General features: G+C 33.8%; 1 protein-coding gene across 1 annotated transcript; it reads left to right on the forward strand.

Annotated features, from left to right (window-relative positions):
- Window positions 1-15743: 15743 nt before the first annotated feature.
- On the forward strand, window positions 15744-110438 carry LOC143236468 (uncharacterized). The gene is given in 16 exon segments (XM_076474753.1): window positions 15744-16571; window positions 22315-22415; window positions 31638-31838; window positions 40557-40755; window positions 57948-58138; window positions 61049-61342; window positions 73253-73405; window positions 75289-75547; window positions 80428-80585; window positions 92209-92331; window positions 92796-92821; window positions 92823-93018; window positions 98447-98644; window positions 101072-103418; window positions 107577-107774; window positions 108229-110438. Coding segments are annotated over 16 exon segments (5562 nt in total). The 5' UTR covers window positions 15744-15834; the 3' UTR covers window positions 108410-110438.
- The last annotated feature ends 33741 nt before the right edge of the window (window positions 110439-144179 follow it).

Consider the following 144179-nt stretch of genomic DNA (forward strand, 5'->3'; position numbering starts at 1 on the left):
AGTTGTATAAACGCTATTTCAGGGCAAATATATTAATTATAGAAATGTGATAACAATATGCGTTTCACATATACAATGGCAGAAACTACAAAAGTATGTCATGTAAATTAAATATAAAAACAAAAAATACTCAATATGATAAATGTGTATTCAATTATTATATTTAAAAACACAGCAAGTGACTGATAATTATAAAAATTCACTATGCTGTAATAATTGCTTTGTTCAAATAATAGTTAAATGAACACAGTGTGTTAGAAACCTCACATGTTATAATAGTTGTTTCATTAACATACTGGTTTTACTTCTAAGTCAAAACGTTCATGATATGCAAAATAATCATTAAATGAAAATACATATATTCAAATAATAGTTTTGCTTCTAATATTCTAGAACTATATATAGATATTGATAACGTTATTACAAGTTAAGACACAATTTGCCAAGTAATATCATTTACCTACAGAACCATAGTACTACAATCCATCTGGTAACACCACCCAGATATTTTGTTATTTGTTTCCTTAAACGGTTTGTGCAGAGACATAACAAGTTAGTTGTGCATAGCCATTACTAACTTTGAATTTATAGACCAGGAAAAAGCTGTATAGTCAAAATAACTCACAAAAAATTTCATGACCAAACAGTAGGCTTTGACTGTAACACTTTTAGAGCGCCCTGGTACTAAAGCTCAGAGTACATTTTATTGACTACTTTCGGTATTTCACCGTTCTGGTACTCCAACCGTATGGCCAGGTGGTTAGGGCGTTCGACTCGTAATCTGAGGGTCTCTGGTTCGAATCCCCATCACATCAAAGATGCTCGCCCTTTCAGCAGTGGAGCGGTATAAGTGACGGCCAATCCCACTATTCGCTGGTAAAAGAGTAGCCCAAGAGTTGGCGGTATGTGATGATGACTAACTACCTTCCCTTTAGTATTACACTGCTAAATTGGAGACTGGCAGTTCCGATAATCCTTGCGTAGTTTTATGCGAAATAAAAAGAAGCTAACCTGCTAAATTAGCCCATTGTATAGCTTTTTGGTTAACACAAAACAAAATTCTTCTGGAAAACACAAAGCCTAATAAACCTCGTTTGTAAATGTTCTAGTATGGAAGGAAGAGCATGCGTTAGTCCTAGGGTATAACTGTTGATTGCAGAGCTGGCAAGCTATATTCAAAAGCCATGCGATACATAAAACATTATAAGAGTGACAATTAACTCTTTACAGTTGATGGTAAATAATAGAGTGTTACTGAATGGCTGCCTTCTCTCTGATCCCTAACTCCAAATAATGAGCTATGGAACATAATCCTAGCAATTTTGTAATAGATACAATACAATGTGAAATAATAATTTGATTTCGAAGTAAGATGTTTCCATAAACTTTAATCACGAGATACTTCTACCTTTCATAATGAACTCTATTTAATAAATGTTATCAAAGAGATGTTTCTGCAACCTTTAGCTAGAGAATATTCTATACTTTTTATCAGGATTAACATCAGTTACACATTACCATCGAAGTTCCTCTATACCTTCTAGCCATTGTGTTTATTTTTTAACTATTGTTACTGCAGACTGGCGTGACCTAATAATTATTTTGTCGGCAGTGAATTCGATGATCCATGGTTCGCGTTCCGATGACGCAAACACGAGTTCTGCACTTTCAATTGAGGATGCGTTAAATGAGTGACGTTTAAATCCCACTGTTCGATTAAATTATCCATACAAACAACAACAACAACAGTGAGTCATGTGCTGACTAGCTGCTTCCTTTCTATCTCATTGAAGAATAGATGTGTCTAAAGCAACTAGCCCTTGTGTGGTTTTGGGTGAATATCCAGAACAAAGGTTAACAGTATACAACAACAGCGTTTATTTCCCTGACTCTTCAGACATTATTTGTTTTTACATATTTTCTACTGACGGGCTTTAACTCATCTCTAACAATTTTTCACGTTAAAAAGTTTGTCAGAAGTCTCAATTTAATAATGTTCTCCACACTAGGTTTTGTCAACAATGTGCTAAATACTCAAGAAACAAATCGAGTTTCTATGCCCTCTGCTTATATTTTTCTTAACACTAATTACGAAAACTACGTTATGCCTTTCTTAAATTTTCTTATTTATTTCGTACAATGGTTCTGTACGTTTTCTACTCGTTAGTTTTTCCTGTCTGGTGCTTTTGTAATTAATTTTATTCTTAACGGAATCGACAACACAAAACAGTTTACATCCATTATTTGAAAAAAAGTTAGCATTCATATCGAAATACTATTTAACAAAGTTATTTACTTTTACGGATTAAAGTACATCAAATAAGATTTGTACATTAATGCTATGAAATGCACCGAGTTCTTCTGCCAAGATGTAGCCTGTTTTGTCATTAAAGATTTCCAGAGCTGCTCTACACTCTGAATTTACGAAGAATTACAGTGCATTTTCGTTAGTTAATATGATTATTGTTTTAGTATTTTTTATGACCTATCATTGATTATTTAATGTACTTTAAACTAAAATCAAAACCTTAACATAAAACTTCTTTCTCAAAGGAATTTTGTTCGAAGTCCCATCTTATAAAGTAATGAAAACAAAAGAAAAATAAGTCGTTAATATAACACCAATGAAAATCGATTATTCATAACCCCATAAAAATTATACATTATTTTATTTAAATTTTTGCTTCACGAGCTACAAATTTTTATTTCGTGTATATATATTTATATATATATGTATGTATACCACAGTTACAGTGAGTATTGCTTATGTGAGTGTATGGCCTAGAGATTAGTGTGAGTCGACAGTGAATTCAAGGATTCGTGATTTGTATTTCGCTGTCACAAAAACCGTGGTGTGCACTATTTCACTATGAATACGCACTTCATAGGGTGCTCAACAAATGAGAAAATGGGTATTTTAAAAATCTCTCTAAATATCGTTTCTCTTCGTTTATAGGCCTGGCATGGCCAAGCGCGTAAGGCGTGCGACTCGTAATCCGAGGGTTGCGGGTTCGCATCCTCGTCGCGCCAAACATGCTCGCCCTTTCAGCCGTGGGGACGTTATAATGTGACGATCAATCCCACTATTCGTTGGTAAAAGAGTAGCCCAAGAGTTGGTGGTGGGTGGTGATGACTAGCTGCCTTCCCTCTAGTCTTACACTGCTAAATTAGGGACGGCTAGCACAGATAGCCCTCGAGTAGCTTTGTGCGAAATTCCAAAACAAACAAACAAACAAATCTCTTCGTTTATACAGAGAACGTAATACACACTTAAGTTGTCGTGACGTCAACGTTCCTTTGGTGTTTTCATTGTCGTAAGTAACAGGAGACAATGGCATGTCCCATCAATTATTTTGGAAATTTCAACATAAACTGCTACATGGTAAATTACTCGAAATTTACCACAGTACAGTGACAGATGTGGAGTTCTACAAACTTAAATTTGCTTCAGGTATTTTTAAATCAAAGAACACGAGACAGAATAAGAATAAAAGATAAGCGAATAGATACACCTACCACTCACATTATGCTTGCAGATATTGAACTTATTGTGTCCTTGTGTCTTTACGACAGTGTTATGTTATTAGAAATATTACGAACAACTAAAACAAACATGTTAATTTCGTTCCCCGCTTAGTCTTAGGATTTACTCTGCTAAACTCAGGGGTTCGATTCTCCTCGGTGGATACAGCAGACCACTTGGCTTAAAAGGTTAAAATAAAACAGTTGTATACAATTCAAAAGAACGTAAAATTTGCCGCATGAAACACAAAAATTGTAGTAATTTGTTCACAGACCGAATTACTTGTTTTTTACTGCTGTTTATAAAAGTAAAACTGTAGCATCGATAAAAGCCTTCAGGATAATTATATAATTTTTGAGAACTTTCGAGTACTTAACATTTACAACTAAAGAGTTCAATTAAAATTAAAAAGCTCTGTTTATCGTGGTCTTATCAGTTTTAGTGAGTATCAACAAATAAAGTACTATCTACCGTGTACTTATCAACACATATGAGTACCAATAATTAAAGTACTATCAACCGTGGACTTATTAATACAGGTGAGTACCAATAATGAAATTACCATCTACCGTGGACTTATCAATACAAGTAAGTACCAATAATTAAAGTACTATCTACTGTTCACAGTGAATGCCAGTCATGTTTAATTTATTTTTCTAGATTGCTTCCAGCTCCTCTCGGTTCAGAAAGAGAGCTTAACGTCAGAAGACTTGAGTTCTGAGAGTCGCTACTGTAATGAATTCAGAGTTTTCATCGATTCTTCTCCATCAAAGATAAGTTCCTTTCAGGTATAGACAAAGCGTTATATCTCAGAAATATTTTGATGATTTATATATATATATATGTTGTTGTTGTTGTTTTTAAATAAAGATGAAATGTAAATACGAACAGCCACTTATGTTATAAAGCATATTTATGAAGAAAGATAGCAGAAGTAAAAATTAAAATTCGGTCACGAGATAATTCAAACGAGATAGACACGATGTGTACCTGTAGAGAAATTTCAGTGTGGAATATTTGGCAACAGAGAAATCGCGATTAGTTGGTAAAATGCGATCCAATACGTAAATTCATTACGTAAATTCAATACGTAATGAATCGAAGCTAAACATGCATCACTTGGACAAGGTTGCAAAAGAATAGAAAATAGAAAGAAATGAGTTACAGATATAACAAACCCTTCATCTCTTAGCGCTTGCAATTTTAAATAAAAAATACTGATGCGCTGCTTGTGTGCTGTTCAAAATGTTTAATAAATTCTTTACTGGGTTTTTTTAACGAAAGTTTAAAATTTTCATCTCAACTAAAAATTCATGTATTGTATCAGGAATTTTTATCACTGCGATATATATACATATATATACAGAGAGAGAGAAGGAAGTTAATTTTATCCATTTTAATATTATCTAAATTATATTAATAAATATTTTAAAAACAAAACATGTCGACACTTTTTAAGAGCAGTTTCATATCAAAGAATAACAGAAAATTAATAATCAAAGTAAATGGCTCATAAAATAAGGATTACGTTGACCAATTTTAATACAAGGTTGCTGGTTGATAACATTTTTTTGTTTGTTTAATACAGTTTATTTGGTGTTTCTGCTTCGTTTTATATTCATTTTAAAATGTTATTTGAAAACTGTTTTTATCTCCAATAAATATCATAGTTTTCTGTCTGTATCGTCCACACGCTTTCACTGAGATCCCAGCGTCCTCTTGGTGTATTAAGTGCTCATGTGTTGAGCACCCTTGTTTATTATGTACACCGACTGTTGAATTCTTTTCACCTGTAAACTGTCACAATAAACTATAGCTATTACTTCATAAACACTATTATACTAAAACTTTAGCTGCTGATTTAGCACACATCATGGGCTCGTAATACAGCAAAAAAGTAAATTCCTTTTGCTGAACAAACGTATTATAATTATACAGTATAAACATTATAGACGAATGGACGACACATTTTCAGTTTGTAGCCAGCTATATATATTGAAAGTAATAATACTTGCCATAAAAACTTATATATTCTGCTAACGTTAGAAGAATAGGGTACTTAAAGCTGATTACATTAGTAGAAATAGATTACCAATATATGAAGTTTGTGACCAGTGAAGAATGTGTGTATGTGTATGTTGTGGCAAAGTTATGTTTACCCTGAGAAATCCAGCACTTGTTTTAATGTTGCAAGTCCTCAGACTTACTGCTGTCCCTCTGGTGGACGAATAGTGTAGAAGAAGCATTTGTTTATTACATTTCTGATATGTTTACGATAGAAATAGGTCACCAACAGTAAAGAGAGCGGACGGTTAGAACAGCAAGGAATTTGGAGAAAATTACTGATAGCTTGATAAAATAATAGATTATGAACATGTAAAGATATATTGGAAATTTGTAACACTTATAGAATTTCGGAGAAAGTTTCTGATAAATTAATGAATGAAGTAGATTACCAACGTGTAAAGATACGGTGGGCAGTTTGTAACAGGCGTGGAATTTGGCGTGAAATTTTCTCATAGCTCAACGAAAGCAATAAATAACTGGCATGTAAAGGTAGAGGACAATTTTTAATAAGCGAAGAATTTGGGAAAAGTTTCTGACAATTTAACTTCTTGATACACTGCCCATCTGAATAATGTCGGTTTGGGATCAGTTGCATTTTTTTGTTATGGATTTATTTTATGTTGCTTTTATTACAATGACTTTTGCTTTCAGATTAAATGTTTACTTAGCTAAGCAAGCTCAACTCACGGGGCCGAATTCCGTCACCGAAAATTCTCGCCCTTTCAATCATATAGATGTTATAAAGTGAAGGTCAATTCCACAACTTGCGCGTGATAGAGAAGCTCGTTGGAAAAACGAGTTGGTGGTGGGTGACGGTCACTAGTTTTCTTTCTTTGCAAATTAGGAACGACTAGCTCAGAGAGCCCTTAAGTAGCTTTGCGCGATACCTAACAAACAAACTAGCAAATAAAATTAGCTAACCCTCCTGATTGTAACAGAAATATGCTACTCCTGAATGAATAACGCATGAAAGTAAGTTTGAGCTTAACATAAGGTTCATCTAACCTTTCAGTCAATGTTTGGATTTTTAAATATATTTACTGAAGAAACCGAGATAATTCCATGCGTTAAAATACCGTCTACGGATGGAAATAACATAAAAATACAAATCAAACTACTCTTCACTAAAAGCCCAATGTTTAAGTATTTTCTAAACTAAGAACGTCCGGGTTGTAGAATAAGGTCTAAATAAATTTTTCCTTAAAAGATTTGGTCTTCAGAAGTATGTATCATGAATGTCTGATGGTTTTCTTAATGTCCTTTAGTATGAAAAACTGATTTTTTGTTTTTCTTCCTTTGAAACGAACACCCCATCGTTGTAAGTAAACGTTTTTAGCAAATAAAAACTTAAACGTACTTTAAGTGTTTTCTTATAGCAAAGCGACATAGGGTTAGCTCCTGATCCCACCGAGAGGAATCGAACCCCTGATTTTAGCGTTGTAAACCCGTAGACTTACCGCTGTACTAGCGGGGAATACGTACATTAAGCTTTACATGGTTGTGGTATTGATTGAACTAGTTCTAAGGCTCGAAATTCTGAAATAAATGTTTTTTGTTTTTTTTAAATATGAAAAAATTGTATACAAGATTTTTAAAGTGTTAATTATAATTGTTTATTTTCACTTCCCGACACTGTTTAAATCACTTAACGTTGGAACTACCCACGAGAGCTTTATCGAGCTAACAGCAAAGTATAGCTAAATCCATATTAAATATGAATCAGATTACCCACTGTCTGATGGTATGTACTTTGTCAGTTCTTGATATAATGAAAATGGTATCTCAAACTGGATTAACAATTGACTTATAGTTGCATTAGACCTTTGAGATACAGTAATTAAGGTATAATAAATCAAACATTTGAGTCAACACGAAACAAGTGGATATTGAATGGAAAAACTAAAGAAGATTTAGAAGAAACTTTATTAGAGATTTAGTCTCCCATCATGTCTTTAATGACATTACAACGTGTTTTTTTTATTCAGATGAACTAATATTTGGAGCAGATATCGGCAGTTGGAGCAAATATAATATCATTATTAACACTATAAACGGCAGTCCAATGGCTTCAGAAGAGAATTAATCCGACATTCTTATTACTAGGGCACAAAGATAAAAATAGGTTTTGTTATTTACTGTTACCGAATACTGATACCCTGTTAGACTTTAACAACTTAAAATATTGGCAGTAATATTAGATTCTCTTAAATTACTTCTGACGGATTCATTCTTTCATTTCCACCATCGCTCTTCTTGTTAAGGTTTATTAATATTAGCTTGCATGATGTTTGAAATGATGGTAATGTAACATAATTAGCTCATTCTATATTTCTGTAACACGGAAGAATAATACTGTAATGACGAACTAGATTCGAGTCATGACTTATATCTTTTCATCTACAGACGACAAGTACTGTTTATGATGTAAAAAGGACCAGGTCAGATAAGGCGTATTTAGTATCTTACTTTACTCATATAAACCGTCTAGTGTACTCCAAAGGAGTCATACACACGTTAAAACATGTATAATCTAACATCACAAAGATTCACAAGACTATGGACTTAACTATCAGGAGAACACAATAAATGTGCGTCAGTTAACCACAATACTACATCTATGTGCACAAGTATAACAAGAAAGTCGAAAATTAAATTTCAGAATACTTTGAAAGAGCGATGGACGATAACTCACAGGTTAAACATTAACATGTTGTTAATCTGCGATGGACGATAACTCACAGGTTAAACATTAACATGTTGTTAATCTTCACATTTAGTACATTAGTGGAAGTGCTTGAGTTTAACAAACAGTTAATATTTTGTGAGTCCATATTTTCCTCCAGTAACTGCAGCCAGTTTTTCAGACGTTGTTACAAAATATATTGAATTCAAATGTTCTTTTATAATTTACTTTACATGTCTCTAATACACTCCCATAAAGTTGCTTTGAAAGTAACTTCTGATTTGTCAAGTTTTGTTTACTTATTATCTCTCAGTTGGGTTGAGAACGAAACTCTGTGGAGATCATTGAATGACTCCAGCAGCTTTTTTATCAGCTAAGTAATTTCTGCATAGGTTAGATGAGTGTTTGAGGTCATTATTTTCGTTGTAGAGTCATTTACTAAATGATATAGCTAAAACACCGCATGGAGTTACAATAACAGTTATTTCAGACCTTAAACTTGATCAGTATGTTTATCAAAGCATAGCCCTTATGGCATGTCCTTGGTACAAGTATGTTGGAATTCTAAAGAATGATAAGTATTCTCACCGTGGCTCATTCAGTTGTCAACAATGATCAATGAAACAATGCCATAGCGTTAAAATTAATATTCTGTAATGGCAGAAGAATTAGCCACGTAAAATGGAAAAAATATATATCTTTTTCTAACGCTTTTGCACAGTACTGTACACATGCTTTAATGATACCTGTAAACCTCTTCAGAATACATTTATGAAGATACTATTAGGCTTAACTCGTGAACTTGTGGGTTTTGATCAAATAAATGGGACTTTACAGCTTATTTCTTGTAAATCCTGAAACCCTATTAAACACAAGAAAAGCACACTTTCTGCACCAAGATGAGGACGTATAGATATTAAATATACATAAGAACCTGTAAATAAACAAATACATATAAATATATATATATGTATAGTTTAAACTGACACATTTATTAACTTAATCATTGATAACTTCTGGCTGAAACAAGAAACTGACATAATTCAAAACTAAAAATGAACCAATTAAATCATATAACTAATTTATTTATCCGTAGAACAAAAATGTATGACGTTACGAAAATAAAACTTGTAACCATTAGAATTCATTGATTTATCAGTTTGGTGCAATCGCTGTTGGCAATATTTTCGGTCACAATATCTTCAAAGATGTAGGTTAATCCTAAATTCATGGGTTGAGTGTATTAGACTATAGTTTTGCGAGTCCATCATTAGTGTCTTATTATCTAAAATAATCGGGCTTCAGCGGTAAAATCCCACTATTTTTTAGTTTTATTCAGTCAAGAGTATAATAACAACTGATGGTAGGTGATGTTGACCAGCTGCTCTCTTTGTATTCTCTCAATATTTTTTTTCGTAGTTTCACTATTGGTTTGGTTTGAATTTTGAACAAAGCTACACGAAAGCTATCTGCTCTAGCCGTCCCTAATTTAGCAGTGTAAGACTAGAGGGAAGGTAGCTAGTCATCACCACCCACAGCTAACTCTTGGACTACTCTTTGAGATTGATCGAAACTTTATAACGCCCCCACGGCTGAAAGGACGAGTATATTTGATGTGACGGAGATTCACCCGCGATTACGAGTCGAGTGCCTTAACCATCTGGCCATGCCGGGCCTTCACTATTGGTCGCTGAGTTGTGGTCGTGTGTTGGACTATTCAGTTGATCATTTATATGATCAATGTCTTTTAAACAATTTTATCATAACAGTAGTCTAAACTACTTTTTCATTTCTTCCGGTTTCCCGTTGTTTTTTTCTCCTTGGATTTTTGTATGACAATGTTTAACAATATTGGTACTTCCTCTTTCATAAAGTAATATGGAGGTTTTGTAGTCATAAACTTAACCTGTAAATCCACTTTCAAACAATTCAGGATTAAAGGTACATCTACACAATACTGTTTGTACCCAAAATAAATGTCTTCATGGGTTTTTTCTCCGTTCTTAGGTTATGTATCCATTTCTTTGTTATGAGCCTGGCATGGCCAGGTAGTAAGAACATTTGACTCGCACTCTGAGGGTCGTGTCCCACCAAACATGCTCAACCTTTTAGCCTTTGTGGCCTTATAATGTGACGACCAATCCCAATGTTCGTTAGTAAAATAGTAGCTCAAGAATTGGCGGTAGGTAATGATGACTAACTGCCATTCCTCTAGTCTTTCACTGCAAAATTAGGGACGGCTAGCGCAGATACTGTATAAAGCCCCCACGGCCGAGAGGGCGAGCATGTTTGGTACGACCGGGATTCGAACGTGCAACCCTCAGATTAGAAGTCGAACGCCTTAACTCACCTGGCCATGTCGGGCCCATATAAAATATAAATCTATTTTTGTAATATTAGGTTGAGGAATAATTCGTGAGCGTTTTTAAATAATTTCATTCAAGCATTACGTACAAGACTATACAATACTTCAATGCATGAACACATTACACCCAAAACATTTATTATGATACTTTATTTCATGTAATACCTAGGTATATAGTATGCATTGTTGTAAACGAAATTGCAAGAAATTAAATGCGAAAAGCAGATGGTGTCGAAAACGCTTGATTTTGTCCACTTGACATTCCATTTAATGAGCTGAAAATAAAAGCAAAAATTAAAGACATGAAAATCAAACACACCATCTATTAGAGCAAAAAATTATCTACCAAATGACATGAAATATTTTGCGAAAGCGTTTCATTTATGAATATATTTATTTAACTTGAAAAAACGCTCACGAATTATTCCTCAACCCAATATAAATCTTTTTTTTGTCTATTTGAGATTTGATCCATTATGCATGTGTAAGTAGCAAAATGTGGCAAGCTAAAATAAAAAGCAGAATAAGGAGGTAAAATGTAAGATAAGAATTAAAAATATTTGACTGTCAAGTCAGGAATAATGAAAAATAAAGATGGTGTTAGCAAAGTAAGCAGGTAAGGTCAGTCCGCTACACGATTTTAGAAGAGGGGTGTGCGTGTGAGTGGATGAGAGACAACAAGACAGGATGAGCTAAGAAATACAGACAGTAAATCGTTTCTATAACATATAATAATAACTATGTTCTTGTGAAGTTAAAGGGCGGAAGTACAAAAAATACTATTAAAATTTGAAAAACCAAATTACTGTACTTTAATGAATATATTCTCATTCCAAAATTATACAGAATTATTAGTAATGCATTTTCGTTTCAATTTTTCTGATAAATTGTTCGATACATTAATTTAAAATTATTTTATATATAAATTGTGTAATATAGATTCCTTTGTTTGACTTACATTTTTAATAGTCAATTATCACAACTACAAATATTAAAATCAGAACATAGATGGGTGTTACCTACAACCAATCGTATGTGTGTATCCTTCTGTATGCTTACAACTCCCAGCAGGAATGATGAATGGGGAAGATGAATGGAAAATTTTACCCTCAACTATGCGACAAAAAGTATCAATGTTTAATTAGGGATTTTAACCCTATTTTAGGTGTTCTGTATCGATGTTCCAGCGTGCATTTAACGTTCTTTAGTAGCTGTTGTGTCAATTCAAAGCCACAGTAAAATTTAGTATATATATAAAATTTCGAATAAACTGTATAAATGGCCGATAAATTAAGCAAAATGTGTGCCAGTTGGGACTTCTGGGAACAACATATTATAGAATAAACAACATATTATAAAATAAACATGATCTGTATTTATGTATGTTGCAATTTATTCAACCACTTTATTTCACAGTTTAAGTCAAAATGATTGGATTTAAATTTAGATTGGATAAAAATAGTGCTACTTGAGACACTCATACAACTGAAGCATCTTAAGTAAAGATGAAGACTTTAAGTTTGTTTATATATTAACATAAATGACAAGACATTGCTTACGTTCTTGTGTGTTAGTGTTAGTTCATCTGCTACAGACATGGACAAACTAATGATGTTTTTTGTTTGTTTTCACTAAGATGTTTTCCAACACCAGTAGTCTTGTCGTTAAATTTTACATTTTTTACAAACAACTTAAGAAGATCTGGTGACATTAAGCTACTTACTTTACTCGTATACATTAAATGATGATTATAAGAAATCGTAACACTTAATAGGTCTTTTTGTGTAAAAAGGGGTAACTGGGTGCAAAGCTCCTGATGTCTATTTAAGACAACGACGTGTAGAAGATGTATCTTATCAAAACTTAAGTACAAGTAATGACATTATTATTTATTGCTATACAAAAGATTAAAATAGTGAACACACCAAATGAAACAAGAGTTATGTAGATAATGAACTATTTTGATAGTGAAACACCAGAGACAATTCGTTCGTCTTTTGTAAATTGAACATAGTTCTAAAAATAATTGTTTGATTTAAAAAATAATAATAATATAAGCATACGAAAGACTGCATGAAAACAAGAACGATTTGTTTGTAACGTAACATTCAATTTCGAAAACCTCTTTAAATTTTAAAATTAGTTAAGTCTAATTATTAATGCATACCTTTTTCTAGCTCCTGGACTTAACATCACCATCACTGTCTAGTAGCTGGATTTTTCTAACTGTTGACAGCGAGAAGTCACCTGGACACACCATTAGTGCCAAGAAACATCATAAGAAGGAACCTTATTACACTGCTATTGCTCGTTACTTTCTTTTAACCATACACACGTGCAAAGGTTGTCAATTTAAGGCTGCTTTTGTCCCATTAGATCATCTAAACAGTAAGTAGTTTCTTTGTGGTACACATTTTAGAACAGAATCTCTGAGGTGTATCAGTTAGTGACGCACGTTCCCCGAACTTTTCCCTCTGTTCAATCATTATTGCTTTATCCCTCCAGTAGCTCAGGGATAAGTCTGCTGGCTTATAGTACTAGAAACTGTTTCGAAAACTGTGGTAGGTAGAATACAGATAGCCCTTACCGTAGCTACACGCTTAACAACATTATATTAATTACAATTCATATACGACAGTTTATCAGTTCCAAGTAGATAAGTCAGAAACGCATGTATCATGATATAGAAAACAATCCTTAAAATAAGAAATTGTAAATGGTCCACTAAATATCGCTACTAAATTTTTGGCTGTTATTTTGGAATGCTAAACAGAAGCGTACTTATCTACACATAATACTTCCTTAGTATAAACACAGGAAAATAAAAACTTTTGTTCAAGATTTTAACCTGATTAGAATACACATTACATGTATAAGTATGGAACTGAATCTACTACTTTCTCAGCAAAATCACAAAAATAAGCACATTTGCTCATATCTTTAACTAAAGTAAAATAAAATTGTAAATAGGTAGCTGAGTATTTGAATATACTATAAACCATTGTTCCTGCGAAACGTTTCATTATGTTTTAAGTTTGGAAATTACAGGTCGATAATTAAATATTTACGGTTTTTATTCAAATTAGAAAATCCCAAAGTGAATCAAAGGCAAGTCTGAAGGCTCACACTGCTAAAAATCAAGTTTTGATACGCGTAATACATGGGCCAGGTGGTTAAGGTACTCGACTCGTAATCCGAGGGTCGCGGGTTTAAATCTATGTCGCACCAAACATGCCTGCTCTTTCAGCCATGGGGTCGTTATAATGTGACGGTTAATCCCTTTAGTCTTACAGTGCTAAATTAGGGACGACTAGCGCAGATAGTTAGCGTTTAGTGGTGATGACTAGAACCTTAATGGACACAGCACAGATACTCTGTATGCAGTATCTGTGCTGTGTCCATGACGTTTGGTTTGTTTTGAAAGAGCAGGCATGTTTGGTGCGACATAGATTCGAACCCGCAACCCTCGGATTACGAGTCGAGTACCTTAACCACCTGGCTCATCTATTTCAGCATACAGAGTATCTAAAACCACTTCATCAAAATTCATGCATAATTACTCAAACACACAAACAATACCAGATAGACTTCTGCAGAGTACAATAAAATATTTTAATAAAAATTGGCGAAAAAATGAGTTGTTATGCGGACTAGACAGGTATTGCATATATGATGAAGAGAGACCTAAACATCTCTCCCCATTAAATCTATACATTAGGTCATTAAGACAAAATCATTTATAATAATAATAATAGTATTAGAATAGAGATAAAATAAAACAGGCCACCTACGTTCTAGACTTATTAATTAAAAAAAATAATCAAAGAACAATATAAATGGATATTGTTCTGAAAAGGACCAAACTAAGTTTATGATATCACTACAGCCACACTGTAACTAAATCGAAATATATATTAATCTGGTCACTCCAACAAAGTCATGGAAGGAGGAAGATGTCGAGTGTACCTGACCCTCCTGGGTATATGCATAAATATACCCAAATACCAGAGAGAGAGAGACAGCACAGATAGCTCATTGTGTAGTTTTGAACTTAACAATAACCAAACAAAGGAAGTCAAAATAAGTTTCAAGATTTTACTGAACTAGATAACTCTTATATTTTCAAATATTAAAAATTAAAAGCGTGTACATTTTAAATGAACAATGAAAAATGAAGGAATAACCATATACAAGATATCTGTGTAGCTACATATTAGCCTGGAAGTTTCTTCTATGCTTTTTAAATAGTCCAAAATATATTAATACTTGTCATGAATTCTCAATTCAAATAACAACTATATTAAATTTCTTTTAGAATTAGAGTTTATGCGACTTCAGCTTGGCATAGTTTAGTGGCTAGGGCGTTCTGCTCGCACTCTGCGAGGCGCGGGTTTGAATCCTTTAAGGTGAACATACTCGCCTTCTTAGCCGAGACGACTTTGTAGTGTGAGGATCACTTTCACTCCTCGTTGATAAAAAAAGAAAGTAGTTTAGTAATTGGCGGTGGGTGGTGTTAGGGAGACTAGTGCAGACGGCTTTCGTGTAGTTTTGCGCGAAATTCAAAAACAAATATCCAAGTTTTTACTTACTTAAAAAAAACGTAATCTTATATATCTGTATATTAAGTGTTTATAAATTACCTTCCTAATATATTTTTTTTAAGTACACCAATTCACGACAAGAGACGAAGAAAAAGTAACTGAAAAATAAGAACAATTTTATGAGAAGCTTATTTGTTTTTATTTATTCTCTTTAGGTTGTCAATTACCTTTTAGAATTATAAGTATTTTCTTCTCTTAATACAAAATATCAGTATTTTCAAATCAGAGATTGTCCACTTACTGTATTTGTAGTTTATTCTCAACGTGAATACACTTCAATAACTAAGTTTGTGATTTAGTTACCTGCAAAGGGCTTATTATTTGTTATACTAATAAAGTCGTCTTATAGTAATCCTTTTTTTTCTCTATTTTGCTTTATACAAAACCTAGTTACAAATGTATTTTTTCTCTTTATATTTCTAGATTGTAACGCTTCCGTGAGTGCTTGGAAGGGAATTCTAACGAGCCCAAACTTTCCGGGAAAATATATGCCAGAATTAAATTGCTTCTACCAAATCAGAGCACCCCTGGGTTCAAAATTTTTGTCTCAGTTTTACAGTTTGACGTATATGTCGCAAGCACGCAGAGGAGATGTATGCAAGATTTTGTTCGTTTCTTTCCGTTGGAGGAACTGGAAGAAATATCCCTGTGTGGAAACTCCACTAGTACAAGAGTTGGGAAACTGTTTGTATCCAAACAGGAGATTTTAACTGTACATTTTCATACAAAGAAAAAGTCTCAAGGGAAAGGATTTCTTCTTGAATATCGTTCAGTAAAACTCTGTCAAAACGTGACAATAACACAACAGAATGGGTCTTTCTGCACCCAAGACTATCCTTATGCCTTTATGAGTAGGAAGAGTTGCCTTTATGCCTTTTATGTGCCTTTAGGATACGAAATAGTCTTAGAGTTAACCTTACTTGAAACCTCATTGTCTACTTTTAAATCCGGACAAGACTGTCAAGAGGAATTTATTGAAATATCCAGACCAGATCAAGTGGAAAGATTCTGTGGAGTAACGCCTGAATACCAAAACTTGCGTTTTCATTCTAGTAGTTACAATATTAATATAACAGTTAATATCAAAGTTATGTCAACATTGATTAACGAAGCAAAGGGGTTTTGCGTCAATTTCCAAGCAATTCCTTCGGCTCAAAACACATCAATCTGTGAATACCCGTGGGCTGTAAAAGATAATTATTGTTATAAACTTCTAGATCAATACATGGATTGGCAATCAGCTAATGATTACTGTAGGAGTTTGGAAGGTCACTTAGCGACAATTTCCACAGACGGCATTCAGTTGTTCTTAGAAACCCTAATTAAAACAAGGTTTGTTCCAATTTTTCGTTACAGATTTTTCTAAGATATAACAATATATAAATTGACATTAAGTTAGGATATAGGCGCTTACCATTCTGTTCAGTAAAACATAAAACCTATAATTGATAAATAATGTATTTAAATAGGTTTAATGAAAAATATTAACTACTTCTTAAGTTCTTTCAAAAGTCAGGATCTAAAATGTTTCTTTCAAATTTAACTGCTTAAGTACATCAACATAGTTATTTATATTGTATTGTATATCAACATAATTATATATATATATATTGTATTCATATACTTAGATTCATGCTTGAGGTAATAATCAACATTACTAGTTGCGTACCCCTCCTTCTACATTATATTTAAATACCATGATTAAGATAGTTACTAACAACAATTGGTTATGTCTCTTTCGTTCTACATTATATTCATATAGTTAGCCTTGTTATTAAGATAATTATAACTGGTTATACGTCTCTCTCGTTCTATATAACATTCATATATCTAGCCTTGTTATTAAGATAGTTATAACTAGCTATACGTCTCTCTCGTTCTACATTATGTTCATATAGTTAGCCTTGTTATTAAGATAATTATAACTGGTTATACGTCTCTCTCGTTCTATATAACATTCATATATCTAGCCTTGTTATTAAGATAGTTATAACTAGCTATACGTCTCTCTTGTTCTACATTATATTCATATAGTTAGCCTTGTTATTAAGATAATTATAACTGGTTATACGTCTCTCTCGTTCTATATAACATTCATATATCTAGCCTTGTTATTAAGATAGTTATAACTAGCTATACGTCTCTCTCGTTCTACATTATATTCATATAGTTAGCCTTGTTATTAAGATAATTATAACTGGTTATACGTCTCTCTCGTTCTATATAACATTCATATATCTAGCCTTGTTATTAAGACAGTTATAACTGGTTTACGTCTCTCTCGTTCTACATTATATTCCTATATCTAGCCTCATACCTTCCTTTTAGATTTCCATGATCTTATTATTTTTTCTATTTTTATTTAATTTCTTTCATAATGATCTATACGTTTACCACAGAGGCATACTTAAAACAGAAGTTGTTCTGAAAGCTCACTACCAGAGGCATGCCTCAAACACAAGTTGTCCTAAAAGCTCACTACCAGAGGCATGCCTCAAACAGAAGTTGTCCTGAAAGCTCACTACCAGAGGCATGCCTCAAATGAAAGAAGTAAAATCAAGTAACAGGAGAATAATGTGACATAGAATATATTCTTTACTAACTTCTGATAAACGTAAACTACCTAAACATAGAATTAACATTTAGTAACTAAAATAGCTATTTCAACATACTGGTCTTATTATAAGTATGCATTGCCATAAAACAGATACTATGTTGATTAGAATACTTTCACCAAAAAACCAAGATCAGAAAACAAATGGTTAAGAAAACATAAGTTTGTTTGTTTGTTTGTTTTTGCACAAAACTACTCGAGGGCTATCTGTGCTAGCCGTCCCTAATTTAGCAGTGTAAGATCAGAGGGAAGGCAGCTAGTCATCACCACCAACCGCCAACTCTTGGGCTACTCTTTTACCAACGAATTGACCGTCACATTATACACCCCCACGGCTGGAAGGGCGTGCATGTTTAGCGCGACGCGGGCGCGAACCCGCGACCCTCAGATTACGAGTCGCACGCCTTACGCGCTTGGCCATGCCAGGCCCATAAGAAAACATAAAGAGCAATTAAATAACTTTATATAATTTAACTTTATATATAATTTAACTGTATATAATTTAACCTTATGTAATTTAACTTCATATAATTTAACTTTATATATATTTAACTTCATATAATTTAACTTTATATAATTTAACTTCATATAATTTAACTTTATATATATTTAACTTATATATATTTAACTTCATATAATTTAACTTATATAATTTAACTTCATATAATTTAACTTTATATAATTTAACTTTATATATATTTAACTTTATATATATTTAACTTCATATAATTTAACTTCATATAATTTAACTTTATATAATTTTTCTTCTCGTTATTTCTTTAAAGTACACAAAATGTTCGCTATTTTTGTAACTCCTTGAAGATTTTACCAATTTCATCGAAAACTACCAATTAGTTTTTAAAATAATTGGTACCATATATGACATGGCAGTAAAGTAAGCAAGTGATGGCAATAACTATACACTTCGCGCTGCCTGGCAGAATTAGTCGAAGTTCTTTTTTAAAAATGTCATTTTTGGATATTCGTTAAAACGCGAAATTGTTAAGTAAGACGTAATATATGATAAACTTACATGCCAAACAAGTGAGTTCCTTTTTAAAGATATATTTATCTTCTTTATTAAATTCCTAGCTCAGCCTTATTAGTAGTTTTTTTATTACGTAAGTTTTTCTTTTCTTCTTAGATCCTAAGGCACCACTATTTTCATCGACTATTACAGGTAGACGATTTGTAGTTTCGTGATAAAAATCAGTTTACGTAGAAAAAGTTGTTTTATGATGTGGTAATAAACTGCATTAGCTTATGTGCTTTATAGTTTCTTCTTTACCAATATTTCTTAAGGTATTCTTTTCTTTTGCTATAGTTAGGCACAAAAATAATTATGAAACATAAGTCGGTTGAGGCCATGACTCTTTCTCTATATTTTCAGATTTTCTCTAGTCTGTGTAAAGAGTGTTCTTCATACTTTATATAAAACATAATACTTAGTATGCTTGTTGTATATCGGTGTTGGTTTAAGATTTTCTCTAGTCTGTGTAAAGAGTGTTCTTCATACTTTATATTAAACGTAATACTTAGTATGCTAGACCTGTTGTATATCGGTGTTGGTTTCAGATTTTCTCTAGTCTGTGTAAAGAGTGTTCTTCATACTTTATATAAAACATAATACTTAGTATGCGGTCTAGCAACAGGTTTATGTTGTATATCGGTGTTGGTTTCAGATTTTCTCTAATCTGTGTAAAGAGTGTTCTTCATACTTTATATAAAACATAATACTTAGTATGCTAGACCTGTTGTATATCGGTGTTGGTTTCAGATTTTCTCTAATCTGTGTAAAGAGTGTTCTTCATACTTTATATAAAATATAATACTTAGTATGCTAGACCTGTTGTATATCGGTGTTGGTTTCAGATTTTGAATTTTTGATTTGATATACTGTCAAAAATGTGCTTAAATATATTTATATACAAAATTTTCCGATTGTTCTAAGAATAATTTGCTTGTTCTGTATATACGTTTTATATTTTACCTGAACTCTAAAACAACAACGTAATGTATTGTGAATTGCATTTATTATAATTTCATTCTAACATATTTCATGGCTCATTGTTCGATTAGGAGACATATTCATTATTAACATCCACAGAATCTGTCACTAGCTGCCTTCACTCTAGTTCTGTAACTACTGTTATCATCAATGTTATATATGTCACTAGCTGCCTTCACTCTAGTTCTGTAACTACTGTTATCATCAATGTTATATATGTCACTAGCTGCCTTCACTCTAGTTCTGTAACTACTGTTATCATCAATATTATATATGCCTGTGTTTAACCAGTACGAGATATTGATATTTCTGTATGTAGTCAATACGTGACATCAATATATTTGTTCGATCAAAACAGGCATAATTATTATTTATCGCCACTATATTTGTCACCACGCTTGTACGTGGTATAAACAAACGTAAAATAGATTTTTGTTTGTTGGTTTGATAAATAACTGTTAAGCATAAAGATACACAGTGGGTTATCTGTGCTGTGTCTACCACGGGTATTGAGAGCCGGTTTTGAGGATTTCAAGCCCTCAGAATTGCCGCTATGCGATTGAAGGCTTTCATGGATGGACTATCGCAGTTGGGAATAATATCCCAACTGTATATTTTATACTAAATAGTCATTGAAGGTTTTAGTAAATTAAAAGAAAATATCTATGGTACTAAGACGAAAGGCATTATTTTTATTGGTTTGTTTGTTTTTGAATTTCCCGCAAAGCTACACGAGGGGTATCTGCGCTAGCCGTCCCTAATTTAGCAGTGTAAGACAAGTCATCACCATCCACCGCCAACTCTTGGACTACTCTTTTACTAACAAATAGTGGGATTGACCGTAACTTTATAATGCCCCCACGGCTAAAAGAGCGAACATGTTTGGTGTGACGGGGATTCGAACCCGCGACCCTCAGATTACTGGTCGAGCTCCTTAACCACCTGACCATGCTGGGTCCAGGAAGGTATGACGGCTTATGAAAACAACTATCATTTCTACAGGTGTTCTATAGAAGCGAAACTTGGATGTTTACAACTGAAATAGATAAAACAATGCAGACATTTTAATTTATATGCTAGCGCAGAGAGCCCACAAGTGGCTTTGCGCAAAATTCAAAAAACAAAAGTAAACAGTTTATACGCTATTGCATACTTCTAAAGATTCCACACATTATACAGAACCAATAAATTCATCTCAGCAGAAATAACATAAAATATGAGAGAAAATGAACATCTTCAAGAAGAAGTGAAAGGTTGTAAAAGAATGGTTTCATCAATTAACCCAAGCTAGACGACTCTTTAAAATAATAACACATAATAAGAATAGAAGAGGGACCAATTAAGTGTAAAACAGAAAAAAGAACATCATCGTTTAGATAAGGAAGTTAAAGATGAAGCTTCTTCAAACTGCCAGAGATAAACAACAAATAATAGAAAAAAAGGAGAGATGGTAAAACTTTGCCTGCAGTTAGCACAAAGCTACGCAACGATTTGTGCTTTGCTCATCAGGGGTAGAGAAATCGGATTCCTAGCATTTTAACTCAACAGACATTGAGAGGAGGGGGTAAAAATACAAAATGGATTAGCAGTTGCGATCCTATGACAGCAGTAGTTGTAATAGTATATTAAAATGTTTATTGTTCTGAAACGTAAATTTGATGTAAAGAACATGTACGATCAGGATTTTAACTACACAACAGTTTCAAGCTGGTTAACCACTGTTTATACGTCACACAAGTATTATCTACTGAGAAGCGAAAACATAAGGCTGTATTCACTACGTGACACACTTTTGTACAAGTATAAAGTGGCATAAGAAAATCGTGACGTTTGGCATGGTTTGTGATGAGTAAAATAATCTTTAACACCTTACAAAATAAGTTATTAATAGGTAGGTGGCAGTACTGTTTCATGTATTCGAAATGTGTTCGTTGTTACATGTGAAGAATAGTGATGTAATACATGAGTACAGTCAGTACTTCCATCACACCGCTCATTCTTCGTAACAACAGTAAACCATACATTACGGTTTTAATCCAAATGACGATTTTGATGACGAAGTGTAGAACTACTTGAAATTTACTATAGTTTGGTCGACCCTTTATTGTTGAGCACCTATGAGGTGTGTTTTCGACGACCAACACACTTCGTCTTCTCGACAAACTTGGCGTTTATAACATTGATGTACCAAATAAAGACGACTAATCGATATTTTTTCCCCTTTGACAATGTAAAGTGTCTTATAAATTCTTAAAATCTGTATTGTATCGTAGTTATACAAGGTGTAATCTTTATGGGACATCAAAACAATCACATGCTTCTATGTAGAAATAAAACATCAGTATACGAATTATTACTGCAGGTCTCAAGATAAAACATAATATTACCAACCTATTTATTACCTTATCTTCTTAAAATAACTCCAAAAATAAAATTTTGTTCTATCTTTTTAGTTCTCTATATGGCCAGGCGCATGCCTTCTGGATCGGAGCCAATGACATTGAGCATGAAAACTGCTATGACTGGGCTGACGGGCATCTTTTTGGATACTCCAGTAAGCATATTAAATAAAATTTGTTAATATTAACATTCATTCACGCTTACTTTCTTTAACAATCAGTATTGAACAGAATTATTTCTTCATAAATTTAGTTTTTTCATTCATTGACTAGTTTCCTAAAAATGGAAAAAATATATATTTCAACGCGTTCTTTATGTTTTTAAATAAGCGAAGATACTAATCAATTTGTTATAAGTATTCCTCATCTGTTCTAAAAACTGCTTAGTTAATCCGTGATGTTATATAACACCAGAGCTGGTTTAACAAATTTTATGGTATAATATTTGTGTAATAAAATAGCAAAGTAGGATGCAGAACAAATATTTTAATAGTTTTATTGTGAATGTAATACTATATCTTTTATGCCAAAATATATATTTTACTATATTAGTCTGTTTACGCCATTAAACTTAGTCTTACAAAGGAATGATATAAGACATTAAATGTGTCACACCATTAGACTGAATGTCTCATAAACCATTGGTATGATTTACTAATAAGATGTTTCATACCATTAGGTATCGTGACTAACAACCGATCGATATAAGATAATTATGTTACAAATAATTGATATAAGAAATGGTTCATTCAAGGCTTTATATGTATATTATAATCCAGCTCACCTAATAACCAGTGAAAATCCACACTGCTTATGGCATACAATAGAAAAAATGTAGTTTATAATTCTGTTATGTGATCTTACTGAACCCTGTACGAGTCGAGAAGATAAACAGGAGGTAAAATATGTTATTGATCTTTCTCAATAAAAATCTACGCAATGTGTTACCTGCGCTTCAGCAATCTTGGGAATCGAACCCAAAACTTTCCGCTGACCCACCGATGGTACATAAAGGACGTTAATAATTTTATCATGCTGCAATGTATCCCTTTGTGATCCCCAGTCTGTGGGCTGTCACAGTATAAAAACGAATTTCCATTTAGTAGAAAGAATATAAAAAAACATTATGTTCTAATACAGAAAACTGATATATTATTTATATTAACTTATTTATTGATGTCAGAGTTGTTTATAATACTTGTACCATCGTTTTCCGAAAATATTCCTAGTTGGTTAAATGGCTCCGTGAGATTGTCTTTGCACAGTAAATGAGTCTGTAAGTACAGAAGGTTGAGAACAACTGGTTTAACATTGATTTGAGTATTTTTGTTAGGATGACACATAATACATGTCAAGTGTAACACATGAAGTTAACATCTAGTAAATCACCTTATTTTCAAATTAACTTTAAGACAGATGACGTTAAATGCCAGTGTATTCTAAGATTTTGGACAAATAAAGAACCAGAATCTCAAACTTTTCCACGAATAATAGGCGAAAAATACAACAAATTTAGATAAGAAAAAAATATCCTTAATTATTAAAAAAAAAAATCATATACAGTTCAGAGGATGATGTATTGTAAACATTTATACACTAGGGGCTTGTTTGTTTGTTTTTTAATTTCGCGCATAGCTACTCGAGGGCTATCTGCGCTAGCCTTCCCTAATTTAGCAGTGTAAGATTAGAGGGAAGGCAGCTAGTCATCACCACCCACCGCTAACTCTTGGGCTACTCTTTTACCAACGAATAGTGGGATTGACCGTTACATTATAACGCCTCCACGGCTGAAAAGGCGAGAATGTTGGTGCGACCGGTATTCGAACCCGCGACCCTCAGATTACGAGTCGAATGCCTTAACCCACCTGGCCATGCCGGGTCTTCACTAGAGGCTTAAACTCATGCCTTGTGTATCATGAATGTGCTAAAATTATTTGACTACTGAAACATTGTTTAGGAAAACATAAATAACAAAATAAATACAGATGTGGCTGAATCCTCCACCTCTCGCACATGAAATAAAGTCCAAAGATTTGTTTCATATATGTAGCATTATTAAATAGAATATTATGTATATATGAGAAGGATATATTTTTAAATCATGCTGTTGTTGTATTATGTAATTGGGTATGAATAAAATAAAATCGGTTAAGCTGAATATGGAGTTGTCGAAAAAATGGAATGGCTTTAAACAAAGTATAATTCTGTATAAAACATCTTTTGTATAAACATCTTTCTGGATAATCCCCACCTTTGAATAAAATAGTGATTTTTTAAAAGATTATTATATCAAAAAGTGTAAAAATCAACTGTCGTTATGCTTTGTTTTGTTGTTATTCTAAATTTCTGATATGTCTATCAATATATTTTTAGTGTGTCATGTGAAACATTTAGTAATTTTCTTTCACTCAATTTGTTAATTGTAGAGCATGGAAAGTGAACGAAGTTGTAGCAGTGACTAAAATATATAAAGGGTAAACTCGTTTCTCATACGAAGCATATTTACATTTTAGGCATCATTGCTCATTTTTAGGCGCCTCTTGGAATTTCTATTGAGATGTAATGGTAATGTGTCATTTATAACACATAGGAAAAAATAACCTAATCTCTTTCCTTGCGTGTTTGTTTATGATACTAAAGTAATTGTCTTTAAAATTAATGTCAGAAACGTCTTAGTTATACACTCGTTCGTTAAATGTCGTTCACTTGTGCACTCGTATAAACGTAAAAGCTTTATTGTATAACTGTACCATTAACCAATAGGAGTATTGGGTTTCCATGAAGGTAGCATAGTTACACGTACGGACTGAATAAAACACGCTGTTTTATTAATTATATAAATTCTGTATAATGTTTTAGTACTTGTACTCTTACAAATGGAAGTTAAAAATCTGTTACAAATACGTAAGTTTACCGTTGGAGGTCACTGTCGTCCAATTCTTTGAGACGCTGTACTGGTGTCCAAGGAAAAGGAAATCTGACCAGTTTATAAAACAAGAAATATATTGAAAATAATTTGTAATTATACTGCTACTTATCAAGATCAACGTTTTTTGTTGCTGTTGTTTTTATTTTGTGATATAATTTTTAAAGTGTTGCCTCAATAAAGGCAATTTTAAGTCCACCTGGTATTTGTTCGCATAACAAAATCAATAGGTAAATAGAAGCGTTATCTCTTGCAATGTACAAGGGTGCAACAGCAGTTGATCTAGATCTCCATTGTAATATAAGGGTTCTATAACAGCTTACGTCTCCATTGTGATATAAGTGTTCTATAACAGCTTACGTCTCCATTGTGATATAAGTGTTCTATAACAACTTACGTCTCCACTGTGATATAACATCTATAACAGCTTAGTTGTTGTTTAGAATTAAACACAAAACTACACAATGGGCCATCTGTGCTCTGCCTATCATGGGTATCGACACCCGGTTTTTAGCGTTGTAAGTCCGCAGACATACCGCTGAGTCACTGGGGGACAACAGCTTAGTATACTATACCAAAATCAAAATATAAGCTGTTATATATAGAAGTTAATCACAATGGACACGTAAGCTGTTATAAAACATTGTTTGATTTTGGTATACTTTACCACAGCATTTTATGTTTTGAATGTAATATAAGCGTGTTATACCAACTTATTCCTTGATATTGTAATAAAACTATAGTATAACAGTTTATGTTTTCATTATAATATAACTATCCCTTATAATCTTACCTTTCTGTAGCAATTTTCAATCGTTAAAGTACAACATTAGGAGTGTATTAAAAGTTCCTGTGAAAAATAAAATCACTATTTATGAGCTCTTCAAGATATCCTTGGTGTTTATTCACATTATTCCTCTTTATCGAAATTCAAATACATATTTCTTAGGAACTATTTACAGTAGACAAGCAACTGCTTATTTTCATCAGTTTTGATCTACTATCCTTTAAACTGGACAAGTGGAGACACTGTAGTAATGATCTTTAGGTCGACAAAAACGTTTAACATTACATATACCCTTTGTAATGTGTTAACAACGCAACTCCTTAGATATAAATGAAAAAACAAACAAACAAACATCCGATTCTTAAGATTAAGTCATTTTCTTGACAAATGTATAAAAACATCGACCATGTAGCAAACTTACTTATAATGTTGAAAACCTTTTGTTTTACTTTACAAGTTTTTTGACGATATTCAATTATCATTTGAAAAACTGTGTGTATTATGAATGTTACTATTTGTTGATGACGTGTTAAACGTTTTGTCCAATGGTATCAGATTTTCATGAGTATGTAAGCATGATATTATTACACATTATGTTACTGAACCAGCTATAGTACTTGATTAATGTATATTGTTTTCAAATGATAAATCTGTTAACAGTTCTCTTCTATATCATGTTTCATTAAACACGTGAAACGTGGTGATTTTGTAAAAAAATAAATAATCGTTATTCAAGTTCCATATTTGAGTTCTTAAAAACAAAGACTGTCAGTTTAAAATGTTGTCATTGTATTTACTTCCCCTTCGAAAGTTTGAATCAAATTGACATATGTGGTATCGGAATTATTTAAAGTTGAATCACGTGTTATTAGTTTCTGTTATTGTGTTACAACTGCCACTTTTATCACATATATACTGTGATGGCCAGTCACCAGCGATTAAAAAGAAACCAGTATATTATTACTGTCTGCGTGACAACATATCTGTTTTTGTCTCAAATTAGATATTGATGCTAAGATGTCCCTTCTGAAAACACTTAACCCACAACGAATTTCAGTAGAAAATTAGTAATAATATGTACCGATAGTATCAAATTTTGTTATTGCTTCTTGTATAAATAAATAATATTTATACGGAGCTGTTTATAAAAGTTTGTTTGAAATTAAGCACAAGTTACACAATGGGTTATCTTTGCTTTGCCCGCCACGGGTATCGAAACCTGTTTTCTAGCAGTGTGAGTCTGAAAACAAATCGCTGTGCCACCGGTTGGCTGAAAGCAAACTAATAGGATATAAGCTATTGTTGTGAAAGATTGTTCTCTGTTAATTTATCACTAGCTCAGCTTCTGAAAGAACGAAAATACTTTAAATGAAGGTATAAAATATCACTAATAAAAAAAAATCGAGTTTAACGATGGATATTCCTCTCCAGTGGCACAGTTGTATATCTGCGGATTTATACCGTCAGAAACCGGGTTCCAAAACCATTGATGTGTAGATCACAAAGTGTAGATTGTGATTTAAAGTAAGGATTTTTGAAAATTAGATTGTATTCTACAAAGTGAAAAGAATGTTGTACACTATAATAATATTTTGTTTCTTGTAAGTAATTCTCTGTTTTGTAACTTGGAGTTTGATATTTATATAAATATGTAATTTGCAATTTTATTACCTTCAATTTTGCATCACACTTTTTTATAATCTCATGATAGAAAAAGAAAGAAAATAAGTTAAAACCGCTTTCAATAATCTAATCAAACATGAAATTATTGTACAATGTTTCCTCCAAAGGTCTACTTCAGGTACAAATGAAGTTGGCCTTTCACCGAAACGTTATACAATAAATTCATTTATGATAAAATTGTTGGGAGAAATTTCAGTTTATTTATTTTTCTTTCTCATCAACTCATGGTTACTATCCTGTTTTGGTTTCTTTGTTTTCTAAATAACAATGTGCTCCTACAGCATTTTGTTAGGTTACCAGGGTGAACTGATAGAAACGAAATAGAAACCCTGTAGTCATTTTTCAGCGCTTTCGAAAACTGGATCTTTCTTCTTGAGGAGCAAACTAAAACGTTTTAGGGTTTCTATTTCATTTCTATCAAGACTTCTTGAACGTACGTATTTTTCTAATATCATGAAGGGTGAACTGTTGATGCCAAACTAACTTATGTATTTTTTATGCTTAGACCATGAAAACGCCCCCCGCTAGTACAGCGATAAGTCTACGGTTTTTACAAAGCTAAAATCAGGGGTTCGATTCCCCTCGGTGGGCTCAGCAGACAGTCGGATGTGTCTTTGCTATAAAAAAAACACACACACACAGACCATGAAAAACCAACCATCGAGTTAGAATTAATATTTGTATTTTCAAAATGACTATAGTTGACACATATTAAGTAATAGTATGCTAAAAGCTTTATATAAGAAAAATCTATAATTAACGTAACCAACAAGCAAAACTTATTGTTACTCTTATAGAATCGAGATTTCGAAACATATTTCTCTTGGGGACGAATGACCTTCAACTCAACCACTGAGGAATAAAAACTACAGTTTTTCTTTTTCTGGTTCCCATGCTACGTTTTAGCATTTTTAACGGAATTCAATTTGCACACCGTTAATATTTACGCACTAATAAGAAAACAACAACCGAAAACATAATGAAAACATAATCGGTCTTTCTCAAGCAGATTAATGACATCAGTGTTCGAGAAGTATGTCGCGTTGCTGAAAAAAAGCATTCATGTGCATTTGTAGGAGTCGAAATCCAATATCCAATAGTAACGAATCAGGCAAAACAGTTAAGATGGCGAAAAATGATCTTTTAAGTGGTAATAGGACAGAAAATAGTTTTAGCCGCCACTTTTTCTATCTCAGTGCTGTTTTCAAGCAAGAAAAATGTATAAGAAACAGCATTTGAACAGTTCAAGATTAAAGGCGAGTGGCGTAGACAGTTCTTGAGTATCCGAAACAGACAAGAGTCTTCAGATAAAGAAAAAAACAAAAAAATGCAAATTCATTCTCGTCGGGAAAGAAGAGAACTTTTGAAGATTCGATCATTTTCTTTGTTAGTCCACGTGGCAGTTGGAAGAATTCGATACATTATGGTAGGTTATTTATCTAAGATTATTTGACTTTCAGCGGAAAATAAACACTTTGTTTATTATACTGTTCTTTACTTTAGTATTTCAGCGTTTGTTATGTGATATTATTTAATAGTTAACCCAAATGTTTTTGCAATTCGTTATACCTGAAGCAAAACGTGACTTAGTGGTTAGTGTTCAAGGTCTGTGAATTCAAGGATTTATGGTTCGCGACCCTTTGTTGCATTTTTGAACACTGGATGCATTGAAAGAATGACCAGTCAAAATCTGCTGTTTGATCAGACAAGAGTAGCCTTGGATAGTAAGCTGCTGACTTCCCTCCATGGCATAGGTTGGTAGTTAGGACGCTCGACTCGCAATCTGAGTGTCGTGGGCTCTAATTCTCGTCACAGCGGACCTGCTCACCCTTTCAGCTATCAAAGTATGACGGTGAATCATTATTCATTGGTAAAAGTGATGGATGTGGATGGTGTTGACTAACCGCTTTTCCTCTAGTCCATCACTGTTAAATTCGGGACAGCCAGCGCAGATATTTCTGGTGCAGCATTGCTTTAAAGACCAAAGAAACCACACCGACCAAAACTTTGCCATCAGCTGAAGACATACAGATAGTCTGCTCTTGCGTTGCCGTGCGTATAATTCTGAAACAAACGTATTGCTACACCTCAGTTGTTGTACATCACAATCTCGATTTCATTTGAAGTTATCTAATTGGGGTTATGAAGTTAATCATACCAATAAAAGTTTTTATATGTGGAAGAAAGCATTGAAATTATTGTACTTTAATTTGGTAAAAAAAGACATGTTTTTAACATTATACTTAACAACAACTCCAGTTATATTACTATATAACTCGTAGTCTTTTAGGATCAAGTTCTTACTTAGAACAAAGATGAATTATTTCATTAATATTCATTTATTGTTTTTCAGTTGTTGTTGTTTTGAATTAAGCACAAAGCTACACAATGGACTATTTGTGCTCTACCCACCAAGGGTATCGAAACCCGGATTTTAGCGTTGTAAGTCCGTAGACATACCGCTGAGCCGCTGGGGGACTTTTTTTCAAACCAATTACACTGTATTCGGTTAATCTCGATCCCAGCAGTTCTGTATGAATCTAGAGTCGGTATGTAAGTTAAAGAACGTTACATTATACTTTTAACCTAAAACCTTTTTTCGTGATCCAACGTGTAATTTTCTATCGAAATGATTAATTTTTCATTCTTCAATGGCTAAAAAAATAGCTAAAAGGCCAAAATCCAAGCAAACTCTCGTGAAATAAACTATGTCAACCAAATATGATAATTCTTTCTTGAAGAAGAGCTAGGTATGGTGTAGTGTTTAACAAGTGCGGCTGAGTATCAAAAGACCTACGGTTCGAGCCGAGGTATTCTATTAAAAACGCTCCGCTTTTTCACCTTTAGAAACGTTATAATTACGATAGCGCCTCCTGTTATTCAGTAAAGAGGAGACTCATTGGTGGCGGGTGCTGCTAATTGGTCGTCTTGCTTCTAGTTAACGACTTCCATTAGCATAGAGGGAATGTCTGCGGACATACAACACTAAAAACCGGGTTTCGATATCCGTGGTGGGCAAAGCACAGATATACCAATGTATAGCTTTGTGCTTAATTCTAAACAAACAAACAAATCCTGGTTAGCATTTTGAAATTAAGGATGGTTATGCCTAAAACCTTGTATTTAAACCTTGTGCCCTTTAAAGTAACACTCACGTTGAAAATAGTAGTCTTTCCTTCAAAAAAACTGCTATCAACAAACATTTGTTAATGCTTTCAAAAGTTTCAAGAGACTGTAAATATATCAAAACGTAGAAGTTTAAAAGCAAATTAGTTTCTGATATACTTAAAATAGACAAGGAAGCATAATCCAGATTTCCTTAAAACAGTATTCTCACCGCTCAGGTGCTATGGTTCTATTCGTAAAATCGAAATAAAAAAAATACCTTCTTGAATTCTTCGAAAACGTTTCTCATGCTGATTGCATGCTGTGGTTCTAGTTTAAGAGTAAAACGAAAACAAACAAGAGGTAATCTTCAATACTCGCGGCACTTTCAGTCTGCTAGGCAAGATTGGAGTAAATTAATCTATAATACTTTTTTCTCATTTTTATTAGCTGTGTTTTTGTGCGCTAACAACCTTAAACGCAGGACGCGTGCATGCCCGATTCATTGTTATCACTCTTCAAAATATATACAGATCTAACTTCAAACTGGATTTCTTTTAGACAGTAAATTAATCTATGAGACCTTGGGCGTGGTCGAATACATCAATCGGTAAGGTTTGACCTCCTGAGTTTATTTGTTTGTTTATCTTTGAATTTCGCGCAAAGCTAAACGAGGGCTATCTGCGCTCCTCTTAAGTTCAGAACTGTAATTACATCTCAAATTCTTCAAGAGATCACTGGACTAAATGTTTGTGCTTGAAAAAAAACTCAGAGCTACTTTATGAACCGCTATGCCGTAGCTAAAACTATTTTAATATGTTCCTTGAAATTGTTGTGCCATTACTGAATATGTGCTACGGTTCTTACCTTTTCCAGACTGGTTTCCCGGTTGGACTGATCGTAATCACTACAACGCTCAGCCTAGTGATGATGGTCTCTCCTCGCAGGACTGTGTAGAAATAAGAGACCTCTTTCGGTATCCCAGTAAAGGTGAGGGACGGACAAAGAAATTCTACTGGAACGACCGAGACTGTAAAGTAAAAAATCCCTTCTTATGTCAACGAACAAGAGCTGGAGGTGAGTCGAAACATACACAGCTATATGATACTGTTTTTGTAGTCATTAAAAACTAAATGTGGTCCAGACTGAGTGTGATCTTTACCTTCTTATTAATGTTATTCACTAAAAAACGTAAGGAAATCAAAACAAAAGAAGGGGATATTTATCTTCACAACTGTCCATCAGCAAATTAAATTCCAAATGTTTATTTCTTCGATCACTTGATATTTAAATATCAGTTGCAATATTCTGAAGACAATCTAAACTAATACGAAATTTAAATCCGACAATTCATGAAGAGAACTTTGAAATTATTTTCTTTAGGTGTTCTCTCCGTAGAAAAAAGCCCCCTTCTAGTACAACGGTATGTCTACGGATTTACAACGCTAAAATCAGGGGTTAGATTCCCCTCGGTGGGCTCAGCAGATAGCCCGATGTGGCTTTGCTATAAGAAAATCACTCATTCACCCGTAGAAAAAAAATCATAAAGGATATATGGTGTCCATTTTACTGTTTATAACGCATTGATTAGAACGCCTGTCTTCAGATGTGTCCAAATACAGCCCTCCAATGCCACAGCAATATGTCCGCAGAATCACACCAGGACAAACCGGGTTTCAATACTCGGGGTTGGCAAGACACAGATAGCCCATCGTGTAGCTTCGTGATTAATTCCAAACAAACAAACAAGCCAAATATAGAGTTGTGCAGTTACGGATCTTAAAATGAGGCCTCGAGAGTGCTCAGCCCTCATCTCGTGTTCAGACGCAGATCTTAAAAATAATTCTTGAAGGGTGTTAAAATACAGTCCTTATGAAGACTACTTCAGGAGCGCATCTACACGTTTAAAAAAATAAAAAGTATTTAAGGATATATAATGAAATATAATGAAAAAAAAAGGGTACTCAACCACAATCGTTAAGCAAGGTACCTTCAGGGGTATACGTTCAATAATACACCTTATAAAAGACGTCTTCAGCAGGGTTTTATATTCAAAGATTTAAAAATAATGTCTTTAACAGGGGCAGCCACAAAATAAAGAAAGACATCTTCAGGGATATTCAGAAAGTTCACAGTAGCCTAGGTAAGAGAAAAATAAAAAACACTTCTTCAGGAGTAGGTGGACGTAGACGTTAATCGGAATGAGTTTTATTCTTGTTTTTAGTATTAAATAAACATTAATGTAACTACATTTAATTTTTAGTATTAAATGTTTATTTAATTTGATATTACATCCCTTACTAACAGCGAATGTTTAGATATCTGATGAGAGAGGTTGATGAATTCAGAGATTCATTAAAATAATTGTAAAAACAACGTTTTATACTTCAAGCATATTTTGATTTTACGCCTCAACCTTACAACTCACGTGAAACAATTCAAGCACAACTGGTATAATTGAAAGCTAAATGAAAACTAAAATATTTTATTCAAAACAATATTAGTGCCAATGTTCTATTAAAAGCATAAAATATATGAAACATTTAGCCAATTTACCCCATACTCAACCAAGATTTGAAATGTTTAGCCAATTTACCCCATACTCAACCAAGATTTAAAATGTTTAGCCAATTTACCCCATACTCAACCAAGATTTGAACATTTAGCCAATTTACCCCATACTCAACCAAGATTTTTTTAATTTCTCAACCAAGATTTGAAAAGTCACTCGAGTCACACCAAACGTGTTCGCCCTTTGAGCCGTGGAGGCGTTATAATATGACGGTTAATCCCACTATTTGTTGGTAAAAAGAGTAGCCCAAGAGTTGGCGGTGGGTGGTGATGGATAGCTGCCTTCCCTCTAGTCTTACACTGTTAAATTAAGAGACGGCTAGCGCAGATACCCCACGTGTAGCTTTGCGCGAAATTTAAAACAAACCTTCACGTTCAATCTTCCATTACTTGTAAGATTCATTTTCTAACAGCTGACTAAACTAAAACAAAACCGATATTCTAGTGATCTCACGATCGACGAATGTTATAATGATATTATAGTGTTTTCATTTATTCTTTTAATTTCAAATATCTTGATCTAAATGCTGCCTGTATTAAAAGGTTTAAAAATTGCTTTAATTACGTAACATTTTCATTTTTTTATCTATAAGCTCTGCTGGCATAGCTTTAATGTAAGATAAAAAAATACTGATTTAATTGGACATATATTAGCAAGTGTAGTTTTCTACATTTTTAACATATATGACTCTGTCTGAACCTAATAAGAAAATAAAACCTTCAAATTAATCCTTCATGTAGTGTCGATAATGGCTCGACAGCTGTTTCAATGAGCGACTTATGATTTTGAAACAAAAGTTTAATTAAGGTTGTTCTCTGCTATCACTAAAAGTTCCATAAAATTCATGAAGAAGTGGCTAAATATATGAATATATATATATATATATATATACATATAAACAAAAATTAACTGAAAGCTAAATAAATCTTGAAAAGCCAATAAAACACGGGACAAAACTATCATCAAGGTAGGTGCCAGTCGCGAACTAAGATTAATTCTCATAATATAGTGTGCTTAGGGAGCTAATTAACAATTTTACTGCCTTTCTGATACTTACGGTTTCTAAATATTCAACATACGTTTTACCTCCATGATTACAAAGAATAACAAAAATTGGGTGAAATCATGTTTCTGTTTTAAGTGCATGGGAAACCCGAACAGAAAATGATAGGATTAAATGCAATATTGAAAATATTTTTATTTACATTTTTATGACACTCATTAAAGATCCTGTAACCAACAAAGTCTTGGACCCATAAACAAGTTGATGTATATATATAATTTAATAAAATGTATTTAAAAAGTTGGTGTAGTCCATATGAACTTCATTAGTGCTTCTGTAGTTAAAATATCTTGAATAAAATTCTGGAACAGTAATTAGCTTACACAGTTGTGTCGTTTTTATCACATACCACTGAGCCACTGGGGGGCAAGTTTATAAGAATTTGGTCCCATCTAATACAGCTTTACGTGATAAACTGAAGAAAAACATTGTCCAGTTTAACTACTTTCCGTAATACCACTTAATTTAAGTTTGAGGTCATCACAATCTTTCGATCCTCAAGATGATATCCTAATTGGAAATATTTAACAATTGGTAGAAATAAATATTCAGTTTATATATATATACTTAACATACAAATGCGCTATATTACTATCAATATATTATTTATATTATTATATTATTATTTAACTATCAATAAATTTATATAGATTAATATGAGGCCCATTACTATCAATATATTATTTATATTTATATTATTATATTATTATTATATTACTATCAATATATTATTTATATTTATATTATTATATTATTATTATATTACTATCAATATATTATTTATATTATATTACTATCAATATTATTTATATTTATTTATATTATTATTACTATCAATGTTGAAACAACACTCAACCGAAGTTTATTGGAAGTATACAATTAGAACATTTTACATCGATTGTAAATTCTTTGTAATCTTTTATCAAAGTCAGCAAAAATAATTAGTGATTAAGAAACAAATAATAGTGCTAGTTAATTTGGGGATTTCAACTTAACGGTATATGATACAGAATTATTGTAAAGATGTGCATCAGGTATTACTCGTAGAATTTACTAAAGTGTACATCGAGACTGTTTATCAATACACACACCGAACCAGTCCAGGTGTGTAACCAAGTACATACGGTATTTAAAGAAAAAAAAAGACAGGTAAATTATTACACTGAATAAAACGTTATACATAAAAATTGGTAACTTGAACTAGCTTGAATCAGATCTTACTTTTAAAATTACTACCTTTCGGTGGCTCATCTGTAAACCTGAGAGTTTATAACTCCAAAACTAGAGTTTCGGTGGACAAATCAGAAACAGCCTGTTATGTATCTTCGTGCTTGACAAATAACAGTATTAATAATCAACTATATATTTATCTTGCATTGTCATCTTCATTATTTCGAAAAATGTATTGTTGTTTTTTTATTCTGGTTATTCTTAGAAATTCGACATTTCATTTTAACTAACATGTCTTCTTTTTGGATGCAGAACATGAAATCCAATCAGTAAACGAGCGCAGATAATTTCGTAAAAGTTAAAAAAAAAAAGTGACTAAAGTGTCACAGATTTCACAGCAAAATCAATAAACACCTCTTTGGTAGAAAAATCCATCTAGAAAAAATCTGCTTAGAAAGGAACATTTGAAAAGCGTGGACATATTGCGTATGTTACACACGGAATGTTTAGTGGATTATGAATGACTAACAGTTTTCCGTGATGTAAAGCAAGAAGAAATTCACCAATGATCTCTTATGCATATTAACTAACGGGAATCAGTCGTTTTAATTAAAAGGTATTATTGATTTATTAGCGAAGTTTAACTCAAAATCAAGCACCTCCGTGGCACAGTGACATGACTGCGGACTTACACTACTAGAAATCTGGTTTCGATAGCGATGGTGGACACAGCACAGATGACTCATCTTGTGCTTAATTATAACAAAACAGTATTTGAAACCAAATGTTTTTAATGGGGAAAAGAGGATAATGTTTTTCTTTTGATTTTATCTGTTTAACTACACTTATTATTTTGATGTTTTGATTTTGAGAAACGAAAGGCTTTGTCGAAGTAAGCATTTATAAGATGTAACATCCATAATGTAATAATGTCTTATTTACAGGTTTCGCGCTTGTGTGTGTGTTTTTTTCTCATAGCAAAACCACTTCAGGCTATTTGTTGAGTCCACCGAGAGGAGTCGAACCCCTGATTTTAGCGTTGTAGTTTCGCGATTGAATAAGAAAGTATGTGTTTGTAATAAACATTGTTTTCTCCTATGTGTATATGTTTGTATTACTACCTAAACAACGGATAATACCTTCTCACTTCTCTAATCTTTCTTATTGACAAGAGATGAACTAATGTTTGGTGCAAAAGATGTACTTCAAAGGAGAAACAGATGTAGCAATATTTATAAAAAAATTATTTCTTCCAAGTCTAAAATTATCATCATTTGTTGTGAAATGTTGAACTAACTTCATCTTGTAAACCATTTATCAGTGCTGTAGTAAATGTGTTTCTTTTAGGTTAGCATAGAGATTTGAGTTTGTCAGACAACGTTAGTTACAATAGATAAACGACGGAAACACTGCAGTAAAAATGGTATTTATCGTGTAATTGTAATATTCATGCAAAATTTTAACACATGTAAATCAAAAAATATGTAATAATGTATTATAAATATGACTGTTCAACTCGTAGCCAGTGAAAGTTTGGGCGACATTGAGTTTCAAATAACCCTATGTTAGTAAGCATAATTCTTTGAATTGTTATATAGCAAACATGTACATTTCTTACAAGTCAAGCTTGTTTTAGTCGTTTATAAACACTATTCAGTCATTCAACTGTAATCGTACTACCTAAGCAACATGGAAACATTTTAAATCATGTTAAAGTACATTTAAACACATTATTAAGACATGAGGGGGAAGGGACATTATCAAACTGCTTGAATTGTTCCCACAAACTTGTCCTCTAAGCTGCCATAAGCTACGTCTGTATGTATTACAGAAATTATTGTTTAAGCACAAAGTTGTACAATGTCCTCCAAGTTCTACTAAAAGAGGATATTGAAACTCGATTTTTTAGCGTTATAAATAACAAACTCTACTGATATTTAAACAACAGAACAGAAAAAAAAAACGCTTTAAAATATTCTAAACGGGGTGTTGACAGGCTACCAGTCTCGCAGACAACGTAATTCAATGATATTATAAATTGATTGTTTTAAAGTATCTTATGATATTTTCATCCGACTTCTGAAAGCTTAAATGTTTATAATGTCATTAATTAGTCGTTAGCACTGAAAATAAGAAATTACATTATAATTAATAAGATAAAATAGTTATCCACAATGTTTATCTCAGGCTGCAGAATTTTAACCTTCAATGGAACAAATAAAAAACTTGAAGATTCAAATAGACCATGACCTGAAGCAAACATCGCGGGTTATTATTTCAACAAATTAATTAGTTGTTAGCAGATTAAAAAGTATACGACAGTGTAGATGGTGGTGGTTTTATTATCAATAATACGGCAGAAGTTTGATAACTTTATATTTTCTTTCGTTTTTCTACTAATTATATAGAATAGATTTTTTATAGAATTATTTTAAACTAGTATTATTGGCTTAAAAGTTTTGTAATCTGTAAATATTATTTTAGCTAAGGTAAATATATATATGATAAATAAGACATTTTAGCAGACTGCTTCTACCAGTTAATTAGCTAACAGGTTACGTTCGAGAAGACCATAGTTGTAACCACGTGCACCAGCTCAAAGATCGTGTATCACTTCTTTAAGTCCAAAAATGTATAACTAAGCTAACTGCAGCGCTTCTTGCGACAGATTTGACAGAAATTATTGTATCAAAACAGGATCTATGTGGGTACACGAATATAATACGTTCACTATTTATAAGAACAAAGGCTAAAAAAAGTGAGTGACATCATTTCCAGAATTCTAGTTTTGCTTTATCTGTTTAATAAATATACTAATTATCGATTAAAATCAGTTATCCTTGTTTTAAATCATGAGCATTGCTACACTGATTGCATCTTCAAATTTTTCTCTTTCAGTTTGCTGTCCGTTCACTACATCGAAGAAAATGATAATTCCATTTTAACATCTCAAAATTTGCGTTACAAATAGATACAGGAAATATAATTTTCACAGTAGTCTTACCTGTTGTTGTATATTCAATGTTCTAGTGTCATTGGTACTTCATGCTCGTGAGAGTATAAACAGTAGTCAAACGTAAAGTACAAAACGTTTTCTAGTATGTTGTAACCCACACTCTACCCATATGAAGTACAGGTCGCACCATGCCTTAAGATATTTAATTCTGTAATATTTTAAAGTTAAAGTATTTGTGAAGTATATGATACATGCTAATTGTCGGCTCTGTATAACAAAAGATTTTTTACTTTAAGTTAATAATGTGTATTAACAGTTTCTCCACTTATTCACTTGTTTTGTATTAATAAGTTTTAATGGTATAGTTTATGAACGTCAAACATGTTTACACCAATCAGATTAATGTTCATCTCACTGTATTATGTTCAACTGTCGAGATATTACAGCAATTAGTATTACAGGTCACAAAATTTTAAAACTATTTACCATTAAATGTGACCACTTATTTGAGCTACTACACATTAGTTAAAGTGTGAACACAACACAGACATTAAATCATTTCTCACACCAATATCGTCTTATATCAAAAGAGAAAATAAAAAATACATTCCTATCTGCAAGATGTAACCTCTTGAATATGTCATAACTTGTGTGGAACTGCTTGGTAAGTGTTACCACACAAGCCGCCAGTTAGTGAGGTATAAATTTCTTCTCGATTTTAGAGATAGTTTGGTTCGTTCTGGATGTATCGGATATCTGGCTAGTTTTGATTATACTAGTTTCATAATTATATCACTTTAACAATTTAATATTGAGTGACTATTTTATAATATTTTAATTTATTTGTCGATGGTTTCGTAGATCAGGCCACCTTAGTCTTAAGACTAGTATGTTCATTATGATTGTTTAACATCTTTCGGTATCTAACAGAACATTTGTTTCTAGATATGCTAAATCACAACAATGTTCCTCCGCCTAAACAAGAACTGTTTATTTCTTTAAAGTTAAATACAAAGCTACACAATGTGCTATCTGTGCTCTGTCCACCACGGATATCGTAACCCGGTTTCTAGCGTTGTCAGTTCGCAGACATACAACTGTGTCACTGGAGAACGTCCTAAACAAAGCTGTGCAAAATCCAACAAAACTCTGAGCTGCTACACACATAATTCCTGCATTACCCGTTCTAGAAAAATGTCAATATACAGACTATTGTCGTTACTCTGTTGAATTATGATTTATCAATCCGACTAAAATAAGTTTCTTTTAACAATATTTGATAAAATATCTTGTTTTTCGCAAATGCCTAATTACCAAACAAAGAATTAGAATCAAAATCATCTTAAAGTTCCTGTTTTTACTTATTTATTATTAAACTAAACGATAATACCGTAGCTTGTAAGGTAGAAATATTATATCAAGGTTTATTGTTAATCTTGAAAATCCTTAAGAAATGATATGAATCTTGGTGTCAAACAGGACTTTTGGATGATATACAACATGAGTGAAACGGTAGTGAATCTTGGAGGATATACCCGTTTACCACGAACTCAACGGTTGTGACCTGTAGGCATTTTCCTGTCCACACTCGGAATGTGAATTAGTACTTGTTCAGCTAACACAAATATAATTAGAGAAACTAGACTCATGAGAACAAATCTGGGGAAGAGAACGTTTGTTATCTAGTTAGATACTGGTTTTTAATTCTATATCTTCTATGTCATAATGGTGAATTTTGACATTATGCTGACCATATTATAACCTTGATCCAATGTTTATTTCTCTGGATCTCAGATCCGTAAACTATCTGTTAAATCTAAAAACGGAATTTTTTTTTAGTTTCCGACACTATATAGTTTAATATTGTTTAAGCTTCCTTGTTTCTTTCAGGATTCAAACATCAACTTATTTTTCTTGTAACATTTTATAAGTGTGAAAACTGGTAACTTTATCCTAACTAAAGCAAGCCTGACTATAATAAAAGCTTGAAAAATACATACATACATACAGAATTTTATTTTGTTTCCTTTGTAGTTCACATTGAAACGTCCGACACAGTTGACTGCAACGGAACTTTATTTCTTGACGCTAACCACCCCCGTGACGTCATCAGCAGTCCTGGATACCCTGAACAATACAAAAAACTGTTAGAATGTTATTACGATATTCATACTCCCATTGGCGGAAGGATCAATTTAGAATTTACAGATTTTGTACTCGAGGAACACATAAGGTAAGCTTGTTGTTCCTTCTTCATCTTTATTTTTCCTATAAATCTGGGTGTAGAATAAGTTTTAAAAATATATGATAATAGCAATAGCTACTTGCTCTAGGGTTTCTTCAAAATGAAAAATAATAGTGAATTAATAGTACTTCAACAAAATATCTGTCTTATTCTAAGAGACTGAATAAAACTATAGTGTTGAAAAGCATATTAAACTTATGACAAATACATAGTCATGTTTCACAAGTTTAGAAAATAGGTTAACATTATCATATATAATAAATATTGTATTAGAAGACATCTGGAAACCTTGAAAACATCACATCTTTTGTTTCAGTAGAACTTTATACAAAGTAGGCACAGTACATTTGAGAACTTTAATGGATTGTATCTGTTTATGGATAGAAGACTAAAAAAAACATTTCGGCTTCTATACTAAGTAAGACCTTCTTTTCTTGGAAGTCTATTAAAGTTCTCAAATCAAGTATTGTATTTTTTATTACTTTTGGTTGAAGATCACTTTCACTACCGTTGGATATTTCAGAACGTATTTATTTCATCCTCAACACAATTATTCCAAAACAACAGATTAATTAAAGTATTTTATGCCCTAGTACATCATCACTTCTTTGCTTAAAATTCTTTTATAAAACGTTAAAGTGAATACGAACTGTAGAAATATAATGGAGTTTTAATATATAACGTACGGGAACCATGTGTTATGATAGTTTATTGTTAAAGCATTTGTTTTAGTACAAGGAGCAAAAAACGTAAAAGAGGTTCTGTATTCACGTTAGGGTATAATTATACGTTGTTGTTTTTTTCTAATAAATATAACAAATATTTCACTGAAAATCCACAGATAAATCTGAACATACGTAGATCCGGAATAAGAACTTGGAAGGCCTGGGGTAAACTTTGTATTGAGGGGAGAATCAGAACTGAACTCTTTATTTTTCGGAATCAACCATTGATATGAATTAAAGAACTGATCAAAGGTTGAATATTTTAATATTTTTATCCTTCACGTCTTACTCTTAATACGTATAAGTTTTCAATACGCTTTTGTAAAGTTCAGTACAAAAAAGAATCCCCAAACGTACCACGAATTATATTCATTTTGAACATTTATAAGAGTGTTTAAGGTTCTCATAGATTTTTCAGGATTAGAGTTTCAGATTGGTTCTTTAATGCGATCCTTTTATACTCATGGATTACATTTAAAAAGTGAATTGTTCTGCCGATATAAATTATATGGAAGCTGCCACATATTCAAATGTAATAGATGAATGAGAGTAACAGGGTGTAAATATAGTCTTAACATTTCAGGGATTTTATTTTCATAGGACATGAGTTTCCGCTTTACTCAGCCTATCCCACTACATGACAGTAAAATCCCACTATTAAATCATGGTAGCCCACGAGTTGACGGTGGGTAGTGTTGAATATCTAGCTTAATTCTAGTCTGTTACTAGCTCAGATATATCTATAATAGTTTTACGAGAAATTCCACAAGCAAGAACATCCTTAGGTTTTTTACAATTTTGTGGGTTGATTTCTAGATAATTTTCAATTTAAAGTATAAAACTGTGCCATTTTAGTTGTACTTGTAAAACATACAACCAGACTATGATTACAGACATACCCCAGATAAAACTTTGAACAACAACTCTGAACGTAAAGAAATTCTATTGTGGAAAGGTGCAGAAGTAAGGTATACTTAGCTGTTAATTAAATTTATTCTAAATATAAAATAATTTCACAATTTAGTATTTTTTTAATATCATGTAATTGTTTCTAAGGAAACGAAGAATGAAGGTGATAAGGTAACATTAAACCTATCTGGGGAGAGTTCTTTATATTTATTGTTCCGTAACGTACATTTTATATCATGTACTAGATTTTCGGAAAAACCAACAACATTATTTTAGATTGTTCTGTCTAAGCTAAAGGTTATTTTTCTGAACATTATATAACTTTCAATTATACTGTTGCAGTTCACAGTCTAAATTCTGATTTTACTAATGAAGTTTAAGCTAAGAAGTGATGATGTATTACGACTCACAGTTTGCTTAGTAATTTGTGATTTTTGAAATGACAAAGAAATTAATAAATTAAAATCCAAACAACGTGATCTTGAACAAAAATAAAAAAATGAAAATTAATGTCTGAGGTTGTCTTATTAATAATAAATGTCTTCCTAGAATTTCGGGCCCGGCATCGCAAGGTGGTTAAGGTACTCGACTTGTAATTCGAGAATCGCGAGTTCAAATCCTCGTCGTACCAACATTGCTCGTTCTTTCAGCCGTGGGGGCGTTATAATGTGGCGGTCAATTCCGCTATTCGTTAGTAAAAGAGTAGCCCAAGAGTCTAGGGCTGGTGGTGGTAACTAGCTGCCTTCCCTCTAGTCTTACATCGCTAAATTAGGGACGGCTACCGCAGATAGCCCTCGCATAGCTTTGCGAAAAACTTAAAAAAACAAACCTAGCATATACAGAAAACAGTCTGACTTATAACTTTATCTAAAAGATTATGTATCTTTAGTGTATCATTGACTAACCTTACTTACATTAAAGAATGTTTCTGTTGTATCCATTTATTCTCCACATTCTGTAAGGTTCTTCGTCAATAAAATTCGCATTTTGTTTTATAGTTGGTCAATCCCATCGTTAGTAAAAGAGTAGCCCAAAAGTCGGTGGTGGATGGTGATGACTAGCTGCCTTCTCTCTAGTCTTACATTGCTAAATTAGGGACATCTAGCGCAGATAGCCCTAGTGTATTTCAAAAACAAACAAACTTACACAACTTCCAGACTTAGTGACTAATTAACAATGATACGCTGGCCAACTAGCTACCCCAGTAAATAATATAATCGATGTATGCTCTCCTTGTTTGTATTGTGTGCGGTTCAACCAACGATCTGAAGTAAATTTTAAATGTTACTCCATGCGTTCATCACGAGACTGAATACTCTACCGTCTAACAAGAATGGAAATTACAATTACACTGATGAACTAACGGTTGATTGGTTTGATTTGAATTTCGCGCAGAGCTATGAGTTAACTAACTGCGCTAGCCATCCGTACTATAGCAGGTGAAAGACAAGAGAGAAGACAGCTACTCATCATCACTCTCTGCCTACTCTTAGGCTACTCTTTTATTAACGAATAGTCGGATTGGCCGTCACATGATAAAGTCCCCACGGCTGTAAGGGTGAGTATGTTTGATGAAATAAGGATTCGAACCCACATCCCTCAGAGTGCTTGGCAAACACCTTAACCAGCTGGTCATGTTCGGCCCACCAGTAGTCGAAGCGTCGTAAATGTTTTTAAAATATTCTTCTTTATTGTAAAAACTGTAACTTGTAATAAATGAATACTTATAATCAGTAAACGAACTCAAAACGAATCTTATAAACTGTTGTTGTGAATATGCCTTTTATAAATCGGCGAAAAATGATTACAATAACATTTGTTCTAATACATTAGGATATGAAAAATATAGTATGGTTGGAACACTAATTCTTAAAAATACCAAAGAAACTGGATTAATAATATGGTGTTTAAATGTTATAGGTCTAATAATAACATCTTCTGACTTGTAGAGGGCGTACACACCATAACAACTGTTATTGAATCTAATGAATTATATAAATAGTGTTCCGGCTGTGTTTTTAGTATCCCAGACGGCCTGAAGAGCTCTGGATTGAGTTAAAAGCGTCCTTGGCTATGAATATGTTTTGGACAAGAATGTTGTGTTTAAATATTTATCAGACCTAATACTCATATCTTATGACAAGTGTAATAATAATACAAATTATGAGAAACGCCTAAAAAAAAAAAAGCACTTTAAACTGCTCGCTTGTACATTCTGGTGTCGATGAATGGAAAATAACCTTTACAACCTAAAGTATTGGAAGTGGTGTTTTACTCGGTTGTTGCCGTAAAATGTTAGTAGTACTACGGCTAATACTAGGTTCTTAAATACTGTTTGCTGCTTACGTATTGAAGCAACCAATGAAGTATGAATTTATAAAATATGCAAACACTGGAAATGTAACTAGCTCTGTGTTAATCTGAAGATGACCTAGAATTGTCGAAATGTTGTTCTCTGCTTATCAATAAAAGTGTTAATACATATACGAGCCGTTCTGAGATACATTTTTAAATTAGGGACGGCTTGCGCAGATATTCAAAACAAACATTTATAAGTTGAAACTTTTATTAGTACATAATGTACAGCAACATAATTTTATTGACTTTGTTATAAGAAAGATTTCTTAAAAATTAATTTAAATGTTACTTAAAGTTACATCTTATATATTCATTCCTATCAATGATTCCTCCGAGAGCAAAAAAATGAAATTGGCTGTCAATGTATCCATCTTACGGTTTTCAAATTCCTTATTTACTTGTTGTAAATTTTCTTTTCTTTAAATTAGGGGTGTTATTTGTCTATATGTTTAATATTAAAACAATGGGTTATCAATGCTCTCCTCACCCCAACCGTCAAAACCCGATTTAATTTTTTTATTTTTACATTTTAAACATTTAGACTTGCGGTATATCTACCTGTGCGCCAGAATGTTGCTGTTTTAATTATGGTATTTTACCATACACCAATGTTCCATTTTCTAAGCTGTATTTCGAGAGGCAGAAGTTTACATCAGTAAATAAAAAGTTCAATACTTCATTGTTTCACCTTCATGCTGAAAGAACTGAATTCAAAATAAATTATTACATGAGAAAGGTTTTTCCGTTTTATTTTCGGTTTTATCTTAATTTTAAAGCTATACTGAAACTCGAAAAGCATCTATTGGTTTTGAAATGAAAACTTGATAAGTATTTAACAAATTACAGCCTTCAATGGCAGAATGTGGCATAGTGATTAACTTGTCTGGTTGTGAACCCGAGAGTCTTAGTTTGCGTTTCGCTGCCGAAAAGTAAGGTGGTTAAGGCGCTCGACTCGTAATCTAAGGGTCGCGGATTCGAATCCTTATCATACCAAACATGCTCGTTCTTTCAGCCGAGAGAGCGCTATAATGTGACGGTTAATCCAATTATTCGTTGGTAAAAGAGTAGCCCAAACGTTAGCGTTGGGAAGTGATAACTAGCTGTCTTCCTTCTAGTCTTACACTGCTAAATTAGGGACGGCTAGCGCAGATAGCACTCGAGCAGCTTTGCGCAAAATTCAAAACAAACAAACAATGATAATTTGGAGTCCTGAGTACATTAAAAGAGTAACGGTCAAATCTCACTATTCGATAAGAGTGACCCACGAATTTGCAGTTGATGTGTTTTAATAGTTTATTTATTGCTAATCTAAGAATTCAAGTTTAGAAGTGACTAACGCAGGTAGTACTTGTGTAGCTTTGCGTGAATATCCGAAATAAACGAACAAGTCTTCAAATAAAGGAAAAACAGAAACTTCAAGTTCGTTCATGTCAAAAAAGAAGTTAATTTTCTAAATTTAAAATACTTTATTTGATAGTTCATGTGGCAGGTGAGAGTATTCAGTAGTGTCATTGTTATGATAGATTCTTTAATTTTTTTATTTTGATCTTTCATCTAAAAATAAATTTTGTCTAATACTATTCTTTATTTTAGTATTTCCTGTGTTAATTAGACGACGTCATTTTACATGTAATCGATATTTTTGTTATTCATTATACCTGGAGCCAAGGTGGCCTAATGGTTATCATTCAAGGACTGTAAATTTAAAGATTCAAGGTTCGCAACCCTTTGTCACATTTAGGGGCTGTGTATGTATAACAAGAGTGGCCAGTCAAATTCTGTTGTTCTATCAGACAAGAGTCGTCTAACAGTTAGATAGACGCTGTTGACTTCCTTCCAGCTTATCAAACTCACACTAAAGAAACACAGATAGTCTGCTCTTGTGTGAACTCTTGAAACAAATGAATCGCTATATCTCAAATATGTTACATCAAATTCTTGAGTTTATTGACAGTTTCGTGATATTTAATTACTGTTATGAACTTAAATACTTCTATGTCGAAGAAAACACTGAAAGTATTGTATTTTAATGGGGAAAAAACAATGTTTTTAACATTATACTTACTAACAACTCCAGTTATATTAGCGTATTTAAAGTTTAATTGGTATATAATGATAATATACGTATACATACATAGGAAAGAATTAACACACAAATATATATATATAGTAATTCAATCACAACTGAGTTTAACTGACCTTCTTTTTGTCTGCTAATATTATAGTTCACTGTGTACTTGTGCCATTATGTAAAGATGATGCAAATGTCATCACTGTTATATTGTTTGCATTGTTTTTGAAGGATTGATGCTAGCCATCTCTATAGTTACTTACTTTTTTGAAAAGTCTTTTCTGTATTTATAAAACTAGGCTCGGTAACAACTTATTATTTGCGTAGAGCTTCTGATCGATAGACATTATTACGTTAAGAAAAGCAGCTACAAAAACAGAACTTTATTGTATTTCGCTCTTATCAACGTTTGAAACTTAAATAATGTTTGTGGAAGAAAAGCAGATCTCAATCGATATTCGTGACAACGAAACTTTAGAGGCAGGTGAGTCGTTCTTGATAGTAATGTCTAAGGGTAAGGATAGAAGAACAAGAAATAGTTCAATCTAGTATGGAGCTAAACTCTTTATACGACCCGTGATACAAAACTTGAAAACGAACAACTTGACCAGCATTTAAAATGAATATTTATTAAAAGTACGACCTTAGTCAGAGTACAAAAATAAAGCAAAAGACCCGATCCAATGCTCTGATAAAGTAAAAAAGTCGTGAAATACGATTATATTACAAAATATAAATGACCTTCACATTATAACTTGATGAAAGTGGATGAGATTCGACTCTATGACCCTTTTAACTGTGAGTCGAAGGCACTAGTCGTCAGATTACACCAGATCCCGTAGTATGTGATGTAAATTATGGCAAACTAATGGATGGGTTGAAGTTCGACATTATCAGACGAGCATATTTCATTGTTTAGTAACGTATTCATTTGGTGTCAAAAATAACTGTTACACAGTTCAGAAGTTAGTTTTTTTTTAATATTGGAAAATTAGTAAGAAAAGCACAAGCTGAACTTTAGAAAATAAATAGCTGGAACAAAAAGAAAACATTTTCTTAAAACAGTAAGTATTTTACGCCAATTTTTGTGAACATCGCGGTTAAAATGCATTTTCATCATTTGACGTGCATGATACCATATGCTCTCTTTTACAAAGGAAAGTTTACAAGTTTGTTTTTCAGGTAAATCTCCATCTTGAAGTCGTATAATGTATTATACTTAAATAACGTAATATATTGCACTCAGATATGAAGATAAGATTTCTTTTCAAAATAAAAAATAAAAACAGTGTAAGTTTATAAATATATATTTATTCGTAGCCTATGCTGCCAGAAAAGACATTTCAATTGTTTTCCTATAAATATAAGTATCTATGTTTACTTGATTTTTCAGCTTCTTCTGTAATAGCTAATAAAGACAACTTGGAATTTTAATAACGACTCTCAGTCTCAAAAGAATATAAACAATGCAAATAATATGTGAGAGAGTTTGAAGGAGAATCCCTAAACTTGGAAATTTGGTTTTGGGAATTTCATGGTTACGCCGATAAGATTACTTTAAAACAAAAATTATTATGTAAGGAATTTTTCAAAACAATAACATAATTAAGTTTTTCAAGTTGAAATCATAGTATCATGGTTAAATAGATTTTTCAAGGCTTCCTGAACTGAATCAACTTATTTTAAACAGTTTTTAACATGCCCCTGCAAACTTTCATATAAATAACATCAAATATAAAGACGATATAAGAAGTCGTTCAAAAATAGCGTAACGTTAAGCCTGACTGCTAAATCTAATCTTCTAACATTAATTACAAGATTACTTTTTTCCAATGTTAAAAAGAAACAAAGGATAGAATAAGGCCATTTGGATCAGTAAGTAGAAGCTAACTTGTGAAATGTTATAAGAATGCCTTTCCTTATTGGTTTTTTTATCATGTATACATGATATAGTTGCATTATATAACATATCTAAGAAATAATTCTAAACTGTAGCTATGTATAAATATGTCTTTGAATTTTAATTTCTTCCATAAAGTTCGAGAAAACACTTGAAAGTTTATGTTTTTTTATTTCCCATAGGATATAAATGGATGAAACATTTTCTAAAGAATTGTAAGGATGGCTCAAAACTTGAGGAACAAGGGTTAAGAAACTCTGAGGTTTGCCTAAAGTGACTTTTTGAGAAAAGAGAGAAATTGCTCAAAATAATAATTTGGATTTATTATTATTATTTATTATTTTGGGACAGGCGCAGTATAGTGGTTAGCATACTGGACTGGTCTTTGTATCATAAAATCCAAGGTTTGAGTCTACGATATGTCGCTGAATATACACCGCACTTTCATTCGTGGGCATATTATAAAAGTGACAGCAATTATCGCATTTTTTGAAAATTAAACATATAGAAAGCGGACTCTGCTTACTGATCAACAGTTCAAAATAGATTCGGCTTTGTCTGAACCTTGTTCTAGCCATTTAGCCCATGTGTAGCATAAGATGGTACTCATATTGAAAATACAAAATATTTTCCTTCTGAAATATTTTTTCTTATAACATTTCTTATTTAATTGCTTATTTAATATTAAATGTGATTTGTGTTTTGTTAAGGAAATTTAATTCTCTTTAATAAAATTAATGTTTCTCAGCCTTACAGAAATCCTTCTAATGAAGTATCTCAAGATATTTTATCTCTTCTGCCTCGATGTTTTCAGTACACAGTTCTAATTTTCTCTTTGATTGTTTCTCATTAAATACGAATTATAAACTGTCGCCCATGTTTAATAACCTAACCTTTTACACATTGCATTTTCCAAAGATCTTTCGTTTCCTTTACAACCATGTGTTACCGTAATAAGTTGATTAATTACCTGGTATTACACAACAGTTGCACAACTTATGTCTGCAGACTTACAACGCCAAAAATCGAACTTCGATACTCGTGGTGGGCAGAACAGAGATAGCCCTTTGTTTTTAAACTACAAACATCGTCATTTTACATTTTCGTCAAAAATGTCAAGTTTAAGATTTTTAATGTTTCTCTACTGTAAATATACACATAAGACATGTTTCTTTGTTGTAAAAAGTACTCATGATATCTTTAAGAATATGTTGAATGCTTCTCTTCTATTAGAGAAAACATAAGTCACAGATGTGTTCAAGTTATCCTGACTTCATTATAAGTTTCTCAACATGCATTGCAATAAAACTAGAAACTCTTCTACGTGTGATATGACTATTGCAGTTCTTGCTAAACAATATTAAGAATTCCTTTGTTATCTTAAGAAACTTATTTTTAACTCTTTTATCTGTTGTCAAAATGGTCGAAACATGTACTTAGTGTTTCAATGTTAGTGTTAGGTAATTAAACAAAGTGAAATGCCTCATCCTCAATTACCTTCGCCCTGCGAAGGTATCACATTTAGGTTTGCGTTTCCACGTGCATTTTTCCAAAATCAATAGAATGATGTACTCGAGAATTTTACAAAAGATAGGAGGTTAGTATGGGATAGTCCTTCCCAGATTTGGTCATGCATTAAATTCTTATCAAGATCCTAAATCACTTTGTGACATTTTTTTTTATTGTCTAGAGATAAGGCATTTTCGTGGTTTTGGGCTGTTACTGTAATTGTAAAGTGTGATCAGATTTGTACTAAATTTTATAAACACATTAAGGTTAAGACTCCTCATCACACTACAAGAACAACAACGACTTTGATCATTCTGGATCTGAGAAGGATCTTCTGGGTTTTCACGGGTGAATTTTTTGTTATCAAATATAAACGCATTCAATCAAGAAAAGAAGTGGCAAGAAGAGGGTATGTAATCTCTCTGATTGCTCTTGTTTGTTTTGTTTTAAACACAAATCTGTAAAATGGCCAGTCTGTTCTTTTCCCACCGCAAAGATATGTTATAATCTCTCAAGTTTGCAGCTGAGCCAAAGTGGGGTGTTTTTCGATATTTTGGTTAATGTTGTTGTTTTGAATTAAGCACAAAGCTACAGAATGGGCTATCTGTGATCTGTACACCACGGGTATCGAAACCCGGTTTTTAGCGTTGTAAGTCCGCAGACATACCGCTAAGCCACTGGAGGGCATTTTAGTTGAGTAGTATAAAATTAAATTGATAATTTTAAAATGTTGCTTTCGATATATCGTCGAGAATTATCTGAACCTGAAGTAATTTTAGACAAACAGCGTTGTTTTAAACCAACGCTGCGAAGAAAATTAATATTCACTGAAACAGTACAAGTTAGGAACCTTTCTTTTAATCTAGTTAATAAATACATATAAATCATCGGTCATATAAGAAACCATGTCTGTGACCGAAATCAAAATAACCTTTATTCAATACGTTTCCCCCTTTTTCCTAACATTACGAACAACAAGAAGCTATTTGTTTGTACAAATCTGTTCTTCTGCACCCAGCTCTATGTGGCCTTAGAGAACTAAATTAGCCATATGTGATTATGATTTAAAGAAATAACCTGGTGAGATCTGATATCATTTTGAAGAAGTAACCAAATTGCACCCTAGTAGTTCAGCGGTATGTATGCGGAGTTCCAACGCTATAAACCGGGTTTCGATACACTGGTGGGCAGAACACAGATAGTCGTTTACATAGCTTTTTGCTTAATTCTGAAAACAAACAAATCTTATAGTTTTCTGCTCAAAATCAGCCCTCCATAATCTGAATGAAAAAAATCTTAAAAGGGTCCACTTTTACTTTTAAGTGAAGCTGAGTGAAAATTTTAGCTCGATGGCTCACTTGACTTTTTGCGTAAGAGTGGCAAAATGTTTGGTCAAAATTGAGTGTTTTTTGTTGCGTGTTTGTTTTGTTTCTGAATTTTGTGCAAACCTACACGAGGGCTATCTGCGCTAGCCATTCCTAATTTAGCAGTGTAAGACTAGAGGGAAAGCAGCTAGTCATCACCACTCACCGCCAATTTTTGGGCTACTCTTTAACCAGCGAATAATTAGATTAACCATCACATTATAACGCCATCATGGCTGAAAGGGGAGCAAGTTTGGTGTGACGGAAATTCGGACCCGCGACCCTCAGATTACTAGTCGAACGCCTTAACCCACCTTAACCGCCTGGCCATGCCGGGCCCAATTTTTTATTGAATACCTGTGAACATGTAGCTTACATTTATACCTAATTTAACATTTAATTCTGGTTGTAAAGATCCATCTGTGTACCAGATGTGAAAAAACATCCATGGCAGTTAAATATTTTTTTATCAAAGAAAGTTTCCGTACTTTTATTGCGAAATAAAAAAGTGAAAAATAAATTCAATCAAAACTAGATATTTAATATATTATTATTTTATTATTTGCAATGGACTGCTTTGAAATTTGATATGTGAAATAATAATTCATATCCAAGGAAAATATGTGATAGTTTGGATTACTACAGTCCGAGCTACAGAAAGTGGAATACTGCTACACTATCTCTCCTGTTAAAAATACACACTGTGTCCTGCAGGTTGTTTCGGACGCACAAAACATTGCTGTGTGTCTTGATTAACCTGAACGACGCCACGTGCGACACATTTTCTAAATGGCAGAGCACCCTATGTTTCAATAAAAGCCATCTCGGTCCGGCATGGCCAGGTGGTTAAGGCGCTCGACTCGTAATCTGAGGGTCGCGGATTCGAATCCCCGTCGCACCAAAACATGCTTGCCCTTTCAGCCGTGGGGGCATTATTATGTGATGATCAATCCCACTATTCGTTGGTAAAAGATTAGCCCAAGAGTTGGCGGTGGGTGGTGATGACTAGCTGCCTTCCCTCTAGTCTTACACAACTAAATTAGGGACGGCTAGCGCAGATAGCCCTCGTGAAGCTTTGCACAAAATTCAAAACAAGCCAAACCCATCTCCACTTGTGTGCTGTTAACTAGAAGGAAGGCAACCGTTCAGTAATAAACGCCGCCTACGCCTCTACTTGTAACTCAATAACAGGGTTTATTTCGCAGTTATAATATTTCTATAGCTGAAATTATGAGTATATTCAGAGGCATTTCTTCTCTCGAACTGTAACCTTTCAATCCACTATACAGCACTCTAACCACCAAGCTTTACTAAGTAAAATAGAAACAAATATTTAGAAGACAGAAAAGTTAATCTGTTCTTTGTTTTTTATATATTATTATTTTTAATTATAATGGCAATCGTACATCGCTGAAAATTGACAAACGTCTGTCCTAAATCAGCTTTGATCGATGCGCTCTGTGCCATGAACACTGGTTCTAGATAAATTGCAGGTTACACATCCTTTTGTTGTTTCGGGTGAAGTTCGTCTGTTTTTGAAATAGCTCTTCCTGTCTTTTTGAGAAAGTTATAGTTGCTCACATTTTTTTTCTTGAACATCATATAAAACATGCTTGAGAATATCAAGGTTTATTTTACAAAGAAACTGGAGAGAAATAAAACAGAGTGCGTCATTTTAACCTAGCGTCATGTGAACAAAACTGCACAGTTTGTTTTAATGCTGAAGCATGTTTTGCCTATAATAATTTTTAGATTATTCTCGTTATTGAATTAAGTATTAAATAAAGAATATATGAGGCTGTGACTTTATGAAGAATTATTAACTGCTGTTATTAAAAACAAACACTGGAATACCTTTATTACTCCAGTCCACTCAGCAGCACAGTGGCGTGTCTGCCTGCGGACTTAATCACCAGAAACGGGGTTTCGGCAGTTTTGTTGAACAGAGCACAGACAGTCCATTGTTTAGCTTTGATATTTATATCAAACAAACGAAAGTTTTTGAGATGTACTCATTTTGTTTTATAAAACGTTTAACATTTGCAGTTCATTTGTGATGTGAATTATTTCAATTTAACAACTAATTATTTTTCAACAATATTTCTTGTGATTAATTGAACTATAAACTACTTTAGTTTTCATTATGCTTGAAAAATCTTGCTCATTTTACGTCTCCCTACCAAAGGCTTAAGAGTAATTCTTAGATATTATAACACTATAACCTGGTTTCCATACTCGTGATGGGCAGATCACAGGCCACCCGCCAGTACAACGGTATGTCTCCGGATTTACAACGCTAAAATCGGGGGTTCGATTCCCCTCGGTGGGCTGAGCAGATAGCCCGATGTGAAAGGCTTGGCATGGCCAAGCGCGTTAAGGCGTGCGACTCGTAATCTGAGGGTCGCGGGTTCGCATCCGCGTCGCGCCAAACATGCTCGCCCTCCCAGCCGTGGGGGCGTTATAATGTGACGGTCAATCCCACTATTCCTTGGTAAAGAGTAGCCCAAGAGTTGGCGGTGGGTGGTGATGACTAGCTGCCTTCCCTCTAGCCTTACACTGCTAAATTAGGGACGGCTAGCACAGATAGCCCTCGAGTAGCTTTGTGCGAAATTCCAAAACAAACAAAGCAGATCACAGATAGCTCACGAAAAGATTTGTATTTAGCAATAAACAAAATGTTATTTACTATCGAATGACAGCACTACTATATTTACGTAAAACTACTACGGTTATTTACTATCTAACTAAGAACTAATGACCAGAAGGAAAGCAACTAGTCAGCACAACTCTACCACTCAACATAAAGAATTGACTGTCACTGTTATAATGCACCTACAGCTTAAAGTACGGGGAATATTTAGTAGTATCGCACGGATTCGAAACTGGATCATCATCTCAGGTAGTCAGAATTTTACCACATGCCAATCCGCTCTCCAGTTGTGTGATGGAAAACATTATAAATATTAGTTTTCAAACGCCTCCTAGTGGATCGACAGTTTTCACATTGGTCGCAGTGTTATCGTTTATATAGATTTTAAATGTCATCCCTTTTTAGAGAATGATAATTTTTGTTGGATCATCTATAATTTTATTATTTTGGTCTTTTTTTATCTTTTAACGTTTTTTCATAGCGTTTCTCGTCATGTTTAGTTCTGTGTTCATAAAACTGTTATTAATATATCATTTCATCTGAAGTTCTTCTTGCCTTTTATGGTTCTGCGCATGCACGTTTATTCATATCGACTTAAAATTATACCATTATTTGCGCTTTCATTAAAATTGTATACGATAAGAAAAGGATGTGAAATTGATAATCATTAACGTTCTCTGTAGATTTAATCTTCCACTTGGCTGAGAACTTATCACTTCCTTGAAGACTTTCCAATATTTCGACTTTCTTTATCCCCCCCCCCGAAAACTTCAAATTCATTTCATATTGTAATAGTTATGTGTCGAAATCACTGTACCATCCTTCACTGGTATCAATTTCAACTTTTTATTTCGATAAGTATATAGATTATCCACTATTGATAAATTTATATCCGTATTAAGAAATTTAAAGTACTTTTGGTTATCAAAATTTAAAGTGATTTTACTTATCTATATTTCCTTTTTTCTGAAATTTAAATATTGTAAATTCAACGGTCTATTTAGGTCATAGCTAGATAGAACATCTTATGTACACTCTTACTCAACTTAGTGATTTAAAATGATTAATTAAAGACACGTCATAGCCAGATAGAACATCTTATGTACACTCTTACTGAAAAAGTTTGTTACATGTGATATTTTGAGCTTGTTTGTCCCTTATTTGTTATTTTTTTTGTTTTAATGTGTGCAATGTCTTTCCTTTGGTATTTATTGATATGTATGTTTATAACATGAACATTCGTGTAATATTTCACAATTATGTCTTTTTAATGGAAATCTCTGTATAACTTAAGATCTGTACCACCAGAAATGGACTTTTTTTTTTCTCCACTTTTAAGTCTAAACAAATAAGACCGTCATTTTGTAAAAATATTTAGTATCAAGCTCAAACCTTCAGTAAAGTGCAACAATTACATTCACATCAGAATATTTACCTCATTAACGTGTGTATCTCCCACGTGCTGCAATAACGTCCGCTAGGTGGCGTGGCATACTCTCAACTACGTTACGCGTCTTTAATTTGAAATTCTGTTCCACTCTCCAGTCAATGCTTGGCGTAACTGCTGCAGGGTTGTAGGGGAATCGTTCCTATTCCTGTCTGTACGGCCAAGTTCATCCCAAAGATGCTTTATTACGTTGGTATCTGGGCTTACAGGTGGTTGGTCAAGGACCAACACTCCACGCTGTTGCAAGAGATCTTGCACATTGTGAGCATTATGAGCCAGTGCATTATTCTGCTGCAGTCGAAAGTTATCCTGGAAAATACCCTTGGCAAATAGTAGTAAGTGGCGATCCACGATATCCTGATACACAGCACCAGTGACGTTTTGATCCACAGCTGCAGAACAGAATGCACCCCAGACACGCACTGAACCTCCGCCTTTTCGACGTTGGGTTGAACATTTTCATCATTCAGCTGTTCTCCAGGAAGCCTGCACATTCATATCCATCCATAAGTGGAATAGAGCAGAATCTGGATTCGTCAGCAAATATTACATAATTCCAATGTGCAACCGTAAGATTACGGTATCGCTGAGCCCACTGCAGCCTGTTGTTACGATGTTTAGCTGTCAGTTTAGGTTTCAGGCCATCCGTCTTGCTCTGTATCCAGTTTGCACCAACCGTCAATTAACTGTCTGGCGTGATATCTGGATCAGTTGTTGAGCACGTAAGTCAGAAGGTCGACCTGGAGGACATCATATAGTTTTGACAAATAATGGTAATGATCAGGAGATCATCGTGTGCTGTAGTGGCACGTGGACGGCCCGTAGGTCTGGGACTCACACTTCCGGTTGCAGCTCTTCTACTGAGAACTCTGTTGATGGTCTGCCTGGATACACTAAGTCGTCTTGCAATATCGCATTGTTTCAACACAGTGTTGTCGTAGGCAGCCATCTGATATCTCAAACCTACGTCAGTAAGACCTGACATAATGTCTAAAATATTTACAGAGTTGAAAACGCATCGCCAACAGGTTGGGTACAAAAATAACATCAAAATTCTTGACTTTTATACCTCACTCCAACCACTGCGTTTGGGACAAATCTCAGAACACTCTCATGTTCAAGGGATTAAACCTACTCAAAATGAACTCAGGTAATGCAGAGTAGTAGAGAAATAAACCTTGAAAGTTTAAGGACTTTAAAGTGAATTTAGTTTTAAAATGATATAAATGACCAAAAGTCACATTTTTCGAACATGTAACAATCTTTTTGAGCAAGAGTGTATGTCACAAAGTAACTAATAAAGACATTTTTTTTGTTTATTCAATGTTTTATTTTCTTTAAACATGTGTTTTATTCTCACATTTTCTTTTATTTTTTCTTGTGTTTAATTTTTGATTGAATGTTAGGATATAAAACAAGGTGTTTTTGAAAATTATGTTCCTACACATTTCCTTCCTTTCTCGCTACGTTGTTTTCTACTCTTGATTACGTTTACCATTTCACGTGAAAGAGAAATTATGTCAATAAATACAGCAGTGCATTTTATAAATTGCGCAGGTTTAATTTAATAACACTTATAATGTCTATTGTACTATCGTGAAGTTTAAGCCTCTAGTTTTTCCAATGATAATTATTTTCGTTACATTTTAAGTCTAAACGAGCTACTTATTTTCCTTTTTGTTTCTGCGTAATGAAGCTCATTATGTTACAAAACATGGGAAGGTATATCAATAGATATATTGTATATCGAATAGTTAGAAATCTACCATGAACCAAATATTAGATGAAAGCTATAGCGCCACAACTTATATTTACGATGAAATGGTACTAAAATGTATTATGTAAATTGTTCATATAAAGTTTGATCAATACTTCATATCACATATTGTAAGTTCATTGAATAACAATTATAGTATACAACGATATAGTACATATCTTTTATACTAAGTGATGTATGTGAGGAATAATGAATTTAAGTGGTGTGTGATTTTACTTTTATCAAGTTACATGTTTAAGAGAGTTATCTGCTAAAACGAAATGCAACTTGTAAGTTTTTATTAAGATGTCTAACAAGAAGATACAGTTATGTATAGGAGTACAAATACATATCAATTGATTATTAGTTTAAACACGTAGTGCCATCATCGTAGCGTTATTTTCATTTTTTTTTCTACAAACATCATGAAATGTTTTCTGTTGTGTAATCATAATCTCCATAATAATCACTATATGACTCGTGGTTTACAGCTGTGACTACGATTTCTTGGAAATCCAAGATGGCGGGGAAGATAGGGAAGTTTCACGATACTGTGGAGACAACAGTTCAAAATTAAAACTTCTCAGACAACTGAGTATAACCAACGAAATGAGATTAAAGTTTTTTTCCGATTTCTCTTACTCAAAGAAAGGCTTTAGAGCGGAAGTGCATCTTTGGAACGGTAAGAAATGTTGTACATCTTGTTTTTCTTTATATATATATTATTTTATTATAGCGACATAATTTGCCAAGATACTGAAAAAAAATTACCTTTCGATAACTTTTATGATTACCTAAGATATTGAACATAACTAATAACGTGTCCAAATATTGTAATGATGAGTGTAATGTTGAACTAAAATTAACTTTTCTGAAAATTATAACGTTTAACTAAGGTACTTAACGTAAGAAATAGTTGTTCACATACTTGTAATAATTGACTAAGATATTTTAAATAAAAATAATTTATCCAAAACGCTGTATGTATGTTTTCTTACAGCAGAGAATCCCCGCTGGTACAGCGGTAAGTCTACAGGTTTACAACGCTAAAATCAGGGGTTCGATTTCCCTCGGTGGACTCAGCAGATAGCTCGATGCTGCTTTGGTATAAAAAACACACACACTCTTACAGCAGAGACACATCGGGCTATCTGTTGTGTCTACCGAAGAGAATCGAGTCTCTGATTTTATTACTGTAAATCACAAGACCCGTCTTCCTATCGGTTGACAACAGCTTGTCCAAAATTATAATAATTAACTAAGATGCTTTGAATAAAAAAATGATTGGTCCAAAACTTGAAATCATTTACTAACATGCTGAGCATTTTAATATCTAACTAATGTTACGTTAATTACAGGCTACTTAATTAGATTATTACTATGCAAAGGATAAGCAAACTAAAATCATTTAATATGTTAATAATAACTTTTTTAAAAATGTAATTATTTTTATTAATGAAATGCCCCCAGTGGAACAGCAATATATCTGCGGACTCACACCGCTAGAAACTATTTTGTAGCTTTGTGCTTAACTTTAAATATATTAATTAAATGTTAATTAATTAGATGATTAGTATATAGGTAACAATCAAATTTAATATCACACTATTTTTTTATAATTAATATGCAAGTCCTTGAAGTCAGCGGATATAGGCTGACTGTTTTTTGCTAAAAATCTAGAATATCATTATGTTATGTAATACCAGAAAGAGATTATTAGTTTAAATCACACGATTATGTGATCAACTTCAGAGGGTGCGTTGCTAACATTGATTATTGCATATTCCAAATAGATTCGTGCCCACCGTAAATAATTATAAAACTTTTTCTCAGTAGATGTAGTACATACAGTCATATCTGTCTCTTTCTCAGGATGCGATGGTCCTGAGAAGAACCTTCAGGTTTCAGTTTTTAAATACGATATTTCACTTTAGATTAATGTTTGCTGTCTTCTTCATCATCTTTATGAATCTTCATTTGAAAAACTAATGAATAAAATCTGATGAATTGGCAATAAGTGTTTTACATATGAAACACCAGAAAACATAAACAAAATGTGTCATGCAATTTAAATATCGAAATAAAAATATAATCAAATACTTCTGTAAACTACATGTTTTAGTAACACCATCAACAAATGGAACCACCCACCCACCTTTGCAAAAATACATGAACCGTATCTAAATATATAAATAAAAAATTATAAACATAAATTGAGACAATTTGAAATCTTCATGCAGTCCTAAGGAAGTCGAGTAACACTGTTCACTGATAGAAACACTATCTGTCTTTGGGAGGTTTTACTATTTTGCTTAAAACATATATTGGTTTTATATATAAGTGAAAAAATAACTTTTTTAAAAATGTAGATTACTTAATATGTTTGAATACGTTATTCATTACATTATAATCTACTAAAGTCATTGAATTATATTGTTTCCAAACAGAAGAACACTTAGAGATTAATTACAAAGTCTGATGTAATAATATGCAAACATCAATATGTTATGTCACACCTCTCCCAGCAATCCCCCCGCTAGTACAGTGGTATGTCTCCGGATTTACAACGCTAAAATCAGGGGTTCGATTCCCCTCGGTGGGCTGAGCAGATAGCCCGATGTGGCTTTGCTATAAGAAAAACAAACAAACTCCCAGCAATGTGTCTTCTGGTGTTGATGATGTAATCATGTGATGTAACTAGTCCCTAGCAATTCTTCTTCTGGTATTTATGATATAGTCGTTTGAAGTAACTTAGAACCAGCTCTGTGGTGTTATATCTTACATTTTGAACAAAACCAGTCCGATTTCTCGAAAACGTATCCACTGATGTCAACTTGTATATTAATTATAAAAAATGATTTGATACTATATCTAATTGCCTCCAGTTTGTTAACCATCTCATTAATTAACTTGTAATTAATAAAAGATTAATTTGATATTGAAAATATTTATATTAATTATCATTTGCACATTAATTAATTTAAATTTTCATATTATTTACATAGGCTTATTAACTCCATTCACCCCATTTCTGCCTCCACAGTAACATTATAACAACTCATATACAAAAGGTATAGTTATATAAAATATGCAATCTTGAACTGTTAGGTACAGTTTTATACATATATATATATATTATTGTAGTTCATCATAAGACAAACATTTGACAGATATTTTGTTCTACCATGTGAATTTCAAAAAGCCTTTTAGGAACAAAATTCAAAATTACTAAAAAATTGCTAAAGTTTCATGTTTAGATACAATGTAAATGGCTTTTGTTGTCCTTATTAGTTTTGATAAGTTAAGAAAGAAGTGAAAATTCCAAATTTTTCATGGTTACTCCTGGACTAATTATGAAGAACGATACTTCTATGAAACCTGGTCTAACTTGAACTAGTGAGCCAAAAGAAAAATAGATAATGTATTCAATACTCTTTTTTGCGCAAAAGTTAGTTAAAATGAACTTTATAATGCGATATCTGTCTGTTCACTTCACTTCTTTGTATGTGTTTAATTGTTTAGTATTATTTTCCTTGTACCTTGTTGTTACAAATCTATATAAAACTGTAAATTTCTATAAATATTTTTCTAGAAAGTATATCTTCTGAAGTGCAGTGCGAAAACAGAACATTTTACCTTTTTGATGACCAATGTTTCCTGGTAGTTTCCTATCCAGAAGTCAGCTGGTATACTGCTCGTGATATATGTGTTGAGTCTCAAGCGAGACTAATTACATTTCACAATCAACAAGAGATAGAGTTGGTGAATCAGCTCATCCAGTCTACTGAGACCTCCGTGTCAGGATTCCTGTATTGGATAGGTGCAACCAAGGAAGCAGGAGCAAATAATTGGCACTGGATTGATGGACTTCAGATCAACCAATCAGGTGAAATAAAATCAAGTGGAGTCTACTTGGTTACAAGTTTCTTTGATTGTTGTTAAGCAGAAAGATATACAATTGGGTATCTGGGCTGTGGCCATTACTACTAACGAAACCGGATTTATCTGGATTATAAGCCTTCAGACTTACTTCTGAAGCAATGGAGGGAGCATTACAAATCAGATACTAATTATAAACTTCAACTTCTACATAAGTTTCATCAACAAATAGACATACAGCTAAGAATGTCGACGATATATATGTTAATTCCTATGGCCATAGGCTCTTGAAGTAAAATGGTATTATAATAAATATACTATAACTTTCCTCCAAATTGATTTTTATTGTAAATTTAATTCTAAAGAACTCATATTTCACAGAACGTTTGATGAAGGAAAAAAAACCGAAGAAACTATCGCCAAAACATATTTCGGTATTCGTCTAGTGAATGAAGCATGAAACGCTAATGTTATTAGTTAGATTTTGGGCAATTTCATATAACAAATAATACAAAAGTTAGTACAATATTTTGTTTACAGTCATGTCTCTAACAGATAACTTGTAGTATTCTATCTGAATTTCTAACCTGCAATAATCGTATATTGAAAATCCAGAACATCGTTTATTTCATTTTTCAAATATTCCCCAAATATAAAACTAAAAAGTTAGGGTCAAAAGCAGCAAGAAAATAAAAATCTCTCTTCCATTTTTTAAGAATGAAAACATGTACGATGTTAATGTAATCATACTCAGGTTTCTTGTTTGTGCAATACCATGGGAATTACTTCTTAACGTTACCTTTGTTAATAGTTTGTGCAATACCATGGGAATTACTTCTTAACGTTACCTTTATTAATAGTTTGCTATCTTTATAACTCTAAGAAATAAGAAATTCATGTTTCTATTTTTTATCAATCTTTTATTTAAATTTTCTGACGTCATCATTTTCTTCAAGCTGAGCTCCAATATGTATTTTCTAATAACTCTTTGTTTTTTAATGGAGGCTCGAAATTTCGGACGAATTCGAACACATTTTTCAAATAACATTATACAGAAAACATATTGAAAACATTATTAACCCACTCACTTTTTTGTTATTTTGAGCGAGAACTATTTTACATTTCATAGACATAACTTATATGTAAGTGTCGCGTTTGTCGGAAAACTAGATGTCCAGTCTGTTGTACTGATATCCAGATATCCAGTCTGTTGTACTGATATCCAGATATCCAGTCTGTTGTACTGATATCCAGATATCCAGTATGTTGTACTGATATCCAGTATGTGGTACTGATATCCAGATATCCAGTCTGTTGTACTGATATCCGGATATCCAGTATGTTGTACTGATATCCAGATATCCAGTATGTGGTACTGATATCCAGATATCCAGTATGTGGTACTGATATCCAGATATCCAGAATGTTGTACTGATATCCAGATATCCAGAATGTTGTACTGATATCCAGATATTCAGTCTGTTGTACTGATATCTAGATATCCAGTCTGTTGTACTAATATCTTGTTAAATTTTTGTTTCCTGATTATTTACTGTCACATAAGACCGTGAACGAAAAGCATGCATGTTTAAACGTTTCACATGTTTTATCTGGGTTTGGTCACGTCATAATTTTTTCATACAGCATCTTTTGCAGATTCTTTTATTAAGAGCGTTTGCAAATTTATGCTATTCAGATAACAAAACACAGAGAAAAAGCATTATGAAGGTAACGTATATCATTGCTTTACATTATTTTGAATGCATTCTTGTTGGGTTTTTGTTTGCATATCTACTATATATATATAACCCGAATCTGCAGACTGCCGCCACCACAGTCATCAAAAAGTTCCTTTAGGCATAAGGTAACCAAATTCTTTAATTCATTTCATTTACAACAAATTCTAACAGTTATAGTTAAGTGTTACAAAACTATTGTTTCTTTAATATAATTAATTTTATTTTATAAGATTAGTTATAATTAATTGATAAGAAATTCATCATAGATTTTGAAAGTATAGATCATTTTGTTGTTTTCTTACAGATATGGATAAAGTAGCCAACAGTACTGACAAATAATACAGAAACGACAGTCTCTGGTCAAAAAACAAACACAAAAACTATGACTGACTTTGAACAGTAGTTGGTGTGTCAGATAGACTCCCCTAAGTAGGGTCACCTCGTTGAAAAACCTAAAGAAGAATCTTTCGAACATCTTCTGAATTGCATCTCAAGAAGAACTCAACTAAATTATGGTGTTTACATATAATATCACCAAGATGTTTTTAACCTTGGGAAGAAAGAGGGAAGATGACATTGAAAATGCTATTCTAATGCAACCACTTTGCAGTAAGAGGAAAAAGCTGAAAAGCTCTTCAAAAGTCTATTAATTATTCAAACCTTTGTGTGGTATTTCAAAAAAAAAAGCAAGTAAATCCCAAGAACATACTTCTGCGAGATCAACTTGAATACCATTTGGCTCACTGAAATGCTTCTTTTGCTAAGTATATAAGAAAAAGCAACTCTTCAACCTGTTAAGTATTATAATTTATCACGGACGAGTCGCCTATTTATTATGTTTTGCACATTGCATATTACTATTTAAAATAGCTGAAAATTTATGATATTCACCAACAAGATTGATACACACTATTTTCTTTCTTCAAACAGATATATTTTTTATAAACAATAATTTATATGAATAGTTTTACAAACTTACAAACCATACTGAGTCTTCTATCTGGTCTGGAACTGAATATTTTATCGACACTTCACGAGGAGAGAATTCTATTCTGTTGCAGTTACACGACGCTTAATGGCTAACCTCACTTGCTCTTCATTAGGATCAAATTAATAAGTATTCATCTATTTACTCATCACAGGCATGTAAAAAGTAAATTGCTGATCTCATAACAAAACACTTTCAACATTCAAATGTTGATCAGATCTACCAATGTGCATCAGACGTCAGAAATGAGAATAATGAAAATACGAGGTCTGTTCAAAAAATACGCGGACTGTTTGAATTGCGCGGCTCCAGTTGGTTCCAGGGAAATCCGCTTGGTGTCGCTAGGTTTGCACAGATCAGCTGATTACGACGCCATTTCCCGATTGCAGATATCTTCATTTGTGTATTAGCTACGCGGTTTTAAGTGAAGTGCGATTTTTTCATTTGGCGGATTTCAGAATGAATGACCTGAAGGAGCAACGACTTGCTGTGAAATTTTGTGTTAAACTTGAAAAATCTGCGACTGAAACTTTTGCTATGCTTAACACGGCTTACGGTGATGTTGCTATGAAGTGTACGGCATGTTTAAAGTGGCATGAACGTTTTAAGGATGATCGACAGTCCATTGAAGATGATGAGCGTCCTGGACGTCCTTCCACGTCAACTGACGACCCACGCGTCGACAAAATCAACACCCTGGTGCGGGCAAATCGACGTCTGTTTGTCAGGGAGCTTGCTGAAGAGTGTGGGATATCAGTTGGATCTTGTTACGAGATTTTGACCGAAAAATTGAAGGTGCACCGCGTTGCTGCGAAATTTGTGCCTCAGAACTCGTGAGTTTTTGGCCAAACACTCGATCACTGTTCTTCCCCACCCCCCTACTCACCTGACCTTGCTCCTTCCGATTTTTTCTTGTTCCCCAAACTCAAAAGACCCTTGTAAGGAAAAAGATTTGAGACGATTCCCGAGATTAAGGCAAATGCGACGAAGGAGCTGGAGGACATTACAAAAGAAGCGTACCAGGACTGTTTCAACAAGTGGAAACACCGTTGGGATAAGTGTGTGCGTCGGGGAGGAGAGTATTTTGAAGGGATCCCAGACCTGTAACTTCTAAATAAAGTACATTTTGTTTTATGACGTCAGTCCGCGTATTTTTTGAACAGCCCTCGTATGTCCCATTGTTCTTCATTTTTCTATCCTGGATCATCAGTGAATCTATCTTGCACATATATCCAAAGAAATGAACAAAAGAAGCAGAACGTGCCTTCCTCACAATATGTCATCACTATACTAGAAACAAAGGCATGATTGGCATAGATACTGTGTGAACTATACACAATAACTCATGTTTATAACAGCTATAGTCAATACAGTTATCAGAAGCATAGCATCTTCAAATGGTGTCTAAATACTTCAATTTCTAAAGAAAACAAGTTTGTTTACTTTGCCAAAGACAATACTAATTTCCGTGAATATACGAAGACAGTATTGTTGGTAAAGATACGCTACATGCTACAATAACTATAGCATATCAGCAAGCACATGATAAGGAAGAACATACGTTCTTTTACTTGAAGTTTCGGAAGAGCAAGAGAATGATTTTGATACCACATTAAACTACCATGCTCGAATAAGCTAAACCTCAAATCAAGAATAGTGTACAAAATGGTGCAATGGCAGAATACGAGATCTGTAAACTTCAGAATACTTTTGAAGACATTTAGTAGATGGTTGCAAGAACGAAAACAGACAGATCAGTAGCAGAAAGGAAAATTCCTGGATGGGCAGAGTACAACTCTTTGATCAACGCTTCCAAAGAAAGGATCTGAGTTGGAGCATTCCTTCAGCCAATGAATGGTCAATTTTGAAGAATATACAACAGATCAACGTGGCACAATCACAAGACTGTCAACATCCTTGATATAGCTCTATATGAGAATGCTGTACAATTGTTGGACAGTAAGCCAGATATAAAAGACAAGTTCATTATACAGCTTGGGGAGCTACAAGGCAGTATTAAAAGCCATTACGTTATCATTGAAAACTTTGGCTTAGACGATGCTTGTATAGTCAGAACTATATGGTCCAGATACAACAGCACATATTTTGAGCTGTACCTACTATAAAAGAACCATGAGTGCACACATCTACGTCGGCCTCTTTGAATTCCTGTTTGATAACTTTTTTAATAAACACTAAAAGTCGAGAGAGCCATATGAAGTAAGCCACGAGAAAACACAACAAGGCCATCCAGAAATTAAAAATGCCCTTGGCAACAATGAAGTTGTACAAAAGTTGAAAAAGTTCGTTACAGCAAGATCAGAAGAAAATGCTATGTTCAAATCAAAAGTACACAACATTGGTCGCATTGACACACTTCTACAATATGTAAAGGCATCAAGTCTGCAAAACTGGCATTCACATCTGTCGAACAACTTACTAAACTTTTCTTTACTATAGCTCAAATACAAATATAAAAGATTGTCGCCTGGATACCTATCTGAGACGCATTCTTTGGGAAAAAATCGAGGATTAATTGGAATTTTAACAAATCCTGGAGTAAAACAGAGATTTTTTTCCTTGATTCAAAGTTGGCAAGGGTGAGTCGAGAGTACAAAAACAATACAATGGGGAGAACCAAAGCAAGGAAACTGCATCATGCTCTTTCAAATGCTGCTACCTATACTGCAATTCATTTACAATGAAGAAACTTTACCATCTGACCATTTTACCATATGATCACTCAAGCCATAGCACCACTAAAAGCCATATATATGAAAATCTGCTGATTACTGAGCTTGGGCAACTGATATATGAACAGTATGTGGATGATCAGTTTCATGAGTCAGTAAGCTTTTAAGATCCTGTAAAGAAAGCAAACCTTAAGCACTACACATGCACTGGCATGTATAATTCAAGCGCTCATAAGTATAAGAAACTCAACACAAAAACAAGCAAAGAAATTGAATAATTTGATGCTATATGAATATACGAGTTCAAATCAACTCTCCGTGCATTTTTTGCATCTGACATGATGTTCCTTCCATGTATTGACCAACCATAGCTTATTTATAAGCTAGAGAATCTTAATGCCACAAAAACGTGCCATGCAGGAATTAGTGAAAGTACTACAGACAGTAACCTGCAGCAAAATAATCTACAGTATGGTCTCTACAAGAAGATGGCTATTGTGGATGGCAAGGTTGTAGTGCCATGTTCAGTAAAACAATCATTGACCTTGCTGATCAGTCTGATGACTCTGAAAACTCCAAAAAATACTTATGATTAAGTACACTTATACTTTAAAACCTACAAAGTCATTAAATAAAGAACAGTACTAGATAGAAAAGGTACAAAGGAGGTCACTTACAAAGTGGATAAAGAAACAAATATATAAAAAATTCCATTTAATAAAATTACTGTCCTCAAGTAAAACCAAACAAAATCTATCTGTATATCTCACAGAGAAATCAACTAAAGAATGCAGATATAAAGACAAAATGCTCTTTGCATCTGCAGGTGAAAACACCCTCTATAGTAACGAATATGAACTAATCTGTACTAATAACCATGAAGAAGCTAAAATGCTTATGATAATGCATGTTTCATTTTCTCTCATGAAATTTCCTTTAGCTTCAGAACTCTGTATGTTTTCTCCCGATACCAATGCCCTCATTCTTATAATTGCAAACAATCATAGACTGGTTTCAAATATATATGAAATCTTGAAAGGTTGTTGTACTGTAAATGTACAATTCCATTGATCCAGACAAAGCATTAGCTTTTGCATAATTTTACACATCTACTGGAAGTGGTACCATGGGAAGGTTTGCTGGTAAAACCAAACAGTCATGATTCATATTTATTTTAAATTCAGAAAAAAAACATCATAGCAGCTTTTAAAACTCTTAAAACATTGATCTTCAAATATAAGATGCACCTGTTAAATTTGTGTACAGAGCATATTTTCCAGTGATATCAAGCAGCTCAGTTGTCATCTCTTCAGCAAATATCAAGTATACCATGAGTGCTTGCCTTCATGCTAAAGCTGCTTCACATAAACAGAATTTTCGTGTATACATTAAAGTCTCTATATGAAGTCAGACTTACATTGGTATGCAACAGTATTTAAATCCGAAGAGAAATAGATGGGATGAAATGCGTGGCGTCTTGATACCTGTCCTAAGAAAACTACAACCAACTCTTTAGACAACACTGGAGGTGATAGAGATGTAAAATGAACAATTACGCTTGAAGTCGATGTAATTACAAATCTAATGGCATGACCTGTACTGATCTACGTCTCTGTATAGAATGTAAAATCAAAGACCCTAGTCAGGTTGAAATAGGTCACACCTAAAAAGAGATAGAAAGGTGACCATCTATAAGACCTAATATATCACATGAGATAAGTATAAAGTTGATAACTTTTATTGAACTAAGGCAAAAGATTCCACTTGTATGAAAAAATTCAAGGTGTGCGTACAATTTATTGCCAAATTCCAAGTACATTTTCGTATGTTTTATAGCATGAAAACACACTCGAAACGAAAATAAATCTTATTTCATAATATAATTTTTTCCTGCTAATTTCGAGAAAAGTCCTAATTTTGAAGTTTTATCTTTCATACTGTATGTTCATAATTATGTTGGTTCCTATATTTGTCATATCGTAGCAGCTGCATAACATAAAAAGATAATTAATAAATCAATAAATTATATTTAATTGTTGTAAATTTTGAGATTTCTTGATATTTCCAACGTACAATCTTAACCCTGCCATATTTTGTTTAATCTTCGGATGAAAAACTGAAACATACACTTTTTTGAAAGGTCTTTGTTTTGACACTCATAAACATCGTTTTCAAAAATTAACAGAGCTTACTTTTTCAACACAAGGGACCTGACTGTCAAATGTACATTTTCGGTGCTTTGTAACCATAATAGGATCTGAAAGTGATATAGTAGATATCTGCCCAAATTATGACTCCAATGACTCATGTTCACATCTTATTTTATCAAAAACACGCGCCGCACTTTAGGTCTATGAGTGCACTACAAGAAGGACAGTCAAATCCCATTATTTGGCTTGTCACATGTTATTGAGGAGTGGGTGGTAGGTGTTACTGTGCAGTTACCTTCCCTCTCCTTTTTTTCTTTTAATTTACTGCTTTTTAAATTTCCAGCTTACAGTAACAAAGCAATATTATTTTTGGAAAACAAATCAAATACTTTACAAATGGTGAATAATTGAGTATTTTCTGAATCTACGGATTATACTAAATAATAATAATCTTCCTAATCAAGGTTTAAAAATATATTACGATTTATACGTATGTCCATTAGAGCGTAGAAATTATAAGGTAAACTCCTGAAGTCGTTTAAAGTTAAGTAAAATGAGTAACTAAATGACTTTAAAACTAATTATTTACTTAATTTACAAGGACATCAACACACAGTTAAAACCTAAACCTTTATTTCTTGTTTGTTTTGAATTTTGCGCAAAGCTACTCGAGGGCTATCTGCGCTAGCCGTCCCTAATTTAGCAATGTAATACTAAAGGGAAGGCAGCTAGTCATCACCACCCACCGCCAACTCTTGGGCTACTCTTTTACCAACGAATAGTGGGATTGAGTGTCACATTATAACGCCCCACGGCTGAAAGGGCAACTATGTTTGGTTCGATATGGATTTGAATCCGCAACCCTCAGATTACGAGTCGAATGCCTTAACCCACTTGGCCATGCCGAGCCCCTTGATTTCTACATCAATAGTACAAGCGAAAAATGACCATTCACGTAGTTGATATGATGTGTTAAAATTTATTCCATATGAAAGAGGTAAAGGTAATTAAATAAAAAATAATAAAAACAAGTTGTTAAAAGCCGAACTTTCAGCTAAATGGTATTAATTGATAAGTCATATTCAAATAATGAATATTTAAAAAATATAACCTTTTTTTTTTATCAGGACCGAAATGTTAATAAGAAAGAATAAAAACATCTATCATATTAATGTCTAAGCCTACATTAAAACCTCTTCATGAGCTGCCCTTTACACTATTAAATAACAGTTATCATAATAACTGCTACATATAGTATTAAATATTAGTATACGAAAAAAAGTACGTGATACTTTTATCGACTACCTTGCATTATCTTATTTTAACATTTTGTGCACTAACAATTACTTTTTGGTGACATGTTATACTAAAATTCAAGTCTTGTGTGATAATATTTAGTTTTTATACTAATTATGTCAAATTCAATGACATCCTCTTGTGTAATAAATGTCAATAACTAATTTAATCATTGAAGTAATGATTTAAAACGCTGTCATCAGATAAGATTATGACGTGACTTCAGAGAAAAAATCTAAAATACGCTGGTTACAAAATTGTACAACGATATATTGTGTATTTATTAAAGACAACTCTATCAATGTTATTATTAAAACAATAACCTATGTCAATCAGTCCATGCGTTTATGCGTACAAGCTCACATGGAAACCCAATATTCCTATTGGCTAATTGCACAATGCTAATTTTACGTTCACACAAATGTAAAACTACGATGATTATCGTACCAACTTTAATGATAATTTCTTCAGTAGTATAAATAAACACTTGGGGAAACACATTAAATTAATTATTTATATTTCCGTGGCTTAGGAATAATATGATATGTTAATAAAAATTCCAACAGACACCTAAACGTTGACAGTTAGGACTAAAGTTGAAATAGGTTTCGTAGAATTGGCTTTAACAGTCTTTATTTAATAACCTTAATCAATGCCACAACTTCATTCATTTTTTATGCTCTACAGCTAACACATTGCGCGAAAGAAAGTAATTATGGGTTTAAAATGATATACAAATGCGATTTAGACACACGTGCAAGAAATTTACAAAAACTGAAAATAAAGACAGTTGATGTTTACACTTCTGGAAACCAAAAATTCAAAATTCATTATTTTGTAATTATTGTACATTTCCAAATGTCTCATACAAGTATTTGCAAAAATCGATAATTCGCCGTAATCTTTAAATACACTTCGTACACAAAGAATGATCTTACCCACTAGGAGAATAACATATTGCATCATTCCTGTTATTAGTGGCAGTGGACCCAAAGATTTCTTGACACTTTAGTGCAGAATTTTTAAAAAATGCATACTGTTATAGAAGAGAAAAAGAAATAGAATAGTGACAAGTTGTTGTTGTTTGTATTAAGCACAAAGCTGCACAAAGAGATATCTGTACTCTGCCTATCCTGGGTATCGAGAGCCGGTTTCTAGCGGAACATGCTGCTGTGCCACTGGGGAGTTAATAGCACTTGTTGTGTTTGAATTTCGTGCAAAGCTACTCGAGGGCTATCTGTGCTAGCCGTCCCTAATTTAGAAGTGTAAGACCAGAGGGAAGGCAGCTAGTCATCACTAACCACCGCCAACTCTAGAGCTACTCTTTTACCAACGAATAGTGGGATTGACCGTCACATTATAACGCCCCCACGGCTGAAAGACCGCCATGTTTGGCGCGACGGGGATGCGAACCCGCAACCCTCAGATTACGAGTCGCATGCCTTAACCCACCTGGCCATGCCGGTTTATTTTTCCTAAATGTTGTTTCATCATTCAAATACTTCAAGCGTATATAATGTGCCTGAACCCTAGTTTATCATGTAATTATTTATTGTAATGGATAACCCTAATACGAACTGTATAAAGTAACGTGCAAAGAAATTTCGATTTTACAATCACAACTGTATATGTTATCTCAGTTCGAATATATTTTATTTAAATTTTGGTTAAGGTTAAGTAATAAATGAAACAATATGAAGATAATATAGTTTATTTATAGCGAATGCAGTTCGTCGCATGAAGAGTGGTGAACGAAGCGAGTTTTATAGGTAACACGCACAAGACATAATTAACCAATTCAGAAATCTTCTTTAGAAAATGAATTCCCGGAAGCTTTCCTTTTGGATTACCTTTAGAGAAATAATAGCCATTGCATTTAATTAATTTTCACAAGAGAAACAAATAGCGATCTACAGTCGTTAGTTTTTCTCAAACTATAAAATGATATATACTTAGTTGCGACAATTATTTTTAGGTTTCATTTTTAGATTGTTTGTTTGTTTTCTGGAATTTCGCACAAAGCTACTCGAGAGCTATCTGTGCTGGCCGTCCCTAATTTAGCAGTGTAAGACTAGAGGGAAGGCAGCTAGTCATCACCGCCCACCGCCAACTCTTGGGCTACTCTTTTACCAACGAATAGTGGGATTGACCGTCACATTATAACGCCCCCACGGCTAAAAGGGCGAGCATGTTTGGCGCGACGGGGATGCGAACCCGCGACCCTCAGATTACGAGTCGCACGCCTTAACACGCTTGGCCATGCCGGGCCCCGTTTTTGGAAATAAATTAGTAACTGCATATTTAATTAAGTAGATATTCACCAGGGCCCGGCATGACCGAGCTTGTTAAGGCGTTCGACTCGTAATCCGAGGGTTGCGGGTTCGAATCCCGGTCGCACCAAATATGCTCGCCCTTTCAGCCGTGGGGGCGTTATATGTGACGGTCAATCCCACTATTCGTTGGCAAAACAGTAGCACAAGAATTGGCGGCGTGTGGTGATGATTTGCTGCCTTCCCTCTAGTTTAAGAGACGACTAGCGCAGATAGCCTTCGAGTAGCTTTGCGCGAAATTCAAAAAACAAGATATTTAGTTAGGCCTAATATTCCATAACACTTTTCTCCAAATGAAATCGTCACGTACATTGCATTACATTAATTTCTACCCATAAAAAATCGTTATTTATCGCCAGGGCCCTGCATGGCCAGGTGGCTAAGGCGCTAGGCTCGTAACTGGAAGGTTGCGGGTTCGAATCCCCGTCACACCAAACATTCTCGCCGTGGGGGGCATTATAATTTGATTGTTAATCCCATTATTTGTTGGTAACATAGTAGCCCAAGAGTTGGTGGTGGGTGGTAATGACTAATCTTACACTGCTAAATTAGGACGGCTAAATTAGGCTATCACAATGTGAAAGCCCTCGTGTTGCTTTGGGCAAAATTTAAAAAACAAACAAACAATTTATCGTCAACTTTCATTGACTTTGTGTTTTAAAAATGAGATTGAGTTCAGCATTTATATGGCTCTGCTTTCATCTTCGTCCTTCATTACTAGAGCTGACAGAAATTACCGAAAACATTCGTCCGGAAAACAGTAGTGAGTGTCTCTCTCTACGGTGGCGAACCTGGAACAATATAAGCGACCTATATTGGACTTCGAGTGCATGTCACCAACCTGGCAGATATATCTGTAAAAAGAATGCTGCAGGTAAGTGTCCAAAATGAATTTCTAATACTTCTCAGTAATATTTAGTTTGTGAAAACTTCGTCATTTGTTTCATATCCTGCATATTTACTTATCAAAAAACCCAAGTGTGTGAAGTAGAAATTAAAGAAAAGAACAAGAAAATATAATTATCTTTCTTACCTGCAATCTGTTACTTTAGCTTAGATTTCTAGTAATTTGTTTCATCATTTCTTGAAATCGCTGTTTCATCCACAAAAGATTTTCACTGTAAAGAAGTTACTTTCTTATGATTACAATTTGCGAAAAAATAAACTTTTAAAGTGGAGAGTAGTAAACACTGTACTTCTTCGTTTAGCAGTTATTTTTTAATGCAGCTAAGAATTCGAGCTTTACTATGTGTTTTGCCTTTAGTTTCTAATAAAGTTTTCTGTAAGATTTATTTGGTAAACATAAATACAGTAACATAGCATAATGTTTAGGAACGAGTTATTAAGTATTCTATACATACATCCGAGTAAATGTAAAATAATGTTTGAATGTTCACTTCAAAGAGTGTGTTATAATAATATACATAAATATTTGTAACTATTATTTTTCAAACTGCTAGTACTTGTCCTTATGCCTTACACATATAGCCAGATCTTGTCAGGTATTCTCACACATAGTTAGAAGTTACCAGGTTACCTTAAGGGCAGCAAAAACTTGTCATTTACTGCACACAAAATTAAGACTTGTCAGATTACCATACCCACAACTTGCACGTGCCATGTTACCTTATACAACTAGAACGTATGAGGTTACTTTGCACACAACATAAACATATTAAATATAATATTTTAAAACAATACATAATCATTTCAGGTAGTCATTCATAAAACAAAACTTGACAAGTAATTTTTTCCACATAAAAACTTCACAAGTAATCTTACAACTAACATTAACTTATCATATAACCTTCCATACAACATAAACTTGACAAGTAATATTCCACAAAAACAGAATTGTCAAATAATCTTTCACCCAACATAAATTTGTCAAGTAATCTTCCATACAGTATAAACTTGGCAGGCAAAATTAACTTGCTTAGTAAACGCCCACACAATGCTACGGACGAATTCTATATGTATGCAAGAAAACAATTTCCAGTTTTGCTTTCTAAAAGACTTAGTAGTAATATTAAATCCAGCCCTAAAAGGCACAACCTTTTGAACTGCGATAACGCTATGTAACAAAATGTTTACTTTTTTTTTGTTTCTGGACAGAAAGTGTTATTTCCGAATTGCTTATGCTTAAAGTAAATGGAGAAGACCTATTTTGCTCTCCAAATTTTGCTTTTTGTAATATGGGAGTGTATAACGAAAACATGACGGGAGACTATATTTCGGGGTTGATAAGTGAAAGTGATTTACATAAACAGTCGCAAATCTCGAAAAACTACTCATTTCTAAACATTTTTGTATAACTTTAGCATAAATACATGTAAATCTTGATTCGTATGTTGTTTTATTCAGACCTTTTGTAAATGAAAATCTGCAAATTTGCTCGTTTTTACACAGAAAATAGGTTAATTTCTAAATTTCATTATCCAGGTTACAAAAGCAAAGTTTGAAGGGAATAATGGTCATTTTCTGTACTTTTACAACATAAGCAATTAAGAAATAACACATACTATCCAGGAACAACATAGTGTTACATAGTGTAATAAGACATGCCTAATTCCTTAATCTTTGGACTTAATTAACTTCTTTGTACTTCACTACTAATGAACGTTAGCGATGAAAGTCATGTTATATTTTCAAGCATAGTTCTAGAGGGATTTGAAATTATCACACGCAATTTTCATACACAGGATTCAACCTTTTTGGATCAGTGTTTTGTGACATTTAATTTTTTTTTCCATTCAGTGCTTCCTCAAAATCTAAATCAAACATTCCAAGGAACGTATGGAACTATATCTTCGATAAACTTTCCTCAACATTACCCCAACAATCTGAAGTATACGCTCACTATTAAAAGCAGACCTCTCACCCGTATCTACGTCAGATTTACTCACTTAGTACTGGAAGAACAAGAACAGTGTTTGTACGACCACATATCCCTACAGAGTGACTTGAATGGTCCTGAAACCCGTATCTGTGGACAACATCAGAATGACCTAAATAAGTATGTATCTATCTTGATATTATACTTCAGAAACTAATAAATGACGATATGTTACAGTGTTAAATTATGATGAATCTCTCTGGATTTTAGAGATTAGGAAACATTATAATCAATTTCTAGAGTACTCCTGGGTATGTTTCTCTCACGAAAGTTACATAATAACTATGTAATAACCATATATGTTGGGTACCAATATTCACGTATATTGTATGAACATTCTCAATAACCTTAAATGCAGTTACATGTGTATTTGTTAATCATATAAAGCTGTATTCCGAGTACATAATAGTAACGTAACATTCGTTATCCGTAAGTAATAATCACGTGAATTTTTTAACAGATGCATAATAATCACGTGAATTATTTAACAGATACACCATAATCACGTGAATTGTTTAACGCCTAAATTATAATCACGTCGATTGTTTATCAGCTGTATAATAATAATGTAAGTTGTTTAACAGCTACATAATAGCGATGTAAGTTGTTTAACAACTTTATAATAATGGCGTCGGTTCTTTAGTAACTGCATAATAATCGCCCGAGTTACATAACAGCTACATAATAATCATGTGAATTGTATAAATGTTACATACTTGTCACATGATTAACATCTGTAAAGTAATCACGTGTATTGTTTAACAGTTATATAATAATCATATGGATTCTTTAAAATCTACATAATAATCAAAAGGAATATTTAATAGCTATATATTAATGGCGCAACTTATTTAACAGCAACACGAAAACTGCGTTGTTTAAAAACTACATAATAATTGCTTTTATTGCTTAACACCTACATAGTAATCATATTAATTATTCTTAGCAACATAAAACTAATATGATTTATTTAATTGATGTGTAATAACAAAGCAGATAATCATGTAATAACCATGTAATAATAATGAGAATTTTATAATACGTACATTATAATCATGTGAATCGTTGAATGAGATCATAAAAACCACTTGATTTGATTTAGGATTTATTAACCACATGAAGTATTTAAAGTCTACATAATAATTGTGTAAATTGCTTAACAAGAACATAATAACCGTGTGAGTTGTTTTATGGGTACACCGTAGTTTTCTAAGACGAAAGCGTTATGATATTGACATCTCTTAACGGAAACTTTACGTTGTGGCTCTGATGCGTTTGAGCTTCTGGCAGAAATTCAGTTATGCAACTAGAACAAAGTTGTCCACTGAACAAAATTCAAGGCTGAAGGAAGATGTTTCTCTAAGACCATGGGTGCCACACTAATTGCACAGAAAAATCTACCCTGCAGTAGCATCTGCAAATTATAAGTACAAGTTTTTAATAAGTTTATCATCGCATGCATAAGATAAAACATTAGACATCACCTGTGGGTAAAAGATATAACCTGAATAGGGTGATTTCTGTGGTAATGTAGTTCGAGGTAGTCACCTGAGGCAACAGCTACCACTGTTATTAAAACTCCCAGCACAGGAAACTGGTCAAGAGCAGGAACACAGCTAATACATCTCAGCATTTTGGTACTAAAATATTGGCTACCAGTGTATAAGTAGGGCTATCCAGGCCATCCATTGATGTGTGTATCACTGATGTCTTTGCCCAGACAATGCTTATGAAAAGAGGACAAAAGATTCTTCTTTGGTTGTAGGCTTCAGTGATATTTCCTTGTAAGTTACCCATATCTTACTAGGCGCAAAGATAGACGAAACCCGCTTTTCAGGCCGTCTGCATAACAGTTAGAGCAAGACCAAAAGCAAGCTGTCACTACTGTTGCTATAGCTGCAGAACTCAATTTAAGCCTGTCCAGTTAGTCAGCGAACCATAGTGGACAGTTTGTACCATAGATTGTGATAATCAGTCCAGCATTCTCAGAGATAGGTGGTTCTTGGTATGTGTTCGTGAAGATATATGACTGGCAAATTGAATTTCTTGTTGGTACTGAAATGGCACGACCTCTAGTGGATACTTCAGTGTATCGGACGTTTCAACTGAAATTGTGCCTCTGAACAGTTGATGTTTGTTTTATTTTTATGAGCAATGTATGTTGTTTTGAATGAAGATTTATATCTCTGACCATGTCTTGGTCACACAAATCAAATGACGAAGACAGATGTTGAAAAATTTGGTTCTGGCATTATCATTCTCAGGATGAACACATTATAGATCTATGCCAACTTTCTCTGTACAACAGGTAAGTTGTATTTTCGCCGGAAAGGCATCCATTGCCACTCAGTCAGACCCAACTTAGAAATAGTAAACTGCATGTGTGTATGCCATGCAGAGGTAATCCGAGTATCTCTATGTAGATAAATGGTGTGCTATGACTTACTATAGACAAGATCTAGTGCAATGGGACAGTAAAATATGCCTATCAAACAAATGTATGAAACACATTCTGTTGAAAAGCGAGCAACGGTGTTTTAGGCAGTGATTTGTACATCGTGTTTGTTTGTTTGTTTGTTTGGAAATTTCGCACAAAGCTACTCGAGGGCTATCTGTGCTAGCCGTCCCTAATTTAGCAGTGTAAGACTAGAGGGAAGGCAGCTAGTCATCACCACCCACCGCCAACTCTTGGGCTACTCTTTACCAACGAATAGTGGGATTGACCGTCACATTATACACCCCCACGGCTGGGAGGGCGAGCATGTTTAGCGCGACGCGGGCGCGAACCCGCGACCCTCGGATTACGAGTCGCACGCCTTACGCGCTAGGCCATGCCGGGCCTGTACATCGTAAAGATGAAGTTTCTTTTGTGATTATCAATGATCCATCATCCAGCCCAAGATGTTATGGTCAGCTCCAGTGGTGCTTGTCAAGAAGAAGGATGATATGAGTAGGTTTTATGTTGACTTCCACCAGGTGAATGAAATTAGATCCATTGGTTTCTACCACAAACAGATGGATGTCTGGATACACTAAAAAGGCGCTTAATAGCTCAACACTTCAAATGTAGTCTCTGGATACTGATAACTTCAACCAATGGATGAGAGTATTATCAAAACAGCTATTAGGACTGAAAAAAGTTCTTTTTAAATTCCAAGTCACGCCCTTCAGTATATGTAATGTTCTGGCCATTTCTGAAAAAAATTGATGGAGCTTAATGATAAGAAGCTGCAATGAGTGAGATTTCTATGTGGGTAATGTCTTGGTAATTGGCCAAACATTTAAGTTCCCTGTTTTAGAACGCTTCCTCTACTATTTGAAAGAAGCTTCTGTAAATATGAAAGATCCAAGGCGAGACATTCTTTCTGGTGTTTTCTTTAAAAAAATGATATGAACAACTGACTTCACTAAAAGTGAACGTTGATTATTATTCGCATCATGTCTTCAAGCATAGCAGTAATATTAAAAGCAAATCAAATATTGATGTTAGCGTGTGCCACGAGTAAGTGAACGACAAGGCCAACGTCTGAATACAGAATACAGTTTTGTGGAGATCACTTTAATAGACCAGTAACCATTCCATTTCTTGTCCACATTATCAGTAAACTTTCCTCCAGATTTGATGCACATGTAAAACAAGCAGCATCAGTTCAGAAACTTATCCCATCAAAACTCACACAAGATCCTATTTCTGATATCAGACAAGCTATAGATTTTTACAGAGAAGATATGCGAAATCCTGATATTTTTGATGAAGAACTTCATCGACGGAAGACAAGATAGCATTCTATACTTTTCAAAAACAGGCCCCAAATAATGGCTGACTACGTAAAAGCGAGCTTTGCTGTACCTAATATCATTACGTTACTGAAACTTTCTGCCACACTGTCACCAAGTTCATGTTTATGTGAAAATTTAGCATCTGCTCTTCGCCCGTTTAATAATTGCCTGAGATATACGCAAACAGCAGAAAAATTGAGTGTTCTAGTTTTAATACGTAATCAATATGACACTGCTATCAACATTTAAACTGAAAGTTGCTTGTAAAAAGGACTCCAGTACAATAGTTTGGTTTGTTTAGAATTTCGAGCACAGCTACAATAGGGATATCTGCTCTACCCGTACCTAATTTAGTAATATAAGGTTATAAAAAAGGCAGCTAGTCATCACCACCCCCAGCCAACTCTTGGGTTACTCTTTTACCAATGAATAGTAAGATTTAACGTAACATTATAATGAGCCCACGACTAAAATGACGAACATGTTTGTTGGGACGGTGATTTAAACAGAATAATGGAACTTGCTAACGTTCTATTTCAGTAGTGTATACGTGTATTTATACAATAGCCCATGATTAAAATAACTAATATATTAGTACATAGTTGTTTAAATTATCAATATATTCTAATAATTAATAACTATGCTATATGAAGACAGTATAGTACTGTAAGTAAAAACATATGTACATAATGGAGATTTGTTGACTTTCATTGTGTGTTTGTGAATTTTACGAGAACACCCATGAAATTTTGTTTTTAATCTCATAGCACCTATTTCTTACAAATTTTCTGGGGACATAGCCCCCAGACCCAGTAGCATTAGCATGCTTTGCATGCTGATTGTGCTTCACACAATATGTGATGGTTTTTAATCTCACAAATTAGATCCCCCCTCCTTTCAAGCATTCTGTGTATGAGCCTGTTTAAAAAATAGTTAATTAAAGCTCACTATTTCAGAATACAGTTCAAAACAAGTGTTTATTAGGATGTTTTGATTTGTCTACACTCTGAACTCTGTATTCCCTACTTTGTGGTCGTGAACTCTTCTCACCTATGTCAATAAAATCATCTTACATTTCTCTGAAATACTAATTAGATTGTTTACTTTTTATATTATTTATGATTGACGTTTAAAATGTAATTTATAAGATTTGCAGCCCAAAGTAGTATTAAAACTCACATTGGCTCTAATGGTAATTACATATATATCTTGTTTTCCAGATTTCTTTTCTTTTCTGACAACAACACAGCTTTTCTGACTTTTCATTCAGACTACTCCATCACGGCCTCTGGATTTCAGGCTACGTGGAAAGCTGTTGATATTAGTGCTTGTCGAGAAATACAGCACATAACTGTAACACATAAAATAACTTACACTAGCAATAATTATCAGAACGTTATCTCCTAATCTTCACTGCGTAGCTCGGTTTCAAGCTCCACGAAATAAAATACTTTTGACATTCTTTGATATCGACGTGGGAATTTCAGAAGGAAGTACTGGCTGTAAACGAGATTACATAAAAGTTACTTTAGAATCAGGGCGATTTCCGAGATCCATACTTCTGTGTGGCAACAGCAGCTTTATCGCACCAGGATACCAGATCTTGTCTTATGACAGCATCCTAACTCTTGAGTTGTTCACAAGCGAGTATGGAGGAAGAGGATTTAATGTAACTCTTGAAATGTGTGAGTAACTAGCTAAGCCTAATAACCTAATATGCTTATATACGTCACAGAAGCTTATCACTAATTATCATTACAGTTAGTAGGAGTTGTAAATACCATTTTTAGTGTGTGTGTTTTTGTTTGTTTGTTTCTTGCAATTACCCAGATAAAGCTAACTTCTTCAACCTGTACACAATGTACAGTTATACATCTGGTAGAAATAATCCCTTCTTCTAAAACAGTTTAAAATTAGGGGCTGAAAAATTTGAGAACAGTGATTAATTAACATTTTAATTTTGCTAGAGATTATAATTCCTTTTTGTTTGTTTGTTGTAAGCCGTTGCTAATGAGTCATGTTGCTTAATATCAAGGCATTCGTTAGGCAGAATAATATATGCATCACCATTGTTTTAATAAAGTAATATTACATGCATTCAAAACATTGAAAGCTTTGTTTTTTCACTTCTTTCCAGCCTAAAAATGGAAACCCCAGCTATGACACTGTATGCTTCTCAGTTAGTCATTGATAAATTAATCTTTTATCTAGTTTTTACCCTGGAAAAAGAATTTTTTTGAAAAGGGTCATATAGTGATAATAATTCATATTGTTTAATGTTTCTAGATAAAATATATATGCTTTATAAATTTCTTCAGAATGTTATGCAATCGATAGTCATGGATTGTGTTTTTCGTCTTAAAAATAGAGCATCGAAGCGATTGCCTCATTTTTACGTCATACGTTTCCCTCTGGTTCTTAAAAAACAACACGTGCTAGTTCGTGTGATAGTTAAAGGGCGGGGCTATGATAACTATCAACAATCGCGTTCGTTTTGATTGTGAGTAAAAGTCAATCAAGAAGGGAAAAATTCACTACTAGACAGGACATGGAGAGTTTTCAGTATACAGAAGATGTTTTAAAAGGCTCTGTGTACGCAAGTAGGAAGAACAAAACATATAAACGACATATACTTTTAAGACAAACTGATAAATGTCATGTTTATTGATCAGAACAAGAAGTTTAGCATAAAGTTGTTTCTTATTGTGTTATTTGATGAATTGGTGTTATTTAATATGTAAATGTTGAATCCTTATTACTACTATTATTGATAATACAAGTTATAATTGATAATAATTATACTGAATAATTTTATACTAACGAACATAACTGCGATATGTGCAACAATAATCCTAAAGTAATTTATTCGTTATATAAAAATTATTTTGAAAAAATGCCTTCAGAGTTTACTTATTATATTTCAAATTCTTCATTCGTTTAAATTAAAAGATATACTTGTTGAACGTGTTACTTTTTTTTTTTTTACTTTGTACAGAATAAGTTATTCATAAACATTAGAAACTGCTTATATGTTACCAAAACGTGAAAGTAATTTATTTTACTCGAGAATGAATAAACACTTTCAGATACAATCTCTTGTATAGCATCAATTCTGTTTATTTATTTGTGTATTATTATTATTACGCTCGATTCTTCACGAAGAGGGGTTAAGGGAAGAAACTCGTAGACGACTGAGATAACTACCATACTTGGGTTTGTAAAGGTATTAACGTGGGCCTAGGATTATTAGTAATATGAATGAAGTAATCCTACATCAATACTGAAAAATGTTCAGGAAATGTGGCAAACTCTGTATTGATTTAGTTTGGCATTTCATGATGGAGACGAATTCGTGACTCGTTTGCTTTGGCAAAGTTTTGATATAAGCATACAACAACAGGTGAAATGTTACCTTATTAACGTAATCCGTCTCTTTCTTTCTTTTTACTCCCTTGGGGAATCTAAAAATTGAACAAATTTCTCTCCCCGACTGATGATTGCTGTCGATCACGAAACGCTGCACCATTTTCAATGCGTATGCATTACTGAAGATGACCACATGCAGTTTGTTTAGAACCAGCGTGTGTATTGACATGGTAACGTAACGTCACACATCGGTACTATATAAACATGCGTTTCACCATTTATGAAAAATGTTTTATTGATTATGCGTGGCACTCTTTAGGCTTTCGTTAGTATATATTTTTTGTATTTTGTTTTTTTAATTTGATGGTGCGTTATTTAGATACTTTTATTCATGCTGGGCATACATACTCTAGTCTGAAAACTGATTTTTGTAATTATAATTTCTGGTGAGGTGCCTTGATATTTGTCAGTCAAGATTTCTAACATGACGTGTTCTCTGTCGGATTTTTGTTTTAATACTACTTAGCTGTTGTTGCCAAGTTAATTTTGAGCTATACCTTAAACCTAGAAAGTTTGCTATGTTATTATCTGGACGAGAATACTGTTTAGGTAAAGTTGTGTTTATTTTTACTTGTTTTAATAGACTATAAATTGCATTATTTGTGTCTTGTGTATGTCGATTTTAATTCTTCATTTGTTGCAAAATAGTTCTGTGTTATATAAAAGTAGCTGTATGTTGTATGCTACTGTTGTTGAATTTGAGATACTCTTCCAGTTGGCAACTTCATCTGCGAACTTTTGAACAGAAACATAAATTTGGGTTCTTAGAGGCATTGTGCTAACACACTTGATAAACAGCGTAGGACACGGTAACTACCTTTACTTGTGGGATACCTACTTCTAGAATGAAGTACTTTGAGTAAGTGCTTTCCACCTTTACTCTGGTGCTCCTATGATCCAGGAAGTTTAACAACCAAGGAATGGTTTCATTGAGGAGTCCTATTTTCAACAATTGGTATTGTAAACCGCTATGTCCGTTGCACGCCGTCTGTATGTGACAGTATTTCTTCTTACATGAATTGACGAGTTGCTTTTTTTCAGTAAGCCTAGTTAAGTGATCCGTTGTTTGGCTGGATGTACGAAATCCATGTTGAACCTCAGGTAATTTTTATAACATTTCTAAAAATGCCAGTAGTCTGCTGTTTATTTTTTTCTAATAATTTTCTAATCAACTGATTATACTGATAATGCTATAATTATCTGAAGTATTTGCTGGTTTTTCCTACTTAGAAAACATACGAACATCTGCCTGTTTCCAAGTTGCTAGTGTATGGCCTGATTTTAGCGATAGATTAAACAGTGCCGTGAAATGATTGAAAAAATGTTTTTAGAAGCGCAGTTGTTAAGTAATATATTTTGTTATATTTTGAGGCTTTCTCTCAAAGTATTCGGCTTTCATGCACTCTGGGATTCTAGAACAGTACTTACTAATTCTTGTGCAAGTTTTTGCTTCTGTTAATATACCTTTCAGTAAGCCTTTGTCCAAATGTTCAGAGTAGCTTTGCCAAGTTTATTTTTACAGTTATATTTGTCAGAATACATTTAGTTATTTTAAATTTAAAGAGAGATCAAAGATAGCCCATCTAGGTGTGTTATCACTATCAGCGTTTTCAGCAACATTAAATGATATGAAATACTTCAAAATGTTTATGGAGTGCAAGCTTAACATATCACTCGTATGAGTACAATCACTTGTGTGTATCGATGTACTGTCATTTAATGGAATGGTATCAGACCATTCCAGATACTGCAACAATTTTCTTCTGTTTTAGTTTGTAGTTTTGCATCCAAAACTGGTACGTTTGCTGTTGAGGTTGCCTCTTATTATATAATTTACTTATGTGATTTAATACTTTTGAATAAAGTGGTATCTATAGAAATCTATGGTGTGCAGTAGATTCTCCCTGGAGGTATTCTTTTATGTTTAATACACCCATCGGGAGGAATGTTTACTAAAATGAAGTAAATACGTCAAATTCAAATACAAGTCAACAATTTTCAGTAACTAATTTTTATGCAGTTTATGGGCAGTTGGTAAATTTAGTTTCAATGTAGCAAGGTGCAAAATATATCTTATGTAAATAAATATTATTTCATATTTGATATTCTCAACAAATACAGTATATTTTGTGAGCAATTAGCTAACTGACCCACAAAGCTTAAACACAGACTCCTGTAATTTCTTATCTGAAGACATGCGATCAGCCAGACTCGGACAACGTCTGTGCTACAACCGATAATATAATATAACTGATCAACTGTCACAGATAGCGCGGATGGTGTTGAGCTTTCGCTACTCTAACTGTAACTCGGTCAGTTGTAAAAAATATAAAATTATTCAGATATAAGTTGTACTTCTTTTTCAAGTTGTGATGAATATTAATGTTCTTAAACTTTCAACTTCTTGTGTGATATACTGTACCTATGCTCAAGCATAATATTTCTCTTCCTCGCAGGGAATGGTTACCAACTGCAAACAGTGTTAAATGTAAATAATATGGTAAAAGGATTGTTACAAAGTATGAACTACCCGCATAGCCCGCCAGAGAGCGTTAACTACACACAACAGATAGTGGCTCCAATAGGAACCTATATAACCCTATATTTTTCTAAAACCTTATGGAGTGAAGGTAATTGTGATGATAATTTTGTTACCATACGTGACGTCTATCAAGAAAACAACTCCTTGCGGACACTATGTGCTGAAAGTAATGCTGTCGAAAATTACGTTGATACAGAGTTCCAGTCACTTTTACATTCCATTCACCTGGGTTTCTGGACACCAAACAAGTATATAAAATGGAGTCCTTTCACCATCGGATTTAAAATAGTTGCAGGTGAATGTTTTTATCCTAAACTCTAAAATACTTCCTCTCTATTTGAGAAAAAAACAATCGTCACTGTTAAAACTGTATCACTTCTTATACATTAGAGTATAGCTATCGTAGCAACAGGTAATACATTAGATTATAGTTATGTTAGTAAAGGGTAATACATTAGAGTATAGCCATGTTAGTAACAGGTAATACATTAGAGTATAGCTATGTTAGCAACACGTAATACGTTAGAGTATAGATACGTTAGCAACAGGTAATACGTTAAAGTATAGCTATGTTAGTTACAGGTAATACATTAGAGTATAGCTATGTTAGCAACAGGTAATACATCAGAGTATAGCAATGTTAGTAACAGGTAATACATTAGAGTATAGACCATGATAGTTACAGGTAATACATGAGAGTATAGCTATGTTAGTAACAGGTAATACGTTAGATTATAGTTATGTTAGTAACGGGTAATACATTAAAGTATAGCCATGTTAATAACAGGTAATACATTAGAGTATATACATGTTAGTTACAGGTAATACATCAGAGTATATACATGTTAGTTACAGGTAATACATCAGAGTATAGCTATGTTAGTAACAGGTAATACATCAGAGTATATACATGTTAGTTACAGGTAATACATCAGAGTATAGCTATGTTAGTAACAGGTAATACAGTAGATTATAGTATTGTTAGCAACGGGTAATACATTATAGTATAACTATGTTAGTAACAGGTAGTACATTACAGTACAGCTATGTTAGTAAGAGGTAGTACATTAGATTATAGTTACGTTAGTAACGAGTAATACATTAGAGTATAGCCATGTTACTTACAGGTAATACATTAGAGTATAGCCATGTTAGTGTCAGTTAATTCATTAGAGTATAGCTATGTTAGCAATAGGTAATACATTAGAGTTTAGCTATGTTACTAACAGGTAATACATTAGAGTATAGCCATGTTAGTAACAGGTAATACATTAGAATATAGCCATCTTTAATAACAGTTAATACATGAGAGTATAGCCATGTTAGTTACAGGTAATACATTAGACTATAGCCATGTTAGTTACAGGTAATACATTAGAGTATAACAAAGTTAGTTACAGGTAATACATTAGAGTATATTTATGTTAGTATCAGGTAATACATTAGAGTATAGCTATGTTAGTAACATTTAATACATTAGAGTACAGCTATGTTAGCAACAGGTAATACATTAGAGTATAGCTATGTTAGTAACGGGTAATACGTTAGAGTATAGCCATGTTAGTAATGGGTAATACATTAGAATATAGCCATGTTTGTGACAGGTAATACATTAGAGTATAGCTATGTTAGTAATAGGTAATACATTAGAGTATAGCCTTGTTAGTATCAGTTAATTCATTAGAGTATAGCTATGTTAGCAATAGGTAATACATTAGAGTTTAGCTATGTTACCAACAGGTAATACATTAGAGTATAGCCATGTTAGTAACAGGTAATACATTAGAATATAGCCATCTTTATTAACAGTTAATACATGAGAGTATAGCCATGCTAGTAACGGGTAATACGTTAGAGTATAGCCAAGTTAGTTACAGGTAATACATTAGACTATAGCCATGTTAGTTACAGGTAATACATTAAACTATAGCCATGTTAGTTACAGGTAATACATTAGACTATAGCCATGTTAGTTACAGGTAATACATTAGAGTATAACAAAGTTAGTTACAGGTAATACATTAGAGTATATTTATGTTAGTATCAGGTAATACATTAGAGTATAGCTATGTTAGTAACATTTAATACATTAGATTATCGTTATGTTAGTAACGGGTAATACGTTAGAGTATAGTTATGTTAGTAACGGGTAATACGTTAGAGTATAGCCATGTTAGTAACGGATAATACGTTATGGTATAGACATGTTAGTAACGGGTAATACATTAGAGTATAGCCATGTTAGTAACAGGTGATACATTAGATAAAAGTTATGTTAGTAACGGGTAATACATTAGAGTATAGCCATGTTTGTTACAGGTAATACATTAGAGTATAACCATGTTAATTACAGGTAATACATTAGAGTATAGCTATGTTAGTAATAGGTAATACATTAGAGTATAGCCATGTTAGTTACAGGTAATACATTAGAGTATAGCTATGTTAGTAACAGGTAATATATTAGATTATAGTTATGTTAGCAACGGGTAATATATTAGAGTATTGTTATGTTAGCAACGGGTAATACGTTAGAGTATAACCATGTTAGTAACGGGTAATACATTAGAGTATAGCTATGTTAGTAACAGGTAGTACGTTAGAGTATAGCTATGTTAGTAACAAGTAGTACATTATTGTATAGCTATGTTCGTAACTGGTAATACATTTGAGTATAGCTATGTTGGAAACAGGTAATACATTAGAGTATAGCCATGTTAGTAACAGGTAATACATTAGAGTACAGCCATGTTAGTTACAGGTAATTCATTAGAGTATAGCTATGTTAGTAACGGGTAATACGTTAGAGTATAGCCATGTTAGTAACTGGTAATACGTTATGGTATAGCCATGTTAGTAACGGGTAATACATTAGAGTATAGTTATGTTAGTAACAGGTAGTACTTTAGAGTATAGCTATGTTAGTAACAGGTAGTACATTATTGTATAGCTATGTTCGTAACTTGTAATAAATTAGAGTATAGCCATTTTTAATAACAGTTAATACATGAGAGTATAGCCATGTTAGTAACGGGTAATACGTTAGAGTATAGTTATGTTAGCAATAGGTAATACATTAGAGTATAGCCATGTTACTTACAGGTAATACATTAGAGTATAGCCATGTTAGTATCAGTTAATTCATTAGAGTATAGCTATGTTAGCAATAGGTAATACATTAGAGTTTAGCTATGTTACCAACAGGTAATACATTAGAGTATATCCATGTTAGTAACAGGTAATACATTAGAATATAGCCATCTTTAATAACAGTTAATACATGAGAGTATAGCCAAGTTAGTTACAAGTAATACATTAGAGTATAACAAAGTTAGTTACAGGTAATATATTAGAGTATATTTATGTTAGTATCAGGTAATACATTAGAGTATAGCTATGTTAGTAACATTTAATACATTAGATTATCGTTATGTTAGTAACGGGTAATACGTTAGAGTATAGTTATGTTAGTAACGGGTAATACATGAGAGTATAGCCATGTTAGTAACGGGTAATACGTTAGAGTATAGTTATGTTAGTAACGGGTAATACGTTAGAGTATAGCCATGTTAGTAACAAGTAATACATTAGAGTATAGCTATGTTAGTAACGGGTAATACGTTAGAGTATAGCCATGTTAGTAATGGGTAATACATTAGAATATAGCCATGTTTGTGACAGGTAATACATTAGAGTATAGCTATGTTAATAATAGGTAATACATTAGACTATAGCCATGTTAGTTACATGTAATACATTAGAGTATAACAAAGTTAGTTACAGGTAATACATTAGAGTATATTTATGTTAGTATCAGGTAATACATTAGAGTATAGCTATGTTAGTAACATTTAATACATTAGTTTATCGTTATGTTAGTAACGGGTAATACGTTAGAGTATAGTTATGTTAGTAACGGGTAATACGTTAGAGTATAGTTATGTTAGTAACGGGTAATACGTTAGAGTATAGCCATGTTTGTAACGGATAATACGTTATGGTATAGACATGTTAGTAACGGGTAATACATTAGAGTATAGCCATGTTAGTAACAGGTGATACATTAGGTAAAAGTTATGTTAGTAACGGGTAATACATTAGAGTATAGCCATGTTTGTTACAGGTAATACATTAGAGTATAACCATGTTAATTACAGGTAATACAATAGAGTATAGCTATGTTAGTAATAGGTAATACATTAGAGTATAGCCATGTTAGTTACAGGTAATACATTAGAGTATAGCTATGTTAGTAACAGGTAATATATTAGATTATAGTTATGTTAGCAACGGGTAATATATTAGAGTATTGTTATGTTAGCAACGGGTAATACGTTAGAGTATAGCTATGTTAGTAACAGGTAGTACGTTAGAGTATAGCTATGTTAGTAACAGGTAGTACATTATTGTATAGCTATGTTCGTAACTGGTAATACATTGGAGTATAGCTATGTTGGAAACAGGTAATACATTAGAGTATAGCCATGTTAGTAACAGGTAATACATTAGAGTACAGCCATGTTAGTTACAGGTAATTCATTAGAGTATAGCTATGTTAGTAACAGGTAATATATTAGATTATAGTTATGTTAGCAACGGGTAATATATTAGAGTATTGTTATGTTAGCAACGGGTAATACGTTAGAGTATAGCCATGTTAGTAACGGGTAATACATTAGAGTATAGTTATGTTAGTAACAGGTGGTACTTTAGAGTATAGCTATGTTAGTAACAGGTAGTACGTTAGAGTATAGCTATGTTAGTAACAGGTAGTACATTATTGTATAGCTATGTTCGTAACTGGTAATACATTGGAGTATAGCTATGTTGGAAACAGGTAATACATTAGAGTACAGCCATGCTAGTTACAGGTAATACATTAGAGTATAGCTATGTTAGTAACAGGTAATACAGTAGATTATAGTGATGTTAGCAACGGGTAATATGTTAGAGTATAGTTATGTCAGTAACGGGTAATACGTTAGAGTATAGCCATGTTAGTTACAGGTAATACATTAGAGTATAGCTATGTTAGTAACAGGTAGTACATTATTGTATAGCCATGTTAGTTACAGGTAATACATTAGAGTATAGCTATGTTAGTAACAGGTAGTACATTATTGTATAGCTATGTTCGTAACTGGTAATACATTGGAGTATAGCTATGTTGGAAACAGGTAATACATTAGTGTATAGCCAAGTTAGTAACAGGTAATACATTAGAGTACAGCCATGTTAGTTACAGGTAATACATTAGAGTATAGCCATGTTAGTAACAGGTAATACATTAGAGTACAGCCATGTTAGTTACAGGTAATACATTAGAGTATAGCTATGTTAGTAACAGGTAATACAGTAGATTATAGTGATGTTAGCAACGGGTAATATGTTAGAGTATAGTTATGTCAGTAACGGGTAATACGTTAGAGTATAGCCATCTTAGTAACGGGTAATACGTTAGAGTATAGCCATGTTAGTAACAGGTAGTACATTATTGTATAGCTATGTTCGTAACTGGTAATACATTAGAGTATAGCTATGTTGGTAACAGGTAATACATTAGAGTATAGTCATGTTAGTAACAGGTAATACATTAGAGTACAGCCATGTTAGTTACAGGTAATACATTAGACTATAGCTATGTTAGTAACAGGTAATACAGTAGATTATAGTTATGTTAGTAACGGGTAATACATTAGATTATAGTTATGTTAGTAACGGGTAATACATTAGAGTATCGCCATGTTAGTAACAGGTAATACATTAGAGTATAGCTATGTTAGTAACAGGTAGTACCTTAGATTATAGTTATGTTAGTAACGGGTAATACATTAGATTATGGTTATGTTAGTAACGGGTAATACATTAGAGTATCGCCATGTTAGTAACAGGTAATACATTAGAGTATAGCTATGTTCGTAACAGGTAATACATTAGAGCATAGCCATGTTAGTAACAGGTAATACATTAGAGCATAGTTATGTTAGTAACAGGTAATACATTAGAGCATAGTTATGTTAGTAACAGGTAATACATTAGAGTACAGCTTTGTTAGTAACAGGTAATACATTAGAGTACAGCTTTGTTAGTAACAGTCTAATATGAAAAATGATTTGAGTTTGCAGCTATCAGGTATGACGTCATGAAATAAAGTACGATTTCCTACGGCGTGATATGCGTTTAATTGTATTTACGGGTCGAATTCTAATATAACTTTGACACTTTATTGGAGTTAGGTCAGTTGATATTCAGCCTGTTGTATTCACTAAATTTTTTATGTAACATGTTAATAAACTATATGACGCCATAATATTTGGATTCACTTTCCTTGTAAGTGTCCATAAATTAATTCCTATGTTTTTTGGTTTTTATCAAATATTTCACATGTGGTTTGAAACATAAACACAATTATTTTAATATCATTTTTGAACTGCCCATGAGCTTATTCTCGTTGCTGTGGCGGTAATGACGAAATTCCTGAATTCAATAACTTTGGAATATCCTAGCTGGAGTTCATGGAATAAATATTTTGCTGTTTTTTGGTTTCAACAAGATACATTCCTACCTATTTGCTTATCTAGAAGAGAGAAACGTAATTCCTCTTGGTGGCTACAAGTTCTCAACTGATATTACAGAAAAAAGTTAAAGTCGGAAATACTCGTGAGTTGAAAAATTGTGTGTGTGTTGGAACATCTCACAGTATATTTGTATGTGTATACCTATACATTTCAACTCGATTAATAGGTGTGCAAGAACGCTCAATTTTAAAATATAATAATATTATTAAAGTTACCACTCAATAAAAAATTCAATGAGTTTTTTATTATAGTTTTTCTGAAATAAGCGACTTTATTCTTAACAGGTTACTATTAACTGGTTAAAATTGGCTACATTTCGCTGTAATGTTGGACATTAACCTGAAACGTTTTAACACGTTTATCTCACTGTCTTTCGGAAACTGAGACACAACTGACTATGAAACCATTCATATAGAAGTGATTTATTTACCTTTGGTGTTTTTCTTTCTTTTCAGATTCTTTCTTCCTCAACAAGTCTCTAGGACTAAATAAACTACGTCCACTGGATGGCTGTTTTTGTAAGAACAGTGGTTTATGTTTGGCACATCCTGACGGAGGGTTTCAGTGTCGATGCACAAGTAATTTTACTGGTAAAACAAAACTGTCATATGTTTTATAATATTTCCCTCATTATATTCATATAACTTGTCTGTACTGATAAAATCTTAAAAGTACTGTGTGTTAAAAAGAACTTTATGTTAAAGATTTACAGTTTATCCAGTCCTGATTGGTAAAACGCAGTTTGAAGCTTTACATTTCAGAACCAGGATTGTTTGATGTCTTCTCGCACTTTTTCATGAAATACACTCACCATCCATCAACTACAATTACGTTATTTTTGGCATGCTTATAACACCAAAATCAGGTTTCGATCTTTGAGTTGGATAAAGCACAACTAGCTCACTGTGCAGTTTTACATTTAACTACAATCAAATGTGTATGGTTATACTGCTAGATTATACTGCTCACTAAATCTCACGATGAATGTCAACGATTTCTGTTTTATATAAATTGTTGTGAATTTTCACTTTCGTTATCTTAGGTTTGTTCTGCCATATTCCTTGGTGCACCTCTAAATCCTTGTGGTAATTATGGAGCATGTACCGTTATTGAGACTGGCTACAGATGCAACTGTATTGAAGGTTACACAGGTGACCACTGTGACCAGTTCGTGACTCCATGTAACCCTAATCCGTGTGGTCAGCATGGTGATTGTTCAGTTGTAAATAATGCAACCAACTGTCGTTGTCACGCTATGTATGAAGGTAGAAGTCCGATTTCTTTTTATATCAATAGTTTGTTAATATTTTATTGACTATCACAGTAGATGAAAGTTTGTTTGTTTGTTTTGAATTTCGCGCAAAGCTACTCCAGGACTATCTGCACTAGCCATCCCTAATTTAGCAGTGTAAGACCAGAGGGAAGGCAGCTAGTCATCACCACCCATTGCCAACTCTTGGGCTACTCTTTTACCAACGAATAGTGGGATTGATCGTAACATTATAACGCCCCCATGGCTGAAAGGGCGAGCATGTTTGGCGTGACGGGGATGCGAACCCGCGACCCTCATATTACGAGTCGCACGCCTTAACACGCTTGGCTATGCCGGGCCTAATAAATTAGTAGTAAGGATCCAACTTCAGACGCATCACAAGAGGGCGTCACATACGTGTTGAGGGAGGGGACGGAAGAGAGATGTCATTAAAGATAACGAGGCTATATTTCCAATAATGGGACGCGTTATTAGCACGCCACGACAGACGACTACGATGTCATATATTAATAATGTGTCACCAGAGAGCGAAACTAACTTATGGAGGGCTGTAATTATAGTTCCATACCAGACATTCAGTTATGATGGATGATTACATCACAAAGTAGAGAACGTGTTTTTAGGCCGCCATGACAGGCGTTCATGACTTAAACATCAATAATATAATTAATTAATTAAATCGTCATGAAAAGGATGCTTAACACTAATAATTGATTTATAATTAATTTCCCCTAAAATGGACGCTTAACAGTAATTAATTTATAATTATATAAAATTAATCGTCCTGAAAAGACATTAATTATTTAATCCTAAAAAGAACGATGAATGCTTATTCATCAGTTATTTAATAATTAAATCATCCTATCACAAAGTAGAGAACATGTTTCAAGGTGGTGACGACTAATACAATACATGCCTCATCATGTCGATAATTGATCATTAATTAACTAATTAAATCGTTCTTAAAAGGAAACGTAGCACCAATTTCCCAGTGAATTAAATTCCCTGCCCTAAGAGGATGATATCTTAAAACTCACTCTTTTAATTATCAATCAATTGTATTCAATGACTTTATATATTATTTAACGTAACATACAATTATAAACATTTTAATCACGCATGCAATACATTAGTATAGGTTGAAATTATTCTAAAAAAGGCAATATCATACAATAATTAAAAGTTATACTTTTACTAATCTAACTTTATACAACAATTTACATCGTCAATAAATCTTTTACCAATTTGACTTTATGCAGCAAAATTTAAATGTCTTACTTCATCTCATGTTTTCAAAGGTGGAATCCTAACATAGGGTATTACATGTCCTTATCATTAATTAGTCCTACAAGAACAATACAATAATTAAAATTTACTCATTCAAATAACACTGTGCAACACATTTCAGGTTCAAAAAAAGTACAAGTTAAGTAAGACTTGTTTCTGGGTCAAAAAATTGTCCTGATTCTGAATCTGACCTTTATTCCTCCAGATCAGTCACCGTTTTCCTGTACCATGAACCATATGTTTTATAATATGCTGCAAAATATCGCGTATTGAACACAGCATTGCAAATACTGAAAGTTACAAAAAGCAAAACAAACATTTAGTTGGTATAACAAAACATTTATTGGTTATGAATTAAAAACACACACCTGTCAGTTTAAACAGCTTTTGTTCTTCTAAGCCTCTTGTGTGGAGTGTGATCTTTTTTTTATACCCCAGCAGTAGTCTGCCATCATGCCAGGGTTCCATTTTCCTTTAAATCGTCGCTCCATCACTGAAATATCCTGATGGAATCTCTCGCCATGTTCATCACTCACATCACCAAGATTTTCCGCAAAAAAATCCAAATTAGAGTGGAGTACATGAACTTTTAGAGACATGTTACATCCAATATCATGATAATGACTCAGCAGATCATTCACAACTTGCACATAGTCTTCTGAACGATGGTTCCCCAGGAATTTATCACAAACTTTCTTGAATGACTCAAAGGCAAGCTTCTCTTTTCTCTTGAGATGTGTGATGAAGGTTTCATCAAGTACAATTTTTCGAATTTGGGGACCTATGAAGATACCTTCTTTAATTTTAGCTTGACTCAGGGAAGGGAACTTCTCTGCAAGATATGCAAATGTGGAGGATTCCTTGTCCAAGGCTTTCACAAATTGCTTAAACAAACCAAGTTTAATATGCAAAGGTGATAAAAGAATTCTATCACTTTTCACAAGTGGTTTGTGCACGATGTTGTGTTTTCCTTGCTCAATTTCATCTCGAATCGGCCAATCCTTGCGTGCATAATGTTCAGTTCTTGCTCTGGAGTTCCATAAGCACAGGAAGCAGCAAAATTTAGTATAGCCAAGCTGAAGGCCAGTAAGCATGGCCACAACCTTGAAATCTGCACAAATATGCCAGTTATGGTCATGATACTGTATGCTCGTTAGAATTGCTTTCAGATTTTCATATCATTCTTTCATGGTTGTGCTATAAGCTTTGGGAACAGAAGGCAGAGTGTTACCAGTGTGTAGCAGAACAGCTTTGATGCTGTCCTTGGATGCATCTATGCAAAGTCGCCAGTTGGTGTTATCATGTGGTATTTCCAGTTGCTCAAAAAGTTCAGTGATGTCATTACAAAAGCATAAGTAATCCTTCATGGTGAATAATCCAAGCATATCTTCTGTACGTTTCCTGTACAGTGTTATCTTCACTCCTTTCTCAAGAAGATTACGTTCTTGAAGCCTGGATGCCAGAAACTCACTTTTGTCTTTGGTTAAATAGAGATCCCTGCACAAGTCATTTAGAGCCTTTTGAGAAAATGGTATTGCTTTATTCTCGCTTTCTGAATGATTGGGCTCCACATATTCACCACTGGAATGTTCATCTGCACTGCTGGAACTCTGCATTTCTTGATCTGGAAGGTTGGGCACAGGTAACTTTTCTGAGTGCTCTACTGTGCGCATTGCTGATTGCAAATTTGGGTAAACAATGTGTAAAGTCTTTCTGACAGAAATAGCAATCAATAGAGTGATCTTTTTGTTCACGCCAAATCATTGGCACGCCAAACTTCATGTGAACATTTTTTCCTGCATACCAGGCACTCAATGTCTTCATACATGTAAGGCAACACACATGAGGAGCCCATGACTTGTCCTGGTCTCCTAAGTCACAAACGAAGTACGCCTTGTACATTTTCTTGATATGGCGTGTAATACTGCGCTTTTCTTTAGCAAAAGTTAATTCCCCACATATGTAACAGAATCTGTTTGGATCATTTTTGCACTGTCTTGCACTCATTGTTGAAAACAAAAAGATCTGAAAGAAAAAAAAAAAATAACATTAAACACATGCTTTGACGTATAAAGTATTAAGTGAAAAACTCAATTAAATATAAGCACACAATACTAAACCAGAAAATATGATTTTAAACTGTACTGTGCTATTTATCATATCACATTGTAGGTGTTACTAAGATTGGTCTCTAGCCCTGGGTTGAAAACCATTTTACAATGCGGTAGAGAATGTTATTTAACAATAATGACGAAAAGGGTATACAGTGACAATTCTGCAAACACCATGCCTAATTCAACAAAAAAAAGGTCAGAAATGGATTTCCCATGTCATTTTGCATATAAAATTTGCCACAGATCTCTTGTACTTTTTTGAGTGTTGCACAGTGTAATTAAAGATTATTGGTACTACATTATTACATTTCTTGCCCTAAACTGTCTATATCTTACTCAATAGGACGAATACAATATATGACTACATGTTTAAATTGCCCTAAAAAGGGCAATATCATACTGTAATTACAACTTATACTTATATATACAACAATTCACGATATCATTAAATCGTTTATTATAAAGTATCGCTTTTACTAATTTGTTACAAAATAATTTATACATTTATCACAAAGGCGGACTTCACATATACGAGCTTCTATTAATTACGGTAAATAGAACGCAGATAGCTTTGTTGTACTTAAAATATGTGAATTTTGAAAATCCCTAAACGGTTGAAATTTGAGAATGTCGTATACCCTTGGAGCATAAATTTTCGACATATATATGTATATGTAATATAACAAACACATGCCTAAAGAAAAAGGAAAATAGGTGCATAAATTAAAAGGATCCCCAGGGTAGAAGTTATAATGTGCTTCAGCAACCACATCTCGCTCTTCCGATTTCTATTTCTTTTGATTATTTTATAATTTAATTATTATTAATATTTATGAATTTTTAATTTAATTTGCTCTTCAGTCATGTTGTCCAATATGGTTTTGAACTTTACCAAATCTCACATTCATATCTATCTGCATGTCTTTCAAAATCAATATCATCCGATTTTCCAGATTAATTACTTATTTTTTCAATCTGATGATTCTACTATTGGTACATTTTTGGCTTTGTCTTCCTACTTTTATTTTGGCTTATATTTGTCTTTATACACCCTTTCACAAACAATGAGGGTCATCCGCTTCAGTTATACATAACTCTATGATTTTCAATATTTATTACATTGGAAAATGCATACTTGAGCTTAATATTACTGCAATCAGAAGTTTTATACTCCCAGCTGTTGGTATGCAGTTTGTTTATCATATCAACGTACTGTAATTAAGAACCAAATTGAGTCAAAAATAGGTCTTTATTATTACAGATTACTACAAACTCTCTACGAAATCGATCGAAATGACCGACCTATTAATTATTTTGAACTCATGTATTTCATAGTGTAATATTAAATGAAAGAAATGTATCTATGTACGGATGCATCAATCCTACATTCTTGTTTGCATTCTTTCTGGCACTACAGTTCTTACAGCATTCTATTTTCTTATTATTTGTAGTAAAAGTAAAATAGCAATCCTTTCTATACACGTGTATATCGACATTCGTTACATTTTAGTGTTATGGCTGATTCAAACTGACATATTGAGATACGCTGTATTATCTACGCATAGTTGAACAACTCACACCTTTTTGTTATTCCAGTCAGTTCCTTAAATAAAGCACCTGAAAATAGTTGTTACAACTGCAACCAAAAGCTGGGGAATGTATCAACAGGATGTTAAAGTAATTATCTCACTTTGATATGTTTATCGTTTCCATTATCAGTCTCTATTATTTTTGAAAAAACATTTATCTCATTCAGTTATTGACAGTAAAATAATTTAAGTGAATTCCTTTTTTATTTTAAATTGACATTACAATATCACAGGAAAATGATGAATCATTTGATAGATACATTTATTATTAGTTTCCTTATGCAAAACATTTTAATTTTCGGTTATTAATTTTCCTTTTTACAATAAAACTTTGACTTTCTTTAAAGCTACTTTGACAGTATGTCTATTATCATTGATAATTAATAAATATTGAATTATTCTGATGTATGTGTGTGAATGTATTTTCCAGGACCTCGCTGTTCTCGGTACGTGATTCGGATCACTTACAAACCTTTAAGTCAGCGAATGTTGGAGGAACCATTTTGGTTAGGCTTAATTACTGTTAGCGTCGTCTTATTAGTTATTCTGCTGGTCTATTGCATCAAACGAAAGTTTGCAGACAAGATTGAAAAATTTCTTGCTGAAGAAATAGAAAGAAGTAAAAATAGTACGTTTATTATAGATTTATTCTTGAAATAATATTATTAACATTCTACAATGTAGAAATTTATTGTTTACTGTGTTTGATAAGTGTCATCTGATAGTAATAACGATAATATATACTCTTCAAAAAAAGAAACGCAAAAGGCAAAATTTGAGGCACATTGTTAACAAGTTTATTCCGGGTAGTTCTGTATGACATGTGTGAAACTTTGCACATTCACTGCTGAACATCCAAAGTCTGCAAAGGCGAAGTCCACGCTCACTAGTTGAAGTTTAACGTCACTCAACGTCAATAAGGAGTATCCCCCCCCCGTGAGCATCAATAACTGCTTGGCATCTCCTGCCCATGGAAGCGATGAGATGACGAATCACATCCTGTGGAATGGCTGTCCACTCAGCCTACAAAGCTGCTGCAAGCTGAGGTAGAGTCTGCGGTTGAGGTTGTCGTCGTCGCAAACGTCGGTCCAACTCGTCCCAAAGATGTTCGATGGGGTTTAAATCTGATGATCTGGAGAGTCAAGGAAGAACGTTGATGTTGTGGTGTCTCAAGAAGACAGTGGTGAGTCGGGCTGTGTGAGGACGGGCATTGTCATGTTGAAAAACGTCGTTAACGTTCACCATGATGGGTTGCACATGGGGCCAAAGAATCTCGTCGACGGTTGCGTACGGTCTGATCGGAAATCCTACGCAGACCTGGTATGGTTGAGGCAGTAGACGTCGCAGTGGTGGTCCTATCCCGAAGTTGACGTAACCGGATGTAGCGATCTTGTGCGGGCGTGGTCACACGAGGTCTGCCAGATCGTGGACGGTCACTAGTTGATCCATGTTGTTGGTGACGATTCCATAGCCTTGTGATGGTGCTTGGGTAGACATTCACAGCTCTGGCAACATCTGATCGAGATTCGCCTGCTTCCAAGCGACCAGTGGCGTTGTTGCGTTGTGCTTCAGTCAGTCTTGGCGTAACTGTATTGCGTGTCGGTGGCTTAACACTGAGCTATGGAAACCGAAAACTAGTCACTTTTATAGGGATTTTGCACATGTTGCACTTGCAGAACATGCAGATCTCTCAAACAAATTTATTGGACACGCATACGTTTTGGCGAAAAATCCGATGTTTTCCTCCGTTTTCAAAGTGCACAACTTTTATTGTCAATTTGGTTTGACAATCAATGCCCTAGCACGTGTAACATCACATACTCTGAGCTTGTAACGTTATTACATATATTTCTGTTTAAAATAACAAAAATATCCCTTTTGCGTTTCTTTTTTTGAAGAGTATATATTGATTTAGATATAAGTGTTTAATACTTTTATGCTTTAAGATAAAACTATTTTGGGTAAAAAATCCGATTTTTTTATCAATATACTTTTCTATTGTATAACTGATTGAATATTTTAATTTTTGACAACTTTAAATTCCTCCGGTGGGACAGCATTAAATTTACGGACTTACAATGCTAAAATCCAGGGACCGAATCCCTGCGGGAGATACAGCATGTAGTACAATGCGGCTTTGTTCAAAAACGTAAAATTCACTGTTGAAGTTTGTTTCATTTCCAGAAACGTTTTATATACGGTTATTGTGTCAGAACTTTTATAAAAGTAATTTCAATAAATTAATAAAATATTTTTATACGTTGAATGTATGCAGATATAATTTTTTTCTCAAAATTAGTGTCAAGAAGGGTAATAGAGTGTATACTTTAACATCTCGTTCGGATAGCATTTTTTAGTGAAAGGAAGTCTTCTAGTTTCAACGTGTTTTTTTACAGGAGAGATACATTTTGTTCCTATATTGCATCGAAAGATTCCAGTCTTCCGGTTGTTTCTGGTTTCTAATAACAAAAAAAAATATTTTTCTTAAAGAAATTATTCCTTAAAAAGATTTTACCACAATAATTAATCTTGTCATATTTTCATCGTCAATTAGTTTGTCAATTCAGAAAAAAAAATGTATAGATCTTCTTCATAGTTAATACAATATAAATGTATATATATATTATATATTAAAATAACATCTTCCTAAAGTAAGAGTTTTACAGTTTTCTATTATTTTTGTTGATATGATTTTGTTTCTTTGTTTTTACTATAAACAAACGAATTATGTCGGAATTTCTCTTCTTAGTCAAAGTCTTTTAAGGAAATTACGTTAAAGAAACACATTTCTAATGTTACTTGTACATAATTCAGAGTTAAAAAATACACTAATGGCGCGGTTCACCAACAATTGATGTCTGTATGGTATGAGTGTAACTGACATGCAATTTTATAACAAATAAATTAAGAATACATTGTTTCTTTCTTCCTATGGGTCTAGACTTCTCGAACATTCTGAATAGTATTCTGAGATGTATTATTATTTATGCATTATCTTGTTTTTATATAGTCAATATACCTCAAACAATTTTGGTTATTGGTTTCATTTGTATAGATCCATCGCCGGCAGTGAACCGCTACAGCTTAAGCTCTAACCAAGCAAGTCTTACTCCAGTTTCAATGAGTCCTCAGCCTTGTTCAAAGTCCTTTCTTAATAGGATCCGTAAACACAGTATTCGTAGTGTTACAAATATTCATCACAATTCTTCAGATAAAGATCAAGCTCGAACAATAAGTTTTGATGATATCCTGAAACGTAACCTTTCCTCCAGAAAACATAAACAAAATAATAGGGTTAACGAAGCAGAGAAAAATGAAGAGGAAACATCACGTATTATAGCATCTCTGGTGCACTCTAACCAGTCAGCCAAACACAGAAGAATGAGTTTAGATGATTTTATCAAAATGAACGGAAAAAATATCAGAATGAGAAATGCAAGGGAGGAAAATCAAGGTTATACGTCTGACGTGTCAACCAAAAGCGAAGAAATCGCTGAAACAAGCTTTACAGGGAGACATTCACCCCCATTAGCACATTACTTGGCGCCATCATTTACTGAGTTTCACTCTATCACAGAACAATCTTTTGAGCAAGCCTCGTCCTCAGATAGCCTCAGTTGTGACGTCAATGTAGGCGAGACAAAAGTAGATATTTCTCCTTCAACTCAACAAGCATCTCTACAGTCAGATTGTGAAAGTATTGAAGAAAAGCCCACTCGAGACGTCTCAAGTCCTATTCCTTTACCACAACTCAAAATTTCCTCTGAGCTACAAAATCCAATAGAGAAAAATATTGTTTGTGAAACACAAACGATAGCAAACAAAGAAATATCATATCAAACTAATGAATCAAACGCAAAAATAAATTTATCCAATATCACATCAGTAATTCCAAACGTTCTACTGGAAGTTTCCAATTCTGTAGAAACGTCTTCTCTACCATCAGTGTGTGCAGCACCTAAGTTATGTGATATCTCTGAAATTAATCTTCTTACTTTGCCGAGTAAAGATCCTCCAAAACAACATGTACCAGAATTTTCTACTCCAATGATACTAATTACAACAAACATGAGTTCGTGCGATTCTGAAGAGACTAGCCCTCCTAGAACACCAAACACCAAACCTTCAATGGCCTACCTTAGCCCTTTAACAGCAATGTGTCCTTCTTCTGATAGAACCATCTCTGAATCCAATCTCAGTACGTCTGGCTATTCTTCTTTGTCGAGTCCTGGTATGTCCAGGTGCAATTCCAGCAGCCCCTTAGCTGAGGAACTGGAAGTTGGTGCAAAAAAGTTATATCTGCCTCAAAAACCTTCCAATCTTCTTTCTCCTAGTCTGATTACAAGTAAATGTGAAAATGCCTTTCATTTTCCTTCTCAGCAAATTTATTCATGTCTACAAGTTCAAAATCACCCAGACACCTCTTGTTTTCCACAGCGGCGAGCATCTGTTGGAGAATCATTGTTTCATCCAACAAAAGATATAGATCGCTATCTGTGTAGAAAGAAGCCAACCAAGCGTATTTCCTACCAGACAACAAGTACTGAAGACTCTATAGATGATGAGGGAATTGTATTAGACAGTGCTGAGGTTAAAATTAGACAAGGAAAGGTAGCAAGTGCAAAAAAGATTGAAATGTGGATAGCTTCTGAAAAATACCACAAACCAGAAAGAGATATTGCCTTACATAGTAAGTGTCGAAAAACATCTATAAGTTTGGAACTTCCAGATACTTCAACTCCCTGTTCGTCAGATAAACATCACTCCGCAGTAAGAAGCAGTCCCGAATTGAAAACAGACGACAAGTCAAAACAAATAATCGAACATGGACAGTCAAATGTCTGTAGTTCCCCTAGTGTTTCGCCCATAAATGAAAGACTTTCAGAATGTCATGAAGGTAAGCTACCACGAAACTCTTCAAAATCTAGCATGGGTAACCAAGTAGTTTCATCATCAGATGACGACTTAGATCCTCATGGACCACGGCAGAAGTCGCCACGAAGACCACATAAAAGGCATGAGACATTTTGTCCAACCTTAATGCATCATAAAGTCGCCACTCAAACTACTCCACAGTCAGTAAGTTTAATCAAAAACCGATGCCAAGAATATAACGAAAATTCCTCTTGGTCACTTAATCGAATTATGTTTTCTTCCTCTTCAGAATCAATTATTTCAACTGCTGAAGATAATTTTACAACAAATTATTCTACAGACGGAGAAAAGTTACGGCAAAAACTCAGATTAACCACTGATGTATCAAACAAAATCCAAGAAACATTTTTTAATGTTCCAGAGGAACTGAAAACTGTAGCAGTTGTCACGCCTGAATCACGTGTAATACTTTCCTTACCCACTAACAGTGGGGCAAAACAGCGAAGTTGGGCTCTTTACAGACAGCGGTAAGGTTCAGACAACCTACGTATCACACTTAAATCACTGTTGTTGTTTTTTAATTTTGAGTTTGCAACAGCAGATAGTAAGTTAACATTAAAATAGCATAAACACTCTGTACCAGTAACAACCTTAAATGATAAAATTCAAGAAAAGAATCGACTTAAGATATTTGAAAATAATTCATTAGACCAACGACACAACGTATGACTGCCACGGTATATATTGCCCTATATAATGTAACGCAACAACTAATAAAAAAATATCGGTGCTAGCCGTCCCTAATTGTGAAGTGATAGGCTAAAGGGAAGGCAGCAGGTCCACAGCACCCATCGAAACTCTTCAATTACTTTCTACCAACAAATAGTGGGACTTGATCATCATTCTTATAATTTACCCACAGACCCAAAGTGCGAAACACGATTTATTATTATTACTGTTGGTTGTTTTTGCAGTAACGGGCTCCAAGATCCACATTCTCACACGCTAACCATGGTTCTATACTATGACCCTTGCTAAAAGAAGAAAACATGAAAGTAGGGGACACATGCACAGCTGTCAAAATACCTCAGTCAAAACAACTTTTAGCAATATTTATGTAATGAAGAAGCCTCTATACGTGCAAATATAAAAACAAAAAATGTCTAATTTAGTCCTTGGGCAAATTTTCGCTAAATAAAACATGTTAATTAATTGTTAAACAATAAAACAACGTCAAAATAAAATTCATATAACCAATTTGTAGATATTAAGTGAGGTATTAATTCATATGTACGTGTATATGTGTATAGATGATATATATTACTTAACTTATTCACAGTAATTTACTTTACCTTAAATATTAAGAGCTGTTTTACATTTTGAGAAGTTTTGTAAATTGATGTTTCCAGGTCAATCAAATTATTCAAAACATTAAACACAGTAATGTAAAACAAACTAAGTTCTCTGTAAAATAACAATTTCTTATAAACGTTTAGACATCACATATTCTAGGAAATTATATTTCTTAATATTAATAATAAGTTATTTTAGTAAAACATCTGCTTTGTTTGAATATAATTAATTGTATCACAGCTGGTACGACCCGTTATTTAAACCTTTAAAACATTTTCCTTACAAATAATCTAGATAATGGCGTTTATTTTTACCAGCAATTTTGGTAGTACGAAGATACTCCTATGAATAGACGGCTAAATATTCCTTGGTGTATATGATTTGTGCTATTTAGAGTATTCATAAATGGAATAGTATCAGTAAAGTAAAACCTAAAATTACAAAATATTTAATAATTCGCCTAATTTTCAACACAAAATTAAAAAAATCTGCTTTTCATGCATATATATATGTTTCAGGCAGTTCTTAAATAGCATTAAATATTGTGAATACTTCTAAAAGATATGATTAGTTCTAGAAGTGACGATTTATAATGAACCTCCTTTGTCAAAGAAAAGAAAATTATGAAATGAAACCTGATTAAACTTAAAGTTTAGTGGAATTACGTTATAAAATACAGAGTTAATTAATTTGCAAGTATGGATACCATTATACTGAATAAGTTATATCAATAATCTTATAAAATAAAAATAAACCCAATGTATTTCAAAGAGTGGAAATTGGAACGATTCAGTAAATGTTTCAAACAATTTTAGCCCTAAATCTTACGATTTATTGATCCAACTTAGTTATTCACACAGAAAGTACAAAAACGAACTTTCACTATTTAGTGTAACCACAAAAAGGTTAAACAAAAATATGTGGAAACAATGTATGACAGATACATATGTATATTTATATAGTGAAAATGAATACATGTTAATGAAGTAAGCATAATCACAAGGATTTGTTTGTTTGTTTGTTTGTTTTTAATTTCGCGTAAAGCTACACGAGGGCTATCCGTGCTAGCCGTCCCTAATTTAGCAGTGTAAGACAAGAGGGAAGGCAGCTAGTCATCACTACCCACCGCTAACTCTTGGGCTACTCTTTTACCAACGAATAGTGGGATTGACCTTTGCATTATAACGCCCCCACGGCTGAAAGGGCGAGCATGTTTGGCGCGAAGGGGATGCGAACCCGCGACCCTCAGATTACGAGTCGCACGCCTTAACACGCTTGGCCATGCCTGGCCTAATCACAAGGAAGGACTGCGTTAAAAACAGGAAATCCAAACCTATGACTAATTATATTAGTTTATTATAACTTAAAAAACAAGCCGAAACAAAAATAAATTAAACAAAAATCGCTGCACTACCTAAAAGAATCCCAGGGTACAAGCTATGGTGTGGGATTATAAAATGTACCCTAGGTTTTGGAGGTGACTACGGAAGTAGAACCCACATTACGGTGGGGATACACTGTCTATCAGTCTTAACCTTCATTCGCCAGTCTCACATAGGAAATAAAACAGGTAATGCAATAGATATAAAAATATAAATTAGGAGAACAAGATGTAGGTGATCAAACCCACTACATCCCACATCTATATTACCCTTCACTGCCTGCAGACATTCGTGGAAAGGTGACTGCTCTCACAAATAAAGAAAGAAAGTAATTGAAATAAAACTAAATAAATAAGGTACTACCATTTGGGGTAAGTACGTTGAAAACTTTGCACATAAAATTGGGTCTTATGAAACAATGTGCAACAGCTTTTAATAAGGAGTCTGCAGCCTTCAAGTACCTTCGAGACTTCTTTCCTAAGCTGTCTGAGACAAAGATCTAAGCTGGTGTCTTCGTTAAACCACAAATAAAAAAGATCCTGGAGTGCAGAGAATTCCCCAAGAAACTCAGTAGGAAGGAAAGAAAGCTTGGGGCAGCTTTATCACAGTGTTTCGGGGCTTTTGGGGTAATCACAAGGCCGAAAATTATGTGGAACTGGTTGAGGCTTTGGTAAAGAACTACGGGAAAATAGGCTCAAAGATGTCCCTAAAAGTCCGTATCCTTGATGCTCATCTTGATAACAAGAAACGCCGCTACCAAAGAGCGTGTAACGAAAACATGATGGGAGACTATATTTCGGGGCTGATTCGTGAAAGTAATTTACATTACAGTCGTAAATCTCGAAAAACTACTCACTTCTAAAGATTTTTTATAACTTTAGTATAAATACATGTAAATCTTGATTCATGTTGTTTTATTCAGACCTTATGTAAATGAAAATGTGCAAATTTGCCCGTTTTTACACAGATAATAGGTTAATTTCTAAATTTCATTATCCAGGTTACAAAAGCAAAGTTTGAAGGGAATAATGGCCATTTTCTGTACTTTTACAACATAATCAATTAAGAAATAGCACGTACTATTCAAGAACAACATTTGTGTTACATAGTGTAATAGTAGTATAGAATTATTACTAAAACATTATGAACTTTAATTCCTCCAGTTGTTCTCGTTAAAATGTGTTCACTAAGCTTAATGCTTTAACACGTGTTTTGTCAGTTTAGTTTAATGCGCTCGTTGTTATCATCATACAGATAGATAAAATCTCTGAAACCATTTAAATTTATTTGTTAACTATTTTTAAAATATTGAACTGTGGGTACATACATACAAGATTGTTACGAAGTCATTGTGGGCTTTTGGGACAGTGTGTGGGAAAAACTATATAGCATACGGACGAAATATTTTACACAAAATGCATAACCCATACATGTTGATGTACTTCACTGAATTGTATAGAGGGTGCTAGGAACGTTTTTCGTATATAAAGTTCAGATTGGAACATTTTGTTTTTACTGGTCTAGTATATTTATTCGGCACATGTCCAGTGAAAGTGGTTTCCCCACGTCAAGTATTTTGGACATTGGATCAAATAATCCTAGGCTGCATCATCTACTTAACTAGTAGCTACATTATACCTATAAGTAAAATATTCAATTAATGAGCCTAGGTGTCCTATCCAAAAATTCTGTAATTATAAAATCATATATTTTAGCTATTAATTACAGTACATTCCAAATTATAGTTAGAATAACCAATCAAGAACCAGTGAAATGTACTTACCGCATTACTTTATGCTTTCTCAAGCACACAAAAAATATTTCACTGTATGTTATACAGTTTGCCTTACAAACTGCTCAAAATATTCACAATGATTTCATGTACATATACAAAGTTATCGTAGATAACGCTTTCTTAATTACTATATTTAAATATTCAACTTCCCCTAGGTCACAGCCTGAACAGAATAGAACGAGAGAAGGGCTTGCATCACTAGATTCAATTGAAAGTTCTATTCCTAGTGATAGCGACGACGATCACCTATTTACAATAACAACACAACAAATGCTACAAGTTCCTAACAAAGTACACCTTACACCTCATCCTGTTTTACGACGCCAAGAAGCGCTAAGCGAGGATGACGGCAGGTAAATAGGTTTTGCAACTGTTTATTACACTTAGAAATTTCTTTTATCTCATGGTTTCTAATATAACAGTCTTCCTCCCTAGGTATCTGTAAAGAACTCTTTAAAAACTAATTTTAAACTACTTGTATTCCAGGTATTAGTTTAAAAAAAAAAAAAAAAACAATACGCAAGTAAACAACGTTCATAGAAATATAGTTTTAGTCTTCGTGCTCGCCTGAATATTATTTATATGAAATACGTTACAAAATTTCCCGCTCTTTTATTAATTTTACTTATCTGTTTTCAGTTTTTTTCTTTCTTATAACAAATTAATGAAAGAACTTTTAAAAAATCACTTCCATAAATTTAAAGGTTCTTCTGTTCCCCCCTTCTATTCTGATACATTTTGTAAATCATTTGTAGAACATTTCTGAGTGACAAGATTCCCTCCTAATATACTCTGTATCTTTTATAGTGACGATTCCAGTAGCGAAACGACGGTGCTGCTCAAGAAACCGGCATCCCCGAATGAGATACCTGCCACAAATGTAAAAAGTGTTAGCATTGGTACATTGACTGAGGCAGAACCCTCCCAGAAGGATATAAATGGTATAGGAGTTAATCAAAAGGATGATGTCCGTCTTAATCATGTGTGAATGTTACGTCTTAGGACGGTGTTAAAAAAGGCTTAGCAGAATATACTGACTTACTGAACATAAGAATCTTAAATAAGCAGAAGGGAAACCAGATCTTCAAAATGAACTGCGATTAGAAATCGAACTTACGGACTATCTCGAAATTGTTTCTAATGGGTTCAAAAGTGAAGTTAGAACTGAAAAGCGTCAAAAACACACCCAGACCCAACTTTTAATGGATAAAAAGCACCTATATTTAAAACATGGAAATTGAAATTTACCATTCCACGATCTACTAGCCTAGTTTTACAATGCCACACCTATTAAAAATCGAATTTATGTCAGAGATATAATTACATTCGCAGCAGAATTCAAATTAATGGCAAAAAAATGTTAACATTACACACAGACTAAAGCCTTAAAAGTGCTCAAGTAAATTAGATTTTTATAGGGCATTGGTAATACCACTATAGAACTTAGGTGGCACATCATGTATTCTAGAGGTAATTAAACGTTATACTTATTATTATCACAGTTATGACTAGAAGTTTAAAATCGTTTATAAAATAAATTAGCTTATTTTATACATTGTTGAAGTATTATCTTTAGCTGTCTTCTTAAATGTTTTATGTTTTAATTTATAGTTTCTAATGTAGTTCACAGTACCCAAGTGACCTATGATAGGCATTTAGCGTTATAAACTGCATACATGTAAGGTAATGTTCTTGCTTTTCTAAAACTCTGAATCTACCATTACTTAAACGATTAGCATTTGTGTGATCCTTTCTTATTTTTCTGACTTGTTCCAGTTATACTCGCAATGTCGATAATGTTATTGTTAGGCTTAACAGAATAGGTATCACTAACGCGAAAAATAAATAAAAAGGAGAATAGTCTGTTTAACCTTTGAATTAAATATGAACTTAAAACAATTTATTAACCCAGGCTACAATTTTTATAAGTTTTGTAAAAGAATATTTGAAGACTAGCAAAGTGATTTGAGTAAAATATAAATACTGCATGCAGTGGTGATTACGATTTTCCGCATATTATAATACAGTTCAACAGAAATTCATATACATATTGTACTGAATATTTTAACGTTTTAGCTATGTTTAATTACGGGTAGTAGTGTGGAACATTAAACATTTTCTTATAGGTATTTAATAAATGAATATTATTTGAACATTTACTTATTCTGCTATCAATTAGCAATCGGTTTAATCACCCTGTCGTGAACAAGTTGTTCGTTGTACTCTTCCATAATTTTACTAAATATAAAATACAGCATTTACATGATATAACTTTTTTATAATTATACTCAGCTATTCTAGTATAGTCATACTTCATAATGAATAAAAAATACTCTCAGAAGAACAATCGGAACTAATTTAGAGAAAAGTATTGATTTATAAGTTCTATAACTGACAGCTCATTGTGCATCTTTTGCGCTAAGAAAACAATATCTTAGTGCCGATTGAAGTTGTATTTGCAAACAAATGAGAGCCTAACTTTAGGCCCCCTGTTAGTACAGCGGTATGTCTATAGATTTACAACGCTAAAATCAGGGGGTCGATTCACCTTGGTGGGCTCCTCAGATAGCCCGGTATTGCTTTACTATAAGAAAACACACAAACATTCACATGCTAACTTTAGAATTCTGTTTTAAATTCTATAAATTTGTTTCAAAATAAATGTTATGTTATTTATTTAGTACACAATTCTATGGCTAGAAACTAAGTTTACCCCTTTCATAAAAAAAAATCAGACGTTTGATTTAAATTCAGTAATGTATAACACCTAATGATAGGTGGTGTAGCAATACCCCTGCCACAAGATAATTTTCTCACACCATTCGTACGTTCTTAAATGTACAATGATTACATATACAGAATAAATGAATATTGGTTATAATAATTTTGTCCCACTGTGAGGTAATAACCTTGGCTACTCGGAACCCACTCCTTTTATCCCGTAGATTTAATTAAGACTTAAAAGAAACAGTAAAGTTTTAATTTAGTATATTAATTTCTTATTAGTTCCAACTGATAGCAGGAAAAAATTTGAATTATTATTATGATGACAAGAAACCCAACTGAAATAAAAATGTATTCTAAAGACGGCTAGTATTAGTATTAAAAACTTTAATTGAAATAAAATACAGAACAAAGTTTCGACCTCCTTAGGTCATCTTCAGGTTGACAAAGGGTTTTTTGACTGGTGTAATGAAATACTATTTATTTTGATTTTGTATTATTTCTTGTTTAAACTATCACAAACTTAAAATGCTATAGAAATATGAAAGTGCGTATTCAGGCAACAGTGGTTTTATTACAGACTCGTATAAGTATTGCGGATTTAAACGGTTCACCCACTTATCTTGTGGTGCTTAATTAAAAACGGTGACATACCATTTAAATCACAGTTATGTATAATTATTAAACGGATCAACATGGCTAAGTAGTTATGGCACTCGACTCATAATCCGAGGGTCGCGAGTTCAAATCTCCAATGCACCAAACGTGTTCGCCCTTGCAGCATTGGGGGCGTTATAATTTTACGGTCAATCCTCCTATTCGTTGGTAAAAGAGCAACTCAAGAGTTGGTGGTGGGTGGTGATAACTAGCTGCCTTTACTAAATTAGGGACGGCTAGCGTAAATAGCACTCAAATAGCTTTGCGTGAAATTCAAACCAATCATTTCAAAAACAAATATCCTGTTAAAAAAAATATTGTCAAAACAAGTGGTAATTGTAGTTTTCTTTTATATTTCACTGATTTAATATGTAGCATTTCGAGTAGTCAACAATATATCTGTTCGTATTATATTCAATATTGTTTTTATATGTCCATAGCGCTATAAACTGTGATATAAGCATAAAATTAATTATTTATTATATCAAACGTACTCGTTTTATTACATAAATGTAAAAAAGTACCCATAGACCAGTTACTACGTCCAACTTTCTCTTTAAAAAGATGTTAGTTATATTTACACTATCTACCGATAATTCAGAATTTATCTCCTCAATAAACAAAATGAAAGATGACTAAACTATAAATCCTAAAAAGTTATAAAAACAAGCACACATTTACATCATGTGTGAGAAAAACTTTATCATGTGCCCTTCTTCGTTTTATTTTTGCTCATTTTTATCATACACGTTACTTAGTCCACATTGTAAAGGCTCAAATTTGGCCGATCGGTAACAATCGGATGGCCAAGGTGTATTATTATCATTCGAAATTTTTTAGGAACACATTTGTGTCTGGTAATAATCTGTGTTTAGTAGATCTCTCGTCAATAATCTCTGTTGACTATCTATCGGACTAAACACGATTGTAAAATATTCAAAAGCGAATAGGATAACATAATACCTGAGCATGTGTAGTGAACAAAATGTCGGTATAGCAATATTACACAAGTGGTAAAGTACTTATAATATACTTATTGACTTAATCAAATACTAGCGCAGCTTCATAATACAATTTTTATAGTAAAACATTGATTTGTGGAGAAGAACTTACATTAGATTCTTTACCGAGAAAAATATATTCTGTTTATATTTGTACAATATTTTGTTGTTGCACCACATTCTCATAAACATCACCAACAATCCCTTCACTTTGTAGAAAATTATTACATATGCAAATATCATATGTCGTTGTCGTCATAACCATGATTATATAATATTATGAATAGTACATTTGTTCAAATGCAAGTTCTTTGGTTTCATCATTTTCCTCTACTGATTGAATTTCTTCATCCAGAGGCTGGTTTTCAGAATCCTTCATCCTGTACAGTTCTCAACACTTCAAATTATTCTCCAAACATGTACGTTTTGAAAGTTGGCACAACCTTTCAAAGTTACATGACAGAAGTTCAAGTACTGCGTATGGTGCCTCTTTTCCATCTACTGTTTCAACTTTCCAACCATGATTATTGAGAGATGAGGGATCAATACAGGCGTTTAAACTTCTCCACTTTGCTGTCTGGTAGCTTGCTCTCAGTACATACTTTTGCAGACATCTGTACATGGTGAAAGATTCAATGTAAACTTTCTTTACACTGAATAGTTGATATTGCAGTTCATTAACTCCATGTACAGTGGTCTTAGCTACATGTAGCTCCCAGGTAAATAATTCCCATTGTCTTAGCAATGACAATGACATCATCCACCCACATCCCAGTTACATGAATGTCCGGTGATGTTCTACTTCTTGTATCGACATTTAAGTGTACTAATACTGCTGCAACCAGTGAAAGCATGCATACCAATAAGAGCTTTTCACATGCATTCACCAAGTGTAGCTGCGATTTGTGTTATATAAATATAGTTTGGCCTAAATTCAGTTCCAAATTTTAGATGCACTGAGGATTCTATATCTGCGCAAAAACCAAGTGCCAGCAGAAAAAACATTGGCAACACCAGTAACAAAAACAATGAATTCAAATTCTGAATGTACAGAATGTAAAATTAAGTGCGTGTCTGCCTCTTTCTGCATGGACTTAAAATCTGGAACAACAATGCAGTCCTCATTCTTATTCTACAGCAGTTCTCACCAGATGTCACATAAGGATTCTTGACTTCCAAGTGTTCTGTTTTTTGAATGTTTTTGTTCTTGTATGAAAAAATATATTTCTTTGATATTGCAGCAAGAAATATTCTCCACTGGATAACTGTTTGTTTTGCTGTGATATTTATCGCGCGTTTTTCCTTCTCAACAGTTTTGATTGGGATTTTTCTGTATACGTCGACTACAACATCAATACAAGGAGAATATGAGACTTGCTGGAGAGCTTTTGACAAAATGATAAATGCAAGATCATTAGAGGACTTGTTTTACTTTTAATTGTGTGCATCATTGTCATTCAGTCTATGAAACATGAAAAATGAGTATGTATTTCATCCACAAGGGGTATGTTTTTGTTGTTGTTTGAAGTTATCTTGCAAGGGTTAATTTACCAGTTTTCGTGGAAAAGCCATCACTTTTGCTAGTAACCAGAGAATTGGCCCTAGCAGATGCTCTAGTACCTCTCACAAAAGCTGACGAGTCTCTCCCATTTTTAGCATATTTCCAACCAAACTATAGATTATACATAAAATGACTTCCTTGCCATCGGCAGATTTGCTGACCTTTTTTTTTTTTTTGTTAACATCTGTGACAACTTTCAGCTGCATGTTTGTAAGCTGATCAGGAAAATTCATGACTGATGAATCTGTTTCAAGTCTGTCAGCTTTGAAGCATGTGCATGCTGATTCACCACGTTCTTTTGTTATTGATAAAGCTTTTGCAACATATTTTAGAGAAATAGTAAAATTGGAGATACTGAGTAGGTCTTTAGGCTCTTTGAATGAATTAATGAGGTCTTGTTATTACATCGACTACTGCAAACACGGTCTTTTATGATCCGGAATGTTTGAAGCTCAACATAGTGAAAGTTTTCTGGATTGATTTGAAACATTTCTCGTAATAGCCTGATGTAGGAAGGGCAGTACTCTGCATCAATATAGTAACGTGTTACTGCACTAGTTTTCGGGCTGAAACGACATGTGTCACTTTAGATTTTTGTGCCAATTATTTAGACAACAGGTGTTCTATTAAATGTATTAGTTGATCCAGTTTGTACTGAAAACATTCTCTCTTTAAACTCTTGCTAATTATCTAGATGTCTAGATCTAGATATAGCAGACATTGAGATGTAGATGATTTTTTCATAGGAAAAGTACCGTGGAATGCATACCAAGTGCAACAGATAGTTTCTATCTCTTGAGACACGAATCAGACCAAGAAGAATGTTAACCATGTCACTGAATTTTATCCAATAAGCAAATAAAGGGTAATTATTATTTCGCAAGTAATCTTAGAAGTTTGAGACGTAATGCAGTAGTTCTAGAGGTTGTTCATTTTGCAAAGCCTCTTCAAAGACCTTTAGAGAGAGGTCATCATATAAGTCATGAATTACCTCAAATCCTGCCTGCATTCATGCGATATGACGTTTTTGGTGCTCCTGCATCCACAGAATGAACTTTTTCCATGTAAGGAGAAACAAAGCTTCATACATACATTTATGTGTTCATACAGCTCTATTGTATTGGTATCCTTCTGTTACCTCTGTGGCTGACCTTTAAACCACAATGCCAGCATCTATAATGATGATTTTAGTCCTAAATCAGTTTGTGCAGAAAGACTGTCTGGAATAACCAATATTTTTTTCCTGTATTGTCCGAAAAATATCAAATGAATCGCCAAAATCTGCTTCTAGTTTCCTCCGTGTGTATTTCATTGTTGAATCTTTTATACCAGATTGAAACAGTACCTGTCTGATATATTTTTAAAAAGTTAATTATATGAGTAGCTTCAGCAGTCTTGTAGAGGCGTTAGGATCAGGGTAAGTATCATCTCCACCTGCACCAGATGAACTCACGAGATCCTTTGTACTGTTATCATTCTGTAGCAAAATGTGTGGTACCAGGCTTCGGCAGCAACTATGACCTTGATATAATGTTAAAAACATATTCATCTTGTCTTTTATTGGCAACGTTTCTTATCATAGCGTCTGCTTGCAGTTCAACATATTTTGTTAAATGCTCTATTGTTCTTGTTTCTTTAATACATTTTGATGGTTTACTTGGTAAACACAAACTACAGAATTTCTCCACTATCCTTGAGCTAGTGGAAGGTGTTATTTGTCTTACGGGTCCTCTGTTTCCAATTTCTTCAAGTCACTCTTCAATGTGAAATGCTTCCAATATTACAGATGATAATGTATTGGTGGAATTTCTCCATCTTGTAAATCTTCAGCAACTTTCAAAATTGATTGACCCTGTCTCACTCTTGCATCTCTGAGAAGTACATGCCAGGTGTCCAAATCTCTATATTGCATCCTTGAGAAGTGCATGCCAGGTGTCCAAATCTCTATAAATGTAACACCAGTGTACGAATATTCATCCAAAGCATCAATTAGACAAACAAGGCTAACTTTGTGTGTGTGTTTTCTTACAACAAAGTCACATTTGGCTATCAGTTAAGCCCACCGAGGGAAATCGAAACCATGATTTTACCGTTATAAATCTGACGACTTACTGCTGTACCATCGGGATCACGGTCTAAGTGTCTGGATATGTGTAACAAGAACCTGAGAAAAGCTTTTCTTTTTTTCAGACAATAAAGCGCAATGGAAATACAGAAATACAGAAATTTTTGTGGTATGCATTTCATTTGAACTGTCAGTCCTTTCTTGATGTTAATATTTTTCAAATTAATAGCTTGCATGATAGAAGATTAAAAGTCTGCGTTTTATATCAAAGGTGTAAGTATTGACTGATATTTAGTACAACTAAAAACTGACAATGGTAAAATAATAAGAATTTTTGCACAGTTGTTGAAGATGGGCCTCCATATTATGTCCTGGAAGTGAAACTTTTGTGTAATTCTAGAAAGAGCTACATAGAATTTACACTATGATAACGTCACCAATTTTAAATGGAATTTCATTATTACTCTTTCAACTGTTATTTATACGTTTTGTCATCTCTTGAGGAATGAAAGTTACTGGAAGTAAGTATCCAGAGTTTTGACAAGGAACTTCAATATTTATTAAACAGACATAAATAAATTGCTATTATCAGTCCTCATCCATAAAAAACACAACGTACTAATAACACTCACACAACGTACTAATAACACTCACACAACGTACTAATAACACTCAACATAACGTACTAATAACATTCACACAACGTACTAATAACACTCAACATAACATTCTTCTTCACAAACTGCTGATATTTCATTTTAATAAAAACAGATTTTGTTAATTATGCCAGTCAAACAGCCAACTGTTAAATATTCCATTATTATCTAAACAAAGAAAGTTTATGATTTCACTTACATTTTTTAGTTAATAAAATCATACATAAAAATGAGACAGAATAATTTCTTTTCCGTTATTCAAGATTCTGCCAGTAGTCATATATCTAATCAAAATAGCAAAGTTCTTAAAACAATTGTTCATGAGAAAGGAAATAAGTTAAAAACATTTCTTTAGCATTGTTTAGGAGTTAGATATTTATTATATAGTAAAATGTGTAGTTCATTGAAAAAATTAATTTAATTTCCAGATTGTTAATGAAGAGTGAATTATAAAAGACCAGTTTTCTACATCTTTCTTAATTTTTCTATTTATACTTTTATTTTTTTTGCGTCAAAATATTTTTTTTATTTCTTGAAGTACATTCATATATATTGGTGACTGAAGCTGTGATCTGATCCATAACATTTATGAAAAATTATGTTGGATGGCATTTTGTGTAAGAAACTGAAAAGTTAATTGTAATATGTTTACAATTTTGCAACTAATGCTGTATTTGAGAGTATTGTATAAACTGCTAATAATTTAACAAACTCAACTTTTCTGAATAAAATAATTTCAACAATTACATATAAACTATGTGAACCAAACATACATAGAAGATGAATAACGTAAAGATGTAAACTAAAACTACCAATGATATATTTTGTGCTGGAACTAGTAGTGTACTAGTAGACGCAGCCCCCCAATGGCTGAGCGGTATGTCTGCCGACTTATAATCCTAAAAAACGGGTTTCGATACCCGTGGTAGGCAGAGCACAGATAGCTCATTGTGTCGCTTTGTGCTTAATTCAAAACAACAACAACAACTAGTAGACATACAGTATGCGAGTATAAAGTTATTTCAGTCATATATACATGGAATGAATTAAAAATTATGGTGTCAGAAGCAAAAGCGGATGTAAGCCAGTCTCCCCCTGCAAAACTATCACGTATTTTTCATAACTACAATTTTAAAATACACACATGAATGAGTGATATGTAAAAAATATTCGTAAACTTGTAGGGTTGCTTGAAATCAACCCACTTAATTAAATAAATCCAGTACGTTTACCTACACTCTATAATAGGTAAATTTAAAAATAAATGATAATTAAGTAATACGTAACACTAAAACACTTTCCCAGAGTTCAACACTGACAATGGCAGCTGTCCAAGTACTTCACAATATTCGGATGTTCCTTTTCCTGAAGTTCTGAAAGCTTGGTGATGAAATGTTCTTTTCTAATTTGTTGAGTTAGGTTAATCTGCTTAATAACCGGCCTGGCATGGCCAAGCGCGTAAGGCGTGCGACTCGTAATCCGAGGGTCGCGGGTTCGCGCCCGAGTCGCGCTAAACATGCCGTGGGGGTGTATAATGTGACGGTCAATCCCACTATTCGTTGGTAAAAGAGTAGCCCAAGAGTTGGCGGTGGGTGGTGATGACTAGCTGCCTTCCCTCTAGTCTTACACTGCTAAATTAGGGACGGCTAGCACAGATAGCCCTCGTGTAGCTTTGTGCGAAATTCCAAAACAAACAAACTTAATAACCATTCCCAACTATGTCACTGTTTCTACAGCTGAATACACAGTTCCTGAACCACTGAAACAATAAAATATCATTAGAATCTGTAATGTGCCAGTATGTGAATACATTACCACAAGCAACTGATAAAATTATTTAAAAGAAAGATTATATGTCTCTTATCTTATATTTTTATAAGGTGATAAAATTGAATCTTTCCTTTATAATACAGCAATTACAAAGTCGTTCGCAATTAAATGTTTATTATATGAATGTTACTCTAACGTACTGATACAAATATAAATGGTAAATTATATTTACAAACTAAGTACCATCTCTTCAGATTACATTAATAAACTTTTGTAAGTGTTTAGCCGTTATATTCAAGATGTAATCATAATGTGATGATAGTTTCTAATTTCTAATACTACAGTTCTGCTAAGCCTACATCCACAAATTAATCCATTGCTGTGAAAGTATGCTTTAAAGCATAACAATATTAATGATACTACGGATTATTTTGATCTATTAACCTTGTAACCTCGTAAGTGATCAAATGCACTTTAAAAGTTATCATAGCAATGATGTCTTTCTACACTGTTCGTCGGTAAAAAGAGTTAGTAGTGGGTGGTAATGACTATTTAGTTACCCTCTCCTCTCACAATGCTAAATTAAGGATGGCTAGCGTAGACAGCCGTCGTGTAGTTTGGGAAAAAAAAAAAAAACTTTTAATATTGTCACGTTGTTCTTAAAACTTTATCAAATTTCTCCTTTAACTCAAATGTAAAATTATTTAGTTTCAAATTTTTAACACTTTCTGAACAATGCAACTATTTTTGCTGGGAATGAAATAATTACTTTTGAATACAAACCTCTCACATAAATAACCCAGACAGTAAAATGGGAACCAAAAAAAACCTATATTTGAAAGTATATAATACATTTTTATTCAATACAAGGGATGAGCAGCTGTCCCATTCCTCTTTACCCATTTAGTCCATTGGTAGTATGGTCCAGGCCGTGCATATGTATAAAAAACTCCACCACTGGGATTACCTTCAGGTGATTTTTGTGAAATACCCGTTCCCAACAGTATGCATTTACTCGCTACGAAATGTAATAAACATGTAAACATGGCTAAGCATCGGCCATTTTAAAAGTTAAAGTATACCTGGTCAGGTACAAATTACCATAAAGTGGGATTTAAACAAAGAGTAATTACCGTGTCAAGGAAAATAAGTTCTCTGAAAAATATTATTAAACAATAACAAAAATATCCTACCTAATCAAAGGTACACATAAATTTCAAATGTGACTACACGTGGAAGACATTAGCCCTAAAAGGAAGAAATGGCAATACTACGTAAACAAAGAGAGATGAGAGTATCAGGAGTAGTTCACACGCCTCATTAAACAAGTTCCTAGAGTGTAAGATAAAGATGAGATGCTAGAGAAGAGGTAAAATGAGGAATTTAACGACAAGTTATCCAGAAAAAAGTATGAGAGGACAATGAAAGAAAGAAATATGCCAAACGAGTCGAAAGCCAAAACCCAATTATTGATGGTTTGAGGAGAAATGTCATGAAAAGAGGCTGGTTGCCAAATGATGAATCAGTAGGAACGAGCACCACATATGGAAGCCATATGGACAACATAACACTGAACAGCACATAAGCAATAAAGAATTAAATATTCCAAATCAGGTGTAAGATAAATATTAGAAATGGAAGGAAAGTAAATTGGTGAAAAGAAAAAGTTACCATCCCAGACCACTGATGTTTGGGAATGGAAAGAATGAAAGGTGTGGGGTAAGGCCTCCTGAAAATTGACAACAGAAGATTCCTGAACAAAAAGCCAGGTGAGAAACTCAGCAGTATGAGGAACAGTAGGACAACCCAATGAAACACCCTGGTACAGACCCCAAAGGCAGAAAGCATTCCACTGATGTTGAGAAATTTCCATGGAGAATGGACAAGTGGAGCATTCGAGATACGAACTACATATCACGTCAAGCCTGGTTTGATCACCAAAAACCAGAGAAAACCAAGCACAAAGACAGAAGACAGGAAGAGCAGGATAAAGTACCAAAGACTAAAGTTATCAAAGAAGGGAGGGAGACAGAGGAAAAGGCAGTTGGATAAATCTAGGAAAGCTCATATGAGGCAACCAGCAAGGAGCAATTAGATGGACATTACATGGAGTGGTATATGTGAACCAAATCACCAATGAAGTTGAATGGGAAGATAATCATATACGTATTTTTTGTCCAATCCAAACTGAAAGCACTGATAGCCATGGTTGAGAGCTGTGATAAAGGCATCAATGTGAAAAGTACCCACTGGAAAACATAATGATCAAGAAACTCTTTAATTGGTAATATTTATCAGGACGGCAAAGATGATCTGTGACAAGATTCAAACACTCAGAACACAGCACACAATAACATGGATATCTTGCCTGTAAGCCCAGAAAGAGATATTCAAAATATGAAAACACAGGATTGAAATTGCATTCAACATAGGTGGTTGAGTTAAGTAACTCCTATGAACGTTTGAAGTGATATATATATATATATGGGGCCATACCAATCCTTAAAATTAGTGTTCAGAACTGATAAGTCACACCTTGATGGGCATACCAAAGGTGTGATCAAAAGTGCAGAGTTATCAGGATATGTTAACAAACATAACAACAACTTCCATGGGAGGTATTTAGTTTTAACTTTTTACTTTCCCAAATTGGGTTTTCTAGGGATAGGATTATCCTCCTTAGCCCTGCACACAGATGTGTTCTAGCGATTTTGATGGAATTAATGCTTAGAATGTCTGTGGTTTTCAGTGTTTTCTAATTGGAGGATCCGGTGAGTATCTGTCACAAGAATCGTCAAACGTCAGGATGGAGCTAGCTAAGGGCAAGATCAGAGCTGAAGATGTGAGAGCTGGAAGATTAGAAGAAGTAAGTCAGCAGTGTTCAGACAAACCATCAATATAAAGGGCCCTTTAATGAGATCACCTGGTAGCTGGGATCTATAAAGTCCAATGCCGTGGCTGGGATGTGAAATCCAAATGATCCAGCAAATTAGATGTAGTTCATTTGTTTTATCCATCTTGGTTATTCATAAACCTGGAGAAACACAGGTTCGATGGCCTCTTAAGACAGAAAACCTTGAACAACCTCTGATAGCTGTTGGTTGGTAATAAGATCTCGAGACAGAAAGAAGGAAATAGATAGCTGTGATAAAAGAGTAAAATTGTCGTAAAAGCCGACTTTTAGAAACCGAATACCTCACAGACCTGTGACAAAAGATCACCAAATGTTACAAATTCTCACAATTAAGCTTGAACTAGACCAAAACTTATTGAGTAGTCATCGATACTGTTGAAGTCATGCCAATTTAAATAAAAGAAAATGACAAGATAGAGAACTCTTGGAAGAAGGAATGGGTAGGGACTTCAAAGAAGTAGCACAGAAAATAGGAATACGGTCTTGTTGTGGTCTAGACTGTGACAAACAATCTATCAAGAAAGAAATGGTATTTTTCACGTAATTACAAAGAATCAGGTATATCTTCGATTCATAGCACTAAAGAGAGGGGACAATATGTAATTCTCTGAGACAAGTGGTTGGCAATCAAACTTGGAAGAAGGCTACATCGAGATCCAGGAAATATCAACATCAAAGAACAACGTGTGTTAGGTAAGATACAAGAGTGACAAATGAGCCAATGTGGAGATAATAAGAGAAAGGATATCCCTTGATAATCCTTCAGGATTTCAATGCATATCCTAAAAAAGATGATAGATACGAGACACATGTCATCAGAATGAAGTAAAGGTAAGACAAAAGTGTGAAAACGGGTGAAGAATTAAACACATTAATTTTAAACTTACCCTTGACCAATTTCTAATATCTTTGTATATTTATTATTAGGATCTCCCTCAGAAACAATACTTCTTTACTTTATCATGACTTTTATCATTTGAGTTGGTTGACATCTCATCATATTTCTTATCAAGATCTCCCTCAGAAACAATAATTCCTAACTTTTCTGTATTTTCCTTTTCTGTTACTTTCCTATCATGTGCTTTGGTTGTCAAACAAATTGTCTCTTTTATGATGATGACGACACCTTTCTCATCCGGTTCAACAGGTGAGCAGGTCTTTAATTCCTCCTTTTAAATATATTTAGTATTCTGCTAAAGACACGTAGTTATTAATTTTGCAACTATAAAGTAATAATTCTAAGCCCTTGATATATTTACAGAGTAACTGGAAACTTAATGTTCTGACACCAGTTAAGTTGTGAAAGAGAGACTTTTGAATTACATAATACCAAAACTTGGAAGAAAAGACTATCCTAGAATGCCGTGGGTAAATATTAATAAAATAATTCAAAGGTCGTATCGAACATCGTGGTTTAGTACTAGTAATGAAATATCTGCACCAATACACACTAGAGAAATTAAATAATATAAAGTATTATAGAACAAGAATTAATATACCACACAAATATGCGTTTGTCATGAAATATTAATTATAATGTCACGATCCCCGTATAGAATGTTATAAATTACACCATTAAAGTTATGAACGAAATTAAGTTACTAGTTAAACAAAGAATCAATATTTTGTGTTTTAATTCTAAACAACACCTCTTGTACTGTTCCTCACTAAAAAAATTAGAAAGCTTTCCCAAATAATCCTCACATTTAGTTGGTACTCTAATTACCAATAAGTAATTCAACAGATAATCATTTAAGTGTTTTCAAAGGAAAGATTTTTAATTCTTTTATTCAATTGGTAAGGGATTCTCAGTAAATATAATATATTAGATGGTTTGAGTTAAAATCTCACTTTTAATTCCCGAAAGAGTAAAAAACATAACCCAAGACCTACAAATACCGTAAACACTGCATGTTCCTTAGGTTATGTAAATAGGAATCTCCTACTGAGCTTGTTTGTTTGTTTGTTTTGGTATTTCGCACAAAGCTACTCGAGGGCTATCTGTGCTAGCCGTCCCTAATTTAGCAGTGTAAGACTAGAGGGAAGGCAGCTAGTCATCACCACCCACCGCCAACTCTTGGGCTACTCTTTTACCAACGAATAGTGGGATTGACCGTCACATTATACGCCCCCACGGCTGGGAGGGCGAGCATGTTCAGCGCGACGCGGGCGCGAACCCGCGACCCTCGGATTACGAGTCGCACGCGTTACGCGCTTGGCCATGCCAGGCCAAAACGTTCGTCCCCATGCCGGGAATTGAACCCGAGCCTCCTGGGTGCTCCTACTGAGCAACCTTGGTTACAATTTTATAATCAGAATAACTGACGTTAGAAAGAAGATTTAAAGGTGTTAAGTAATGAGATCTGTAATTTATGTAACATGGTGAATTAACCCTTAGTCTCGTATACGTATTGATGATACACATACAAATATTTTCAGAAATACGTACAACCAACAAGTGCAATTAAATCAGTGTAAATATAAAATAACTGCTTCGTTAATTATTGATTCCACAACATGTTCAAAGTTACAGGAATTAATGATGGATCAAATTCAAATAAAGAGACACAAAATAATATTTGTTGCTTTAATCCCACATATTTTTCCCAATCAAATACTTTTTTACCTTAAAACTTAACTTGATCGTCTCAAGTATAATGATAAAAACAAGTATCACCAAGTCTCATGACTTACCTATAATAAGGATATTTCTTGTTTATGACAGAGATGAGAAATTATTTCAGTTTCCATCCGTGGTTGTTTTCTTCGTGTGTTATTTTCATTATGTACGTTAAAAACAGGATTTTAAACACAAGTGTAACCGTTAAAATTGATACTATGATTGACAGGAAAAATCTTAAGAGTTTGATGGCTGCCATCAAACGTTTTGAAGACCTTGGTCTCCTCAGCCCAGAGCAGGCCTATTTTAACGTATCTTTAATGCATGTTTAAAGTATTCTAAAAATATGAATTGGTAAAACCCAAAATAGTTTAGTCTTTCTAACAAGTTGAAGATTACTTTCTCTACAACAATAACCAAGGTTACTCTCAAGCCACAGGTACAAACAAAAGAACAAGCATCAACCTTCTCCAGCAGCCGAGTAACCATCCAACCAAGTTCTTTTTCTTACGATTCTCCTCCCAGTTACTCTTGACGCCCCATAATGACCAGGGTTTTGTGTATGACAGTTGTAACACAAAACATTAATTTATATAATTTATTTTCTTCCAACGTAGTTCTTATCTTGCATGTCCTGCTTAAATTCACACCTGAATTTCATAATTTCTTCAACGATTAAATTGTATCCAATAAAAGGATACCATGACCACACGATCACGTGAGACAAAGATACCTAGTGTCTTCAAAGGGCTATTACACAAATGGAATAAGAATTAACTTTTAACATAAGATTTATCATTAAATTTGGTATTTTTGAAACTAGCATTAAAACCACAACGTTTGAAAAATATCAAATTAAAAATAAAACTTATGAATAATGTAAGAAACTAACTTCAACAACTTATTTGTTCATAGTTAAGTATTGGTTGTTAGCGTATAAGTTTAAAGACTTGTCGTTGAGAGAGAGGAGGTATATATATATATATATATAATTTTAAAAAAATTATGAACAAAATGAAAGGTATTATAATATTCTTCCTCTGCCTAAAATGTCACTATTTCATTTATGTCTGTGTATTTGTTACAATAGCACTAAGTTTTTTACTGTTCTGAAAATGTAGATGGCGTGCAGAGTTAATGTAAGTTCACTTTAGTAAATATTTTGCGGGTTCGAATCCCCGTCACACCGAACATGCTCGACCTTTCAGCCGTGGGTGCGTTATAACGTTACGGTCAATCCCACTATTCGTTGGTAAAAGAGTAGCCCAAGAGTTAGCGGAGGTTGACACTTACACTGTCTTACACTGCTAAATTAGGGATGGCTAGCGCAGATAGCCCTCGTGTAGCTTTGTGCGAAATTCAAAAACAAGCAAATAAACATTTTATACAACAAAGTATTGAAAAATTTTGAAAGTGTTTTAAAAGTTCTAACGTTGGGTTGTGTAATAATGTTATAAAGGTTAGCAATAAATAAACTAAACTGAAATATATACGACATACAATGTTAATATATTTATCAAACACAGGCCGTACTTCATAAAGGCTTTATTCATGTTAAGCCTAAGACGTGAGGACTTAAACCACTGTTTTCAGCTATTAGAATTCTTTTCTATTGTTCTAAAAATGCTTTATTTGGTGTAGCAAAATATTGTCATCCTTGAATTTATTTTACTGTAGTAATTAATCTTATTTCATATCATTAAAAGTAAATTACTCTAACAGGGTCCCAAAAACCACCACATTATTTTATCTTGTCAGAAATGGAAGTGTATAACAGTTGAAAAGATGATCCTAAATAAAACACACGAATGACATTAAATGTTAAAATATTATTAATCAATGAGTTGAAGTCAGTAGCACACACTTTAAGGTGCTAAGATACATCAAAAATTATTATGTAAGATTGAGATTCGACACAATTTTTTTTATAAACACAGTAGATGATAAAACCAGTCAAACTGAGTCAGAATTTCCACATCAGCTGGCATAAGCGATTTAATGATTAAGCATGTTAGCGTATGCGTATGCTTTATTTTGCCTTAAGTTATAAGTGTCTCATGGACAATTGGTAATGTGATACCTGTGATTATAATTTTTTGTTCTACAATACACCATGACAATAATATATAAATCTTTTATTTCAAGTATTTTGACTGTTAGTTATATCTTGAATATAATTTTTACAAATGGCATCATAACCTAATCCTTAAAAAATTTTCTAAACCGAATCAGATAGTTTTAATGAGATAGTACAGATATGATGGCCAGAACAACTGTAATTTTGTAAGCATAACAACAGTTTATAATATCTTCCAGGAAATCCTCACCAGTTCAGTAACCGTTACAATGTTCATCAAACCAGTCAACTGCAGCTTTCAAGTAAAATTCCATAATATTCTCAGGAATAATAAATACAATCTTTAACATATGGCAAGTTGGTTAGGACACTCGACTCACAATCTGAGGATCCCGGGATCAACTCACCGTCACACCAAACCTTTCATTCTTCGACGTGTTATAACGTAACGTAAACCCCACTATTCGGGAAGTTCTGATGATTGACTGCTTTCCCTCCAGTCCTACATTGTTAAATTAGGAACGGCTAGCACAGATAACCTTCGCATCGATTTGCACAAATTAAAAGAAATAAAAAAAACAAAGAAAGACTGGTTACAAATGGCCATATAACATCAAATGTATTTTTAATTGGACATTCAACGTCTCGTCTTCAAGCTACTTTATGAGCGTTTACTAAAATACAAACTATAAACACTTTAACTGACAGTTCAAAGAGTTAATTCGTTTAATTAATTAATTAAATGAACTTTGATCAATTACAGTTGTCATAAGATATTCCTAGTATTTGTTTCAGTTACTACTATATTTTTTTCAAAAAACTATACGTTTCGAGATTATTGGTTGAATAGGACTACCATTTCGATAGAAGTAAAACTTTGTGCGTAATTTTCCTATATCAAGATAGTATTAAAGTCAGTATTCAACACAACATGTCAGTGTGTTGATTTTACACTTAACTGGCTTTCTATGGTTTACCGTGTGATGTCTATTAATAATAATATACTCTTAAAAAAAAAACGCAAAAGGCAAAATATGAGACAAATTGTTAACAAGTTTATTCCGGGTAGTTCTGTATGACATGTGTGAAACTTTGCACATTCACTGCTGAACATCCAGTCTGCAAAGGCAAAATCCACGCTCACTAGGTGAAGTTTAACGTCACTCAACGTCAATAACGAGTATGCCCCCAGTGAGCATCAATAACTGCTTGGCATCTCCTGCCCATGGAAGCGATGAGATGACAAATCACATCCTGTGGAATGGCTGTCCACTCAGCCTGCAAAGCTGCTGCAAGCTGAGGTAGAGTCTACGGTTGAGGTTGTCGCCGTCGCAGACGTCGATCCAAATCGTCCCAAAAATGCTCGATGGGGTTTAAATCTGGTGATCTGGAGGGCCAGGGAAGTACTTTGATGTTGTGGTGTCTCTAGAAGACAGTGGTGAGTCGGGCTGCGTGAGGACGGGCGTTGTCATATTGAAAAACATCGTTGACGTTCACCATGATGGGTTGCACATGGGGCCTAAGAATCTCGTCGACGTATCGTTGAGCTGTAAGATTCCCTTGAATGTGCAAAAAGGTCTGTTCTGACATTGTAGGCAATGGCAGCCCACATCATGACGCTGCCACCACCAAATCTGTCAACATCCTGCACACAGTTTGCTGCAAAACGTTCACCTCGGCGACGGTTAACACGGGTCCTTCCATCCTGCCTACGAAGCGTAAAACGTGATTCATCGCTGAACCAAACATGCCTCCATCGTCGATGAGGCCATACCCGATGTCCAAGTCCACTGCAGCCGTGCTTGACGATCTGGCTGGGTGAGGATGACGCCTCTGACTGGACATCGAGGTCGGATTCCTGCATCTCGTAGACGGTTGCGTACGGTCTGATCGGAAATCCTACGCAGCCCTGGTATGGTTGAGGCAGTAGACGTCGCAGTGATGGTCCTATCCCGAAGGTGACGTAACCGGATGTAGCGTTCTTGTGCGGGCGTGGTCACACGAGGTCTGCCAGATCGTGGACGGTCACTTGTTGATCCATGTTGTTGGTGTCGATTCCATAGCCTTGTGATGGTGCTTGGGTGGACATTCACAGCTCTGGCAACATCTGATCGAGATTCGCCTGCTTCCAAGCGACCAGTGGCATTGTTGCGTTGTGCTTCAGTCAGTCTTGGCGTAACTGTATTGCGTGTCGGTGGCTTAACACTGAGCTATGGAAACCGAGAACCCGTCACTTTTATAGGGATTTTGCACATGTTGCACTTGCAGAACATGCAGATCTCTCAAACAAATTTATTGGACACGCATGCGTTTTGGCGAAATATCCGATGTTTTCCCCCGTTTTCAAAGTGGACAACTTTTATTGTCATTTTGGTCTGACAATCTGTGCCTTAACACGTGTAACATCACATACTCTGAGCTTGTAACGTTATTACATATATTTCTGTTTAAAATAACAAAAATATCCCTTTTGCGTTTCTTGTTTTGAAGACTACATATGAATTATAGTCTATTCAAGTTGAGAATATCAAGACTAATGTGTTAGAGATTTCATGGAGAGAAATAATTTAGTTAGAATGTGTGAAACACTCAGGTGAAAATGATGGACCTGAGGAGAAACTCTACCATGTGATAAAAAATTTAATAGTTAATGACATTGTAATATCGGAATTATTTCTTGTGATGACACATAGAGGGCTGGTAGTCCTTCGCCATCACCGATGGGCAGAAAACGGTCGTTTATTCGTACAGTCAGAACATGATATGATTTACAAAGCGCTTTGGCTGTCGTTAATAGATTAAAAGATTTTATTTATGCTAATACCAATATATTTTTATATTGGAGAAAAGCTTTAGAACATATGAGAAAAAGAAACTTTGTTTAAACTCACAGAGTAAAACATTTTCTGTAGTAGTGGATGGAAACATTACTTTGACCAGGTGTTTCAACAAGTTTAGTGAATACACGATTGGTCACCCCAATGAAACCAAAATTTGTAGCAAAAACACTACGAGAAGTTTTTGATTTATTCAAAGTTACACAATGGGCGATCTGTGCACTGCCCACCATGGGTATCGAAACTCGAGTTTAAACAAACATACCACTGAACCATTGGGAGGCGCAATACAAGCGAATGAGAAACCTTTTTGTCTTTAGTGCGTTATGTATTATAATTTATATCGCACGAGTGTCCGATTTATTATGTTACGTTACGTATTAGGACTCCATATAACCAGGAATTTTAATTCAGAAATAGTTGAATTTTGATATGTATAAAATTTATGGTATTTGTCAACAAGATTGATACACGAATTCTCTTTCTTGTATTTTCGTAAATCACATATTGTTAATTCTTGCTCTCGAGAATCATTTACAAATTTAGAGAACAGGCGGGACATGCGCATTACACGTCCAGCAATATACATCACATGCATCAAAAAACTATACTGAAACAAAAATAGGTGTTAAAATATATGTATTATAATAATAATGCCGTAATGGTAATAATGGTAGTTCTCAATTATTTACCACAATTGTTTTCTTACTGTTAACAACTGAAAACGTTCATAGTTTTAAATGCAGTGAGGATTTTTAGGCCGCTATAACACCAAAACAAACGTCCAGTTTTTTTAAATATTGATATATTCTTAACACAAATATATTTTAATATACAAAAATACAACTTATAACAACAGTGATTACAAATAATTAATACAAATGTTGGTTTGTATACAAACATTTTACAAACTCACAAACAATATTCAGGAACATAATATTTTATCGACGGTCCAACTTCATGAGATGCAAATTACTTTTCTGTTGATACAAAGATATACTTCACTTGACGAAAATGTTAGCTAGCTTTATCATGTTTGGCCTAATGCGGTTTAGAAGCTTACTTTTCACAGGGGAAGATGATATATAATGTCTTCGAAGATATACTACCGTTGGAGCGGTATGGTTCATAATGTTCGAAATCTATAAACTTTCCTGGTCAAATTCTGTAGTTTTCCGATCAATAAGCGTTAATCAAAATTATAGCTTCCGGGATTTGTTGTATACCAACTGAAGCTAACAAAACAATAATCTATCAATCACTTTATACCAATCACTCGCGATTCTCGAACTTCAAACAATGTTCGAAAATGCGCTTGTATTTTCGTAAATCACATATTGTTAATTCTTGCTCTCGAGAATCATTTACAAATTTAGAGAACAGGCGGGACATGCGCATTACACGTCCAGCAATATGCATCACATGCATCAAAAAACTATACTGAAACAAAAATAGGTGTTAAAATATATGTATTATAATAATAATGCCGTAATGGAAAATAATGGTAGTTTTCAATTATTTACCACAATTGTTTTCTTACTGTTAACAACTGAAAACGTTCATAGTTTTAAATGCAGTGGGGATTTTTAGGCCGCTATAACACCAAAACAAACGTCCAGTTTTTTTAATTATTGATATATTCTTGACGTAATAAGTTAAGATATAGAGAAATATTTTGTGTCAAATTAAAGTATTTTGAACGTGATTTATCTAAAAGAAAATGACATTTCATTGGCCTGTTTACGTTAAATACAAAAGACAAGCTAGATATATAAACCCATTCACTTATTGAAACACTTCCTCATTATATAGTTTTCAAATAGCCATGAGTTAATGTGTTTTCGACTAAAAAATAAGTTATTGGAGATTCTGCATCCTTCACGATTCATTTAAATATCTACTTAAGCAAAGTCAAACAAATGAAATATTACTTATTCGATAAGGCAGCTGTTGCCTACGGTCTTATTACATAGTTAAGATAAACAGGAACGTTATTGAGAGTTGAACGTCAGTAATTTAATGGCTTAGAATCATTTAGAATTTGGTCATACAATGTGTCAAAATAGCAGAAAAAGTTCATCAGAATCTTTTTTCTCAGCTGACGTAAGAATCCAGAAGTTGATAACTTAATAACCTTTAGAAAATTTTAAATTTAATATGGACATGCATTTTACACAGTATCCAATAACTTTGATTCTTGAAATAATATACACACACATACAGTCACGTGAAAAAGTTAGGACACTCTATGAAAGTCTGTGTATTCTTGTAGTATTTTTGGAAATATAGATATTTAATCTCAATTTTAACAATACTGAGAGATTATAGGAATATAAACAATTAAACAATTTTAAACAATTAAAACTGAAGAAAAGACTTTTCAAAATCTTCTGTAAATGTAATTCTACCAAAATGCATATTCTAACTGAGGAAAAAGTTAAGACACCCTATTCCCTAATAGCTTGTGTTACCCCTTTGGCTGAAATAACTGCAGTTAGGCGCTTCTTGTAGCCAGCTACCAGTCTCTGACATCGGTCTGAAGGACGTTTGCCCCACTTCTCAATTTGCCTGTATGAATAATGTGAACTTATGAAGAAACCAGCCTTTCTGTGAAGGTCAACTGCAATTGAAACATTTTGTTTTGGTGCTACTATGACCATTCAATATCCGGGCCGCGGGTTTGCTTTGTTCGAGCGCGCGTTTCCCGCCTCGAACGCCTTGAGCGTATGATCACCGAGTCGCTAACTATGGTGTACGCTCTGCGTACGGCTCAACTCAGCCAGATCGAGATCCAGATGCCAGTGACTTTGCTATAAGGAACACACACACACACATACGGTTGTTCTCGCACAGTGTAATGAAATGCGTAGTAATTACCTACATTAGTTGTATTCGAACATTATATCATTACTGCGAATATTTTTCGTGAAAACCAGTTTATGTTGAATATAATTCCAGGAAACTGACTTGACAGGTAAAGCTTCTGTCAAGTTTCAAATATGAAGAATGTCCACAAACTTTGCGATGAGGATTAAAACCTAAGATATCTGTTGACAAAGATTGTATACCTTGAGCTGAGGTAAAACTCAGATAGAAACTATAAATCGTTTCTACCATTTCTTATGAGAAGTTGGTATAAAAGTTAAAAGTACGCACGGCGTTCCATAACTATCTCCTTACAAGGATAATGTTAAACCTTTTACAAATGAGAAACCAACATTTAGCTTTCGTTTACTTTGTGTTTTCTTATAGCAAAGCCACATCGGGCCATCTCCTGAACCAGCGTTGGGAATCGAACTCCCTGATTTTAGCGTTGTAAATCCGTAGACTTACCGCTGTACCAGTGGGGGACTTAAACTTTAGTAAAATATATATATACTAAGTGCTCAAAAATAATTTATTATGAAGCGAAAACTCAAGGTTATCGTTTCTTACTGGCTTGAATAGTGTTAGTGTTATCTTTCAAATATAATGTCTAAGATACGAGTTGTTTAATATCTGATGCACTTCTGGTTGATAACAAATTTTTCGACCATATAAGAAATAAGTGCTTTATAAAAACAAAGTAACTTAGATTCTCATCAACAGATTTTTAGATCGTGGTACTAAGATTAGAGATTAATAATATCTCATGTGTTAAATATAACTTTGTGAAATCCCCCCCCCCGATTTATTTTAGATGTAACTTGATCAACATTTGCTCAAACACTGGTATAAGAAGCGAATACATTTGGTATGTGTAATATGGGCAGGTGGTTAAGGCACTCGAATTGTATTCCAAGGGTCGGTCCCGGGTTCGAATCCCCGTCACACCAATCAGGCTCGCCCTTTCAGTCGTGGGAGCATTATAATGTGATGGTCAGTCCTACTATTTGTTGGTAAAAGAGTAGCCCAAGAGGTGGCGGTGGGTAGTGGTGATTAGTTGCCTTCTCTCTTGTCTTACATTGCTAAGTTAAAGACGGCTAGCGCAGATAGCCTTCGAATAGCTATGCGCAAAATTCAAAGAAATCTTTTACCAGTCTGTTTATGTTTTTATTCCACAGATCTATTTGTTACCCATTTATGTGTTTTTCAAATTTCAGAAACGTTCAAATGATTAATTTTTTTTCACCATTTGATATTTGAAGCGTTTATACTTTGAAAACCTCTTAGTGCAAACAAAAATGGGTCATTTGACTATTTTAAGGTAGCAAAAGCTATATGAAAGGACGATCTTCTAGACAAGGCTTTTTTGCCACCTTTTGCTGAAATCGAAAAGTACTTTTCATGTTATGACCATCTACCAACGATCTCATTAAGGTATTAATTATGCCAACCATGAGACAGTAGTTTCACATTTGACCATTTGTTAAACGCAACACTGATAAGATATAAAAACTGCTAACATTAAAATTAAGCCAAGTTTCCAGATATTTCTTATAAAAAAGGTAAACAAAATTTATATATCATCCTAGTTCACTGCCTGTCATGTAGCAATAAATATTGATTAATTTTCCTGCTGAAAATTAAAACTAAATGTGTCTGGCAACGGTCAGCTGCAAACTCTCTGAAGATAACCTAGGAAAGTGGAAACGTTGTTCTCTGCTTATCAATAAAAGTGTTAATACCTATACCAGCTGTTCTGAGATACAAATCTAAATAAGTCCCCTGCTGGTACAGCGGTAAATCTACGGATTTACAACGCTAAAATCAAGGGTTCGATTTCCCTCGGTGGACTCAGCAGATAGCCCCCCACAAATCTAAATAAATATTTCATGAACATATTCTCTCAGATTGTGTTATAATGACAGTATATGTATAATGTTTATCCTTTTCCTAGTATTTCACAAAAAAACAAGATTTATCTGTATATTTGGTAATCTTCTGAAAATAGTCCTTGATTAGAATATCCATTTATATATATTTTATGTTGTTTTAAAATCTTCTTCATTAAAGTCTTATTCACATATTTAACTATGAGAAGAAAAATTAGTTCTAAGAAATCATATTCCTACATGGTCAAACGTCTCACTATGCGATTTGATATTGAGATAACAAAGGCAAAATATTTTATGGTGAAGGACAAATGCAATAAGATATAATTTTTCATTAAAATGCCAACAATTCATTAATTTAGCTTTTAAAAATCTCTTACCATAGGTGAGAAACATCAATAATAATTTATTAATTTTTTTGCACATACAGTCACTGGTGTTTATTGTGTAATATATATTATCCGTAATTTAACCAATAATTACATTCATGTCTTTCTACCCCCCAAGTGATACAGCGGTATGTTTGCAGACTTACAGCGCTAAAACCGGGTTTCGTTACCCGTTGTGGGGAGATCATAGATAGCCCACTCTGAAGCTTTGTGCTTAATTTAAAACAACAACGACATATCTTTCCGAAGATTCAAACGACTAGTTTTAGATATGACAATAAATATACTGCTAATACTAAAATAAAACAACATATAATCCCCACTTTATTTGTAGATGAAAACAAGACGACCTTATAAGAATCGAACACTGCACCACAATAACACCCAGCCTTTGTAACTGACGTTTACCAAATAATTCAAATCCCTGATATAAACTATTATATTATTGTTTTTTTCCTTATATTGTAATATCTTGATGTAATCATGATGAGTTAATAATTTAAAAAGTTGTAAGAATTCCCCGCTTGACTGGAATTTTAACTGGAGGCTTCAACTTGAAACAAACCACTGAGGTAGTTTAAACATTACCAAGAAAGAGTCAGTGTTACCGACAAAGGGAGCATTCCGAACGGAGAGCAGCTTATATCTGTAAAGATATAAGAATTTTTATGCTGTTTATGTTATTTCTAAAAATTTAATAGTAATTTTAAACTTCTTAACACAACATATCTGTCATATTTTTTTTATTAGTGAGAGTCCATGAACGAGGCACAAGATATTGGAAACTGTCTATATTAGTTGTGACACAGAATTGGGGCTTGCAAAAAAGCTCTACAGATAGCAAATGAAACAAAATGTCAAAAGTCTTGATATCGGTGAAACTACTTTTGACACATTCATGTTGTCTCTTCAGTTTCACGTTATCCTTTTGGCAGGAAGGTTGGCCGACAACATTTCCATGATCCGGAACTTCAAATTCTCTTAACTTTCAACGATACTTCTTTTAATGTACGAGGGCTGTTCAAAAAGTACGCGGACTGACGTCATAAAATAAAATCTACTTTATTTAGAAGTTACAGGTCTGGGACCCCTTCAAAGTACTCTCCTCCCCAACGCACACACTTATCCCAACGGTGTTTCCACTTGTTGAAACAGTCCTGGTACGCTTCTTCTGTAATGTCCTCCAGCTCCTTCGTCGCATTTGCCTTAATCTCGGGAATCGTCTCAAATCTTCTTCCTTTCAAGGGTCTTTTGAGTTTGGGGAACAAGAAATAATTGCAAGGAGCAAGGTCAGATGAGTAGGGTGGGTGGGGAAGAACAGTGATCGAGTGTTTAGCCAAAAACTCACGAGTTCTGAGGGCTAAATTTCGCATCAACGCGGTGCATCTTCAATTTTTCGGTCAAAATCTCGTAACAAGATCCAACTGATATCCCACACTCTTCAGCAAGCTCCCTGACAGTCAGACGTCGATTTGCTCGCACCAGGGTGTTGATTTTGTCGACGTGTGGGTCGTCAGTTGACGTGGAAGGACGTCCAGGACGCTCATCATCTTCAATGGACTGTCGACCATCTTTAAAACGTTCATGCCACTTGAAACATGCCGTACGCTTCATAGCAACATCACCGTAAGCCGTGTTAAGCATAGCAAAAGTTTCAGTCACAGATTTTCCAAGTTTAACACAAAATTTCAGAGCAAGTCGTTGCTCCTTCAGGTCATTCATTCTGAAATCCGCCAAACGAAAAAATCGCACTTCACTTAAAACCGCGTAGCTAATACACAAATAAAGATATTTGCAATCGGGAAATGGTGTTGTAATCAGCTGATCTGTGCGAACCTAGCGACACCAAGCGGATTCCCCTGAAACCAACTGGAGCCGCGCCATTCAAATAGTCCGCGTATTTTTTTGAACAGACCTCGTAGTTATCCGTTTTGTAAAAACTTATTATTAGGTTTACATTAAAATGTCTGTTATATTGATAGAGATGGTCAACTAGAATAGTTTGTTGTTTTTTTCAGAGATAGTGCTATCCTAAGTTTTATACAGTAACCAAAGACACAAAACTGCAAAACTGTTAGTTTGTCTTAAGGAAAACGGAAAAAGTGGAAGGTATTGAGATTATGATTATTTAGAACTAAATATAACGTGTTTTAATACCAAAAGTAAATAAGAACAGTTCTCTGTTGAAGTTAGTTGATGTAGTGTGACTCTACATTTTTTCTCCAGTATATCAATAAGCTTTACTTGTCAATCAGTGTCTTTAATTATTCCGTAAACCCTCTTTCTTAAAGTTTCAATCATAATGTTTGGTTTTAAGCATAAAGTTACACAAAGGGCTACCTATGCTCTGCCCACTACGGGTATCGAAACCCAGTTTGTAGTAGTATAAGTCCGCAGATTGGTGTCTTCAATCACAATGGCAGTCTATTCAGTTAGATTCCAGATATTGGCACCGTAATAGTTTAACACAAGTTGAATTAATTATATATTGCAACTATATTACAAGAAGCATTCCTGAACGTTCCAAAAAGTGTGTCTAGTAAAATCATTACATTTTCCAAGCATTATTATTTTACCAGCATTGCTCATCCCTAACCATCTTGGATTGACCTCTCTTATATTCTTCAGTTCCAGAAGCCAAAACGTGGTAGAAAGATATTGCTAAAAAATTAAGAAAACACACCTTGTACATGTAATATATCGTTTTACTTTTCACATGCAGAATACAAAAACATAGTTAATAACTCGTCATTATTACCACTTTTCAACATTAAAGATACAACTACAAACAAAAGTTTCAGCTGTAAACCATACACAAGTGAAGTTGTACAAGAGACTCATGGACACCGTGACTCCTTGATGTTTTGTGTAAAACGTTATAATTTTTAACGAAATTTGTAGCCCTGGCTCAAGCTAGACAAACTTAAACTACAACAACATACCTGTGACAAGACTGCAAGTACCTTGTGAAGAGATGCATCGATACTTAAAAGTTCTGCACCCAAAGTTCCAATAAAATTTTTGCCAGACCCAGAATCGGGCCGTTTGATTTGATCTGAACTTGAATGAATTACATTCATGTTCACATCTACCCAACTTTTTCTTTTCGAGACAGGTCCCGACCTTTCCTTCTTTCCACTGCCACCTTTGCCTCCACCCAAAAGACCATTTAGTGAGACATTCCCCACCCAAAAAGTCAAGAATAATAACGATAATTAATTTATTAAAATAATAATAATAATAAAAAAAACCACCACTTAATCCTAATAACAATTCACGAAAGGGGACGAAGAGGAACTACAAAGTTCCTGAACACCCCAGTTGGAGAGAGAACTCTTCGGATTTCTCTCTCTCTAAACTGAACCCCTGCCACGTTAGTTTAGTTTAGTTTAGTCCAATAAAAGGAAACTACAAATTTCACAATTTTTTTTCGTGAACATTTGTACCCCAAACTTGTATGACACGAACATATGAAGTATGGGCTTGAACAAGAGTCGCTCGCAAAAGATTATTTAATATTGATATGATGAAATGTTCAGGAAAAGGAATGTATGTGTTCATACAAGAAAACTGTCAGTCTAAGTGGAATAATAAACTGTAATACCTAGTTCGAAATTAAAAGCTCTTTTCCAAAAAACTGGTCCAATCCTAATGAAATTATCAGAAATGACAAATATAAAGATATAAAAGCTGAAAATGGTCAATTTTAATTAAAATTGAAAGGAATTGGAGATTTGCTTTTGCAAATACAGCTAACTACGTTCTGCTCAGGCTTAAAAAATCTAAACTTTTGATGTGTAAAAGTACAGGTGATAATATATTAATTGATGTAGAATATAATGAGAAATATATACATGATAAAGTTAATACATTAAGAACATCTTATGTGAAACAAATGATGCACAGAATTGTTAATGAAATAGATGATGATCGCCTAGTTCTAAATAATATGTTAAAACTTTCATGCTTTGATGATTCATGAAGTTTGATTCAATCTAATTGTGTGTAACGATTTATATTAAGTAAATATGTATTTTAAAATCTGTTTACCTCTACCTATATATATCTTCTTTATTTTCCCCTACATACACAATACTATTAAGGTGGGAAATCTTAAACTAGCTTTAAATATAACTAAATTCTTTAGATGCATATTGACTCCTAAGTGATAATTGAGGAAATAATTTGTAAAACGTTAACTCTTCTTCATTAGCCATTTCAGATTGTTCATCTATATCAATAAGCTTTCATATTCACCTTCATCAACCAGACGTTCGTTCTTTTTTATATCCCAATTTAAGTTAAGGGAACGGATTTCTCTCAGCCGCCAAACCGGCACGAAAATGTTCCGAGCAAACGTACACTTTTCTATTAATGTTTTCTTGTTAATTGTTTTATTCAGAAAAGCTTAATTATTGCATCAGACGTCATGATATGAAATTTATAAAAGATTAAACAAGCACATCTTCATGAACTTTCCTGTGAATATCCCATGTAGATTCTTTCCACACATTTAATTTTCGGAGATTTATTTGACGATAAACGAACTACCTCCACCTTTTTAATGTTTGTTTTACTATCCTCAGTTGATACTTAAAAGTACCTTGCAGTTTAAGAAATTTAAACAAAGGCTCGATATTGTTGTGATTAGAGACGTGTGCTCTCTTTACTATCTTAATGGCGTATGCACCACCTAAATGATTAACGACAGTGGATGTGAAATTTAGATCAACTGTAGATGAACCTATCAATACCCAGGGGCGTAGATCCTGAGGAGATACCTCCCCTTCCATTTTAGGTGAGGATGTGGTGCATACAATCATCCCCCATACAGTTTGGTCTATTGAATTGTTTTATTGCATCACAGGCCGACAAATTATGTGTTTGTTTTTGTGATTCTCGTCTTCTTACCAATTGAATTACATAATTAGGCCTAGATGTAGGCTTTTTCAGTAGCCGAAATGTACATCTTTAATATAGGCGTGCTTCTAAGCTTTTCGATCGAAGCGATAGTACGTAGGTATCAGTCAGTAGGCCTAAGTATACATGCAAGGCTTGCAAGCACTATCACAGAATCTACCAACGTCTTGTACATAGTGTAAGATTAAGTAAAATATTTATCACAACAAATTGAACAGAGCATGAAATTCGAAAATATTACTCCCAAGTGTAAACTCCTGTGATCTAGATCTGGCAGGCCATTTGCAGCATCAATCTTATGTGTATATTGTGCGGTTTTCCTACGCCATTTGTTCTTATGGATGTCAAGCCGGTTTTATTGTCGAACGCCTTACTCTCCTTAGCTGCCGAAGCAGCTGACCATAGTGTACGTTTAGTGTACAGCTAACGACAGGTTCGAGCCGCTCGGATCCAGACGCGCCCTACATCACACCCCTCCGCTCCCTTTAGTCTGAGCCTCGATTTTACAACAGGGCTCATTAGACCTGTGTTTGTGGCCCTAATTAATCCATGAAATTTCAGATTATCACTACCATCTAATAAAGTCCTGGTGCTTTATGGTAAAAGAACAATATATTCTCTTATCATAGATAGTTAAAATATTGTATTTTCTTGTATAATTAGAACAGAAAAGGAGCGATTTCAACGGCCTGAAGCCTCTACTTGAATCGTATTGCTAGTTTTTGTTTAGGTGTTTTTATTTAATAGACGTGCTTATAGACATTATATCACAACATGTTTGCCTATTGATGAGCTTTAACAAGAATATAATATATTTGTAATTGTTTAAGCATTTCTCGAGAAACTTGCAATTACTTGTATTGTAACTAGCACACATTATTGTCCCAGCGATGCCCAGGCGGTCAGTCGGCTCGGTAGTCACTGTGAGGTTCGCGCGTTCGACTTAAATACATTGTACAGTTCAGTCCTACTTCCATTCTGTTCTATCTTCGTTCGTTGTACGTTAGAGTTTTTCAATAAAGACTGTATTTTAGCCTGTTGAGTCATCTGGGAAACAGATTCCAATTATGACAAACAAGCGTCTGAAACTTTCCGATACTAGACAGTTCTATAAGCCAGTTACTAGTACTACAAGTGGCAATGCAGATAATCCAACAACCTCAAGCAAAGGAATAGAAACTTGTCATACAGAGGAAATACCATGTTCATCAGAGGACGAGTCTGAAAATGCTTGTGCAACTACTGCACATCATGAACCACCAGATAGTTGTGAAACAAGTTTGTGCAGTAATGAAAAATCTGATACTCCACAGATACAGTGTGGAAAGCCATATCATCTAGACGCACAACTAATACCACGACAGAAAGCATAATCTCAAAATATCGACTTTCAGGGTAAGTGGTTTGATGAGTTCCCATGGCTGCAGTTCGACAATCAGACTGAAAAAGTCATGTGCTTTCATTGTGCCAAAACAGAAAATAGAGGCCTTTTTACAGGGAAATTGGAGAGGCCAGTGGAGTATACCTTCATATCCACCGGTTTTTGCAACTGGAAAAAGGCAAAACAGAAATTCAACGAACACCAATCCTCCTCTCAGCACAGATTCGCTATATCTCCAGAAGGTTCACTTGATGTAACTCCAGCTACATGATGGAAAAAAGAAGTAGCAGGAAGAATACAAAAGAAGTCTAGACAAAATATTCAGAAGTTTACGTTTCTTACTGCGTCAAGGTTTAGCATTACGTGGACATACTGATACGGAGGGGAACTTCCTGCAGTTAATGAAGCTCCTGGAAGAGGAAGATCCTGAGTTGACGGCCTACTTGTCAAAGAAAACCACATTCACATCACCCCAGGCTCAGAATGAAATAATGGAGATGTTCAGCCATCAAATACTGAGGAACATAGCACACAAAGTGCAGCAAAGTAAAATCTTTGCATTAATGGTTGATGACACTCAGGATGTTACAGGTGCCGAACAGGAAGCAACATGTGTACGATACGTAGATGAGAACCCTGACGTACATGAGACATTTCTTGATTTGTACAGTGTTTCCAATACAACTGGTGAAACAATATCCTCCACTATACTTGATGTACTTACTAGACTCAATTTACCACTGTCTGGATTAAGAGCACAAACTTATGATGGAGCCGCTAACATGAGTGGTGCGTACAGTGGGTGCCAGGCAAAAATAAAAGAGAAGCAACCATCAGCTTTGTTTTTTCACTGCGGAGCACACAAGGCTAATTTAATAATGTAACATGCAGTTGAAGTGGGTACAAGAACTTGATGTCTTGCTTCAGATACAAGACAATATTTGAAAATGTTGTATCGTCAGACAGCCACAACGGTCCAGTTAACTACATCCACCCACTGTGTCCAACACGCTGGTTGTGCCGCCTATCTAAAATTACATGTGCCAATGATCACTTCAGTGACATTGTTGATTCTTTGTCTGAATTAGCAAATGAAAACTCAGATGTGGCAGTGAAAGCAATAGGTCTGCTGGACAGATTTCACAAAGGAAAGACAGTTTTAGGATTGTTGATGCTTCAGCATCTATTAGCTGCATTAGAGGAACTGAACCGTGCATTCCAAGCCATATCAGCGACAGTATCTGGCATGATTGAAGCATCTGCAACGACAGTTGAACAATTGCGGGTATTGCGAACAGAGGAAGATTATAACAAGATATTTAATGAAGCTAAAAAAAAGGTAATTTCCCTAGATCTGGAACCTATTGAACTACAACGCATTCGCAGACCCCCCAGAAGGATCACAGGTGATGGCTCAGCACACCATTCTGCAACAGCTAGAGATTACTACAGACGCCAATATTTTAAATTTATGGACACAGTCATAGAACATCTGACCACTAGATTCAATATCTGGCACTTGAGAACATGATCACATCTGTCTGTATATAATTCTGCATCTTAATTTACCTATGCTATGATTCTTAAAAACAGTTTTTATTGTTAAAAATGAACTATTATGCAACATCAAAGTTTTAAATGAAGGACATCTAAGTGTCCAATGAAAATTTATACGTTCGTCACTACTTTTGCCATTCACTTATTTTTTACATTGTTAAATCGAAACATGTAACTGATATCTTTACTTTCTTACAACTAAATTACACATATACGCGCAAATTTAATTCTAAAACCTTTAAAACTTATCATTTTGGTTTCACTAAGCCTAAACTTTACATTCTTATCTTTAATTTTGCTTCTACGTACTTCTTTCTTTCCTAACATCTCAATGCTTATAAGTCTGAGATTTTCTTCTTTTTGCCTCAAGCTTTGTTTGTTTGTTTTGAATTTCGCGCAAAGCTACTCGAGGGCTATCTGCGCTAGCCGCCCCTAATTTAGCAGTGTAAGACTAGAGAGAAGGCAGTTAGTCTTCACCACCCACCGCCAACTCTTAGGCTAGTCTTTTACCAACGAATAGTGGGATTGAACGTCACATTATAATGCCCCCACGCCTGAAAGGTCGAGCATGTTTGGTGCGAGCGAGATTCGAACCCGCGACCCTCGAATTACGAGTTGAACGCCTTAACACGCTTGACCATGCCTGTCCCCTCAAGCTACACACCTTTTCTATTTCATTAATCCTAACCATTATTTTTACTGTAATCTTTCATACAGATTACATTTTCTTTATTTCATGTACCCTAAACACTGTTCTATAAATTATTTATCGCTTTCGTTACTTATTTTACTTTGCTAAAGTTTCCTACTACTCTTTGAATATTTTTTTTTTCACACATTTTACTTGCCTATACGCCTCACTACCCCAGCCATTTCTTTCCTATCTTTGGAATATCCTATTGTCCAATCATTGCTGACAAATGGTTTCCAAAACTAAATACTACTTTCATTTGATCGATATTTTTCACCAAGCGGTCTTGTTTCGTTATATGGCTAGTAGAAACTGGTATTTGATTTGATGATGTAGGTTTAAGCTTGCAAAACATAATCTTTTATGCTTAAAAAATTATAAACATACAGTAAATTTTTCAGTATTGTTTGTCAACACAGTATTTTTATTTATTTCATCCTAAGCAGTGCAATTATTTCAAATATTTGCCAAATGTTGCTAGCATTAAACAGAGAGCTATTTAAGTAAACTCAAAACGAAATTATAAAGAACTATTTTCTTAACACTAGTTTTCAACAACGTGATAAATGCCTCTTTAACCTTAAAGAATGTTATACTATTTTAGATCTTTCAACTAGATGAGATGCTTTCTTTCATGAAAATGTCTTAAATCCTGTATGCTATTAGCTTTTATCAATAATGTGTTTCACCGTCAACTTTCTCTTTAATTTCTTCGAGACTTAAGCCTACCTTTTGACAAACTACTTAGCCGATGTTTCCGTTGTTGTTTTTTATCACAAGCCTATCTAATTTTCATCAAACAGGTTAATAATTTATATCTGGTGAAACTTTTCTCTTTAATAATTTTGTCATTGAACTTTCAAAGTGCCATAGTCCTCAAAATAGTAGCCCTAATCTATACATTTTATCATGAATTGCTTTCATTGGAGCGGCTGATACGTTTTTACCTCGCTAAATCTAACAGTTGTTTTTTATTATTAGAATTTTGTTTATTTGACTTACTAATACTGTTTTAGTTTCTTTAGTAAAAGTAACTTTCTTCACCTTTTCCTTGCTCTAGACTTTGAAGTTGAACGGTTCGTAAAGTTCGAAATCTGTAAACGTTCCTGGTCAAATTCTATAGTTTTCCAATTAATAAGCGTTAATCACTATTATAGTTTCCGAGGCTTCTAGCATACTGAATGTAGCCGACCAATAATAATTATCTTATTGCGTCTCGACTAGCTTTTATACCAGTTAGGCGAGATTCTTGAACTTTCAATAATAATCAAAAATACGCTAGTGTTTTCGTATAACATATGTATTGTTGATTCTCGCTCTCGAGATCTATAAATTTAGAGAACAGCGGGCCTGGTTCAATACTCATTCGATAATATACGTCACATGCATCAAACTGAAACAAACGTAGGTATTAAAACAAATTTATAACAGTAAATCTTTTACTAAACAGTAATAGTAAAAGTAGTTTTGTAGTTGTTGTTTTTATATAAGAGAAATGTATTCAAATATTGTGAATCCCTCAGTTCATGATGATTACGGAGTTTATTTACACAATAAATGTTCTTACGAATAGTTTGTGTCTTTCAGAACGAGTCAACATTCTCTACACGTTTAATTGCATTAAAAATGGTGTTTTCAAGTATAAAGAAAAAATCATTTAAATAGGCTTCATATGTTCGTGAACTTGAAGTTGAACGTTGGGAGGACCGAGGTTAACCTAACTGAAAAAGAAAAAAAGGCACAAAATAACTGAAGCTGTGTATCATCAAAAACAGAACCTAATCACATTCAACAACTGTATTTTAAAATTAAATTATAAAGGATAAACACTTACTTAATGTAGTTGATCAAAGATATTTGATATCACTGTATGTAATAGAACTGTGTGGAAATAGAGAAATCGAGTCTTCAAGTTCATTTTAACTTAGAATATCCCAGCAAAGAAATAAAGCTCACACAATCTGAAGGATAATTCAAGTAACATTATAAAGGTGTGTTCATAAACCTTATATTTACAATATTATCTAGGTTAGGTAACACATAGTGTTACCAGTTTATGCTGAATGTGTAACGTTTATACCTCAATATTGGCTTTACAAGCAATGAAAAATACATGATAAAAATCCATGTAAAACATATTTTGCAGTGCTACCGAAATAATAAAAAAGTATGAAAAACAAACTT

Source organism: Tachypleus tridentatus, chromosome 13 (genome assembly GCF_004210375.1).
Source record: "Tachypleus tridentatus isolate NWPU-2018 chromosome 13, ASM421037v1, whole genome shotgun sequence".
NCBI lineage: Eukaryota > Metazoa > Arthropoda > Merostomata > Xiphosura > Limulidae > Tachypleus > Tachypleus tridentatus.